The sequence below is a fragment of the Crocodylus siamensis genome, chromosome 2, assembly GCF_052110815.1.
Source record: "Crocodylus siamensis isolate JL-2025a chromosome 2, ASM5211081v1, whole genome shotgun sequence".
NCBI classification, from domain to species: domain Eukaryota; kingdom Metazoa; phylum Chordata; order Crocodylia; family Crocodylidae; genus Crocodylus; species Crocodylus siamensis.
In genome coordinates this window covers 202,119,977-202,264,155 of record NC_143396.1, presented here as the reverse complement: position 1 = coordinate 202,264,155, position 144,179 = coordinate 202,119,977, and the positions used below count along the sequence as shown (strand labels likewise).

General features: G+C 43.3%; 2 protein-coding genes across 4 annotated transcripts; both read left to right on the top strand.

Annotated features, from left to right (window-relative positions):
- Window positions 1-29,277: 29,277 nt before the first annotated feature.
- On the top strand, window positions 29,278-32,789 carry FIBIN (fin bud initiation factor homolog). Its single transcript, XM_090032829.1, has one exon. The coding sequence runs from the start codon at window positions 29,414-29,416 to the stop codon at window positions 30,029-30,031; it is 618 nt and encodes a 205-aa protein (XP_089888955.1). The 5' UTR covers window positions 29,278-29,413; the 3' UTR covers window positions 30,032-32,789.
- A 10,888-nt stretch (window positions 32,790-43,677) lies between these two features.
- BBOX1 (gamma-butyrobetaine hydroxylase 1) lies at window positions 43,678-129,498 on the top strand. 3 transcript variants are annotated; one of them, XM_090032828.1, is made up of 9 exons: window positions 43,678-44,245; window positions 54,997-55,105; window positions 56,433-56,693; window positions 58,828-58,942; window positions 101,380-101,578; window positions 115,302-115,407; window positions 121,396-121,592; window positions 122,443-122,609; window positions 123,078-124,369. In XM_090032828.1, the coding sequence occupies exons 3-9, from the start codon at window positions 56,472-56,474 to the stop codon at window positions 123,242-123,244; spliced, it is 1,173 nt and encodes a 390-aa protein (XP_089888954.1). In that variant the 5' UTR covers window positions 43,678-44,245; window positions 54,997-55,105; window positions 56,433-56,471; the 3' UTR covers window positions 123,245-124,369. The 3 variants fall into 3 exon arrangements, with proteins under 3 accessions (XP_089888954.1, XP_089888951.1, XP_089888952.1); XM_090032825.1 differs by having other exon boundaries at window positions 56,263-56,693; window positions 123,078-124,368; XM_090032826.1 differs by lacking the exon at window positions 123,078-124,369 and adding an exon at window positions 128,620-129,498 and having other exon boundaries at window positions 43,683-44,245; window positions 56,263-56,693.
- The last annotated feature ends 14,681 nt before the right edge of the window (window positions 129,499-144,179 follow it).

The window sequence follows — 144,179 nt, the reverse complement described above, 5'->3', positions numbered from 1 at the left end:
ACTTTTATTTTTTAAAAAAAACCCTAAAAATTCAACCCAGTATACCATTAGCATCCTTGGAAACAAAAACATACTGATGGCTTATACTCAGCTTATTTCCCGCTCTAACCCCCAGATCCTTTTCCGCAGAGCTAGCTGCTGCTTAAACAGTCCCCAGCCTGTACCAGTGTGTGGCAGGAAAGACTTACCTCAGCTAGACGAGGAGCAGAGCTAGTGGGACGCCACGCTAGAACAGAAGTGCAGTGAAAGTGAAACCATGGCAAGCGAAGGCGCTGTGGTAAAAGAAAAAAGGGAAAAAGAACAATGAAGTTGGGAGGAGCTGGGACCAGTTCCTGCATCGGCATGGGCACACTTTATGGCAGTGTGCTGGGGCTGATTTGCTGGCCAGCCCCTTAAGACCAGGATAAAAACCCCAGTGGAAGAACAGCTGGGAGGACCAGAAGTGAGGTTCCCGAGGGGCCCAGAGTGGTCAGGAACAGAAAAGAGTCCCACTGCAGGGATGTGGTGGCTGCCGTAGGAAGGGGCTTTCCAAGATAGAGCCAGACAAGGCTCAGTGACTTACCCAAAGAAGCATTGTGGATGTCAGACATCTCTAACTCAGACTGGATCAAGCTGGGACCTGAAGAGACAAGAAGAGACAGATGTCTGAGCTGCAGCAAGTATAGAGCCAAGACAAAGAGAGACACCAGGGAGCAAGGTAACCCAGGGTCTGGAAGATGCTTAGGCAGGACAAAGTGCGGTCAGAAAAAACTCAGGCAAGATAACATCCCGATCTGACCATCATAAATTCAGAGGGCTGAAACACTAGGGTTCATACTATACCAACTCTAGTAATATGGAGATTACATTTTTGGCTGGTGTTAAGTGGGGTATAGAAGATTTAAGGAAGGTACCAGGAAAGGCAGGACAAACCACCTTCCTCCCAGTCTGAATAACTTATTCCAGCAAAACGGGGCAGGCGAGACCCCCTGGGGGACTTTCCAAGATTTAGCCCAGTAACAAGCCTGTCTCTTCCTTAAGCAATGGCAAAACCAGAAAAGGCCCTACAGACATGACACACAGGTGAACGGCACAGGAAACTACACAGTGTGTAGGATTATTCTAAGTGCAAGACTTTGCACCTGTCCTTATTGAACCTCATTTGTTTTGATCCAATCGTCCAATTTGCCAAGGTCTCTCTGAATCCTAGCCCTACACTCCAACAAATCTACTTTCCCTCCAAGTTGGTCTGTAGTTCCCTGGATCCTCCTTCATCCTTTTCTTAAAGGTAGGCACTATATTGCCCTTTTTCCAACCATCTGGGATGCCTCCTGATCACCAAGAGTTTTTCCAAAGATAATGGCCAGTGGGTCTGCAATCACATTAGCCAACTCCCTCAACACCTTTGGGTGCATTGTGTCCAGCCCCATGGACTTGTACACATATACCTTTTCTCAGAAGTCCCTAACCTATTTTTTGTCCATCAGCTTGTCACCTTCTCTCCAAACTGCTGCCAGGTACAGTAGTCTGGGAATTGACCTTTTCTGTGAAGGCTGAGGTGAAAAAGGCACTGAGATTGTCAGTCTTCTCCACATCATGTCACTAAGTCACCTCCCCCATTCAGTAAGGGACCCTCACTTTCCCTGTTCTTGTTGCTGACATACTTGTAGAAACCCTTCTTGTTACCCTTCGCATCTCTTGATAGCTGAAATTGCAACTGCACTTTGGCCTCCCTGATTCCATAGCTGCATGCCCGAGCAATACTCTTATACTCCTCCCTAGTCATTTATCCAAGTGTCCATGTCTTGTAAGCTTCCTTTTTGTATTTTAGTTCAGTGGAGAGTTCCCTGCTAAGCAAGCTGGTCTTCAAACATACGTGCTAGTCTTCCTGCTCATCAGGATGGTTTGTTCCTGCACCCTCAGTAAGTTTTCTTTAAAAGACGAACAGCTCCCCTAGACTTCTTTCCCCCTCAGACTGGCCTCCCAATCTAGTCTATGAATTCCCTGAGTGAGTCAAAGTCTGTTTTTCTGAAGTCCAGGGTCATTACTCTGCTGCTCTCCTTCCTTCCTTCCATCAGGATCCTGAACACAGCCATCTCATGGTCACTGCTGCCCAAGTTGCCATCCACTACTACATTCCCCACCAATGTTTATGGGTTAGCTACCTCAGCTAATGAGTAACAATGTGTTAGTGGCAGACTAAAATGCAGTGAGGGCTGCACAACCTGCCCAAGAAGCCAGGTAGTTAGTTTCCCCACACTGAACTCCATCCTATTCTAGTTAAACTCCTAATGGTATGCAAAGTAACTTTAGTATGTATATGAGCTGTAGTCACAGCAAAAGCTATTGTGTAGATAAGCCCAGTGATAGATAAAAGCATGTCTTTGTCTCTATTACTGTTGGTTAGGGCATGCAATCTAGTGTTCATGAAAGCTAGGGAAAGGTTAAAGGCCACCTTCCATGAAGAGATTCATTTTCCATTGTGATTTTCTGTTGACTCTGCCAGCCCAGATGCCATTTATGATGTGGTTTCTTATTCACTAGGAAATGAACTGAATTTTGCAAACAAAGTAACACTGCAAATTGTGTTTTTTTAAAGAATGGGAAGGAAAGTTAAACGAGGAGGTCTCAGGCCAGTTTACTCCTTCCCATAGAAAAATCACACTGCATAAAGGTAGCAAGAGGAAGGAGTCCTCTGTGGAATTCCCAGCAAGCTTTTCAGCTGGGGTTGCCCTCTACATAAATGAACAAAGCTGAAATCCCAAGATCCCCTAGATTTCAGGATCATCTACATAGAAGACCTGCACCTCCTCTGTGCCTTGGGCTCTCCTGCATTGCCAAAGCTTCCAACAGAGAATGCTTTCCTCAGAGCTATTCTGAATTTCAGAAAGAGTACAAATTGTAGCTATTTCCGAGCCAGTACAGAACATAAAATCTTGGTTATTATGATAAATGTTCCTATAAAAACAAAATAAATACAGCCTTATCAAAATCCCCACATATACCACTGCTGCATAAATAAAAGCAGCTGTGTATTAAAAGAGGGCACCCTTTCCCCCTTTTTCGTTTACAGGTACATTAGCTACCCACAAAGTGGAAGGAAATGTACTGTGGTTCATTAACATTTCACTCTTTAATTACACTCACCACTAAGAAAACCTTCATTATTATTCAATATTTGGAGACTGTAAGTGCTATGTTCACCAGCTGGTGCCAGTCACACTACTGGAAGCTGCAAAAATAAGAAAGAGGTTCTGCCTTAAAATTATAAGGACAAAGCACCATTTAGCTTGGAATAGCCACACTGTCTTCTTCTGCCTTCTGTTCTTATTGGATGGTTCTCTCTTTCACATACTCTAAAGACTTCTTCTATTGTCAGAGGAGGGTTGCAACTTAACATACGTAAATGCCAAAAACAGTTTTGGTGGGAATGTTTATTTATTTAAGTCAGTCTCTCTCTTACCTCTCAGGATCCATGCACTCTGTCCTACATATATGAAAAAATAATGTTTAACAGTGTTGAGGTGATGCAGTGGCTATAGTGGTCCAGGAAACATGTAAGAGGCAAGAATCCTTGTGGGTGAGATCTTTTATTGGACCAACTGCATGGTTGTGAGAAACATAGGCAAGCTTTCTGGTATCACAGTACCCCTTTCCTGGGAGAAAAGCAGGCGCCAGTTTCCATTATCAGGTTTGCATTACATCTCTCCTCTCTGTTGGCTACCTGATGATTTCTTTTATATCCTGTTTTTATTGACACACAGAGTTTTACACAAGTTTTTATTCCATCTTCTACTTATCTCTGCTGTGTCCACTTCTCTCCCAGAGACCTGAGCAAGGGTACTGTGATACCCCAGAGCTTATCCACATGAGTCCCGGCCATGCAGTTGCAGATACCACAAGAATTCTTGTCTTTCACGTGTTTAACAATATATTTCATTTCAGGCAAATACAGAGCAATTTGAGATGTGTTTCTCCATTTGGCCACAGGATATTATTTGGTCCATGCAGCATTTAGGCAATCTCAGTATCTAAAAACAATGGTACTGCAGGAGTAACCTTGATTCTTTTTTGTCAGATAATATCCTACAGTAATCATAGGGATGACACGCAATATGCAATTGTGCTATAAATAATGCTGAAATCCATTTAAAAAAAAAGGCTCCTTCACTACCACTTGTGACATACATTAGATTGACCTGCTGCAGATATTGTTATTTGTGAGATTTATAAAATAAGCAGTAGAGGGTAAGCAGGTGGATTCCCACTCTATAGTGACATCTGTGCACCAGATGCTCACTTTTGTGGAAAAGACTACAGCAGTGTTCATGTTCAGAAGAGAAAATGTTAAGATGAAATGTTCTTCCACTTGGAAAATATTGCATCATTAAAATGGCAAATTCACCATATTGCCAATAAGACTACTTAAGTAAATCAGATCCCACTAGTTTCTTATCTTGGCTAAATTAAATGAAGGGGGCGGGGGCAGTAGGGGGAATTTATGCAGATTGTTTGTCATGCAGGCTATGCTTTAATGACCTTAGCCTGAAAGCATGTGAATAGTCCCATAGGATTCATGTGAATACAGGTTTCAGCACAGGGCCCCCAAAGCCATGAAGCATTTATGAAAGCATGCATTCCAGAACTGTGTTCTGATTTCTGAAACACCTAATTTTCCATATTCCTCTATTCTGCCTTTCCCACACATAGTGCTGCTATGTTTGCACTTTGGCTGAGAGGCATCTTTGTTCATACCTCTTCTAAATTTTTCAAAACGCTTCTATTTTAACTGACTTACACAGGCTGCTTGTGAAGAGCTGATCCTACTAGCACCTCAGTCAACTGAAGCATTGCCATTGACACCAGTGGATATAAAATTGTGCCCATGTGGGTACTCCTGATCTATGGTGGCTTACATTTTTACCAAACTACAGGAAGCAGCTCTCCAAGGTAACACAAGTGCATTGATGTACTGTGTAAAGATAGGCAGACTCAGGAGGTGAATGGTATGGTTGAAGGTCAGTTGTCCAGCCTGTGCATTGAAGGCCTTGCCTGTACTCACTTCACTCTGCCAGGTACAAACATTACACTTTTACAGAAAGTAAAAACTTTTTTTTCAGAAACCAATCTATACCCATAACAGAACAGAAGTTCAGCACACAAAGACTGGTTTAAAAATGACAGAACCCAGTCTAAGATTTGTCTCCCCACCAACTACCACCAATTGGTAGTTCTGATGGCTACCAATCTAAACTATACCTCTTGCAGAAAACCACATGATTTAGATTGATTCCACATTTGGCTTTTTGAATGTCTGTACCTAGGCTCTGGTACAGTAAGAAAGCAGCCATTACTGCCAGAGCATGTGCGCCACCATGAGTTTCTGGCAGTTCTGCCTAGCTTCATTCAGCAGGTGTGTTGCCAGGGTATGAAGTGTACCTTTGGAAGGCAGCAGCTGTTGGATGACACCAGAAGCTTTACTCTGCTTGACAAAGGTGGTTTAACTTCTGCTGATAGAAGAAAGGGGAGGTTTAAGTGTGAACTTTGTAGCATAGTTTAGGCCTAAGTGCTGTCATTTATCCTGTGTCACTCTAGGAGGGTAATAGTGGCAGAGTTGGCTGTTCCTAGGGCCAGGAGAGGGGATCAAGCTTAACCTAAACACTATTGGGCTGTATACAAAGACTCTACATCTAGACCTACTTGTGATGGAAAATGTGGGAAAGCCACCTGCACAGCGGAGGACAGGCTCTAGCATAAGGTGCTACTTCTAAAGTCCATTTTTCCAGGTAAAAACCTGAAGTAGCTTTATATACATGGAGGCTCCACTTAACAAAGCACCCTGCATAGAAAGTATAGTATGGTGCCTGTTGTTTAGACACAACTGCAGACCACCCAAGAATAATCTTTTTTTGTTTTTGTGGAGTGTGTAGCCAGGAGAACTTCCTTTGTTGCAGCTTTGACAGAGCTGGCTCTGTTCTAAATGGCAAATGCAAGGCTAAGGTTATGAACCGCCTTCCATAAAGGGTACCTGGTTAGGGCTTCCATTAGTGCGATCTCAGAAGATAAAACCACTTTTTCCATCAAGTTTTTTTGCTGCGCTGCGGCCAATTCATTATTTCTTTCCATAGCAGAACAGATTCTGTTGTGGAATATTCCATGATGTGCATTTGTCTAAGAATTAGTGGAATGAAAGGATTAGTATCAAGTGCTGTCTGAACATTTGCTTAACCTCAGATGTTTTAGCAAGATAAAAAGATTGAGTTCAAACACAAGCAGAAAGCTCTGTTTAAAATGAAGGAAATACGAGCGGTTTGCTTATTTGATGATGATGTCACTGCAGACTCTCTTTAATACTCAACAAAGAAAAGGAAATGTCTACAGTTACAGTTACAGTCATGCCTCTGAATCATATACACATCACATGTGGCATCAACATCCACATCATAATGTATAGTATTTATGGGGCCTGGCAAGAGTCATAGTTCCCAGTAAACTCAGTGGCAACTGTTCCCTTTTTCACCATGGCCACATTTGGCCCACTAAATTCAAAGAACTTTTAAAAACCATTCTGACTTGTTCTTACAACATGCAGTAGGATAAGCACATACAATTGTATATACAATGGAAATGGAGGAAAGGAAAGTAGGTGTTTTAGTCAGAAGTCATACTAAACCCTGGTAAATTATTATTAGAGTTCAACAATTTATGACATGCTTCCAGTACTGATCTTAGACCAGCCAGTCTCCTGGTTAGCATTATGGTTTTGACAGGGGCTTCTTCCACTTCACATAAATTAGGAGCAAGTAGAATTTGAGCGATTAGGCTAGGGACAGACATTACACATAAACCGATTTAAGTGATCAAAAACTGTTTTAAACCTGTAACAGAACAGAAGTTCAGTGTACGTAAACCAGTTTCAACATGGCTCAAACTGGTTTAAGGTAAACCTGATTTAATGTAGTATCAGACTTAATTGATTTGGATTAAACAGGTTTATATCCCAAACCTTCCTGGTTCAAGTTAAATCACAGTACCACAGCATCCTGGCATGCTTTGCAGCCCTGGGCTGGGCTGGGCTGTCTGTTTCAGGAGAGAAGAGTTGTTCCAGCAGCAGCGGGAGTGAGGGTGGGGTGGGGAGACAACTTCCCTTCCCTTCCCCTGAGTGCAGAGATGCCCTGCTCTGACAAAAAACTTACTGCTTGGTGCAGCTGTGGACTACAAATCCCAGAGACACCTGGAAGCAGGAAGAGAGAGTGATGAGCAATGCTGCAGAGTTCTGCTCCTATGAGTTTGGACTGCAAATCTCAGAGACCTTGGAGGCAGCAGGAAGAGGAAGTGAACACACAGCCTATGATGGCTACATGCCAGGGACCCATACTCTAGTGCCCCCCAGCTTCTGGCCTGAGCCACTACAGGTATGTGACTGCAATTTCTGAATCAAAAGTGAATGTCTGGCCAGTTGTTTCTCAGTTTAATCTCTGCAGTTTAAACTAACCTGCAAAGACTGAACAAGTTTAGCCTCAGGCTTTTTGACTGTCTGTACTTAGCCTAAATGTCCTGGTCATGCAACTCATAATTGGGTTAAGTATTGGTGATAACATGAACAACAGTATAAATGAATTAATGAAAGAATGAATAGGTCTGTTGTATAAAATAGCCATCGTTGCATTCATACTGATCAAATAAGCTGTTTTAGAAACAAGATTAAAAAAAATCCCCAACCTGGAAGGGTCAAATATATTTAGTTCCTACAATGTCTGAGTAGCTTGCCAAAACTCTTTCTTTCTCTTTCTCTTACATGTGTTGAATGGAGACTATTTCTTACTAAGTAGATGCTATTAGCTGAGTGAGTATACTAGCCTGGACCTGAAACAGTAGCAATCAAAAGGAGAAGTCTTATTATTATTACTATTTCAAATATCATATTTTTGACACTTCACATCTGTATGGACCTTCAAGCATTTTATTGCCGACCTAAATACAACACAAGGCATCAACTCAGTGTTTATATAAGGCCCTAGTATTTCAGAAGTGTCCCAATGCTGAAGCATCTAGACTTGCACCCAGATGTGCCTTGGGATCCAATAAAGCTTTCAAGATGAGGTGGGAATAGATTCTCTCTCTCTTCCTCTCTAGGGAAAGTGTAAGTCACAGCAATCTAGGATATGCATTTCTTAGCAGAAAATAGATTTACAGATTGGTAATTTCTAAAGGAAAATATTTAATAAGTCTTTGCCAGAGAACTAATAAAAGTTATGCTTCCCCAACAAATATATTGCACCTGATCTTTACTACTTCTGTAGGTTCTTTTGTCCACACTTGTCTCCTTTGTTTCAGCCTCATTATATACTTTTCTCAACTGATCCTTTTTTGTATAAGTAGATGCTACTGCCCTGTTTTATACCTAAGATTATATTTAGCCTTGGGATTCTACCAGTCTTGAACCTCTGCTCTGGGAAGGGACCGCATAGTAGCATCACAGGTTTCCCAGCAGTCAGTTCCCTTTGTGTTGATAGTTTAGGGATGAATCATTACTTCCCTAGAAGTATGTATAGCTAGCTATGGTGTGGGCAAGACTAAAATGACTGTTTCAGCACATTCTTCTAGGTGTTTCTGATGCTGGGAAAGAGTTGGGACCCCTAAGGGTCTATGGTTTTTGCTTTCCATACATGTTTGTTGGCTCAGAGGTTTAGTTTTATTTTCAGAATGTGTTTGGCAGTACCCAATCTTGGTTTCATTTTCATGCCCACTCTATTCTCCACTGGCTACTTCACCTGGTTGATTTACTAGTGAAAATACCTCACTAGTAAGCAATACTTGTTCTCCCAAAACTCGTCTTCTGAAAAGACTTAATTTATATTTTCTGAAAAGAAGTATATTTCCCTCTACTTACGTGAGCTGCCTCAATGAGTACAGCCATAAATGTCAGAGAAATAGGGCCTTCATTCCTATAGGAGTGAGTAGGAAATAGGAAAAGGAATGAGTTGCTCCCTGTGCTGTCAAACCATGCAGTCTATTGCAATGTGCATATGCATCATCTGAAAATAACTTGGGGAATATCAGCACCTAAAATTGATAATGAAGAATAAATAAATAGAAGGTGAGAATAATATTAGAGAAGGAGAGCTTTGGGTCCTGCTTATGTTTATGTAAAGTGTTGGATTATTTAAACGTAACAGAAATTGGGGCCAGAATTTCATCATAAATGTCTCTAGCATTGCCCTTGGTAAGTAGGCACTACATATTATGCAACAAAAGGTAATTCCCTTGGATTTGCAATTTTTTCCTACCCTCCCAACCAAGGGAAATTACTGTTGTGCAGCTTCTGACACTGACAACTCTTCGTTTTAACAGTTAAAATAGTACCTTTAGTAGCATATAGTTTTAAGCACTCTCTTATCCAACCACTATGGATTAGCCTGGGATTATTAGTTTCATTTTACTCCTGAAGTAACTGGTTTGAATTCTGATTCCAGTGTTGATAGGTTTGGCACAAACACCTTATATTCCTCCCCCTTCCCCCCTCCACACTCCCGCCATTCCCTTTCAACGAAGGGTCTACAGTTTTTGCTTTCCGTAAATGTTTGTTGGCTTAAATGTTTGTTGGTTTAGCTTCATTTTTAGAACACGTCTGGTGATATCCATTCCCGGTTTCTCTTTCAAGCCCATTCTCTTTATTCACTGTCATGTCAGACTTTTGTGTCCTGACATAAAATAAAACCATTCCTTTTATACAAGTATATAAAATGAAGATGCTTTGCTGAGATGTTGGTATATTTCCAGATGAGAAAGTAAATCTTTGTATCTAGATTTCTAAAGCATTCTTGGAAAAGCAAGGTGATAATCAGCTGGAAAAATACTGTACAGACAGACTATATGCTGTATCTAGCACTGGAAATTCCAAAACATGTTGTCTTTGGAAAGCCAAGGTGGCTTTGAAATAACTGTATTTTTTTCTATTTCATGGAATAGAGTGTTTTCACTTTAAAAATTTACTTGAAAGCAAAGCTTGAACACCATGAAAAGGCCTCTCAGACAGAAATCCACCCTCAACACCTGGAACATTTTTTTTTATAATTAAAAGAGGAAACACAACATGCTCTTGAATGCAAACAAAAATGTGTTAAATAGAGCTATTGAGTACATATGGGGGAGAGGAGAATGTAGACAATATATCTACTGGTTAATCTGAGTGAATATTTTACAGTGGTTTGCAAAAGTAAAAATTAAGAGAAGGCATAAAAGCGAACTACATCCTGACTCTGCCAAAAGTCATGATTGAAATCTAGATCTTACTGTAGCTGATGTGGGCTTGCTGCAGCTGATATGCATAGGTACGTGTCAGGATTACTTTACTTCTTTCCAAGCCTTGATACAGATTGGTTGTGTGGTCCTAGGCAAATTACTATCGTTCTCGGCATCTCCGGTTACGCTCTGTATAACAGTTTCACATCTCAGCCTCTTTCCACCTCCCTAACAACTATAAAGAAAACCATAAGATTTCCCCCAGTCTCATAAAGATTTTCCAACTATGAAGGGAGGGAAAGTAGTACACCTGGCCTACTTTTGAATATCTTACTCCAATTTCACTTATTTCTGACAAACACTTCAAAGAGATAAATATTTCATGCAATATGAAATAGACTTCCAATTTGCAGAAAGAGATGGCTGGGCATGTTTTTATTTGCTAAGGCATCATTTTCAACTTATGTATTGCTGCCACAGCTGGCCAGAAATAAGGTAATAGGCAAGGATTTTTATGAGTGATTTCTTTTATTGGACCACCTGTATAGTTAGGAGGAATATAGATGAGCTTTTCTCAGGGTACAGTACTCCAAAGCCTGTCTGTATCTCCCAACTACACCGTTGGTCCAATAGAAGATATCACTCAAAAAATCCTTGCCTATTGCATTTTTCCTACACAACCACAACTACAACATCACTCCAACATTGCCACAAATAAGATGTTATTTGATAATTAATTAAACAAATTAATAAAACTCTGCTTCCCTAAATGGAATTGACCCTTGTAGCAGTTCATGCTAGCCATCTGTGGGTTTTTACCAGCAACTAGTTATAGTTGCACATGTTTTATATTTGAAAAAAGGATAAAGATTAAATTTTGACCCCCAAGCATAAAAGATGGTTTTTATCAAGTTGTTTAGCCCCAACATTTAATTAAATTTAATATAGTTACTATTAGGCTTAGTCAAATAACACAAAAAGTATTTCATGTATACTACCCAAGTAAACGTGTCAAATTCCCTCAAGTGTTTTTAATGGGATCCTGTTACTGATTCTAGACAAGTGTTTCAATAACTCAACATGTTTGTGAATTTCAAGATTTTCACACTTTTCAGCAAAAAATGTTATTCATTAAAAAGAATTGTAGCGGAAGTATAGTATACAACACAGTGGCATAACCCATCAAATCAATCATATGTCACTAATGATACATGATGAATAGCAAATTGTCAAAGACTTTATGAGTTTGGTCTATACCCATAACATAACAGAAGTTTGGCACACAAAACTAGTCTATATTCATAACAGAACAAAAGTTCAGCACACTTACACTGGTTTAAAAATGGTAGAACCCAGTCTAAGATTTGCCCCCACCACCAAAGGGCAAATGGTATGCTGGTAACTACAGATCTAAACTTAGCTGTTTACAGAAAACTGAGTAATTTAGATTGATTCCACCTCAGTCTTTTTTAATGTCATACCTAGCCTAAGTATAAGGCCTGCACCTAGCAACCTAAGTTAAATTGAGTGGGATCATTTTATACACAATATAACCATCCTCTAACCTCCCAACCATCTGTACCTAACCCTGGAAAAAGTCAATTAGCTGTGTTAGTATGAACAAAGGGTTAGTATGAGTAGAATTAGAGCAGCATTTAATGCTTTGCAAAATGTAACCCCTCATGTCTATTTCTTTTGATCCATTATTTTATCACTTAAGTTATTTTTCTCTTTCTCTCCCTCTTTATTTTTTGGACAACCTTTACGAAAGTTCTGTTTTGAGTCCCTGACCTTTCCAGCACTGAAGCAGCAGTACCAAATGCTGTTCCCAAACATGTGACTGCTTTCTTTCTAGTTCAAAAATAAGGCTACATAGATATTTTTTTAATAAAGAGGGGAATAATAGCATTTGCTAAATGAAATAAGGAAAAATGGGAAGAGTTTCAAAGAAACAAATAATCCCAAAGCGAAAAAATCCAATTGAATCAATGAGAGTTAGGCTCCTTGAGCCTTTGAAAATCTCCTCCAAAGGCAGCAGGGAAAGTAAATGGTGTTTGTGTGCCAAAGCCACTTAGGTGGAGGTTTTTTAAACAACCCTCATATATTTTCTGTGAATTGAGAATGTAAAGACGGTTTCACATAGGGGAAAAAAATTAAAAACCAGTTAAAATATATTTTGGAGTTATATATTCCAGAAAATTGGGTAAACTTTGTTTTTGTTATTCAGTTCCTTGTTAACCACAGTAGATTAAATGTTCTGCTTTCTCATGTAAATAACAGGATCCAGACTACCTTGCATTTTCAGAGTATTTGAGCCAATTTTCCATACAGTTTTCCGTTCAAATGATCACTTTAAAAAAAATTAAAAGGAAAAAGCTGCAAAGTCTCGCCTTGTCAGTAAACCTATTTCATGACCTTTTGTATTTGCGTAAGTAAATGACAAATCCTAGAATTCCTCTCTATGGCTAGGTACAGACATTCAAAAAGCCTGAGGCTGATTCGATCTAACTTATGTGGTTTTCTGTAAGCAGCATAGTTTAGGTAGGTATTCTGCACCCTTTTTATACCAGCTTATCACAGAAAGATGACTTATCCAATTTAAGGAATTTCAGTCACGCATGAGGATCCCTGTGGTAAATTTCATAACGGTTCTGTAATTTTTATATAATTGAAAACTTCTTTCAGTGTCCAGGGACAATTGTTCTCTCTGTGTGGTGTCTGCAGAGGTTTGTTGAAAAAATATGGGAGGCTGGATGGTTTCTATAGCTTTGCCTCTATTTTGGGCTTCTTGTGGTAAAATAATTAAAGGGGAGGAAGATAAAGTAGTATAGCCCAACTACTACTATCATTCCTCATACAGAATCAGGAACTGTTTCATATGCAGATTGATGGCATGATGGGAACTCAAAACTGAAAATTACTGATTCGGCAGTTTTTAAACTAAAACTGAATTCCCTTCCTCCTTGAAGTTCACTGTACAACTTCCAGGGACCAGGATTTCACCCCAAAGCTGTTGTAAGTGTATGTACCACAAACAACTATGTACCACATATGTGTATATGTGGGAGAAAACCTGAAACTTCAGTTTTACAGGAAAATGTTTTACAGAATATGTTTGCTTAAAGCTAATTAGACAATGTGGCCACAGAAGCTAAATTTGTCTGCTATCCCTCTTGGTTTAGCCATTGCGGTGCCACCTGCAGATTTAATGCTGCAAACTAGACACACTGGTGTTTCTTCTAGTGGGTGGATGATATTCCCAGTAGGGGTGTGCGAAGCGGGCCCTATTAGATTCAGATTCAGATTTGGCCCGAATCAGGGACAGTGATTCAAGTCGTTGATTCAGATCACTGTCCCTGATTTGATTCAGCCAAATCCGAATCTGGAGATCCGATGCTGATTCAGAGAATCAGCAATTCGGGCATAGATACAGCTTTAAAAGTTTTTTGTACGTACCTTGAGGTGGCAGGCACAGCTTGTGAATGCTGCGATGCTGGGGTGGATAGAGCGCCCCACAGGAGTGCAGAGGGCCCTCCACATGCTTGGCAGTGAATCTGGAAGTGGACCAGAAGTACTTCCAGTCCATTCCCGGTCTGCCAGGGAGTGTGCTTCCCCCCGCCATATCTCCCCAGCTCAGTGATCGGCCACAGGGGGATCCCCCTCTGACCCAGGAGACACCAGTCACTGAGTCAGGTGGGTGTGATGAGGCCCCCCCAGTGTAATCCCCAGCAGACTTGGAAATGGACCGTAAGTGCTTCTGGTCCACTTCCGGGTCTGCTGCCCAGCGTATGGGAGCCCCCCATGCTTCTGTGGGACACTTCATGCACCCCAGCATCCAGCACTCATGAGCCCCTGCTACCTAGAGGTATGTAGAAAAAACATTTAAAGCTGTGTCTATGTCTGAATCTCCAAATCTTTCCAAATCTTTCCAACTGATTCAGAGAGTTCCAATTCAATTTGGAGAGATTAAAGGGGCCTCTGATTTGATTTGGATTTGGAGATTCGGCCACCAAATAGGGCCAAATCGCCACCGAATCAAATCAGGGACCAAAGTTTCACACAGCCCTAATTCCCAGGTATACTCAGAAGGCTGCTGAGACTGCATTAGCAAGACTCATTGCACTCACTTAAAACAGAAGGTCATTCTTGTGTGTTAAGTTCATGCTGAATATCAGTTTCTCTCCTGCCTCTCTCCACCATTCCAGCCAAGTCTGTTTCTGGAATGTACTCTCTGAATTTCCATTTCTCATTGTTATCATTACATAGTTTGTGTTTTGTTTCAACTTCCCAAAACAACAAATAGCCAAACATTTTAAACCCCCTACAAAGTTGCCCACTGTGAAACAAAGGCATGTTTGTTATACCAGGCCTCTTCCGTTCCACTAGTGTTTTTGAGCATCAGGATCCTTCAACAAGATCTCATTCAAAAGTCACCTGCTTATCCCCTAGAGAAATCCCTCCAACACATTATAAAGTCTATTGAGGCACTTAACGGAGCTCCAAAGCTCTGCTATCTCACTCTAACTGCCTCATTGAAAAAGCTCCCAGAGAGAAGCATGTTTATTTGTTGGCAGGAGTTCTCAGAATACAAACCAAAGTTTCAGCCAAGGCTCCTAAAAGCAGAGCTGTGTTAGAGCCTGGGAGGAAGTTTTGCATCAGAGCTCCAGGGCTGGAGGCCCAGGGCAGGAACAGACATAGCACTCTAGAGAGCATTCTGCCACAATGCTATTCTTGAGGAATTATTTGGATTATGAATCTTTTAGCACTGGTCTGTTGGAGGTGTACATGGCTACATTCCAGTTCATCCAAGCTGCTCAGAACAGTGGTGCCCATCCATAAGTGTGCTTGAAGGTCTCCATTCAGAAAGCACAGAATTATGTGCATAACTGTAGGCTCTTGCTTATTTCCTGCTGATTTCAACTAGACTGAAACATGCGATCGAATACTTTTCTTAGGCTAGGGACAGAGAATGCGAATAGTAGCAACATGGCTTTCTCTTCTACACCAACCAGGATAGAGCAGCCATAAGGTGATCTTACATTCTCCCATAAACCTTGAACATTTTAACCTATTTTCATTACATCCAATTACCTATCTTTCCTTTATATGCTGCCTATATAGATTAGAAACTTTACATTCATCAGAACCTTTATAGCAATTAGTACACTCCCAGAGCTATACAAATAACTGTGGGCTTACCCTTCCAGCTGTATGTGTAAATGTCAGTTCTACTAGTAGGCAGATTGCACACTGTTTCAAAAGGTCCACAAAGACTTATGCGAGGAATGTTAAATGCCACTTAAGCTGTTACAGGTTAGAAGCAGTAAATTGTACTTTGAGGCATAAGTTCCCAGTCAATGTTCTACACAAATTTCAGGCATGGCAGAATCTCACAGTGTTAGGACTGCTGAATGAAAGTACTGTATACGCAGTCATTTAAAAATCTGTGGAACAGTCATCCATGGGTGTAGAAAAATAAATATAACACTGACTGTAAATACTATTCCTTCACCTGCTTCTATAGCACACACCATGTAGCGTTTTATTAGAATGTTTATAAAAGTGTAAGATTATTTTAGAAGGACATGTTGGTATATTTCAATTTAAACCATATGTTTGGGTTTTATATTATTCAAGTACAAACCATCTACTTTAATTTTTAATACACTACAAAAATACATAAAAATAAAATTACAGAGTGAATGTATTCATATAGGAAGATGGAGCTAGGAGCTTACATAGATTTTGCTATGGAAGTTTTTTGGCATGGGTGTGTTTTCTTCTTTTTTTGATGCACTGAGGGAAGATATAGGAGACAGGGGATTAACCTGGAAAAAGCAGAAAGAGCCTGAAATTTTTTTGTCACTTTGTATCTCATCTCAGCTTTATAATGCAACTCACTTCATTCTACGCTGTATTCTGGCATGATGAAAGTTGGAGAACTAAGGGCATATATGTAATTTCTCCTGAGTGAACTACATACCAAAAGAAAAATACAGTGGAGACGGTCAAGTTGAAGCAAACGTGGCTAGAAAATTTGCATCTGGGTTGAACCCTTTCTTATGTTCATTTTCATTCATTTCAGTGCAGAACCAGGGTCATGAGTAGTTAGTGAAAATATGTAAGATGACAGGCTAATCAAAGGAAATTTCTCAGTAACCTATTATTTTTCCTGTTATTTTCACTTCAGGATCTCTTTCTCCTACCTAGAGTACAGAGGGCACATGTACATGTGCAATTAATAATCCTGAATTTTCTGATTATCAAAGCACTGTGCCAGCACATGGAGGCTCTGTTGCCAGAGTCTGTACCTACCACACCATGGCTGTGCAGGTAGTGCCCCTGATGCCCACCAACCCTCAAGAGCAGTGGGCTGCCAGGCCTCCAGCTGGGTGCAGTGGCAGTCCTGCCCCTAGTCATCGGTAACCCCATTTAGCCGCTGCTCCCCTGCCTTGTGCAGATTCCCGCCAGGCACACTTCAGCCAGTGCCTGGCCCTGACCTGCATGTCGGTTGAGTGTGCCTTCAACTGACCGAAGGGATGTGGGTACACCCTCACTGCCCACCTTGAGGTCATGGAAGCTAACATCCCCCAGGTTATCATAATGCATATCATATATGCAGCCTGTGTGCTGCATAACATCTTCAAGGCCTGGAGGAGCTGTTTTGCAAGGCCTGAGCAGAGGAGGCACAACAGGTGGAGGTTGCCTGGCATTGGAGGTGCCAACTGCGGGGCAGCAACAGCAGCAAGCACCCCAGCAAGGCCCTGGGCAAGTCACTCACCCACTAGTGGGGCTCAGGGTACTGCCTCCTCCTGCACTGCCCACTGTAGCCCACCTGGACAGCTGCCCATAGACCCCCAGCCACACTGCCCACCCCCCCAACACCATGCTCACCGTGGACAGTTTTCAGAAAAGCACTTTATTTCCCTTCACAAACACAGACCCTCCTTCCTCCTCCCTCCCCAGCACAACACCCTGTGCCCCCTTCCTCATTCCTACAAAGCCCCTCTACCACCCACCTCAGCCAACACCAATAAAGCACACTTTTCCTCATGCAGACCCTTTGCAGTGCTATGTGTGCCCTCCTGGGATCGGGGGCAGTGAGTTGGGAGCATCTAGGGGATGGAACCCAGGACTGGCTACACCTCTGCAGGTGTGCATGCTGCAGCAAGGCCAGCAGGCAAGGGGCTCACTCAGGGGTAACAGTGAGTACTGCCCTGGGGTCCAGGCCAGCAGGCCCCATGTGCAGTGCTGGCCTCACTGTAGGCAGGTCCTGAACTGAGGCTGGATGGAGCCAGGTTGACTATCAGGGCTGAGCTCAGGCAGGGAGACTGGCTGGTGGGGGCAAGAGCTCGGGCAGGGCCATCTGGCCAATGAAGGTGCTGTAGCACCTCAGCCCAGGGCCACTGTAGGGCCTGCTGCTGGGTCAGGGTCAGATGCCAGGGGGCATGTGGGGCTAGAGCCAGGGGCAGGGCAGTGGGCAGCATGAAGGTGATCACCGGGGCCAGGATAGTGTCCAGCACTGGCAGTCCTCTTTGGCCTTCACTACCCTGGCCACCAAGGTAACCTGCCACTCCTGGACCTCCAGGTGCATCTTCTTGAGGGCCAGGAGCCTGTCCCTATAGTCCTGGTCCATCCAGCCCTTTTCCCACTTATGGGCGATGTCCTCTCCACGCCAGGCCCACAAGTCTGCCAACCGCTCCTCAGGCACCATGACCAGCTGGTCCAGCAACCGGGTCCAGTCCTGGGTCCTGCATTGTCAGAGACAGTGCATACACAGGGCCCCAGTGGCACATCTCAGGGGCCAACTGGTGCCTCTCCCCTGGAAGAAGAAGGTTGTTTGTGAGAATGCAACTTTTCTGAGATAAGCTACTCAATACCAGTTTGTGTGCTGGCCAGCCTCAGATCGGGGGTCATGCATGCACAGGTGCCCAGGGACCATGGTAAATCAGCCAGGCAGGCCCTGGCACAGGCAGCTGCTGGATGAGCCCCACTGCTGGCCACAGGCAGCTTGCCTTCCCTGCCCTCTTCCCAGGCTGTGACAGGCCTGGCTCCTGGCAGCACTTGTTGTATGTTGGCTCCACAGTCACTCCTCTTTTCTCCTCCTACAGGCCAGCCTGTCTCCTGGGCTGCCACCAAGCCAAAAGCACCCAGTTTTGTAGGGCAAGAGGTTCCCGGCTGACTGGGAAGCAGAGATGGTGGTGCCCCCACTCTTGCCCCGGGAGGCCTCTCTGGAGAAGTGCCCCAGGGCCAGCCCTGCCCTGCGCCAGCTCTATGCCCTAAGCATGGCCCTGCTGATAGTGTCCCAGGCATGCCATGAGGAGCTGTTTGCATAGACTGAGGGATGCCCAACTCACTATGTCCTGCTGCTTCTGATCGCCGTTGTGCCCTAGCCATTGTGCATCAGCAAACCTGGCACAGGACACTGAGCTTCAATGGTGCAGATGGCAAGCCCGCACTGCTCCACAACCTCTGCTGCTGCTTGGAGTGCTGCCTGTGGCTGCGCTACATGTCCCTGCCTCCCACAGCTAAGAATGACATTGCCACTTGCATTGATGCGTTCCCCCACGTATGAGAGGCCCATGCCCACTTAGCTGAGGGGTCATAGACTGCTCAATAAAGTTTTGCACTATCTCCCACTTCCCTGTTGGGGAAACCCGGGGCCAAGGAAATGCAACTGGGCCAGGCAAAGAGGAGGGGCAGGGGCATGGAGGGCCCTGCTTTTAGTGTGGTGCTTACCATGTTAGAAATGGAGTATTGTTATAATATTGTTAGAGATGGAGTGTTGTTAGAAATGCACAGTTTGCATCTCGTACCTGATAAGAAAAAAATACTGCCAAGGACTTTTTTTCCTTGGCCAGCCTTGCTACAGTTTTTCTTAAATCACTCTCTCCCCCACACTCCCCCTGGTTTTCTCATGCAGATTACAGAAGCTGGAATTCAACTGACTGTGTCCTTGAAAGGGGGGGGATTTAAACTCTTGGTGACCTAAAAAACTTTCTGAGCATGCGCAATTAGCTGATGCATATTTACTTATCCGCCCTGCATACTTAAGTAGTTAATTATAATATACATGCAATGGATGAAGTAACGTAGCCACATACATGTTTGTATGAAATGGAAATGAGCTGTAAGAGTTCCTGTTTCTGCACACGTGCCCAGGAGGGGAAGGATAAAAACCAGCTGAAAAAGTTCCTCAGGGGTTCGGAGTAATCTGAGTCTTTTTGGCTCTGCTCTGACCCTATTTGCAAATACACCTTTTGTGCTGCTAATTAGTGTGTCTGAGATTTCTTTGCGTGCCTCCAGAGAAACGAACTGCTTTTTGCATCAACCACATGGGTGTGGCAGGCATGCCTGGCAGCCCAAGTCAGTCCTGACTGGCAGCAAGTATGTGTGGCTCCCAGCAGTGTCCTGGGGTACGAGGCATAGCACCTGGTTGTCCAGGCAGAGGCCCCCTCTGGGGAGGAACTGGAGCCGTTAAGGGCTGGCAGTGCCATGGCCGGCCTCACCTCCTGGGTGGGCACTAACCCAGCCTCCCATAGCTGCTGGATGAGGACAAGGTCAGGGAGTATGATGGGAAGTTCTCCTGGTTACCTGAGGGGCATTACCCTGGTGATGCTTTACTGCAGGTGCTAGGCTGCAGCGCAGACTCAGGCAGGCCACCTATGCTTGAGTATACGGCACAGCTCTGGTCAGGGTCCCGGGGTGCGAAGATGTCATCCAGCTGCCACATAAAGGGCATGAACTTGTGGGCAGCCCCTGACTGGTAGTTGTGCTCACTGACAGTGAGCCACTGTGCCTGCAAGGCCTTGATCTTCATGCAGCACTAGCAAACCAATCACTCATGCTCATGCTCCTGCTTGTGGCCTGACAGGCCCTCATAGATGTGTATGTTGGAACACCCACTCTGTGCAAACTGACTGAGGACCTCAGTCTCCCCCATGGTGCCGTGAGGTCTGCAGTCTCCTATTGGGACCAGTTGCAGCCTCAGGAGGTAGCGTGTGGTGTTGGGGAGGATGGCAGCATGGCTCCCTCCATGGCCTCCACATGGCAGTCCCAGTGCTGATGGGCCCAGGCAGGTAAATGTAGCACCCAGCACAGAGGCACAGTGTGGGATGGCAGGCATGTGGCAATGGTGTGTTACACACCAGCAGCAATGTACAGGTGGGCTGCTGTGGCTGGTCTGGGTCCATCTGGAGTGGGACCCAGTGACCAGAGGATGACTACAGGTGGCCCAGGCCACTGCCAGGATGGCAGGTGCCAGCAGTATCCAGCACAGCACAACAGCATGGGCCTGGCAGCCGCACAGTGACACAGTGCCATGGAGCACTGCCAGGGTGTGGGCGGGCTGCTACACTGGCCTGGGGCCTCTTCTGGGAGATGCAGAGGCCAGAGGCTGGTTACAGGTACAGGGCTCTGGCATCCCCACAGGCATTTAAGGGCCAGAGGCTGGGGCAGGCAAAGAGCTGCCTTAGCCCTAGGACTGGAGAACTGGGCTGCAGGTCTCCCCCTGGTGGTGGGGCTGGCTGGGAGCAAATTTGCTCCCAGTCAGCATCTACATTTGTGTTACTGCACAGTAACTACGTGGGAGTTAATTTGCTACTTTACTAATTTGCTAACAAATTAACTCCCAAGTAGAGCAATTTACTGTGCAGTAAGTGCCTGCATGTGTAGACAGTGATGCTTACTGTACAGTAATCTGCAGAAAAGCATCGCATGTAAACATACCCAGACAATAGAAAACAACTACCTTCACAAGAGACCAAGACTAGGAACTGTATTGAATAAAACTTGTTGAGGCTTCAAGGAAACAGAGAGACTTCAAAAAAGAATGAATGTCGTAAGCTACAGGCTTCAGAGAGGCAAAATTTATGTGGTGCTTTTGAGCCACTTCGCTTACTTCCAATCAAGACATTTAGCAGCTCATTACAATTTAAAATGTTGCATTTGTTTGCTTTAGTTGTATAATGGAATTTATTCTTTAGTGCCTATTTTATGAAATGGAGCAGGGCAAAGATGGCAAATGTGCTTATAAAAATTACACTTTTCTTTTCCATTATACTGCCATCTATCTGAGACTGTACTCTTAAATATTCTGGGACAAACTTAGCTGTTGCTTATATCTGTGTGACTCCAGTCACCCCACTGGTATCAGTGGAGATTTTTCTTAGTTCAAATGAGAGGACTCTTTTTGGTCCTTCTTCGGTCATGTTCAAAATCCTTTTCAAAGAACAAGTGAAATTTTAAAGCTTATGTGTTTTTTTCTCCCTCTTTTGCTTCTAACGCTTTCCAGATGAGGAGATAATGATATTACAAAAAAAGTCAGTGAAACATATGTTTCAGCAAGACTTACAAACTTGGTATGTAATTTTAATTACTCTTTCATAAGCATCTGTAGTTAGTTCATGAAAAAGCTTCTTGCCTGAGTGCTTGTCAGTGATAATAGCTTTTTAAAGCTTTATTTTTGCATTCATGTTTTATATTCATCAAGCTTTGCAATGGCAATAAAGAAAAGCCCAGATTTCCCTTATCTACACATAAACCCAGGAGGTTCATTTTTGTCAATGGTGCATAAAGCTGTATTAGTTGCCCACTACTGAATTGTTAATCACTGAAGGGGTATTTTCCCTGACTTAAGTGTCAGAATGCAGCCTATTATTTATCCCATTAATTCCTGATGAAACATCATAGTTTAATTTTGCAAATTGCCCCTATTTATTGTCCTACTTATTTGATATATTCAGAATACAATACCAAATCTATAACTTTTAAAAAAATCAAACTGATCCAGACCTATGTGCATGAAAGCCAAGAAGGGGTCTAGATCAGAAAGGAAGCAAGTTCCACCCTTGCCCTTGCCCCAGTTCTGCTTCCCACCCACACACTACTCCTGCTCTAAAGTCTTTCCAGCAAACATTCATATGTATAATTACTTTATTTTCAAAAGTGACTTGAGCACCTTCTAAATTTTCTGCTTATCTGAGGCTAGTGTCCCTAAATTAGTGTCCCTAAAATAATAACAGCAGCATTATGAACAAGGTAGTTTCCAGGAAGGTGCCTTTGTATTCCTTTTTTAGAGTTGGCCAAGGGTTAGATGCATGCATAGTTCTTATTCAATTACTATGTTATTTCCCATTGTGTTACCTTGCTCATGTAGAAGCTGGCAGACTGAGAGCTGTTGTATCTACACAGAGCATGTATGGACTGAATTATCCATTTGCCTAGTGTGCCTTAGTCTGCCACCTCTTTTGAAAGGGTCAATGCTGAACATTTCATTTTGGGCATGAGCCAAAGTTTGATCTTCAGATGTATTTTAAAAATGCTGGAAAAATTGGACAACTTTTTTTTAAAAAGCTCTTGGAAGTCCTGCATTTCAAGAACCACTTGCTTACTTGTCCCCAAATTCAGAACACTAACTCTACCTTGTGTCACCATGAGGCACACCAATTTTTAGGGAAATCTAAGTAAGCCTGTCAATATTGGACAACATAGAAAAGTCAAACTTTAAACAGAAAGGGGTTCTTATCTGGTAGCTGATTTAGTTTTCCACTATGTATAATACACTTAAAGAGGAAGAGCGGGATTTAAAAAAAATGTTTAAATGGGGTATGGAATTAAATTCCACTGAAAATCAGCAAATGTTAAATGCCTAATTCAGCTAAGTATATTAGAAAATCTTCTGTAAATTTTGTGCAAAACTGTGAATGCTGTGTCATCATTGGTCATGCCTCTGAATGCTAGTGTTTTTAAATTGTTCTCATCAACTGACAAATAATTCTAAAGTTTGGAAAGAAAGGGTAGTTCTAGTAATTGACTAGTAAATTGCAGTCTATATTAATAATTACTGTGGCTATTACTTTAGCAAGTAATAGATGCTGGTACATAGAAGGAGAGTCTCTGCCTCAAAGAATTTGCAACCTAAAACTAAAAAGCACATATAAATGGATCAGAGTTCACTAGATCTGGCACTACTTTCTAAATCCTTTTTTTTTTTGTAAGCTTGTTAAATACCTCTGTAGCCATTTGAGAGGCACCAAGCAGTCATTTATAACTAACAGAAACAAGATTTTTTCATTCTGATTTGCTCCAAACACATCTTCATGTTGAAAGCAGTTCTAAGTATATGCCCAGTAGAAATATAGCTATGGTCTCATTAGAAAAGAAACATTATCATATTGTTGTGTAACAGTTTGGAGTCTGGCAGACTGCTGGGAATAGTTATAAAGAGCTTGTCAAAATAATGTTGGTCCTGCACTTTTAACAGGATGATAAAAAAATTAAGTATGAGACTTCAGGATGATTTAGATTTAGCTTGTGAATTCTTTTCACCAGTCTTCATTTTGACAGAGTAGTCTGCTTGTATAAAACCATCCCTTTTATATAATTTTCCCCTTACTCATCACACCTTTTTAAGACATCATCCAGGTACTGTACAACTAGTGGCTTTTAAAATTGATTTCATCCAGTGTTCTTTGTGGCAGATAATAACTTTAATTAAATGGAAAGGAAGGTAAAATAGCATCCCTTTCTTTCAGGTTTCTTGAAATTAGCAACAAACGGTCTTGTTACTAAGGAGTAGGAGTCATAAATGTTGGAGCCCAGCAAGTAACTTACGGATGCCAAGACTGGTGGGGGAGTAAAATGTACTGTTGTTACTGCCCTTCTGTCTCGTTGCTACGTGGGGCATTCAGCATAGAACCCTACAATTAGAAAATATACACCCATGCTCCCTGATCACCTTTAAACAAGGTGTCTTTATACAGCATGTTCTATTAGCAGCAGAATGGAAACTGGTAGGCAGAAAACATATTTGAAGTTTTCCCCTTGTCGTCTTTAAAATTCCTGAGTTCACTAAAGGATTTAGGTCCTGAATGCCTTAGGGGCCTTTAGGACCCTTATAGCATGCATCTGTTCTGAAAACACTGACTGTTCACATCCAAGACCATCTGATGCTGCAAGGAATCCCTGTCATGTATACCATGACCCAGGAGGAACCCAGACATTGCAAAGAGCTATATTCATTTTCTCCATTCTTTTTCTGAAGATAAAACTCTGCTTTCAATAAAAAGCAATTAGAGCCCAGTCCTGCCCTTGAATGCACTTGTATAAATCCCAGGGCTCCTCTGGCATCTGACTCACTGTCTTAGGGCAAAATTAGGTTTTGATTTCAATGATGTTGCACATGGAGTCAGTCAAGACAACGTTTCCCAAGTAGGACAGATTCTTCTCTCTTTTACACTGTTGTAAAACCAGAACTAATAATGGAGTTGTTATTCATTTATAACAGCAAAATTTATCTTGCCAGGAGCATATAAATGGAAACTATAAGTGTATTTGTTTTTACTTGCTTGCAATTATTTTATACAGAAGGAACTTAAAGCAATTGCAGGGGGATGAAAATATGGCCTGAGTGAAGTCAGTGGGAGTTTTGCCATTGACTTCGGTATAGCCAGGATGTCACCCTGGGTTTTCATGAGACTGTGCTACAGAGAACAGCTGTATCTTGGATGTGCCCCAAAAATGTCTTGGAGCCCTGATCTCACTTAGAGTGACTCTTGTGTGGTTCCTGGAGGGAAAGAGACATGCAGCAGAGACCCTGTCCTCCCCTTTTGCTATTTGTAAGCAGTTTCCACCCTTATTAATCTGCTTTGCTGCCCCCTTTGCCTTCTAGGCAAAAACTGCATCTGGGTCCTTCTAGGCAAAAACTGCATCTGGGTGCTTGGCTTATGTTCCCTATTTGTGTTAAGAGGATTTCTTGTCAATGTTCTATCTACTGCTTTGACATGGCTGTCACCATGGATTGTGACAGTAAAACACTGAATTCCATTCATATAAAAAATGGTGGTATTGTCAAATACATCATTTAAAATCCAATTTTATCATCTTTTAAGTGTAAATATGTATAGTCCCATAGTTTTATATTTCATGAAGTTTTTTATTATTTACTTAGAAAAGCTCTTCCGATCATACTTAAGACAGCAGAAAGCTGGAAAAGCCATGGCCATCCATACAAAATAGTAGTTTTCCTAATGACAAAATAGATTTTTTTTTTCATTTGTGTAAATATAACTTTAATTACATTCTCAGGAAAAAAGAGGATTCTGTTGTGTCCCAGTTCAGAAACATCTAGGTGTTGGCCCTAGTCAAATTAATGCATGTCTCATTGCAGCAAGCTTCAGATTTTATTCAAGCTTCAACTATTGAATCACCACAGTTATAGAGCCTCTAATATCATCTTCCTACATGAGCCGGCATTCCGAAAGTATGCTTTAGGGAGGAGAGTTGTATTTTGATTCCAAATGTTATTAAGAACTTGGACACTACATGTCAGATTGAGAACAACTAAGGACAGAAAAAATAGCAACTGAAATAGTGGAAACATCATGAAAAAAGTGCTTAATCTTCTAAAAACAAAGAAGGGGCAACTGCTACTAACATTCTGGGACATGTTCAGTCTCCTAGCCTGGAATGGTGAGTCTTCTACCTCATCCTCTAACATTAAAAGCATATCCATGCCAACAAAGCTCTAAGTGACTTATAGTGCTATATTTCCACGAGATGGCTTAGAAAGGAGAGCTCACCACAACCCAGTTATCAGCCAACCCTAGAAACTGGCAATAACGCAAGCCTGGGAGAAAATATAGGCAGATAAAGCAGTGTGGCTGGCAGACAGAATTGGGAACCACAGAGAATTTGAGAGGAAACAAGAGCATCCTGGGAATGAGTCTGCTTGAGAGAGCTCCTGCCAGCAAACTCAGACCAAAGAATGATGGCCAAGCAAGCTAAAATGAATAAGCTTGAAAATTTTTACAGAAACCAAATGAATAAAAGCTTAAACCAATGTTATATGTCAGTTTTCTGAACTTAATTACAAATTTAAACATGAAAATGTTTCCAAGTGTGTTGGTTTTTTGTTGGGTTGGCTGTGTTTTGCATATGGCTTTTAGCATTTAGCATTGCAAAATAAATAGATTAAAATTAAGAGCCTGATTCTTCAGCCATTACTTACCTTGAAGGGCATATGCAAGTTGGCCAAAATGAGGTCAATTAGACACTTGCTGTAAGCAATGCAATACTAAAAGCAGAAATCACAGATTTATGCCCTCAATGAATACTCCAAATAGTATCCTTGTTCTTGCTATGTTATGTTTATTGCCTTGTGTCCTGCTCAGCCAAGCACTTAGGCATCAAAACTCCTGAAGTCAATGCAAGTTAAGAACTAAAGGCTATATCCACAATGGGGATTCAAGCTCAGCGTCACTGTGTTTTGTTTGTAGGCATTTAGCTTCCCAGTGGAATGCACAGCACTGAATTGCACATCTGGGCACCATCAATAAGCACGGGGAGAACTAGCACCTAGAGTGGGATCCACAAATGTCATCAAGAAGAGTAAGGAGCTGCCAAAGTTAGGCAATGTGAAATGCTGAGGAGCTGGATGAACTTTGCTCATCCTTGGGACCAAAATCCCTTAGTTAATAACCTCCTCCTAGAGTAAGGCATTGGCAGGTCCTCCAGCTCTTTTTTCACAAGGTGCAGTCAGAAAAAGAGGATGGAAAGCTGGTACAGCCCCGTACCCCATTAGCTCACTCAGAACCAAAGATCCAGCACCAGGCCTGTTTTATGTAGGACCTGACCCAACAGATTTTCACCTAAAACACTTACTGGGTCAGGCCTTACAGACAAAACAGACAAAGAAATAACTAGTTTGTAGTTCTCAAGGAGACTTAAGCATATGCTAGGTCCCTAGCTTTGTGTCCAACACTCTCAAGACTTAGGCATGGCTGGGTATACCAGAAGTAGACCTATAGGTAACTTAAGACTTTAGATGCTTCTGTGTTAGGGTAAGTGAGGGTTTGGGATTGTGGACTTGTTCCATTTAAGTCCTTTTGTGACTCAAGGCTTCAACAGCCAAAGTAGTTATGCAAAGCCTAATTTATCATTAAAATCAAGGGGTCACCTACTTCCTGCAGCATACAAAAAGCTTCAACCCTAATCTAAAAGCTGAAATATTTGTGTTCAAGTGACAACACAAATATTTCTACATGCAAAAAACTCTCATGCGTTCCAACAAAGTCATGTGGTATTGCCTATGGAGGACTGTAGGATTTGGGGCAATTTATTCAGAAGAGTTTCCACAGGGTTTTAAAAAATAGGTTAAAAGTGAGTTGGTGAATTTTCAGAGCCTGTATGTCTTGAAATTCTTCTCTTATTCTTACCCTCTGATTTCCACAGAAATCGTAAGGAACCATGGCACCATAGAGCAAGAAGAAGAGCAAGGTACTCCCAAGAAGAGGAAGAGTAGTTCTGCCTGAGGTTCCAGGTGAGTGAATCCAGTCAGCTTGATAAAAAAGTGCATTTTTAATCTTAAAGCAAGAGAGATTTTAATGTTTCACAACTGCACCCAACATTTCTTTTAGAGCTGAGATTATGTCATAACAGATTGCATTACTTCATGGAGAACTGTCTTTTAGTTATTTATTGTCCCAGGTTTAATCTAACTGGGTTTACAGTACTAAAGCCTCTTTCTATAACCTGCATTTTTACTTATGTTGTTATCAGTAACAAGCCATGTGGCCCATAAGAACAGATATGTTCCTTACATCGTGGCAGGCCAAACCTCCTATATTTATTTCCACCCCCATCTCCGGCAGAATGTAGGGAAGTATTGTGAAACCACTTTAAAAATTGAGCAATTGTGAATAACACCTGCCTTCTCCCTGCTCAGCTTCTCAGCTTCTAACTTCTTCTCAAGTCTCTGCACCACATTTGTCCATTTTGTTCCATGTGCTTGTGCTAATTTATTGTACTTTGCGAGATCTTGCATTGTACATGTGCCTTCAAGCAGCGGGCTTCTGACTGAGACGGCAGCCTGTGAAATGCAAACTACCTTGGGGAAAAAAAAAAGTGTTTGCAAAAGAAAAGACCTTAGTGAAGGAAGACATCAAACTTCAAGGGAAGTTGAGGTTAGATAGGAGGAAAAACTTTCTCACTGGGAGGGTAGGAAAGCACTAGGACAAGACTACCCAAAGAGGTTGTGGAGTCTCCACCCCGGGAGGTTTTCAAGACCCAGGTAGACAAAGCCTTGGCTGGGATAATATACTAAGGGTTGGTCCTGCTTTGAGCAGGGATTGGACTAGATGCTCTCCTGAGGTCCTTTCCAACCCTCATTTCCTATGATCTGAAGACTGGGGCTGCTGTTTCTTCCTTTGTCTACACCTGCGTTATAGTGCATTAAGTTTAGTACCGGTATTAGTGTGCCATAATCTGTTCCCTTCTTTCAAGCCACATTCATGCATGTGTTATAGCACATTAAGTTTAGTACTAAATGTGCCATAATCAGCTGTGGTGGCACAAGTCTTTTTCCTTGGAGTCTCAAACCAGCAGAGACTCCCCACGCCTGATGAAGGGCAATGGCGCCCAAAGACTTGCTAAGAACATTTCCCCAACTACTCAGTTGGTATAATAAAAAAATACCACATCAACTCAAAGAGCCTTGCCTGCGTGTCTTTTAAATGACACTAATGTGCAGTAGCATGAAACACTGTGCGCCCCCAAGCCCCGGAGGTGGTGGTGGTGCTAGCGCGGTGGTTGCATCAGCGGCCCGGGGGGGGATGGCAAGTGGCGATCACCCACAGGCACCGCCGGCAGTGTCTGCAGAGCCTTTTCGCAGGGGTGCACCATCACACTCTGGGGTGTGCACGTACACCCATGTGCACCCGCTACATGTCGCCAGTGCGCAGTAGACTCATTCTGCCCAGCGCTGGCGCACTCCAGAAGCAATCTACTGCGCCTCTGACGTTTGGTGTGGAGCAGATGGGGGGGAAGCCAGCTTTAATAAGCCTGTCCAGCCGGAGGGGTGGCTGCGGACCAGCAGCGTTTCTTGGGGACGATGCCTCCGGAGAAGCTGGCTGGAGCCCCGCTGTAACCCGAGAGGCGGCCGGCGGAGGTGGAGCGGGGCCGGAGGGCGGGAGCACGAGGCGCCGTCGCGGTCCCCCGCAGCAGCCGGGGGCGGGGGGGATCCCCGGCGGGAGGCGGCCCCCGTCCAGCCAGGCGCGCGGCGGGACGGAGCCGGCGCCAGCTCCCGCTCCCGCTCCCGCTCCCGCGCCGCCCCGCTGCAGCCCGGCGCGGCCAGGGGCGCTGGAGGCGGCGGGCCGGGCGCGCGGAAGCGGGGCAAGCTCCTCTCAGTAACATGCTGGGGCTGTGGCTGGCGCTGGGGCTGAGCCTGGGCGGCTGCTTCGACGGGCCCCTGTACCCGGAGATGTCCAACGGGACCCTGCACCACTACTTCGTGCCGGACGGCGACTACGAGGAGAACGACGACCCCGAGCGCTGCCAGCTGCTCTTCCGCCTGAGCGAGGCGCGGCGCTGCCCGGGCGCGGGGCCGGGGCCGGGGCCGGCGGCGCTGACCCTGCGGCAGGAGCTGACGCTGCTGGGCCGGCAGGTGGAGGACGCGGCGCGGGTGCTGGACGGCCTGGGCAAGAGCATCTCGTACGACCTGGACGGCGCCGAGAGCTACGGCGCGTACCTGCGGCGCGAGGCGGGCCAGATCGGCGACGCCTACGCCAGCTCCGACAAGTCCCTGGCCGAGCTGGAGAGCAAGTTCCGCCAGGGCCGCGAGCACGAGGGCAAGGAGGAGAGCCGGCTCGGCCGCGACTTCCTGGCCATGCTGCTGCACGCGCGCGGGCTGCTGCAGGACACCCTGGCCGTGTCGGCGGGGCTGCGGGACAAGTACGACCTGCTGGCGCTCACCGTGCGCAGCCACGGCACCCGGCTCGGCCGCCTCAAGACCGACTACCTCAAAGTCTGACGGGCCGCCGGACCCTGCCCCGCGGCGCGCCCCGGCGCCCCCGGGCTTTGCCGGCCGCCACGCGCCGGGCCCGCGGCTTCCTCCGCTGCCCCCCACCGTTCCCGTCAGGTCCCCTCAAACCCCCCATCCACCCCTTCAGGTGCCCCCATCACCTCCCTCAGCTCCCCCCATCGCCCCCCATCACTCCCCTCAAATCCCCCACCCACCCCCAGCGACCCTTCATGTCTCCCATGGCTCCCCTCAAATCCCCCATTGATCCCCACTGCCCCCCACCATTCCCCCCATGCCCCCCATTACTCCCCTCAAATTCCACATCCACCCCCAGTGACCCCTTCAGGTCCCCCATTAACCCCCACTGCCCCTCTCAGGACCCCCATGGCTCCCCTCAAATCCCCCATTGAGCCACACTGCCCCCCACCACTCCTCTCAGGTTCCCCCATTACCTCCCACTGCTCCCCTCAGGTCCCCCCATGCCCCTACTGCTCCCATCAGGCCCCCCATCGCTCCTCTCAAATCTCCCAGTGACCCCCACCAACCCCTTCAGGTCCCTCATTGACCCCCACTGCCCTCCACCGCTCCTTTCAGGTTCCCCTTCACCCACCACCAACCACCTCAGGTTCCCCATTGCCCCCCACTGCTACCCTCAGGCCTCCCCCCTGCTCTTGTCCTCCTTTGCCCTGCTCTTGCCCCTGATACAGCACAAGGCATGACACATCCCCCCCTTCTCTTGTCCCCTGCTGCCCAGTGCTTGCCCCTGATAGAACAAGATGTGGGAGATACCCCACCCCAACTGTTGCCCCTGATAGAGCACAAAACATGAGATCCCCCGCCCCATTCTTGCCCCTGATACATCAGATGGCATAGAAGAACCCTCCCTGTTCTTGTCCCAATGCAACGTGAGGTGCGAGGGAAGTAGGTCCCATGGAGAGAAGGTCCTGAGGGCCCTGCTGGTGCCTGCTGCAGCAGATGGTGGCAATCTGCCCCTTCACAGCATCCCATGAGGTGAGCTTCAAGCTGCCAGTGCTTGCACTCTCTCTAGACATCTACTTTGGTTAGCCAGTGTGGTGTATAGCTTTGTTCAAAATTCACTAGTTGGTTTAGATTTTTTCCCTTAACCCCCTTCCCCCTGCCACTACCACCCCCTGTTTTTTTTTTCCTTGCATAAAGTATTTTTAATTCACAGTGTAGGGGGCACACAAATCCAGACCAGCTCAGCCCATGGGGAAGCCTGATTCTGGCTGTGGAATTATGCTCAAGGGGTAAAATGTTGTGGGCCTGCTGCCGTGCCACCTAGCAGTTCAGCACTGTAAGGATAAAAAGCTGCCTGAGGGCTGGATTTGCTCTACCTTCATTCACACAGAGTAACCTGTCCTTCCTCAAGGATACCCACTGAGTTCAGAACCCCAAGGGTCCTAAGGCGCTGCTCGGTATGCATGCAGATGCTCCAAGCTGGCCCTTTGGCAGTGTGTTATTTGCACAGCTACAGGTGATCAGAGGTACCCAGCTACAAGTGATCAGACCCTGTTTTTTTCACAGTGAGTCTGAACTGCTGTCACAGTAGGTCTGAATTCCAGTTCACTCACGGACATGTTCTGCAGCTCTGCTTATGGTACTATGTGCCTTCCTCTGACACACACAACCACCCCCACCACCCACTCCCCACTCTTTCTAGGACTGTATTTATTCTGTTCAATTTCTGGTGGTTTTAAGCTATACATTGTGAAGTGTGAGCACACTAACATGTATATGAAGCTCAAGTTTAGAGGTTACGTTTAAATTAAGTATCTTTGTCTTTTTTAAAGAAAAATACGCTGTATTACATTGTGCATCCTTGAGTACAAATGAGGGAAAGTTATCATCTTGGATTTTCTACTGTTTGTTAATGTATCATGCTTCCTAAACTAGCTTCTCATTTCAGCTACCTTAAACATGGACAAAACAATGTAGTTTGGATTCAAGTTCAGTTATATACATGTATTGGACTCTTCAATTGCTTCTGTTTTGTTCTCACTCCTTCAAATGTAGATCCTGTGACCTTCTGAGCAACGCTTAAGATTTTGTTGTTGTTGTTGTTAAAACACATATTCTGCTTATGTGAAGATATTGCTCTACTATCTAATTTAAAGCTCTGGTTTTCATTTGTGTTTTAAGAGGAGGAAACTGTTCTGGCAGACTGTACTTATTCAGGCTTGCTTATCTGAAAGGCTAAGCTATCAGAACCCCTAAAGCCAGCCGAAAAGACATCTAAGAAGAGTCACATCCTGCAAACATTTATGCTTGTGAGTAATTTTACAGTAAACACAAATGTCAGTAGTTTTTATAGTAACAGGCCCTAAAGTTTTACTATATTATTTCTAAGCACAGTAAAAAGCTTTATCTGTTCCAAAACAGTGATGTTTGTTTGGTGTTGCCTCTGTACTTTTGCAAGCTAATCTGTTATTAATTTGTGTCATTATTTGTGTTCCTAGACAACGGCAAAAGTGCAGGGCAGGTTTTTGTGTTTGTTTTATTTGGATTTTTTTTTTAAATCTGTATAACCATTGCTATTTAATCGTCAACTGGGGGGAATATTAATTACTACATTACAGTTACTGCAGGCAGGATCACTGTTTGGCTGAAAAGAATGAATGTTCATATGTTTTAATAAATTTTAGACACACTTGAAGTATATTTTTTCTTTTATATTTCTGCTTGTGTCATAATTTAAATCATGACATTGTAAAACTTATCTTTTTAGTAAAATTATGGAAATATGAGATACCTGCCAAGTGAGAAATTGCTTTTTTCCTGAAAAAATATAAAATTATCAAGGGTCACAAATACAGGCAATTCTATCTCAAATTACTGCAACAGAAAGTGCTTGTCATTGTTTCTTGGGGAAGGGGAGGGCAGAATTGACACGAAACTTGCTGCTTTACAGAGTTGTAGAGGAAGTAGGTTTGTGAATATTTAGTGTTCGATTTTGCTAAACACACATTTAAAAACACTTCACAGATAATTCATTGGGTAAATGTTTCAAAAGTGTATGAGTAATTGAAGATGCCTATGGCCAGCATTTTGTACGTATGTATGAGTCCAAAGATGCAGAGCAGCAGTTACACAATGTTAATGAGTCCTCTCTCTCAAGCATCCTCATAACACAGTGCCAAGAAAGCAACTGTTTGCAGACTGGCTACTTCCAAAGTGAGTTTGGCAGAATTGCACATTAAAATGAATGCACCTGTGCGTGTATATAGTCATCAACTCTCCTTCTCTGCATTTACATGAAATTCATATTAGTGTGTCAGGTTACCTACAATAAATTTCTCCACTGGTTATTCACATTTCACAAAATACTGGAAATTGCTCCAGACTGAACAAGGTAAATTAGTCCTCAGCTCTGTAACACAAGGTTATGTATAAAAGTTTGCAACATTTCCACTTCACCAAACAAGTAGCGAATAAAATTATGACCTGGCCTAGGCATGAGTTAATGTCTTTAATGAAATAAATGGTTTTATATTGATTAGTTAAAACTTATTTACTTCCACAATTGTTAAGGCACCTTTAACAAAGTCATCCTCATCATTTTACAAGGGCTGCTCAAAGATGCTAGAGATGAGAATTTTTTCTTCAGGTACCTTACATCTGAAGCCAGTTTTCTGCCCAAAACATTCCAGTATCTCAGTAATTTCTTTCTCAGAAATGCATCAACATTCAGAGGGGAGGATTTTAAAGACATGAGGAGACTTTAAAACACATAAACACACCAAGCTTGATATTTGCTTCACAAATTTGATTCATACTTGCATGCACAGTAATGCACAATGGTTCATCATGGTTTCCATCTGAAAAGCTAGAAATATACTCTCTTCAGACCATTATGCAGTGAACATAATAAGGAGAGCTGAAGACACAGCATCAGCTTTGATTTTGGCATCATCACAGATATTTCCTTTCCTTTCCTTTTGTGGGTTTCTTAGAAACCCTCAGGATACTATAATATCCTTCTACTGTTACTGTTTTTTTCTCTCATATATTATTCCTGTTTTATTTTTAAAATAATAGAATAAAATATTGCTAAGTTAAAGAAATTGACAACTGATTAATGAAGCAAGTTTTTATGCTTAAAATTTGGCAGTAATGCCTGTCATATGTTTAACTGTAAAAATGTAGTTTTGCTTCCAAACTGTTAGAGAAATTTGTTTCCTGAACCTCTTTCATTACTTTGATCCTTGCTCAATTTTTGGCTAATATTTAGGCAATGTATGGGTCTATAATTGGTTCTTGAAATGTATGTCTCACTGGAAAAAATAATGAATCAAGCACACACATTTTTCAGATTCAATTAGTATAATTAAAAAATAACACTGATTTTTTTTTCAAGGTTTCTTTTTAGAGTTGTCACCTTGGGCATAACATCGGTTAATAATTCAAATCTTAAGTTTAAGGTATAGTGCCATAAAAAAGAAAACATCTGCCCTTCATCATTGTGGTTCCTAGCAAGGTGGCATGGAAGTTCTTGTTGATTCCAGTTGTCCTTGAGTATTGCCGATCTTGACAAGGTACCTGTCTCCAATATGTCATTAGCATTAGAAAAGACAATGCCAAGTATATTAGGTTTTTTTCCCCTTAAAAGGCAACATTGTTCAGTATATACCTACCTTTTAATTACTTATAAACACATCCTGAACTAATTTTCCATGTGACAGCAGCTGGTCATGTCTGAACTTATTTTGGTGAGAAAATAGTCCTCAGGGAAAGTTGGCTTAGGCAAAGAAAGAGACTCATTATTCAGAGCTAGAGATTGGCATGTGGGATGACAGAAAACGCCCCAACCTTAAACCATATTTTCCGTATACTATCCATATTGCAAAACATTTTGCTGCAGTAGGAATTACAATAATAAATTAGGTTGTGGGTACTAATATTTTATGATAAAGGGACCATCAAAGTTTCACAAGGCTTTTCTGTGTCTATAATAGATCAAAACTTCCTAAAAATGTGTAATCGCCACACTTCATATAACCTAGGAGTTAATCTAGGAGTTGATACAAGGCCTACTGAGGTCAGGAGAAAGACTTTAGGGGGCTCTAGAGCATGTCAAGTTCTTTTATTCATTATTTGCTTTACAATTCTTGTTTAAGAACATACTATGTATTGGCCAAGGTAACAGTATAGGAATTGTGTTGTTGTTACTGAGTAATTCTTGTTATAATGGAGTTTTGCAAGTATTAGTTATAGAACCAATGTTGCTTAATATTTTCGTTAATAATGCCTTTGGCACAAAAGTAGGATTGTGCAAATAAAATTTGCTGATGACACAAAGTTGGGAGGCATTTCAATGAAAATAATTTGGATGTAATACACGGAAAGAACTGGATGCCCTTGAGGTCTGGAGTAACAGAAATGGGATGAAAAATAAACAGTGACTCTTAAGTGTAAAATGAATACATGGTCCAAGGAGCAGGGATTCCCCTCTCCCAGAAAAGTGACCTCATCAGAGGGCATTCTCCCTCTAATACTTATTTTCTCTCTAACCCTATGAATTTTGCATTTCTTTACACAATGGCACAGTTTCAATGGGAGTGGTAGGCAGTGTTCCTAGATCAGGTCTGCCAAGTTAGGGAGCTGTTCAGTGCCGATGTTTGTTTGAACCACTTAGGATGAAGAGAGCATTAACTCAAGTCTCCCACTTCCTGGGTGAGTGCCTTAACAATTGGCCTACTACTATATTGTATGAGTACCATCTCAACCACTTCTTGTGACTCTTTAAAAAAACGAAAGATTGAGTCAGTCCAGGGATTTGAGGCTTTTAATTTCAGTCTCACATAGGGCCCCTTTACACATTGCAGGAATTTCACAATTAACTGGTTAATTGCACAGTTACTTTAAGACCAGCTACATGTGTAAAGTAGCTATCATGATAAAAAGCTCCAACCAGCTATAAAGTCAAACCTCAAAAATGTGTACCAACTTATAGCTGCTTGCTATCAAGCTTTAATTTGCATGTGTAGTGGGGTCTCCCCTGTGGTTAGGAACCCTGTCAGCTAACAGGGCTCCCAGCTCCCAGGGTGCACTGTGCCCAGTGTGAAACCTCCAAGCCCTGGGGATCATGAAGCTGGAACCAAGAGCCCTGTCAGGTGTGGGACTCTTGATCCTGGCTGCTTGTGGCCCTTGCAGCTGGGAGCCCCCTCATCAAAGTGGGCTCTCAGTTGTGGGAGCCTGCTTCTTGTTGATGCAGGGGTAGCCCAGGATCAGGCTCCCCCTACACTGGCAATAAAGTATGATTGGATCAAATGCGCAATCCCATAATTGTGCCTCCTGCCACGTGTGTGGCATGGCAGGAGACACGATTGTGTGGATCACACATTAGACCCCATTGCACCTTTACCTGCATGTAGAGGGAGCCTCAGGCATCTAACAGGACTCAAGATGGGTGCTAACGTCTGGAAAAGAGGGGGACTTCAGATGTATCTTTCTCTTTGGCATTTCCTTATTCCCATCTTCTTCCCAGTTGGCTGTTGTAACTATTGCACATAGATGCCTCATTCTTCCCATTTGCTATAAATGGAACTGAGACACTGAACTCAGGTATGTGAATTCCCCTCCTGGAGCCAGGCACCTGAACAGAGGTGTCGGGTCCATTTGTAAGTTCTGGGGCTTGGAAACTGAGGCTCAATTTTCTGCTGTCATCAAGCTCTGCTTGGAGAAAGAGGGCCACCTAAAGCCCTCAAGGCTACTATGACTTTTGCTGTATGCATGTGGCCCCCAGAAGCCAAACAGCAACCAGGAATAACTGCAGTGCAACCACATTGTGGCCACACTTTTATGTCTCCAAGCCCAACCACCAGTCATACAAACTAAGACTGTAGTTCTGGTGTTTTAGGATCATTTACACATGGCAGTAGACAGACAGGTATACCAGGTTTACTAATACTGCTGCTCTGTTCTTTTGTCTCACAATCAGGTCCATTGTTGCTTTTAACACTACTACCCAATCCATAATAGCAAATGTAATACCTACATTTAACAAGGGTGGGAGGGAAGTGATCCATCCAGCTACACGCCCGAGAGCATCAGAGTCTTCAGCCTGGTTAGCAACCCCTCATCCTTGGCACTGTACATACATTTCTAGTTAAATGACAGCATCTATTCCAAGCAGCAATACACTGGGTCTTTTCTGCAACCCTTACACATGCTGAGTATCATTTCCTTGCTTTACTATTCACATAGACAGCAGTGCAGCGAAACATATCTGATAAGCAGAGTAAATTAGCCTGCATGAAGATCTTTGCTGCCAGAGTTAGACAGCTTCTGCAACATTATTTAGCTCATATTAATGTAAGTTACACTACATTCTTATAGGAACATCCTACCAGCTCCCACTTGCACCTGCCAAACCTGGAAATTAAGTGCTGGAACCATTCAAGAGTCATTCCCAGTAGCTCTTCTCATGCATGTCACAGACTAAGGTTTTGAGAACAGCTACAAAGAGACACACAAGTGATACCCCTTTTCAATTCATGCAAATGGGAGTGGATGTATAGGGTGCACTTGCAGATGTACTTGCCCTAGCCTTCAAATACCTGAAGGGTGGTTTCAAAGAGGATGGAGCTAGACTATCCTTAGTGGTGGCAGATAACAGAACAAGGAGCAATGATCTCAAGTTGCAGCCAGTTTAGGTTAGATGATAAGAAAAAAAATTCTCACTAGGAAGGTAGTAAAACACTGGAACAGGTTACCCAGAGAGGTTGTGGAAACCTTGGAAGTTTTTAAGACCTGGTTTTTAAGACCTTGGCTGAAACGATATAGTTGGGTCTGGTCCTGCTCTGAGCAGGGCATTGGCCTACATCAGATGCTTACAGGGTCTGCTTGGGGCTGAGAGGAGCAGGAGGAGGAGGATCTGTCAGGGGCACCAGGTGCATGTGCACACATGCATGTAGCAGCCAGGCAGTGTGGCAAACAGCTCCCTGCAGGTAAGTCTATGGGGTGGGGAGGGGGGGGCATAGACAATATGTTGTGGGGGGGAGGCAAGAGGGGCACAGGTGACACTACTACCACCCTACCTCCTCTCCAGGATAGAACCATGGCCTGAGGGGCAAGGTGGCAGCAGCTGGGCCATGGCAGTGGGATAGAGCCGTGACCCACCGCACGAGTGGCTGGAGGAGGGGGAATGTGAGAGCAGTGCAGCCTGCCCCATCCATTACTCCTCATGCTGCTGGAGGCGTGGCTCACGCAGGGGTTCCAGCAGCAGTGGCAGCAATGAGTCTCACTGCCATTTTTCCTTCCTGCATTGAGTCCTGCCTGCTGGGCCACAGAGATGGCTCCTGCCCATACAGGTCCAGCCAGGCTGCAGCTCGATGCCCCATACCTGCCCCCTCCACCCCACACACCCACCTACTGCCCCACACACTGGTGTGCTGGGGCCTTTGGGCAGGGGGCAGTGGGTCAGGAGTGAGGGGCACCAGCAGGGCTGGGGGGCTGGAGGGCTATGAATTGGAAATGAGGGGCGCTAGCAGGGCCAGGGGGCTGTTTTCTACTTAAACTATTTACTGAGTTGGGACTGGCCATCAGTGCTTTCAAATCGGTCCTGAAACAAAAAAGGTTGAGAAACACTGGACTAGATGACCTCCTGAGGTCCCTTCCAACCCTAATTTTCTATGATTCTATGTTCCTCCCAGGACATTCTAGGGATGTGTTTTGTAGACATACACTTAAAGGTATCTCATGTGTCTATAAATCTATACTGAGGCCCATGACAGAAGTTCATTTAATGGCACAATGTGACCTGATCCCACACGTGCATGGCAAGATACACAATTTTGGGATCAGAGGTCAGACCTCACTTATGTCCTCTCTAATTGCCAGCACAGGCAGATCCTGGCATCCTGATCCTGAGCTCCACTTGCACTAATATGTTCAAACACATAGGTACAGGCATGTGGCTCTGTGAGTGTTGTGTGTAGAGAGCTGATGGGATTCCCTCTGTAGTCATCTCAAAGCCAAGAGCCAGCAGCCCTGTGTGGGGCCCTGGGTTTGACCCTGCTACACACAGGGGAGTCAGGCATTCCCCCTCCTCCAGTAATTGCAAATCCCTGGACAGCCCTGCTTGGAGACCTGGGGCTGCCCACTTCTAGTGCTATCAGCTGATTGTTGGCATGGGGAGAGTCAGGATGGAGTGGCATGCTGCATGTTCAAATTAAGGCACAATGTAAGTCAGCCGCAAAGACGATCTACATTAGATGTGAAGTATCTTTGTGGCTGGTTTCTCATTCTAATGTGCCACTTGAACAGGTGGCAGGCTTGCTATTTATGGCACAATTCACACATTAATCACATCATAAATGTAACATCTGCCAGGGCCCTGAGGACTAGCCTAAATATATGAGGTGCAAAATTAAGCTCAAAGCAAGGGCTCTACATATTGCTTGGATCTTATATGTGTATATATGTGTATATAGTGAGAGGGGAGAATATAATGACCCTTGCTGCACTTGTGTGATGTCTGGCAAAGCAAGGTAGAACTGTAGTCCTTGAATCCTGGGGAGCATTGGGAGGAATTCTGCTGAGTTACAGGCTGTCTAAAGAGCATTTGTTTACCCATCAATCTTTTTCTGTTGTCTCTAGAGATAGCAAGTTAACTAGAAAAAATTAATGTTTGCCTCATTTTGGATGCTGTCTGCTGACTTAATATTTTCCGATACATTTTGTCTATTAAGCAGAGAGGGCCTAATTATTCTACTCTTCGTTTTGTTGAGGAGTAACTTACTCTGCAAGCAGTCAAACTGAATCAATAGACTACCTGTACAGCTTGGTACTTCTTTGCATAAACAAGCATGGCAGCATCAGGTACAGAGGGAATAAGCAAACTAATCTTACAGGATTCCATAAAATGACCCTGTAAAAGTAACAGACATGTTAATGTACTGTAAAATAAATGAGTTCCAGATTTTCATTATATGGTATTTCTGACATTACTATTTTAAAATTCCTCCTTTTATAGACATTCAAAGGGTAACACTAATGAGTCAAATTTTGTGAGTTATTATGTAGTCTTGAATGGAGTATGCTTTTATTTCTATTTGGATAGGATACTTTTCCAGTTGGCTATTATGTGACACCCACTATAAATTTAAAGGCCCAATCCTGCAAATACTTCTGCTACTGCAATTCATTGAGGAATTGGACCTACAACTGCTAAATCATTTCAGTTATAATGCTTTGCTTACCATGCTCATAACTTTCTAAAATACTCATTTTTCAGGTTCAAAATTGTCCATGCATGACCTGCATATAAATATACCATTTTTTTTTAATGTCCAAGCAAGAGCTCTTCAGCTGTGTTTGAGGTTGGTGAGGCTGTATGTATATATGTTTAGGTATATCACTTTTCCTATTTAAAATTTCTCAAAATGCTGCTTTAGTATGTTAACTTGGTTTACTTTACGCTTGGTCTGAAATCCCTTTCTAATGGTAATCAAAATATGAACTCTTTAAAACTTCATACTGAGCATGTAGAATTGAAAAGGTTTTGAAATTAACAAATTAGCATTACACACCAAAAAAAACAATACAACTCGAACCCTACTGTTAATTTAACATTTAAGCTATAAAGCCGAGAGGCAAAAGTAAAACTATTAAAAATTACAGACTTGCCATAATATCAGCCATCCTACACATAAATAGGATGTTCATAACACCTTTTCCTTTTATAAATGTAAACGTATATATGGAATATATTGGTTATAATGGGTACAATAATGTACAAAATATTCACATTTGTGAATAGCTGCTTTCTTTATGGTTTTAGATTTTTCTGTAATTAAGCTACTTCAGCTTTCTGGAATAAATTATCTGATCATTTCATCCAAATAAGGCAATATTTGTCATTTGTGTATATGGTGAATATATATAAACAATTTTCAAATTGTGACTGTATCTTGGGAGGTTGGAAGGTTATTAGATAATAAACTTCCAACCTACCAAAATACAGTCATACTTTTGAAAACTATTTATAATTTGCAAACTCCTGTCTGAAGGAATATTATTTTAATAGGAGCAAAGGACAAGCTGAAAAGCTAGAACAAAACTAGAAATGTAAGACAGCTGAGTATGTCTAGACCTTAAAGAAACTGGGAAAAAAGCAGGGAAAGAATGTGAGAACTAAGATGGAAAATAGAATTGGGACATAATTTGAAAGCAATTAAGTCTTGCTATTCTTGCCTTACGAAGTAAATTAGGCATATGCTTGTCTGCATTATAACAGGTTTTGGCTCAGAGGTTACTATTTAATAATACTACCAACAAAAATATTTAATTTCCCATATGACACAAAAGTCGGTCTAAGGCGATTGTAACTGCCAAAACACTAAGAATGCTTTTTCTAAGGAGTACGTAACTCTTTTGCTGCTTCTGCTTACATGTATTTCCAGCAAGCTAGTCAATGTGTTTAATCTTTGTGAATGTAGTAGTATTTGCAAAAGGTTTTAGCTTGACAGCATTTAAGATATATATTCTTTTTTTACTTTTTATGCAAAAGCACCACTGGTTTCCTATGTACTTTAAAAACAAAAGCGAGGATATTTTTTAACCAATGGACCAAGTATATCTTATGCAGCTGGCAGAGAGGTTCAAAAGAAACACTTCTAGGTCTGACAAGGTTTCCCTACCTATTCTGTATTTGGTTTCTCTCAGGGAATGTCAATTAATGCATATCACTGTGTTTTATTTGGATGCCCGACCAAGGGTAACTGAAGTGAGATTACCAAATACATTGCACATGGACCAGTGAACAAGCAAAACATAGTAACAGCTGTTCAAAATTATAGCTCAGGTAGATTTGAGCCAGCGACTTGTGTCACTCTCCTGGTCTCATTAGAAATGCCCTCAACCAGAAGCATACCGTTGAACTGAACAACACATTAAAAGATTTGTTGGCTCAAGCGGTACTTACCAGCAGCAGATTAGGGAAATTTTATTTTACTGATATTTTTAGATTTATTTTTAAGAAGCTAACCTTTTTTTTGGCTTGTTGCACCCAGCACAGTGGTTTGATGATACTACCATCTGTAACACTAACTCCTTGTTAGCACTGAACTGGCATAGAGATTCCTACACAATCCTTCACTTCACATGCTGTTCAAGGACATGTGGCTGAAAGAAATGATGTGCCTGAAATGTAACCGTTAGGGTCCCTAAACTGTGTCAATCTGTATTTGCAGTTTTGATCTCTAGTACACAGTAGCTCTCAACAGAATGGCTTTAAAAAATCACCTATGCTCCATATCACCTCAGCTTGTTAATCAGCATAGGTGCTCTTGAAACAGTAGAGACCTAACTGATAAAAAGGGCTTCAATAAGGAAAGTACAATTCTCCATCTCTCTGTGTCTTCATTCAAAATGGCATGCCTTTCTGGAAGATGTATTTTAGTCAGACACAAGCTATTGAAACCAATGCAAAAGTAACTGCATGAATTTCTCTTTTACATCTTATACAGGAGGTCAGCCTACTTAATGGACCCTTCTGCCCTTAAAATCTATGAACCTATGACTGACCTTATGATATAGTGCATTTAGCGGCCCACAGGGTATTCATTTGCTGCCCCAGGCTCCCACCTAGATGCTGCTCTCCCTATCACTCTGGCTGAAGCAGCAGCCAGGATCCCCAGGCTCCCCTCTTTCCTTCAGCTACCACTTATTGCCTCTACCCCAAGGGGTAACATGGGGCAAGACGAGGCAGCTTGCATGCTGCTGCAGACTTGAGAGCAGTCCAGGCACCTGCATGTGCAATGCAGCGGGGTAGGGGACCACGTATGCAGAGTAACTTACGCGCCATGCATTCCCTGCATAAACCACTACTGAATTATTATGATGATGTGGTTATTTTATCATATAGACAAACACTGTTAACTGCTCTGTTAATATAACTCCATTGCAGGCAGCGAAGTGACAGCACCCAAGAATGGCAAAATTAAAATTTGGTTTCGTTAGGGCCAGGATTTCACCCAGGCATTACAATACATGGTTTTTCACAAAAGTGTTGAGATGACGTGTCAGAAGTAAAAAGAAAAGTGAAACATCTGTCTGACTGACATAACTCTACAGTAGAACTATAGGAGACTAACAAGGAACAAAACTCTGCACATATTCATAAAAAACTACGCCCACCCTTACTCCATGGAGAAATTACCAGCTATGAATATCAAGCAACTGAAAGACATTAAGCAGGCAATACAAAAAAAATATTTTCATGAAGGTGGTTTTCTGCCTTTAGTATTAAGCCATGCTTTAAGGCATGCTTTTATGCTTCTTGTATTACTTTGAGACCAAGCAAAATGACAAGCTATCAGCACTAGTAAATGACCTAATTAAAGTGGTCTCATTCTTTTATTACTCCTTTAAAAAAGGGGTTTTGTTGCAGCCCTGTTGGTCTAAGGACATAGGCAGGCAGTTCCTTGCGTAAATGTGATCTTTTATTAGATCAACTGAGTAGCGATTTTGCAAGCTTTCGGGCAAGCACCTGTATTAAAAGCCATCTTATTAAAAGCACATTTTATTTTGTTTTATTTTAACCAGGCAGCTTCATCTCTGCTGAGCTCTCAGGTTTGGGCCCAACATTTCTGAACGTGCAGATGACATGGCCAGCCTGCTGCATGTAACCACATCTACTTTCTGTTCAGCTACAGCAACCGCACAGTGGGGCAGCCCGGGGAGCCAAAGGACCAGATGCAATGAATGAAGATGCTCCCTTCCCAAGTGTGGGCATTGAGTCTGAGGCGGGGGGTGGGGACCAGCCGCCTTGCGTGTGGCGGTGTAGGACAGCTGGCTTCAAGTATCTAAAACCCAACCAGGAGCCTGGTAGCACATGGGTCCAGCCGGTCTTAGGGAACTGCTGATTCAGTAAAAGCAGGACTCAAGTCAGGATCTGGCAGTGCTGCCAGCAGAGATGATGATCCCTCTTGCTGATGCTGTGGCAGTGCAAAAAGACCCGACCCACACCCACAGCTTTTGGTGGAAAGCGCTCAGTTCAAGCCTCGCTCGGCAGCGCTGCCCGCGGCCCCGTGGGCAATGCAAACGGCATCGGTTAGCTCAGCCCGGCGAGGCCCGACTGCCCTTTACCCTACTTGGCAGGCGTCTCGTCCCCGGCCGCACCGCACCCGCCGCCCGCTCGCAAGCCCCAGCGGCGGCAGACGCGGGGCCCGGCGCGAGCGCGGGGGGAAGCCAGGCCGGCAGGTGAGCGAGGGCCCCACGGGGAGCCTTTGGGGTTGCCGGCCCCCTGCGCGAAGGGGCCGCAGGCAGGCGGGCGGGACGGAAGCGACTGTGGGCCGAGGGGGGCAGGGTCTCCCTCCCGGCTACCAGGCCCCGCGCAGGGAGGATTGAGCCCGGGTGCTGGAGGGGGGCGCCTTCCTCCCCCGAGGCTCCTTGTCTGTGGCCCCCTAAAAGCAAGTCAGAGCCATATTCAGTGGAGTCCCAAATGCAGCCACTTGCGGGGGGGGGGCAGGGAGAGGCGGTCACCCCAATACCCAGGGCATGCATGCCCAGCCAGGATTGCCAGCTCCATTTGAATCTATTCCGGGCGGTTTCAGCACATGCCATAATGACAAGAATGACTGCACTGAGCAGACTTTAGGTCAGGAAGGCAAATGCACATTACTGCTACCTTTTAAAAAATCCACTGGACTACTGTATACATTGGATTTACCATTTAATATTTATTTTCATGAATGTCCCGTCATTGATCTCCCTGGTGACTCTCAGCAGCCTTCTGGAGATTTATATCTAACTCCTGGAGACTCCAGGGCAGTCCTGGAGGGTTGGCAATCCTATGCCCAGCCATATTCAGCGCAGCCCCAAATGCAGCCGGGGGCAGAGGGCGGGGGGTTGCCAAGGGGCACAAGGGCCCCTGCTAGCCCTGTGCCAAGGCTGTAATCTCCAGTGAGATTCTTGTGCAAACATCTCCCTCTTGCAACATCAGAGCGTTAAATCCCAAGCAAGCTCCAAATATCTGCACTCTGGTGAGCCTGAAACAGGGCTCCTCTGCTCTTCCATCTGAAAATACTACCATAAGCTTTCCTTTGGTTTTTGACTATGCCAAAATAGAGCAATTCCTCTTCTGCAGTGAACTCAGAAAAACTTCAGCTGGCCAGTGGCTCAGACACTATGGATTCCAATTTGAAATGTCAGGGTTTGAATCAGGTGTTGGTATTTGCACCCCTAACAGTGCTCATATTCTGCAGCACCCTGAAAAGGATCTCATGGCACTCTAGCGGAGCACCGTGCTCTGGCTGAGAATCATTGGCCTAGATCAGCCCCTCTGCAAAGAAGTAAGCACTGTGATATATAAATTAGATTTTGAAACTGGGTACCACTCAGTTCACATAAATCATAGACAGGTACCTTGAATCCACTAAAAGGTTCCTGGAGTCCAAAAGGTTGAGAACCACTGGCCTAGATGTTCCAGTCTTTCACCTTTACACCATCCTTCCAGACTGGTACCTTGTTAAAGAAGGGTCAACATTACATAAGAATTTTAGAGATCAATTTTTGTGAGTGGGACTTCTTTCATTCAAAAGAAGTTGCTTAAGCTCAAACTTTCCAGACTGACCCTGGGGAAAAGTACAGTTTTCACATTCTTAGGAACAGAGACTTTTCTGTACTACATCAAATTAGCATCTTATTTAATCTGATAGCTTGTCTGACAGTGACAAATGTCTGATGCTTCAAAGATGGAGAGAAGAATACACAATGCATCTGGGCTATTGTACGCTGCTGTATGCAGGGGAAACTTTTCCTTCCTGCTCTCAGCAGCAATCATTTTAGGCTGTGAAGCATGAAATTCAATTAACCTATTTTAATATGTGTTACTAAAGAATATTATTAGTCATAAATCAAAACCAGCCAGCTCTTTAAAAAAAATAAAAAGAAGAAGTTCAAACACTTTCAGTAATTCAGTCCCTGACCTTTTGTGGTAGGGATTTCCATAATAAATAAGCAAAGTTTTCTTGAGCTGATGTTTGTGCTTTTTCTACATATACCAATCATAAGTTGGCTGTTGGTCCCTTTGGTCCCAAAATAATTTTATGGAGCGGTGCAGTATGAAATACTGTAACTGTATTATCTTGCCAAGTATCGCTTTGTGAAGCTGGTGTCCTGACACAATTTGTTAGTAATACAAAAGAAGCATTCACAGCATGTTTCTATATCATTTCGTATTTTTTAAACACTCCCATCCTAAAATGGCATCCTAATAATGGATATGAGGGTATGGACACAGGAGCCCTTTCAAAAGGGGATCATTTCAGAAGGGCAACAGCTTGTACATCATAATTGTTATGTATCAGTAAGCTGAGAACAATTCGAATGTAACTCCAACTTTAACCCTGCATGAAAGAGCATTAAAGTTGGAGTGGGTTCACTGTGTTTGAATTATTGTTAGCTCGTTCACACATAACAAGTGGAGCATACCCGCTGCTGCTCTTCTGAAGCTCTTCTAAAAAGGCTCCAAGCCCTCCTGGGTCCTCTCACCTTCAGAAAGGTCTTTGCCAGTGATGGCTAACCTTTTTAGGCAGGCATACAAGTTAAACCCCACTCCACCACCTTCCCAAGTGCCATTTCACAGAGGTGTGCTAGCCAGGTTAATTTTTCCCAGCCATGCAACCCAGCAAGGATCCAAAGTCCTGAATTCAGCAGTGGCTACAGCATCACGGAAGGATTCACCTGCATCAGTGACACCTGACATTTCACCTCAGCAGCATCCTGCCTCTGTTCCCCTCCACATAGCTAAAGGTTTGAGCCCCCCTTCCTCCATTCCAGCACCACTTCTTGCTGAGGCTGTTTATAGACATGACATTTTTCTAGGTTTAATCTGGAGTACAGCCATCACTGTATATCTGTGGACTTCTGTAGTCTGAATTAAAATTGGCTCTGGTCCGAATTAACTAATCTGTATTGAATGAGGATTAAAATTATTTCATACTAGGGCAGTCTGAATTAGGCCATTTAAACTGTATTAATTATCATGTATGGCTTTTAGGAAAAACATTCCTTAGGAACTCAGATAAGCATTTTTTAGGAATGCAGGTGAGTATTGCAAATATCAGTCCCCTCCAAGGACACTCATTTGGGTTTTTGCAACAGGTAAGAGGCTATCAGGCACATAGTAACACCTTTACAATGACAAATGTGCCAACACTTCATAGTGACTAAGTATCAGCATCCTGACTAAGCTGCCAGCCCTGGATAAGCACACTACTGGCCTGTGAAGAAAGGGGCAAACCCCTTTGATCATCTATTAACCCTTAATTTCAATTGAAATTTGATTCAAACTGTGTGATGTGAATCTGTTTAAAAAACAGTGAGCACAAGTGCCTGGGGCTCTCATGCCACTCACAGCACTACTTGTGGCATACATACCACAACTTGGCCATCCCTGGTCTGTGTACTTAGGAGGCCTCCATTTCCTCAGTTAATGGTGTATTTTTAATTCTAGAGATTTTTCATTCTTATATAAGTTTTCAGAGACGTGTAAATTGTCCAGCATGAAGTTTTACTTCCAAGTTTAAAATTAAATATATAAATCAACAAAGGTAACTGCTCCCATCTTGTTTACTGTGTTAATAATATTGATTTAAAATGATCTATCGAGTTAGATTATGACAAAATCCAAATACTTAAATGACATTTGATCTTTTAGAGAGCACTTCGCCCAATAGTCTTGCCTGTGTATATGCAGAAACAAAATAATAAACATTACTGATGTTAACCAAGTGAAAAATGGTCAACAGCAGAGATAATTTCCATGTTTTAACTGTATGTAACTTGCCTCTGCATTTCATTATAAGTTCATTTCTCTGAATGGATTACCAGGCTCAGTGTGTTTAACATGATTGCCACATACTGGGTGTATGTACATGAACCGTTGTACTGCGCATTAAACTAATCTAATCTAATGCTTTAGTGTGCATTAGACTAAAGTCATCATCTACATGTGTCCAGCAATTACTGCACAGTAGATATGTAGGTATATACAGGTACTAGAAATTGGTGCATTAAACGAATGCACCAAAGACCACATGTAAATGGTGACCAGATAGCCTAGGCAGCAGGGGGCCACACGGGGTGGGGAGAGTTGTCTTGGCTTGGTGGGCTGTTACTTGCCAGCCCCGTGGAGACCCCTCCCAATCTGCGCAGGATGGGGATATCTGTCCTGGCTCCTGGAAGCTCCTCATAGCTGCTGCAGGGACGCAGAGTAGGGCAAGAGCAGCTCTGAACTGAACTGCTCCCATCTAAAGCAAATTTACTCCTGATGAGCACACATCTAGATGTGTGCAGGGGGCACAATTTAATGTGCCTGAATTTTTTGTGCAGAAAATATAGATGCATTAATTGCACATGTAGATGTGCCCACTGTGTTTTCCTATAAAGCATACATGGTTTGTGTATAGTCCATGCAGGTTTTCTTCTATCCCAGATCCCAGTTGCCAATACAATCCAAAAGTGGCAACAGGTTCTTTTGTATTTGACTTGGTTCTAGTTGAATTGACCAACTAATATGACTCAGATTTCATTGCACTCCAGGCATGGCTGAATCTTTATATAAGAGCCATCACTCAAGAATGGAGTTCTGCATCTTCCTATAGGGTCCTGAACCATTTTTAATATAGTTCATAGCATCAGTAGAGAATTCACATTATCTTAGCTATACTATTTTAAAATATTTATGCTGACTGTTCTTACACCTAATTTACTTTTTGCCTTACTGTTTGTTTACATAAAACTCACAATAACAAATATTGTTAACAGCTACTGATAACAGCAGATAAGAGCCACACAAATGCCAGGCAACAATTATATGAACTTATGATATCCACTGATGTTGTTGGGGCTGAATGAAAGATGAAAGCCAGGGAGGGTAAAAATGTTGTCTTCCCTCTAAAGAGAACATTTAAAAAAAGGTTAAGGATATAAATCTGAGAAATAGATCTCATCAGATATTACCTACAATCATAATTCTGTGCCCATGACCACATTCCCGTGGCGGCTGCTTTCATCTCATATAGAATTAGGTCTTTGAGAAAGGAATGCACAACAGGAGCATGCAGATGCTTAAGAAACAAATATCCTGATCTTGATTCTCCTTTCATTCTGCAAATAGCTTTGATTGTAAAAATATGGAGAAAGAAATGCAGAAAATCTGAGATACTGATAAAGTATTTTGAATCTTTCCTGCATTATCAGATACTTTTGGAATTAATCACAATTATTATTGTCTGCTCATGGCAAATAATTTTTATAGTAAATTACAGGACAAGTTTTCAGTTGTAAAATAACATTATATGGATGCTTATTTCCTGTTTTTAAGCTTTGGGAGGAGACTGAAGACTGAGGGGATGGGGGAGGGAGCATTGGGTGGCATGGAAACTCCTGAAATATCAATGCTTTTAACTCAGCTTGCAGTAATAGTTACTTCTAGACTAAGTACAGCAGTCAAAAAGCCCGAGGCTGAATTGATTCAGTCTTTGCAGGTTAGTCTAAATTGCATAGCTTGAAACAATAAGTAAGTGAACAGGCTTTTGTTTTTGATTCCAGAAATGCAGCCACATGCCTGCAGTGGCCCAGGCCAGAAGCCAGGGGTGCCAGAGCATGCCTCCCTGCTCAGCTGGAGCAGACAGCTCTGGCCATGGCTAATCCATCCACCCTGTGAGGCAGGGGTTGTGAGGGAGGTGCAAAGCATCCTGTGATACTGGGGGGCTGTAAGTTATCTTGAATGTGGAGGGGATCTGGGACAGTTCAATAAACTGATTTAACCTAAATCAGTTCATCCTGATACTACATTCATCCAGGTTTATCGTAAACTGGTTCTGGCCATTTTGAAAGCAGTTTGTATGCACATAACTTCTGTTATGTTACAGATTTGAACCAGTTTCTGATCACTGATTCCGGTTTATGTGTAATTTCTGTCCCTAGCCCTAGAAGAGAAATGCTGTCGACATACTGTAAAATTGAGAAGAAAAAGTTGGAATCCAAAACTGAATTACATATGTAATGCTCCCTACCACACACACACTGGGTATATGTATACTGTGTTTTTTTGTGTGTAGTCTTTTTTCATGTGGGCAGGTGGCCCCTGTTGTTCTGGCCATGTGCTCAACAAATGGCAAGCTGGGGTTTGTAGCTGGGGAAAATATGTAAAACCCTCTGGCCTCATTGGCCAGGGGAATCAGAGGATTCCTCAGACCAGTTGGTTGGGAGAAGAACTGGCATGTGGTGCTCCCTGACCGGACACGGCCGGGTGATGTCATGCAAAGAGATATAAGGGGAGCTAGACTGGCTGGAGAAGGAGAAGCTGCTAGCTGCTGCTGAAGAGTGAAGTCTCCTCCAAGAGAGAAGCAGTGCAGATAGCAAAAAGGGAAGCTCAGGTAGTGGGGAGAGAGAGGGAGAACTGCCCCAGTGTCTGGGAACTCCTCTCTCTCCTCCTTTTCTCCCCCCCCCCTTTTTTTTCTTTTTTTTAAGGTTTTAAGGGATTAATACTGTGGGAAAGAGTATTGATTCCTTGGGTTTGCTGGCCAGGATTTAGTCCTGGCAGCTTAAACAGGGTTGGAACCTGGGTGTTTCTAATCCTACCAGTTTTGGGGGAATCAGCCCCTGGTTCCTTTGGAGTTTTCCTGCAGTTTTCATTTCATCAGGCCATATAATTGAGCCCAGAAGTGCAGGGTGCATTAAACGGAAGACATCCATTTAATTGGACCGAAGAAATGCAGGCACATGCTGGCAGTGGCTCAGGCATTAGCTACGATACCATATGCTGGCTACAGTCCGTGCTGTCCCTGTCTGGAGCTGCAGTTGCCCCCTATGCACAACCTCTCCGTGGGAGCAAAAATTGCCATGCCACTATCCCTCCAACAGCACCAAGGGGCCGCTTGCTCCAAGGAAGGACCCAGCTTCCCCTGGCACAAAACAACCTTTAGACAATGTTGTATAGTTAGTAGTGTTTCACATTTTGTGTTTTCTTTTGTTTTCTGTATTAAATGTTTTCTGGTTACACTGTTTGCAAGGGGGGAGGGGTTGTTTATGCAGGACACCCTAGTCATTAATTCAGTGTTCCCAAAATTTCTGGGTGGGGGCTCAAGCCACAGGTATAATTTGTGAGGTACCCCAAAAACATGAACCTGGTCCTTGTGCTGGCAACTGGTACCCAGTAGAAGGGTTACACATATAAAATAATGCAATTGACAAGATATTTTGAAATTATTACTACCTTGAATAATGTACTAGAAGTATTCTTATGGCAATAAGTAATAGGTTCCAAGCAATAGCTTCAGTGATCTTTTAAAATAAACTTGGCCATAGCCTAGCAGTCTGAGCATAAGATTCAGAACTGGAAGCTCCTGAGGGCCAGTTCTTGGTCCTATTGCCAACTTTCTGTATGTCTTAGTTTTCTCTTTCTGTCCTGTTTTAGGTTATGATCTCTTCAGGGCATAAGTTTCTCTGCAAGTAGTTACACAACATCTAGTTGCATTCGGCCCTGATCATAATAGGAGGCTTTTGGTAATACAATGAACATAATAAAAATGTTCATAATAAGTAGTCCAGTAATAATGATTACTTCCTGCAATTTGCTGCCCAAATTCTGTTTTCACTCATGCTGGTGGAAATACAGAGAGTCTAGATCCTCACTGGTATAACTGAGTAAAATATGACCTTAAATTTGCCATGTACAAAATCAGAGTAGTACTTACTTGACTTGTTCATGCTGATGCCAGTTAATTTCTGTTTAGTACCTCAGTGTTAAGACTTGTTAAATGTTATGTCATGGCAGCCATATTTTCAACAGAATTATCTGTTGGCTTCAGTTGGCTTTTGTTTTTTAAAGAAGACACCACCCTATCATTCAAGGGAAACCATAAATAGTCCATTCATTGCACCATTGCCTTCCATAGATGGTTAATGTAGGCTACTACTTCAAGTTGAAACAATAAGCAGGGTGATTTGATGATCACAAATTGGGAATTTAGAAAATACATGAGTAACTTCACAAAGGAAATATTTTTGCCATTTTCAGCTATTCCAGAGATCCTTTCCAAATAGTTGACACACTGAATCATAGTAGAAGTAGGGCCTGAGTCAGAAGTCATTAGGGCTAAGGACAGACATTACACATAAACTGGTTTAAGTGATCAGAAACTGGTTTAAACCTGTAACAAAACAGAAGTTCAGTGCACATAAACTAGTTTGAAAATGGGTGAAACCAGTTTGAGATAAACCTGGTTGAATGTAGTATCAGACTTAACTGATTTGGGTCAAACTGGTTTATGCAATGTCAGTCCCAGACCCCTTCCTGGTTTAACTTAAACCAGAATCCCCAGCATCGCAGATACTTTGCAACCCTGGCTGTGTCTCTCTGCTCTCTGTTTCCTGGCTGGAGCTCTGGAAGAGACAGCAGGAACAGCAGCATCTGCCTGGCTTCTCCCTGCTCCCTTCCCTGCACCACTCCCTGCTCAAGTAGGGATTTCCCCCTTCTTACACAGACACTTCTCCGCATTAGCTACCATACCATATGCTGGCTACAGTCTGTGCTGTGCCAGACAGGACAAAGACAGACAGGACTGTGTCCACTTATGGCTTCCTGGAGCTAATCAGCAGTAACATCCCTCTGTTCCTTCCATGGGAAAAGTTGTTTAAGAAAAGCTTGAACTAATGAGAGAAGCTTTGTTTTGTTTGACAGGCTGATAAATGCTAATAAATCCCTGTGTAACTCTGTGCTGTGTAACTAAATGCTCTGTTATCAATGGCGAGGGGGGAACCCCTTCCTAGTCCGAGCATCCTGCCAGGGCCTGGCCACACCGCCCCCAGCTCAGCACTGTGCAAGGGAAGGGAAGGCTGCTCTAGCATCCCCCAGCTTCTGGCCTGAGCCACTGCCAGCATGTGCCTGCATTTCTTCGGTCCAGGTCTTCCGTTTAATAACCAGTTCAGCCTAGCTAGGTTAGATTAACCTGCAAAGATTGAATCAATTCAGGCTCAAGCTTTTTGAATGTCTGTCCCTAGCTTAGCAGTGTAATTCCATTGACTTCAGTAGACATTCCAGATTTACACAAGCAAATGGGGGCCAAAGTATTGGAAGAGTTTACAGTAGGCCCACAAAGTAGATCGCTGCATTTCAAAAGCAGTGTGTGATATATTTATTTATCTTTGAAAAAGATTACATTAGTTGAAACAGAATTGTTTTTCATGCCAAACATGCTATAGTCAATGCAACACATTGATGTTTGGCAGAAGGCAGGGTAGAGATATACCTTACAGACCAACTGAATGTTTGGTTTAACTGCAGGCTGTGAAACAGACATTCCTCCCTTTTGACAGGGAACTGAGACAGTCATGTAACAATGTGGGGGACAGGGAAAATATAGGTCGCTGGCACTGCATAAGTGTGTGTGTAGGGCAGAACTGAAGCAAGAAAGATTCATCACCTTCCATGCCACCCTCCCCACCATTGCCACTTTCCTTGCAATGGCTCTGACTTAGTCAGTAGGGAGTGAGAGTTATGATGGTGATGTACCTTGCAGGAACTGTAGCGGGATGTACCAAGGAAGAAGTCACCTCCTTTTTTGGTGCTGAAAGCCAGTGTTTTCTTGGCTGCTCAATACGCATGTTGGCAGCAAAAAAAGATGACATCTCCCACAGTGCAGAGAACCACTGTCTACCCACTTCTACTGCTTCTCTACTGTCCTTGCTATTGGAGCTGGGGCCAGGGCCATTGCAGGGAAGATGCAGGGTACAGTGGGTTTAGTAGTGCCCAAGACTCAGTACTGCCCAGTTATGCTTCTGCTCAAAGGCTATATCAGTTGCACGCACAGTACTGAAAATAAAGTAAATATAGAGGTCTGAGTGTGCATACATTTCAGAACTGTGTAGGCTATTTCTGACTCCCTGAGAAGACGGGACTGTGCTCTAACTTCCTGGTTGGGATAGACACACATAAAGAGATAGATCTTGCATCATTTTGTAAAAGTAATTGTGGTCCAAATGTGAAGTTTAAAAGAATTTTGTGTTTGCGTGTAAGTCAGAATGTTGATACTAGAAACAAAAGTCTTCTGCACACTGAAGAAATGCAGCACATCCTTGAAGAGTACAAGCTTTCCTTTTCTGGGTATGGTGCAACTCAGTTAATACATGCTCAGCCCAGCAAGAGGTTGTATAGAGAATAGTGAAAGCATATGCATCTGATAAAACAATAGTGTTTTGTGAATAGTAATATCAGTTATAAAAAAACCATGAAAATAAAAACAGGCATCTGTATGTCTGCTGTCACACACAGAGGAGATATATCGGGTGCCTCTCAAATCCAGTCTTTTTAAAATTATTATAGATGTCCTCTCTTCAACAAAATATACCTATCTGGAGATTTTACAGAAGAATTAGTACCTCTTTTAGACAATTATGTATGACATGATCAGTTACCTCTTTTATTTTGTGTGTTAGAGGTCCATTCTATATCACTGGAGAGACTTACTGCCATATATTTCAGAATAGATTCTGCTTGGCATGCATTTTAGGGACTGAGTTATTTATCAGTGGGTAAACAGGCCTCAGTGAAGCAACACACATCACAGGAAAACAACAAGCTCTTGCTGGTCAAATTCCTCTTGTATTTTTCTCTGTATTCCATCAGTCAACAACACTGCTCTAAATATTTGTTGTGAAATACACACCTTTCTATATACATCCTTGTGTTCCCAAACAGCAAACCATAAATCTAGCTGAAACCAGAAGCTTGGGCTTTTAAGGCTGCTAAGGCTCAAATAAACACTTGAAATATAATTATAAGCATTTTTAAAAGACCAAATAGAGGATAGTTGCTTTTTTATTAATACATCCTATCATTAGTCATTTTCTTCTTAAAAGGGATAATTATAACCTGTACACAGCTTGCTTCATTAGGCCAAAAGCTTTTGAAGGTTAAATTTTGAGCTTGCTTTTCTTTGAAGGACCAGTATGGAGCTGTATTGCCTAAAGTGAGGGATTCAGTCTACCTACAGCTATAGGAAGAATCGGTTGTAGAAGACAGGAGCACAAGCTGCTGGCTGACGGTAAAAGGTACGTAGGTTGATTGCTGTGGAGAAAGTTAGGGTGGAAACAAACATCATCTTTGTGTCGCCGTAAACATTTTTATGGTGGCACAAAGCAAAAGCATATAGACGTCCATACTCTTTGCCATGACACAGTGTGATCATAATAATTATTTAATAGTAATAATTATTTATGCCACTTTATTGCAGGGGTTGTCTATTTGTTTTGTGTTGGGAAAATATAGGCAAGTGAGCTGGCCACACTCTCCAACTGCACCAGGCAGGTGCTCTTGGGGCTTGGTTCTGCATGTCCTGGGAATTCCCATGCAGGATCAGGCCCCTCAGGCCTCAGGACTGCCTGCTCAAGTTTCCTTGTGTCCAGAGACACACGCTTAGGATCGCCAAGGCATGGCTCTGGAAGCAGGAAATGTCAGGATTCCCTGCTTCCAGGGATGCATCATGGAGAGATTGCTCAGGAAGGGGAGAGCATGCCACCCATTGTCCCATAAGATCAATGGGTGGGATAACAGACAATGTTTTTCTTCACCCAGAGAAACGAATCAGCACAACTGTTCCCCTGTATTTGGTGATATCTATTTGGTGATGCCTTAGAGATAAATCCTTTTTAAGCTGTCAGAACAGAGAAGCAACCAATCCCTTATCCATGTTTGTACCCACGTTACAGTTCTGTTTAGAGGAAGTAGAGCTTTCAGCCAGCAAACAAGTCCCACTCATTCATCAAAATACTTAAAACACTGGTGATGAGAATGATTTGCTGGGTGGGAAGTTTGAAAGTTACGTATGTGGGTGATGACAAAATGTGATTGGATTGACAGGGGTTGCACACTACATGGTGGGACAGGCTCATGAGGGTTTCACCGACTAGCAGGTGAAAATGTGCTGGGGAAGGAGGACCAATAACAGCAACTTTTAAAGGAATCTGCAGTGTCAGACCCAAAGTTTCTGAGTCACTTTAAAAAAAATGTGGGCCTAAATATATTTTTCTCCTTGGGTCAAAACGTACAAATGGTGGAAGATATGTATTCCTAAGAGTTCAGGGAAGAGAGAGGGAAAGAGAAAAGAGGGCATGGCAGAAACAGGGTGCTCTTTTTTTTCTTTTCTTTTTTTATTGTCTTTATCATTATTCTTTCAATAATTTATTGTGTTCTTACTTATTGCATGTAGTGAAAATCCTACAAAGGCATTCAACCTTTGAAGATTGCATAAGGCTAATCAAAATGTGGACTGCTGTGGGTAACTACCTATTAAGGTCCAAAGTCTATCAAGACTGTTCATGTGTTTCGCTGCTAATACAAAAGGGCAGGAGTATTATAACAAGATCCATACCCTTGCAGCGTTCAGCTGGACTAGTTCAAGCAGCTCAGCCTTTCAACATGAATGCAAGAATTCAGAAAGTGGAAGCTCTTGATGCCAATCATTTTGTTTGTATCCACTGGGAAGATGGGGGCAAGAGCCTGTACCCTTCTGTGTGGCTAAGAGACAACTGCCAGTGTCCTGACTGCTTCTTGCACTCTGCTAAAGCCCGCAAACTGCCTTTTGAAGACCTAGATGTTGACATTGGGGTGAAGGACATCACTTTGACAGATAGAAAAAAGGTATTTTTTTAAAATATATTTTACTCTTAAATGGTTTGTATATAATAATACAGTGCTTGCTAATTTTTAATTAGCAATAGACAGTAAAACTGCAACATGAATGTCAGGATATGCCCCACTCATGCTATCCACAGATCTCAGTGCTATACTGCATTTCTGCGGCATGTTTAGGAACTATTGTCATTTGAGCAATCCAAATACAAGATCTTAATCATTCTTACTCTAGTAAGTTTTAACCATGGAAAACAGACAACCAGAAGATTTTTAATTTTAGGTAGTATAAAATGATTTTCCTCCTACTTGTACTCCTTTGCCATCAGAAGTTGGTGGGCTGATAGAACTGAAGACTCATTCTCCTAGTTTCTCATTTCCCTAAGCCCACCCTCCCTCTGTGTTTTTGTCTCCTGAACTTATAACCTCCCCCCACCAACCTTTGCTCCTTTATGGAATCACAGAGAAAAAACAGTCTAGTAGCCTATATACTGACTTTCTGATCAGTTTATGGTGTTAACTATTTAACCAAGGAGTTAATGGCACGTTCATACCCCACCCCCACCTTACCGGCCACCACAATCAGGTTTTTAGTGTAAGACTGACAACAGGGGGAAAAGGAAGAGGTAAGCAGAAGAAGCATTAACTCCCTGAGTTCTGGAGCCACTCTGAAATGACAGGATTAATACCAAGGTTTGAGGGTCATGCAGCCTGTGAGAAGCACCATGGTCCAGATCCAGCCCATTAGGCCCAACAAGTTTGATACCCCTGGTTTATATGGTTTGCCAAAGGTAACAGAAAAAAATCCATGAAAGCACTAGGGTCAATGCTGAGGAATTCCTGGTTCCACACTCTAAATTTTAGTGTGTGTTGTCTTTCTGAATTGTATTAAGTAAATTCCTATTTTAGCAGAAAAAAATGAGGTGCTATGAGATGCTAAGTGTATCAAGACCAGGGATTATATCTTTCTCTGTGTAGTGCATGGCACAATGGGATGCCAATCCTAATTGAAGCTACTGAGTGCTACCAAAATACAAATTCATAATGGAGGTCAGTCACTGGCAGAGTCTGTGAACACCATTAGCTGCAACCAGGGGCACCAAAACAAAAAAGGCATATAAACACTAGGGACAGAAATTAAATATAAACCAGTATAAGTGATCGGAAACTGGTTCATATCATTAACATGACAGAAGTTCAGTGCTTGTAAACCACTTTCAAAATGGCTGAAACTGGTTTAAGAGAAACCTGGATGGATATAGTATCATACTTAACTGATTTAAGTTAAATCTATTTATTGAACTTCTGTCCCAGATCCCCTCCACATTCAAGTTAACTCACAGTCCTCCAGCATCCCAGGAGGCTTTGTACCTCCCCACAAACCCCCCACTCACAGGGCAAGTGGGCTAGCCTTGGCCCAAGCTGCCTGTTCCAGCTGAGCAGGGGGCATGCTGTAGCATGTTTCTGGCCTGGGCCACTGCAGGCATGTGGCTGTATTTCCAGAATCAAAAGTGAATGTCTGTTCACTTGCTTATTGGTTCAATCTATGCAGCTTAGACTAACCTTCAAAGATTGAATTGATTCAGCCTCTGGCTTTTTGACTGTCTGTACTTAGCCTTTTAGAGAACTTGACACTTAAAAATGAATAGTGTATATTTTAATTTTTCTTCCATCCAGTCATCTTTTTCTCATCTTTCTCCTTCACTTCCTTAAAGTTGTCCCCATACTTCCCAAGTTGTTATCATTCTCTTCCAACCTTTTCCTCATTGTCACACCTCATTAAAGCTTCTTCCCATTCACAGCATGTTTGTTAAGCAGGGCATCCAGAATGAAGGCATCTAGCACAAGTCAGTGAATTCTATCACTTTTCCACTCTGCTGCCTTAAAAACTGATTTTTTTTAAAAAGAGGGTTGGGGGGGGGAACTCAATTGGGGGCTGGTGCTCAATTGAGTTTTTGAAAGTTTTTGTAGTTGTTAAGTCAGCAGAGGTTGCCAGGAAGAGGCAAATAATTCCAATATATCCGATGACACATTTAATTCCTATTTCTAGGAGTCTGACTACATTTATATATTTTTGGGATTGTTTCAGGTAGATCTTATTGATGATCTTATTCTTAATGCACTGTTTATTTTATTGTATAAGGTGTATATTATATGGCCAAATGAACACACCAGTGAATTTGAGGCTGAATGGTTGAAGAAAAGGTGCTTTTCTGAACAAGCCAGAGCAAAAATGCGGGAAGAATTATTTTTGCCAGGTAGGAATCAAAACCAAATATATTATGCATTTCTCAGAATGATATAGGCTATTACGTATCTGAAGGACAGTGAATATATATGCTGCCCTTGTCTTATTTTTATGGAAAATTGAAATCCTAAAGGAATTCTAGTTGCAATGAAAAGGGTCATTTTATGCATTTATTTCTTTTTGTTTATTAATTAGTAACTGGCTCACCCACCAAAGATCCTATGCTAATGTTCAGGTCAAGTTCTCTTTATGTTGTGATGTCCAGCATTTGAATGTCACTCTTTAGTGATGTGGTTATTATTCTCTCGAGAAAATAACTTCTGTGTCATGCTATAAAACATCATTCACATTTCTGTTGACATAATTGATGAAACTGATGCCCTTGTATCTTGAGAATAAAACATTATTCATACTTCTGTTGACATACTTGATGAAACTGTGATGCCCTGAGAGGCACCTATCCACGTGGTTCAACACGTTCTGATTATTCAAGTCTGCTGGAGCCTTCTAATCAGAACATGCAGTGTGCTGCAGTGTCTCGTGTGTTCAGCATTCCTGTGCTTCATAATGGCAGCAGAGGTGCTTTAACTGATGCTCGTTGAATAAACTTTAGTTAAAGCACTCTTGCCACCATTTTGAAATACAGGACATTGAATCCATGAAATGCTGTGGGTGTTTTCATTAGAGCAGCTCCCGAGAGGCACTCTAATTAAAAGGCATTCCCCCTAGCCCAGAGCATATATAAAAGTGCCCTCAGTGCCCACCGTTCCCTCTAAGCTACACAGTGTGCATGGCCACACAGGCACGCTCATGCCATGCTGCCAGGCACCTGCGCGGCCATGCTCACCATGCAGCTTAGTGGGAACACTGTCAGGGACCACCCACAATAACTTTAGAGCACTGGGTTTGTCACAGTGCATGAATGCACCCATGAACGCCACGTGCCCCTGGAAGCTGGGGGGGGGCACAGTGAGCACCTGCAGATGGCAGCAGTACTGGCAGAGGCACGAGTGTGGCAGCAGTAAGTGAAGAGCTGCCACCTGCAGCTGCAGTGCTGTCGGGAGTGGGGGGATGGCGAGTGCCGACCGGCAACCTGCGACCACCCACAGATGCTGCTGGCGGTGTTGGCAGCAGGGGTGGGGAGGTGAGCGTTGACTGCCCACCAGCGCTGCCAGCAGTGTCGGTGGCGCCTTTTCATAGGGGGTGCATGCTCAGGGGGTGCATGTGCATCTGTGTGCACTCACTATGCACCTTAACATCACTTCTTTCCTTGCCTGTTCTGTGTCTTTTAGTATAGAAAGTATTGAAGCTGACAAGAATTTTACTGTCACCTCTGATGATATCTCTTTGCAATAGTTCTGATCAATGGGAAAACAGACTGGAATTGCATTAAGCATTAAGATGCATCAGTTACAAGGGGATTTTGCTGTATAAGAAAAGCAAACAGGATAGACCCGAGCTGAGAAATTCATCTCCAGATATGAATTGTCTCAAAATTTAGCAGCTCAAAGGGTCAGTTGAGACATCTTTCTAAAACCAACTTAAGTAAAACTTTTGGGAGTTTTTAAACAATCATAGTAAGAAGGAAGGTGGTTTTGTTTAGTTTTATTTTAGACAACTAGGGAAAAAAGAAAACAGCAAAGTATATGGGGCTTTAAGATCTTCTGAATCAGACCTCTGTTCATCACAGAAGAGTGAGAATCAGGGAAACAGTCAAAACTGGTTCTGTACGGTGGGTACACAAGAGTACTCTAATAGAGATCCTTTCCTTTCCATTAAGTATCCCCTATATTGGAGTGGGGTGGAACAGCAGACACAGGGTCCCTCTCTATCAGCTGTCTCTATAATCGGAGAGCCCCTCCAATCCCCCACCAGCGATAGAGTTCTCAGAAAGCTGTATATGGCAAAAATCCAGGTCATGGGGTCAATTGAATGACATAATGTGTCTGGCTCAAAATTGAGATCCTGGCCTATGTTGCAAAAGTATACCAAAACAACCAATGAATGCAGACACATTCTTGTTTGCGATTAGTTAGCAATAACAATTGCTGCAGGCAGATGGTCTAGTCAGGAAAACAAAACAAACTTCATTTTCTCATAATAGGTCCAATTTTTGTTTTCTGATGGGACATTTTCTCCTTGTCCTTTTGTCTGTACAGGATAATAGGTTTTAGATAGAACAAAGCAAACATTTTGAATATATTCATCCCCCATAGATTAGGAAAATGTTATTTGCACTTTCTTTATAAGACAGTTTCAAGCATATACTAGCCCCTGGCAGCTGCAGATTGGGCAGCAGGTAACTGGGTCCTGGACTCAGAGGCTGCCCCTAACTCATACCCAACAAATGCCTAGCTCCAGAATTGGGACTGTCCAGGGCCAATGCCAGCAATCAGCAATTTTTTGGCATTGGCCTCAGGCAGCCCTGGGTCCATTTTGAGATGTGGGGCTGCCTGATGCTGATGCCAACAATCAGCTAATTGTCAGCATTGGCTGGGCGGTCCTGGGTCTGGGACATATGCCTCGCATTCAATTTGAAGTGCCATACAAACTAGCCATAAGCTGTTCTCCATTATATATGGAACACTTTGGGGTCTTATTTGCTATTTTATGGTGCCATAATTTGGTTGATATCTGACTTGGTGCAATTTACAGCACAATTAACATGTTCAACACACTATAAATGCAATATTTGCCAGGGCCTTATGATACTGCGTCTTGGTGAGGTCTATGATTTTGCTTGCTTAGTTTTCAATCACCTGATCAAAGACAAACACTGTGGACCTCTGGACATTTTGTTATATTTGCACCTGAGATCAACCCAACCCAATCAAAACTTTCACAGCCTGATTTTCAAATCAACCAATACACTCAACAATGTCATACATTATCTTCTTTCACAAGAGAGTGCATATAAATTTCATTCATTCTTGCTCCTTCCCTGTGACTTTCTCAAACTTTTTGTTCTTTTTTACAGTATTTTACTCAAATACAGTAAAATAGCCTAAAAAAATATTTTATCTTAAGAAACGAACATCTCCTTGTATACACATAATAACCTGTTTGCTTCAAAAGCTGTGGTGCAAAATCTGCCCATAAAGATATTTTCGTTCACTTCAGTAGACTCTTGGTCAAGTCATTACAAATTTTCAGAACGGGAAGACCATCTGCTAGAAGTTAACCTCTTGTTTTGCCATAGAAAATAAGTCTAGTTTCTCTTCTGTTTTCAGGAACTATTGCATCTTCCCAAGACCCACAGGCACAGGTAACCTAAGTCTGTGAAGAAATGGCAGCCATTTATGCAGCACTGGTCCTCCTAAAGAGGTTGAATGCTTGAGCTGGGCAGGTTCTCAACAGTGACTGGATAGTCAGACATTAACAACTGATCCTTTTTCCCAATTTTATGCATGGGCAAACATGCCTTGTACATTCATCTCACACTGAAGCCCGAACCAGTCTCTGATTAACCTCCCAATATTCTACCCCAAACTCATTTTCAACTTAAAGAAAGTACCTAAAATCCATACCTTAGGTGTCATGAGACATTTATGAAAATTATTTGCAAAGGAAGTCATTTATCTGAATAGGAAGTTTCCAAGCTATTTTTGTAGACTTTGGCCACTGTGTATAAAGTAAATACCATTTTATTCAATGTCAAAGAGAATTAATAAAGGTCTCTGCAGCAGAGGATTTTAGATCTCATTGTACCAAGCCAAAGGTAGAATTGATACCTGGCCTATGATTTTCCCAGTACAGAAGTCTGTTTTCAGTTACGTGAGATATACTGTAGCTGCTGTGTGCTGTTATGTACACACATTTACATTGCACAACACATGGAATTTGGTATCGAAATATAATGCTTTCTGTGGAAGACCAGTTCTGCAGTCCTTTTTTTGATCAGGCCCTACCCCAAATAAATCTAAAATTGTTTATAAAGGTTTCTAAATAAAGTTGTATAAATAACTAAATAATTCATAGTTTCATAGTTTCTAGGGTCGGAAGGGACCTGAGCAGATCATCTAGTCCGACCCTCTGCCATGGCAGGAAAGAGTACTGGGGTCAAATGACCCCAGCAAGATGTACATCTAACCTCCTCTTAAACACCCCCAGGGTAGGAGCCTGCACCACTTCTCTTGGAAGCTGATTCCAGACCCTAGCCGCCCTGACTCTGAAGTAGCGCCTCCTGATATCTAACCTAAACCTACCCTCTGCCAGCCTGTGACCGTTATTTCTAGTCACTCCTGGCGGTGCTCGGGGGAACAGTGACTCCCCCAATGCCTGCTGATCCCCCCTGACTAGTTTATAACAGGCTACAAGATCCCCCCTCAGCCTTCTCTTTTGGAGACTGAACAGGTTCAGGTCCCGTAGCCTCTCCTCATAGGGCCTGCCCTGCTGTCCCCTGATCATAGGAGTGGCCCTCCTCTGGACCCTCTCCATGCTGTCGACATCCCTCTTGAAGTGTGGCGCCCAGAACTGGACGCAATACTCCAGCTGTGGCCTGACCAGTGTCGCATATAGGGGGAGGATCACCTCCTTGGACCTGCTCGAGATGCATCTGTGGATACATGACAAGGTGCGGTTGGCCTTCCTAACTGCCCCGCCACACTGCCAGCCCATGTTCATCTTGAATTCAATTATGACACCAAGATCCTTTTCCGCCTCCGTGCTGACAAGAGGGGAGTTCCCCAACCTGTATGGTGCCAGTTGTGCTGCCCCAGGTGCATCACCTTGCACTTGTCTGTGTTGAAACCCATCCTATTCTCATCCGCCCACCCTTGTAACCTGTCTAGGTCTGATTGTAGCTTGATGCTTGCTTCTAGTGTGCCCACATCCCCCCACATCTTAGTGTCATCAGCAAATTTGAACAGGGTGCTTTTTACCCCCTCGTCCAAATCACTGATGAAGACGTTGAACAGTGCGGGCCCGAGGACCGAGCCCTGTGGAATCCCACTGCCCATGTCCTTCCAGGTTGAGAAGGACCCATCCACTACCACCCTCTGGGTGTGGCCCACCAGCCAGTTGGTGACCCATTTGACTGTGTGGGTGTCTACACCACAGCCCCCCAGTTTCTTAATGAGAACGGGGTGAGAGACAGTGTCAAAAGCCTTCCGGAAGTCCAGGAAGACTATATCCACTGCTACCCCTGCATCTAATGATCTGGTGATCGGATCGTAAAAAGCCACCAGGTTGGTCTGACATGACCTGCCACTGATGAACCCGTGTTGGTTGCCCCTAAGCATGCAGTCCCCTGCTGGCCCCTCCTGGATGTGTGCCAGCATAATTGTCTCAAACAGCTTGCCTAGGATCGAGGTAAGACAAACCGGCCTATAGTTTCCTGGGTCCTCCTTCCTGCCTTTTTTGAAGATGGGAACCACGTTGGCCCTCTTCCAGTCCTCCAGTACCTCACCAGAGCACCACGAGTGCTCATAAAGCCGTGCCAGGGGACTTGCAATGACCTCGGCCAGTTCCTTTAGAACCCTAGGGTGGAGATCATCCGGGCTGGCTGACTTGAACACATCCAACCCCTCCAGAAGCTCTCTAACTAGATCCTCGCTAACGCGTGGCCCAGGTGTGCCTCCCCTTGGGCCCAAGGGGGGCCCAGCAGGAAGGTGGCTGTTCTGGTCCCTACTTAGGAAGACAGAGGCAAAGAAATCGTTAAACATGTTAGCTTTGCTGTCCGGTGTGACGACCAAATTTCCCAACACGTCCTGCAAGGGCCCCACATTACCCGGGACCTTCTTTTTACCCCCTGTGTATTTAAAAAAGGACTTCTTATTGTCCTTAATCTGGGAAGCTAGCCCCAGTTCCATCTCTGCCTTGGCCTTCCTAACTACCCCCCTACATCCCCGAGCAACTACAGAATAGTCCTCCCTGGTGATGACCCCTTCTTTCCATTGGGTGTAAGCCTCCTTTTTAGCAAGGAGACATTCCTGGATGCTTTTGGTGAGCCATGGAGGCTTGTGTGCTCTCCTGCTCCCTTTGATCCTCGTTGGGATTACCTTCCTTTGGGCTTGGAGGATCGTCTCCTTAAGGAGCGACCACTCTCCTTGGATACCTGGCTCCCCTCCCCTCCGCGACCTCAGCGCTTCTCCAACTATCCTCCTTAGCTCGTTGAAGTTTGCCCTCCTAAAATCTAGGGCCGCTGCCTTACTGCATGCCTTTGCCACCTTGCGCTGGACGGTGAATTCCAGCAGGCAATGATTGCTGTCGCCCAGGTGGTCGAGCACCCGCAGCCCCCTCACCAGGTCATCACCCCTGGCCAGCACTAGGTCCAACAAGGCATCTCCCCTGGTTGGGCTGTGCACCTCCTGGGTTAGATGGAGGTCCTGCACTCTGGCCAAGAACCTACGTGAGCGTTCAGACCTGGCTGACTGTTCTTCCCAGCAGATGTCCGGGAAGTTCAGGTCCCCCATGACTACCACATCCTTAGCCTTCACTACCTCTGTGAGCTGACCCAAGAATTCCTGGTCAAGCTCTTCCCCCTGGTTGGGAGGTCTGTAGTAGACTCCCACCATTAAGCCTCTTTCTCCTCGACTGCCTTGTACTCTAACCCAAAGCACTTCAGAGTGCCCCTCCCCTGACTCCTTGCTAATTGACAAGGATGTGTATTCCTCCCACCTCTCTTTCCTATCCTGTCCCTCCTGTACAGCCTATAGCCCTTGACATTCACCGCCCAATCATGCGTTGCATCCCACCACGTTTCCGTAATCCCTACTATGTCCGGGCTGGTGTCAGCCAGCAGGAGGGTGAGTTCCTCCTGCTTGTTACCCATACTACGAGCATTTGTGTAGAGGCATTTGAGGCCTCCTGTGGATGTGCACTGACCCCCTAGTCCCAGCATTACCCTGGCCCCTATCTCTTACCTGTTTATTCACTTCACTCGTTGGTCTGGGCTGGGCTGTAGTTGTGGGTGCTGTTTGGTTTGGCACCCTGATGTTTCCTCCGCCCTCATCTTCCCCTTCCCCCGACAAGCCTAGTTTAAAACCTGCCGGAGGAGGTCCACCAACCTAGAAGAGAACACATGCTTACCTTTAGGGGAAAGGTGGAGCCCGTCCCACCCCAGCATGTCTCTCGTCGTGATGTGCCGGTTGCGGCTGAGGAAGCCAAAGCTCTCCTCGAAGCACCATTCCTGCAGCCGCCAGTTGGTCTCCGCGATGCACGTCTCATGCCGTCTGCCTCATCTACTCACTGTTAGGATAGAAGAGAAAACCACCTGTGCACCCATCTCCTTCAGCACGCACCCCAGAGCATGGTAGTCCTCCATCAGGCGATCAGGGCTCCTCCTGGCCGCATTGTTAGTGCCCACATGGACTAGGACCATGGGGTAATAATCGGTGGGCTGGATTACAGTTTGGAGCATCCCTTTCATGTCCTGAATCCTCGCTCCAGGTAGGCAGTATACCTCGCATGCCAAGGGGTCCAGGCAACAGATGGGGCCCTCCGTACCTCTCAGGATGGAGTCACCAATGACGATCACACGACACTTCTTCCTTCTGGCCTTCTTGCCTCCTTCAGCTTGCACGGGACGCGGTGAGCATGGAGTTGCCTCCTCCCCGGTTTCGTCCTCCCCTTCCTCCTCCTGGGCTGCGAGGGCTTCGTACCTGTTCTCCAGCCGGACTGAAGGAACTGGTGCTGCCATGTTTCGAGCAGCCCTGGCACGGGAGATGACCGTCTGCCATTTAGCAGTGGAGGGCTCATCTTGAGGTGCATCCTCCTTGGTCATACAACTCTGCAGGGAAAGAAAATACCTGTCAATTTCCTCCTCTGCCTCCCTGATTCCCCTCAGCCTGCTAACCTCCTCCTGGAACTCCCTCACCTGCACCTCCAGGGCCCTAAGGTGGGCGCCTGCAGGACAGGTGTGGGGGTCCCCAGTCCCTGCCCCCCCAGGTCTTGCTGGGCAGCTACTGCAGGCCAGGGGGTTGGGGGACGCCAGCCCCACCATGGGCTCCGTCTGAGTGAAGGCCTCAGACAAGCCCCGGGAAGGCTGTGCCACCTGGGCAGGGGCCCTGGCAGCACTCCGTGTCGACACCATCGTAGGAGTCGCTGAGTTTCTAGCTGAGTTCAGGTCCTCTGCCCCGCGCTAACACGAGTCAGCCTTTGGGCCCCTCCTGCTCCTCCTCTGGCGCGAACTCTGGCACAAACGCCGGTGCACTCTTACAGACCGCGCCTGTTTGCGTGCTGTGTTCGCGCAGCTCCCTACCAGCTCAGCTAAGAGGGATCCAGGGGGCTTCCCCTCCGGATCCGGCTCAGCTGCATCGGTCCCTCTGCCCCACTTACCTTAGGGGGATCACCTGCTGCTGCCCCCGCTACTGCTCCGTTCGCTTCTGCTGCTCTCGCCTCCGCTCCGGGTCAGGTAAGGGGGCACACGTGTGTAACCTGTGTCCTTCCTCTCCCCGCTGCTCCTAGCTCCCGAGTGCCGGAGTGCCAGCACAGCCGGAGGTGAGCGGGCTCGTGGTGGGAAGGAGTTAACTCCTCGCTTGCTGGGAGGAGGCCGCTGCCTGGTGCCAGGCCGGGTCAAGCCCCCACCCAGGACCCTACTTGGCCCAGCCCCCCAGGGAGCCCCGCGACCGGAGCCGCGCGAACAGGCTGCGTAAACAGGCGCTCGAGTTAGCGCAGAGGAGGGCGTGGGAGGGCACAAGACCCTGCCTGCGACCCCCCCCAGCCATAGCCAGCCCTAGCCATAGCCAGCCTACCAGAGGCATGACACGGATGGGCACACGCCGCACCCCTCGGGTCCCCTCGGGCTCTACGGCCCCTCCACTGGGCACCTCAGAGACGGCCACCCAGACGGAGCCCCTGGCTCTTGGCTGTGGGGGCTGCCTGTCCCTTTTTCAGGCTCTGGGGCCCGGGAGCATGGCCACCTCCCCTTGAGGGGTCTGCTCCCTACTGGGGTCTCTGGCGTGCCAGCTGGAGGAGCTCCAGGCCACAGTCCAGAGACTGCATGCCATCAGGGACTGCGAGCAGGAGATAGACTCCTACTGCCAGGCCCTTCTCCCCCGGGAGCCACAGGGGAGAGCTCCGTCTCCCTCCGTGACTAAGGAGGACTCTGGGACCTCCCGCTCTGCCCAGTCAGGGGCATGGACCAAGGTGGTCAAGGGCCTCAAGGCCCGCCGCACCAAGGCCGCTGCCCCGCCGCAGCTTAGCAACAGGTTCACACCTCTTGCAGCCCCAGCAGAGCCCACGCAGTTGCCAGCTCCTGCAGGCAACCCAGGCTCGACCGCAGCTACTGACCCCGCTCTCCCCAAGACAAAGCGTAAGGTGTTTGTTGTGGGAGACTCCATCCTGCGGGGCACTGAGGGGGCAATCTGCCGCCCCGACCCCTTAGCCCGGGAAGTCTGCTGCTTCCCGGGGACCCGCATCCGAGACATTGCAGAGAGGATCCCACAGCTCCTCCAGCCCACAGACCACTACCCCATGCTCCTTATTCATGTGGGCACCAATGACACGGCTCGGAGCACCCCCAGCCAGGTCATGAGGCGCTACAGGGAGTTGGGAGTGGGGCTTAGGGGTCTGGGAGCTCAGGTGGTGTTTTCGTCGATCCTCCCAGTCTCGGGCTATGGGCTGAGGAGGGAGAGGAGGATCCACGCGTGAACATGCAGCGCTGGTGTTATTGGGAAGGCTTTGGCTTCCATGACCACAGCCCGCTCTTTGGAGAGAGAGGCAGCAAGCTGCTGGGAAGAGATGGCCTCCACCTCTCTCCCCTGGGGAGAAGGCTCTTCTCAGCCAGGCTGGCTGACCTGCTCCACCGGGCTTTAAACTAAGCCCACTGGCGGATGGGGGGACTACTGCCCCTGCTGGCCCGCTGAACGGCCCTTGCAAAGCCAGCGGACCAAGACACTTAAGGGGGCACTTAAGGGAGCCCACCCCTGCCCCAGCCCTGGCACAATCTGTGGGCAAGGCAAGAGCCCCCAAGGGCACACTTGCCTGCCTGTACACTAATGCCAGGAGCCTGGGCAACAAGCAGGACGAGCTCGTCCTCCTGCTCAGTGCAAAGAAATATGATGTCATTGGGATAACGGAGACCTTGTGGGACTCCACCCATGACTGGACCACAGGTATAGAGGGCTATACCCTATACAGGAGGGATCATGTTGACAAAAAGGGGTGGGGGTGTAGCTCTCTATGTGAAGGAAAGCTACATGTCCCGACAAGCTGATGTTGGCGACCGGCATGGACAGCTAGAGACCCTCTGGGTAAAAATTCGTGGGGAATACGGCACAGGGGACACAACAGTGGGAGTCTACTACAGACCTCCCACTCAAAGTCCCGAGCTTGACCAGGAGTTCGCCCGGGAACTGACTGAGGCCGCTTGCTCCAGGACCTTGGTTGTCATGGGTGACTTCAATTACCCAGACATCTTGTGGGAAGATCACTCAGCTAAATCTGAGTGGGCACAAAGCTCTCTCTCGTGCGTGGATGACCTCTACCTGACTCAAGAAGTCTATGGGCCAACGAGAGGCAAAGTGCTGCTTGACCTGGTACTGGCTACGGGGGACGACCTAATCGGCGACCTAGTGATTGATGGGAAGTTGGGTGACAGCGACCACAAGCTGATCACCTTCACCATCCGCCGTAAAGCTGGCAAGTCAGTCAGCAACACAGAAGTCCTTGACTTCAGAAAAGCTGACTTTGATAAGCTCAAGAGGCTAGTTGGTCAGGTCCTCAGAGACCATGACCCCAGGGAGATGGGAGTTCAAGAAGAGTGGTTGCTTCTCAAGGAAGCGATCCTCAATGCACAAGCTAAATCTATTCCAAAGCGGAGGAAAGGCAACAAGAAGGCACAGCAGCCCCCCTGGCTCTCCAGAGACCTAGCGGACCTACTGTGGCTAAAAAGGAAAGCCTACAAAGGATGGAGGATGGGATTCACCTCCAAAGAGGATTACTCCGCGCTGGTCCGGTCCTGCAGGGAGCAAACCAGGAAGGCCAAGGCTGCAACTGAACTCCAACTAGCTTCAGGCATCAAGGACAACAAAAAGTCCTTTTTCAGATATGTGGGGAGCTGGAGGAAAAGCAAGGGCAATGTTGGACCCCTGCTAAACCAGATGGGGCAACTGACGCCCAGGAAAAAGCCAACCTATTAAACAGGTACTTTGCGTCAGTCTTTCATCAGTCCCATGGGATTCCCATGCCTGCTATGGGACAGGGAAATCTGGGTGAGGGGGATCCCCTACCCTCCATCAATGCTGACCTCGTGAAGGAACACCTTGAGAAGCTGGATACCTTCAAGTCAGCCGGCCCTGACAATCTGCACCCCAGGGTACTCAAGGAGCTGGCGAGCGTCATAGCCCAGTCCCTGGCGCGGATCTTTGAAAACTCCTGGCGCTCTGGTGTAGTGCCCAAAGACTGGAAGAAGGCCAATGTGGTGCCGATCTTCAAGAAAGGGAGGAGAGTGGATCCGGCTAACTACAGGCCCATTAGCCTGACTTCTATCCTGGGGAAGATCTTAGAAAAGTTTATTAAGGAGGCCATCCTTGATGGACTGGCCCAGGCTAACATTCTAAGGGACAGCCAGCATGGGTTTGTTGCGGGTAGGTCTTGTTTGACCAATCTCATTTCCTTCTATGACCAGGTGACCTATCACCTGGACAAGGGAGAAGAGATTGATGTCATATATCTTGACATCAAAAAAGCTTTTGATCTGGTATCCCATGATCACCTCTTGGCCAAACTGCCCAGTTGTGGCCTTGGCTCCATCACGATCCGCTGGCTGGGAAATTGGCTTTGTGGTCGGACCCAGAGGGTTGTGATTGATGGCAGTCACTCATCGTGGTGCCCTGTGACCAGTGGGGTCCCTCAAGGCTGTGTCCTGGGACCCATACTGTTCAACATCTTCATTAACGATGTGGACATTGGAGTCAGGAGTGGACTGGCCAAGTTCGCTGATGACACCAAACTTTGGGGCAAAGCATCCACGCCAGAAGATAGGCGGGTGATCCAGGCTGACCTGGACAAGCTCAGCAAATGGGCAGACAAGAACCTCATGGTGTTTAACACCGATAAATGCAAGGTTCTCCACCTTGGGAGGAAAAACCTGCAGCACCCTTATAGGCTCGGCAGTGCTACGTTGGATAGCACTACAGAAGAAAGAGACTTGGGGGTCATCATTGACCACAAGATGAACATGAGCCTGCAATGCGATGCTGCGGCTAGTAAAGCGACCAAAACGCTGGCGTGCATCCATAGATGCTTCTCGAGCAAATCCCAGGACGTCATTCTCCCCTTGTACTCGGCCTTAGTGAGGCCGCAGCTGGAGTACTGCGTCCAGTTTTGGGCTCCACAATTCAAAAAGGATGTGGAGAAGCTTGAGAGAGTCCAGAGGAGAGCCACGCGCATGATCAGAGGTCAGGAAAACAGATCTTACGATGACAGGCTGAGAGCCATGGGACCCTTTAGCCTGGAAAAGCGCAGGCTCAGGGGTGATCTGATGGCCACCTATAAGTTTATCAGGGGTGACCACCAGGATCTGGGGGAACGTTTGTTCACCAGAGCGCCCCAAGGGATGACGAGGTCGAATGGTAACAAACTCCTGCAAGACCGTTTCAGGCTGGACATAAGGAAGAATTTCTTTACTGCCCGAGCCCCCAAGGTCTGGAACAGTCTGCCATCGGAGGTGGTTCAAGCACCTACATTGAACACCTTCAAGAGTAAATTGGATGCTTATCTTGCTGGGATCCTATGACCCCAGCTGACTTCCTGCCCTTTGGGCAGGGGGCTGGACTCGATGATCTCCCGAGGTCCCTTCCAGCCCTAATGTCTATGAAATCTATGAAATCTATGAAGCTACGTCAATTGTATTGATAGAGACAATGACACTGACCAATGAGCTGACTTTATGTTGCTTTGTGGAATAGAAGAATGCAGGGTGGATTTGCACCTTTCAGAGCCCCTCTACAGATTCAGGTAAAGCATGGTAGGATCTAATGCATGATCCACACAGTCGCACCTCCTGCTATGAGGTGTGATTGTGAGGTCACGCATTAGATTCCATTGTGCCTTCCAGTTCAGGGGAAGCCTAATCCTGGGCTCACCCTATACCAGCCAGAAGCAGCCTGCTGTGGCTGGGAGCCCCCATGCACCCCCATGACTGGGAGATCACAGCTACTGTGATCTCCCAGCCATGTGGCACTCCACACACCCCCCTGACTGGGAGGTCATAGCAGCTGTGGTCTCCCAGCCATGGGGTGTCACCCAGGGCTGAGAGATTACAACAGCTGTGATCTTCCAGCCATGGAGGGCACTCCACACACCCCTATGGCTGGGGTATGCAGCTACTACAGTGTGGCACCCAACACACCCCTGAGATTGGGAGATCACAGCAACACCCTGCTGCTGGGATTCAGAGTCTGCAGCTGCCAGGTGTTGCTGGGGCTGAGAGTCCCCTCTGCTGTGGGACCCTAAGCCTCTGTTGGACATAGTGCACCCCTGTGGCTGGGAGCCTGGTCAGTTGACAGGGCAGCCAGCTCCAGAAGTAGACCCTGTTAGATGTCTGAATTAAAGCCGGATAGTTATTACACAGTTTCCAGCAATAACTTTATAACTGGTTGGAATTTTTTTATGGCATGATAGTTAATTTGTATATGTCTAAATTAATTGTGCAGTTAACCTGGTAATTAAATTAATTTTGCAATTAACCTGGTAATTGTGTGATACAGGTAATGTGTAGAAAGAGCCATTAGCTCACTCAATGAGATGTATATGCTTTCGTAAGCAGCAGCTTGCTTCATCAGACTGTGAAGGCATGTTTTCGTAATGTCGTTCTGCACTTCAGGCTGTTCTAGGATAGGAGACAGTGAGTTACAACTACTAGCTTATTTTCATGTTTCTCACATTCGCAAATTGAGGCTTTCCTTATGAAATAATGAGATTCTGCTTTCAAAACATTCTCTTTGTGTATCATCATAAATCCCAAATAACTCTTTTGAAGCTATTGGAGACACTGCAGAATATGTTCTTAAGATTAGAATTAGGGCCCACTGATATAATATTACATGTAGCTGTCTCTCCTACCAATTCTATATAGTTAGTCTAATCCCTAACCAGCCAGGCTTAGTTAGTGGTTAACCTCTTCTGCTGACATTATCACAACTGTGGCATTTCTTTGATAAGTGGTTATTTCGTTTTGGTGTTAGGCAAATGGGTTGTCTTTTTGATAAATAATTATTGGTCAGGAATATTTCTTATTCCAAAAACTAGATATCAAAAACATTTCATGTAATAGACGGGAACACATCAGATTAATTTAATGTTATAGATTTACTGAAGTAAATTGAGTATGATAAAACTGTATTGGGTTAAATTCCACCTTAATGATGTATGGATTTTGTCTCATTTATATATAATAGACTCTTTACTGGCTAACTGATCCTGAATTAGCATTCAAACAGAAAGACAGTAAAGAAATTATCTGTCTATGCTGTGCTTTAGGGCGTAAACAGAAGTGACAATTTTTGTCTGATTTGGCCCCAAAAAGCAGTCTACACTCGTGACCAAACAGAAGTGCACAGCTGCAGACTGCTTTAAAAGGGCCCAATCCCACAAAAATCTGAACCCTCATTGCATGAGGGTTCAGATGAACACACTCCTAAAACCAAGTGCATTCTGTAACTTGTGTCCACGGAGATCCCAGCCTGTGACTGTTTTCAGAAGGGGAGGAGAGAAAGAGAGCAAAGGGAGTTTCGTCTGGGGTTTTCTTAGCTAAAAATGGAGGGTGACACCAACTGGGGAACCTCAACAATAAGCTCCCTCTGTCCCTTTTCCCTCCTCCCATTCTAAAAACAGCCTCTAGCCTGGGAGTGGGGAGTGCCATTGCTATGGGTTGCAGGCTCCTGGTAAGCAGCTGGAATCCCCAACTCCCAGATCCAGCAGCAAATGTCTGTTGGGCCCAGGGAATTGTTGCAGTTCATAGCGCTTCCTGCAAAGCGCTATAAGTTGCAATGGGAAGCTGCTGTTCTGTCTGTGCTCTTAGAAGTCTGGCAGTACTTGAAAGGGTAGAGAGTTCATCCAGTATCCCATGAGGCCTCAACATATGTGCTGTTCACATGCAACAGCTAACCTATTCTATCCCACTCCTAGTGCATTCCTACAACAGGTCTGTGGGAGGATGCCTGTAAAATCCCTCATCCCTTTTGTAGCCTACTTTGGGAAGAAAAACATGCAATAACAAAAACAACAGTGTTGATATGGAGGGGTTTTGGCTTGGGTTGGTTTCTGATGGCTGTATTCTCCCTCTAATCCTGGTTTGTATGGTTCTTTGCCCTATTAATCTATCTTCTTAATCTATCTTCTTAATCTATCTTCTCCCTCATTAAATCCCCACTTCGCATACATACATACTTTGTGACATTATATTCACTACTACCTTTTTCTGTCTCCCAAATCTCAGATGCAGTAGTTGAAGGACACTCAGTATTCCATGGAAACTATATGGATAGGGAGTTTTGTTTTCTGTTATTTAGTTTAGCCTGCATCTACTTCTTTTTCAGAGACCTAAAGAAGGGCACTTCATGGTCAAAAGCTTATCCAACATCTCTCCCTAAAAAAAGATATCATAAAAAAGCCATTCCCTCTTATACATTTCCAGGACCATCATGGCAACAATACTTCAACCCTAGTGTGTAAATTTAGGGGTCCCCCCCATGTTACATTTATCATATTTAATGCATTAATATCATGACAAAGTGTAAACATGAACACGTTAAACAATTTATTATGTAATAAAAATGGTGAACTAGCCACAAATATGTTAATTATTAATTGTGGATTATCTGTATGACTGGTTTGTATGGTAATTTAATTTGAATATGTGACACATCAGTTAAAATGACACACCAGGAGCCTGAATATCACTGGCAGCATTTACCTCTACCATTTGACCATGACAGAAGCAAAGCTCCTGCCATGGCATGAGTGAAGCCTGCCATGAAACACTGCCAAGGCCCTCCACCACCAAGGCACCACCACTGCTGGGGGACATTGATAGTGCTCTTGTCCCCCTGCAGGCCATAAGTTGCCAGCCCCTGCCCTCACTTGCCACATGTAAAGCAGGGGAACCAAGGGCAAGGTAAATCAGGGAGACAAGGGCACTATCAATGACCTGCCACTGTTTATTCTATTACAAGCTTCTAATTTTGGCAAATGTATCTCTGAATTGCAGAGATACCAGGACCCAGATTTTGAAATATCAAAATACAAAAATTTGCAAACAAATATGTGCCCTAAACACATGCAACACTTTTGAATCATATTTTCAAGTCAAGAGATCATGCACACAGAAGGATATATTGCATCTGATTTGTAAGCATGTTCATCAGGGTGTCATGTATACTCAAATCAGACATGCAGAAACTATGTTTGCATCAGGAACTTTGTGCCTTTCCAACATATTTGAGATAAGTATCTACAGATTATGGCAATCCTTCCAATCCATCTAGCACCAGTGGGCACCTAGACACATGTCCAATGACTGCTCCGATGTATGCTAATTAGCCGTTAATAGCAGTTAATCAAGTCTACGGGACCATGCTAATTAGCACGCTCTATCAGCCTCAGCACCTCATGTATTCAGCATCCCCATGTTTCCAAATGGCAGAGGGGCACTTTAACTAAAGCTTGTTTGATGAGCTATAGTTAAAGCGTCCCCACCGCCACTTAAAAAAAACTATTAGGAAAAAAAACACCACTATTAGGAAAAAACATAATGTTTCAGACTTTTCTGTCTTTACTTGGATTTTACAAGGATTTATTCCCTTGAACTGATGATGAACTCATCAGATTGACTACCCATTTTTAATTTAGAAACAATTACTTTACATGACTAAAACAGAAGGAGAAACCTGACTGAATGCCAACCACTCATTCAGATGTAAAAGTTCTCAAATTTTATCATCAGGAATTTGAGGGGAAGGGGGGAAGGGGGAGGGGGGACAGTGCCTTTTTTTTTTTTTTTTTGTTCTCCCAGCAAAATTAAAGTACTCTTTATTCAGAATACAAGCAACATGAAGAGATGGAATTACAGTTTCCCTGACCTTGCTTGTTCCAGGGGAATCTCTGTTATGCCTGCTAATTAGTGCTATGTACATACTTGCTGCCAGAGTATACATCATTGTAGAATAACAAAAAGTAGGACCACTTGGTCATTTCATAGAAACCACCACTCAGCTATTAAAAAGTAATTTTCCATTATCTCTTACCTGAGATGTAGTGGGGTTTCTTCCTCTGGTTGCTGAGAGACATTATCTTGAACTATGGACCAGTGGTCATATCCATCATGGCAATTCCTATGCTCTGTGAACTGATAAAGTACAAGTGAAAGGCTCTGTAGCTCTTTAAAAAAAACCTCATGTCTGTTTTTTATTAGTCATAACATAATTGGGTTTGTAAGTCATGAATGAGCGCTGTTGGACTGTATTTTAGTTCCTTATGAAAGACTCAGCTATTCATTTTTCCTGTAAATGGTCTGAAAAACACAGTTTTTTAATACAGTAATTTCAGCTCTGCCATGAAAGAAGTGAAAATCAAGACTGTCAAAGAATTAACGGTTCTTCTTTAACGTTTCCTCACTGTGCAGCTGTTATAATTTGTATCCTTCAATACTACCTTACAGTAGCAAAATGGAAACTATATTGACTGTGGTTCAGGAGTGGAAAAATGTGCTATGCTGACATGATAGAATAATGAATATTGTGAACAGGATTGCTTACCACCAGGAAATATTGGCAAAGAACAGGATCCCTGTTTAATCGATTCTTGAGCTTTAGATTTTTTTTTTAATAAAGCAGAATAATGTCCCTGGGTTCAATATGTGGGAGTGTATCTTGTGCAATCTACAATTGTACGACACATTTTATTATGTAATATTTTAATTATATATTTTGATGAAGTGCTTAAGTCTTTTAACCTCACAGCATTTCTTTAATTTCATAGTATAAAAATACTGAACTCTATATACAGATCTCTCCCTTTCCAGACTGCTAAGAGTTGAAGAGCAGATATTTTAGCTAAACGTAAGGTAGGGGTCTTTTCCTATGGAAGGGGAGGTAAAGAGGAAAACATGCCTGCACAGATACCTGTTTAGTTCTTCCTTTGTCATTTATCTTTCTCTTGTCCCATTTTGGAACAACCCAATTTGCAAGTGTCCTGAAGATGCTGGTGTCTTGGACTTAAGAAATAACTACAGTGAGTGGGAAAAGGTAGTAACAGCCCAGAGCTGTATTAACTTTCAACCCACACCTCCATGGGACAAAAGGGAGAGATAATGAGCATCCATCCTACTACCTCCAGTTCACCTAGTACTTCCTTTAACCATGCCTATTTTCTGTCCTCTTCTCCATGTAACATTTTCTGTAGAGATAAAAGTTTATTCCAAATGAGTTAGGGAAAGCCACCTTTTCTTCTGTTCAGGTACTATATATCCCATGGTGGTACCGCGATAGAGTAGCTTTTCTGTTATATATTCTGTATTAGGAATGCTCAGCCCCCAGCCCACCGGTCAGATGCAGCCTGTGTGATCTGTCTCCCCACGGGTTCAGAAATTTGGTCAGGATGGAGCAGTGACAATTAACGTTGCCATCACACTGCCAGTGCCAAATTATCAAGCCCCTCAGGCCAGGTGGCATAGGCCTGTGCACAAGATCCCATTGGCACAATGAGAGCTGGCAATAGGAATTAAGGCTGGGGTAGCAGGCTTTATTTAGCATGTGCGGGGTTAGGGCTGGAACCAGGGTGGCAGGTAGTGTCAGGGGTGTTCTCCTAATAGCAGACACAGTGGTTTTTGAGAATCTGGCTACAGAATACAGCATTTTTGGTGGGTTTGGGATGATTAGTAGTTTTATGGAGGTAAGTATATGGGTTTTCTATATGCAGTTGTTTAGGGTGCCATTTGGGATGTTGACTGTGGTATTCAGAAAGTTGACATCACTGTAAGTGTATTCTAGAGGGAATTGTAGTTCTGGACTTTGTGTTATTAAATCCAGATTCATGTGTTTCTGTTCAGTCCAGAGGCTGAAAGCATCATCTGTGTATCGTTGGTTTAAAGCAGGTTCAGTGGTACACTTTTCTAAAAAAATCTTTTTCAAGGTAGTTCATAAAGAGGTTGGCCTTTTAGGCACAGGTTCTATGAGAGGGAGGAAACGTAGGTACAGTTGTGCTGGGCTCCTAAGCTCAGTGATCCCCCCCAAATTATGAGAATTGCAAATAACGTATATGTAAATATAGTAGAAGTATGATCTCTAGAAATGTATTTAAAAACTTGGGAATTCAGCTGAGAATTCAAATAAAATTCTTTCATTTCTTGCTTTCAAAATTGATCCCCTCCCTCCTATTCCTCAAATTTACCAGGCCCCTCTCACAAACCCTGTTGAGGACGTTTTAAATATAGATAAGCGCATTCCATAGGTAAGGACACAGCCTTTGTTTAGGCTGACACACTTTAACAGAATACAATGAATTTGTGAAGTGCATCTGTTCTAAATAATAGTCCAGCAGTTCAACTATAAAACGTAGCATGATTGTTAGCCAGTTTCTTCTTTGTTAATGATAAAAACATTTATTAAACATGCAGCCTTTAGCTGGTATTTAAATACTCTGGGTTACTCCCAATTTTGGGTAACTTTTTACTGCAAGTGAATCATTTTCTGTTAGCTGTAGCTTTAAAGAACTTTTTTTCCCCTCTCTTTCTCTCCTTAGATAAAGTGCCTGCTGGGTATTCAGAAAGTCTAGAAAAGCTTATGAAAACAGCTGAATGTAACACAATTAATGTAACAAATTTAGGGCCTAAGCTCTCAAACTTCTCAAGTCTTTAGAAGATCTGGCTTCTAAATATGAAGGCCCTGATCCAGCAGCATGTCATAAAGCCTTTGAACATAGACAAAGCAGAGAACATTTAAATTTGAAAGGAAAAACATTTGAAAGACTACTAAACAAAGTGTGACAGTTTTATAACAGATGTGAGTTTTCAATCTGTACTAGATTTTCATCATCTAAATGTCTGCCATTGTTGCTAACCATTCAGCTCCACCACTATTGGTAACAGCGGAGATTTACTGTAGACAAAGTGCTCTCAGCCACTAACAATGGAGCCATTGGTATAGTATGGCACTTTTACACATGCTCCAGGGGTGGGAGAAGCAGGGCCAGTTTAATTATAGTACCACAGTGTCTTATGTATCAGCATCCCCATGCTCCAAAATGGCAGCAGGATGCTGCTGGACCACAGTAATTGCCAGGCTTCAGCAGACTTGATTAATCAAACTTTCTTCAATTTCTTTTTATGATCAGGTCACAAAGTCCCTAGACAAGGGTGTTGGGGTGGATGTCGTCTTCCTGGACTTTAAGAAGGCGTTTGACATGGTTTCCCACCACATTCTCTTAAAAAAACTAGGTGACTGTGGCATTGATGCCTACACAGTCAAGTGGGTGGCAAAGTGGTTAGATGGTTGCATCCACAGAGTGGTGGTGGATGGGTCATTTTTGACCTGGAGGGATGCAGGCAGTAGAGTCCCCCCAGGACTCAGTCCTGGGGCCTGTATTGTTCCACATCTTTATCAGCGGTCTGGGTGTGGGTGTAGAATGCACGTTGTCCAAATCCACTGATGACACCAGCTTGTGGGGTGAGGTGGGCACACTGAAGGGGAGGGACAGAATCCAGCTAGATCTAGACAAATTACAGAGGTGGGCGGATGAGAATAGGATGGAATTTAATGTGGACAAGTGCAAGGTGCCGCATCTAGGGAGAAGGAATCAGCAACATACCTATAGGCTGGGGAACACCCTTCTTGTCAACACAGTGGCAGAAAGGGATCTTGGCGTCGTTGACTCCAGGATGAACATGAGCCGCCAATGCAAGTAAAGCTAATCGCACCTTGTCGTGCATCTACAGATGCATCACAAGCAGGTTCAGGGAGGTGATCCTTCCCCTCTATGCAACATTGGTCAAGCCACAGTTGGAGTACTGCATCCAGTTCTGGAGGAATGTGGCTAGCATTGAGAAGGTCCAGAGGAGGGCCACTCACACGATCAAGGGGCAGCGGGGCAGGCCCTACGAAGAGAGGCTAAAGGGCCTGAACCTATTCAGCCTCCACAAGAGAAGGCTGAAAGGGGATCTGGTGGCCATTTACAAACTCACCAGGGGGAACCAGTGGGAATTGGGGGTGGCTCTATTCCCCCCCAGGCACCACCTAAGTTACTAAAATGGTTAGAGAAAAGGTTCAGGAGACATTACTTTACAGTTAGGGCTGCCAGGCTCTGGAATGGGCTCCCAAGTGAGGTGGTGCTCTCTCCTACCTTGGGGGACTTCAAGAGGAGGCTGGACAGATATTTGGCTGGGGTGATATGACCCCAGCGCTTGTTTTTGCCCGGGGCAGGGGTCAGAACTGATGATCTAAGCACTATGATACTATGATACTAACCTCTCCTGAAAAAGGGGCTTTCACACCTTGCAGGAGATTGCTCATGGAGATATAACAAAAACCTCATGCTGCTGGAAGGGAAAGGAGAGCCAGGACAAACTTCTCAACTTGGAGCTACAGTTAAAATCCAGACACATTTTCCACCACTGGAAAGACCTGTTAACCTAACAAATACATGAATACATGTATACATGAAATACATGAATATGTGCATGCTTAATTTTGATTAACATAGGTAATGGAAGTATTTATTAGAAAGATTGTTAGAAAGATTAGAAAGGAAAACATGTCTAACTTAAATATCCCATCAACTTTCATATGATGTACCTGCACCAACACAACAAAATCTATAGGTATAAAAGGAACTGGGATGTTTTACAGGATGTTCTTGGCAGGTCATTCAGTACAGTCAAGGATATTTTAGTTTTGAGGCTAAGGTAAATTTTTATAGAGGGAAAAATAGAAAGCATTCATGGGTGGGTGGGTGTGCATATATTTGTATGCGTCTATAAAAAATTTTTTTTTTTTAACTTGTGAAGGGATATATGGTGATTTAAAAACACTAGAGTAGTTAGAAAAGGCATTGGAATGATTTCACTAAGGAATTTAATGAGGTGAGATTATATTTCTCCTCAAGGATTATACTGTTTTTCATTTCGTGAAATAATTTTGAGAAAGTCAGCTACTTGTCAGTCATGTCACAGTTTCTTTGAAACACAGGGTCGAATATAAAAGATGGTCTGTATGGACAGCTTGTATTAGGATGTGTGTTGTATATCTTGGACTGTCTTTCTGATGTAGCTTAAGACAGGAATAAGAAATGCTAGTTGTGGTTGGAAATTTGCAAACCTTGCAAATGTTGAAAATTGTTGTAACTACATTCTGTAGTCTCTTTGCTCTGTGAAGCTAATGACCACTCTGTATTCTGTACCAGCCACTAGGCCTATGCGAAACAGCTAGTATTCGCTTTGGATTCAGATTCAGATTCGGGGGGCAGTGATTTGATTCAGTGATTTAAATGACAGCCCCTAATCGATTGGGCCTAATCTGATTCCGAGATTCAGCTGCTGCTGAATCAGCCAAATCTCTGACTCACACAGGCCCCATCCCCCGCCCACTCTCCCAGCCCCATATGGCCCCAGCTCCCAGCTCTTTGAAAAAAAGCAGCCCCACTCACTGACTCCTGTCCTGTCCTTTTGCTGCCCCATGCCACATGGGGGGCTGTGCTACAAGCCCCCGACCCCTGCCACTCTCCCAGCCCCCACCCCATAGCTGCCCCACCTGCCCCAGCTCCTGGCCCTTTAGAAAAAAAAAAAACCCTGACTCACTAGCTGCTGCCTGCTGGGAGGCAATCCCTGCTGCCCCCCCACTGCCCCATGCTGCATGGGGGGCTCTTCCATGAGCCCCCCAAAGCCCCAAGGCCAATGCAGCAGCCAGTAAGTCTGGGCTTTTTTGGGTTTTTTTTTAATGGGCCGGGAGCTGGGGCAAGGACAGCCATGGGGGGGGAGTTAGGACAGTGGGTGGAGGGCATTCAGAGGGGCTGGGGGAGCAGATAAGGGATGGGGCCTGGCAGGGGTCCCCCCATGGTCCCCTCCCCCAGCTCCCTTTCCCCCACCCCCTACTTACCAGCATGGAGTCCAGGTCCAGCTCCCTACTGCAGCCAGCAGGGGCTACCTGAATCACCAAAGCTCTCCAAATATTTTCTGAGTCAATTCAGAAAGCTTTGAATCAATTTGGACCTTTTCATTGGTCCCGATTCAGTTTTGGATTTGGAGATTCAGCCACCGAATCAGGCTGAATCTCCTCCAAATTGAATCAGAACCCGAAGCTTCACACAGCCCTACCTGCCGCCAGTATACATAATTAGACTAAGATTTTCAAATATGGGTGCCAGAGTTAGGCAATTAAGAATATTTAGGAATACTGTTTTTCTTTGCCAGAATTCTTTAGAGCACTACAGGGGAAACTAGCCTCTTTTGAGTCCTCTTCTATTGTAGTACAGGATAGGATTTTATCCATAGCCGCTGTATCTGCAAGTTGTCCTGGGCAAATACAGAAGTCTGCCCATACAGAATTAATTGGGAGCTTAGGGCTAAAGTCATTATAGTTGTTATTTAAAGGAAATATAGAACCAAAAAATGTGTATGTGATGCAACCACATTTTCAAAACAATGTGAGGTCTAATCGTTATACTTTATTTCTAATCTCTCAACTCAGAAAGTCTGGAACAAGTTAGCTAAAATACCAACAAATAATAAGCATGATTTAAAGAGAACTGTTATCCTGTGAATCATTTTGTATTTTAGAAATGTAATATGTTATTGTATATTCTTTGATAAATAGTCAGGCTCTGTTCTAAATACATAAAAAAAGAAAGCAATTATGGGTAGAAAGTCATACTTGTAGGTATGTGGGCTCTGATTCAGCAAAGCACTTAAGAACATGCGTAACTATAAAACTGTCTAATTTCTATGGATGTTCAGATGTTGTAACACAAAGTTAGTAGTAGAATTAAAAATTCAACATGCAGCATGCCAAGTTCCTGAAGTAACCATTTGTCAGGAAAAAAAAAGAAATCACTGTGTTAATCAATGAATAATGACAAATGTTTTATCAGTATCCATGTTAATTTTTAACTTGGTATGAGAACATATATTAACGACAGAGCCTACGTAGGGCATGGGATACATCTTTGTTTGTTTTATAATACTATATTTCATTTCAAGAAGTAGACTGTGCAGTAATAAGTTCTTTTTTATAATGTTCACAATTAAAATGTATACTAATATTGAAGTCTTCTGCAATACTAAGTACAGCCAAATGAGTTATGTATTTATTTCCTTGTTTTTTTCTGTTTCTCAGATGACCTTTACTCTGGGAACAGCAGGTTTTCCAAGGTAAAACATCAGAGAAAGGGTTTTTTTAAAATTTTTATTTGCTTCTTTGGGAGAACCAAGGATGGGATTCTCACTGTTAAGTGTTAAGATGAAACATTTCTTCATTGCTTTCTCATTTAAAATTAATTTTTTATAGTGTGGAAACAGATTAGTGAAAAAGACCAGTGGCAAAATGCTGATGATCAAAGGTGTCTCAGTCATCATCTTTGATTTGAGCACGTATGTATAAATTATTAGTCTAAGACCAAGCTGATGGCCAAGTAAAACTGATATTAAAGGAACAAGAAGACATATTGTCTTATGTTCAAGGAGTAATCCTTAAAATTGAAGAACATGATTTTTGTTCAAGTGAGAAAGAAGATGCTCATCAAGTCCATTTATGCATAGTAGAGTTTTCGGCAGTTGCCACCTAAAATGGAATACATATGGTCAGTATTAGGCCTCTGGCACATGTTCATTTAATGATGCTGTGGGATCTGATCCTCAGTCCTAACCATGGTGCCTCCTTACCATGCTGCATGTGCATGGCAGGGTGCATGATTTTGGGATCAGGTATCAGATCCTAGGCATGCCCTTCTACCTGTCAATGTAGGAGGAATCCAGGATCGTGAAAACCAGGTCTGCAGCTCCATGAGAACTGGGACAAGCCGATTGCTGGCCCCAGCCCTGGTTCAGCTTGAGGGCTTGCCTCCTTCAGCTCCCCAGGCTGGGAGTCTGATTCTCTGCACCTGACAGCCCCAGCAGGACTGCCTGGCACAGAGGAATTCTGTGGCACAGGGTTTGAAATTTCTCAGTTGGGAAGCCCCTCACCTCCCCCTGCTGGGATCCTGCAAGGCTGCCTTAGACCCAGTTGGAGAACTGGAGCTGCCCTGGGTCCTGGTGGTAGCAATCACCTGATTGTTGGGACCAGCCCTTGGGCAGCCTCGAGCCAAGTGGAAGCTCGGAGCTGCCCCAGCCCAGTACCAGCAAGATTGTCAGCACTGCCTGTTGGAGATCTGGGGCTGTCCAGGGTTGTTTCTGACAATCTTGCCAAGCAACTGCACCTCACAGCCACATTTTTATGTTGAATATTTTTATGGCTACTTTGCTATTTGATGGCACCCTTTGTAGCATCCTTGCCATTTATGGCGTAATTAACACATTAATCATGGCATAAACGTAACATCTCAAAAGGCCACATTGTAACAGATATCCCCATTATTAGGAAAATTAATATGTAAAATATTTAGTACTAAAGAACCATTACTGGACCTTCTAACAAACTGGGAGCAGATCTTCAGCTCATGTAAGTTGTCATAACTCTATTGCCTTGGAAATTTTTTAAACTATGACAGTTTACGCCACTAGATTCAGTGATCCCACACTGAAATACACCTGGGAAGGGAGTGCAAACTCATTCTCCTGAAAATACTCCTGTTGACTTAAGTGGGATCACATGTGAGTGAAGCGAACATAATGTTGCTGTGGAGAATTTAAGTGTCTGGGTGATGCTCATTAGCTTTGTATTGATGTAGTTAATGACATTTTGCTACTGCTCCATAGAAAGAAACTAATGATTGTTTATAGTACATTCCTCTAATCACTTCGAGTAATAAAAAAATCAGTTACATTATTAAATAAATATCAACATAAGAAGTGTCCTGCTCAGTCAGAGCAGTGGTCCATCTAGTGGCCAATAACAGATAAATCAAGAAAAGGTGCAAGGAAACCCCATATTTGATAATTATCTGAGACTAGGTATTTAATAAGCTTTTCCTTTGACATTTGAAAGTTAAATAACTCATTAAACTGCACTTCTAGGTTTACAGTTTATAGAAAGTTCCCAATTTTTACTTGGCATATGTACTGTTTGGGTTACCAAATACACAATCAGACTTGCACATAAGGGTGCTGGATGACATAAGGTGAACTCCAGCAGCAAAAGAATTTGATAGCCACATCGACATCTCAGATGGGCTCAACAGACATCCATTAATAGACAACATCAGAGTGCCTTGGAGGCATCAAGAAAAAGGAGGGAGATTACTATAAGAGAGTAGATGGAGCAGCATGAGAAGGACGCAGTAAATCTAATGGGCAGAGAGGGAACAGTTGTTCCAACTCTGGAGTGCTCAGGTCTGTGTAGACTGAATTGGGGTGCACTTCTTTTTTCTTTAGAGTAGTTAGGTCCTTCTCTTAATAGCTGAACTGGAAGGTAGTTTCCAAAGGGAGGCCATGGGTAACCAGGGAGAGGCAGAGATTAGGATCATGATCTCAGAGTGGAAACAAGCCAGGGCTCCTTCCACTCCAGAAGGAACACCTAGGCGGGCTTCAGGGGTTTTTCAGAAACACCAAACTAGGAAGGGGCCCCAAGCAAGCACTCCACTGGGGGAATCCATGACACCCCCCAGTTCTCACCTCCAGTTTCCCTCAACTGTCCCCCAGTTAGCCCCTGACTCTGCGGCTCCCGATCACCCTTCATGGAGATCCCGGGAGTGCAGGGGGATGACAGCGTGGGGCCACAAAACCAGGGCTCTGCCCTGGCCTGGCCCAGCCCCTCACTGTCATGCCCCATGCTCCTGGAGTGTCCATGGAGACTGGCCAGGAGCCACACAGGCAGGGCATGCAGCCGGGTGGGGAGGTGCTCCGGGGCCAGGATCTTGCAGGAGTGACAGCATGGGGTGGAGCCAGAGAAGAACCACAATCCACCCCCTGCACACCGAACCCACAGTTGTCAGAGGGGCATATGGGAAGCAGATCGTGGCTCTCCCTAGCTCCTCCCCATACTGCCATCACCACAAGATCCTGGCCCCAGCCCTGGCCCTGGAGAAGCAATCTATGCTGCTCCTGGCCAGTCTCCATGGAGACCGTGGGGGGCGTGACAGCACGGGGGCATTACGGAGCTGGGCCGGGCTGGAGCAGAGCCCCGGTTCTATGCCCCCACATGGTCATACAGTCTTGGAATCATAGTGCTGAATAAAGGGGATTAATCACTTCCCTTGAGCTGCTAGCAACACTCGTGCTGATGCAGCCCAGTATCCCATTACCTTTCCTTGCACGTGGTTGACTCATATTCAGCTGATTGTCCACTGTAACCTGCAGGTCCTTTTCTGCAGAGTTGCTGCCCAGCCAGTCAGCCCCTGGCTAGTATGGGACGGGATTGTTCTGTCCTAAGTGCAGAACTTTGCACTTGTCCCAGCTACATTCCTCCCTAGTTGCTTGTCCAAGTTTCTACTTCTTGTAAGCTTCCTTCTTGTCTTTTTAGCTTACTGAAGACTTCCCTATTAAGCCAAGCTGGTCTTCTGCCATACTTGCTAGTCTTCCTGCACATCAGGATGGTTCGTTCCTGCAGTCTCAGTAAGGTTTCTTTAAAGTACAGCCAGCAATCCTGGACTGGCCTCCCAAGGGATTCTTCCCATCAGTTCTCTGAGCAAGTCAAAGTCTGCTTTTCTGAAGTCCAGCATCCTTACTCTGCTGCTCTCCTTCCTTCCTTTCCTCAGGATCCCAAACTCAATCTTCTCATGGTCACTGCTGTCCAAGTTCCCATTCACACACTATACATACTACATTCCCCACCAATTCTTCCCTGTTTGTGAGCAGCAGGCCAAAAAGAGCATTGCCCCTAGTTGGCCACTCCAGCATTTGCACCAGGAAGTTGTCTCCAATGCTCTCCAAAAACTTCTTGGATTGTCTGTACACTCCGGTATTGTCCTCCCAGGAGATGTCAGGGTGATTGACGTCCCCCATGAGAACCAGGCTCTGTGATCAGCAAACTTCTGCTGGCTGTTGGAAGGCAGCCTCATCCACCACTTCCTCCTGGGCTGGTGGTCTCTAGCAGACCCCCACCATGACATCATCCTGGTTGCTCTCCTCTCTGCCTTTAACTCAACAGACCTATCTCCAGTTTCATACTGGAACTTTGAGCAATCATAAGGCTCTTTTACATAAAGCACAACTCTTTCTTTTCTCCCCTGCCTGTCCTTCCTGAATAGTTTGTATCCATCCATGACAGTGCTCCAGTCATGCAAGCTTTCCCACCGAGTCTCTGTTATTCCAATCATATCATAGTTCTGTGACTGTGAAAGGACTTTCAATTCTTCCTGCTTGTTTCCTAGGCTCTGCATTCATGGACAGTCCCTGAGGTAACTATGTGATTGCCCTGATTTTTCAGGAAGAATGAGAATGTCTCTGCCCTGTTGCCCACTCCTGCTTCTGTTTCTTCTAGGTCACCTCTTCCCCACTTACCTCAGGGCTTTGGTCTCCATCCTCTGGTGAACCTAGTTTAAAGCCCTCCTCACTAGGTTAGTGATCCTGTCTGTAAAGGTGGTCTTCTCTCTCTTCGTCAGGTGGATCCCATCTCTTCCTAGCAATCCTTCTTGGAACATCATCCTATGGTCAAGGAAGCCAAAGCCCTGCTGGCAACACCACCTGGACAGCCATGAATTCATCTGTAGGATACACCCACTCTTTTCCAGGCCCTTTCTCTTGACTGGAAGGATCAATAAGAATACCACCTGAGTAAGTCTGAACTGTGGGCATATAACTTTGCAAGATTTCAGAAATTATCACAGGAACTTTTCTGACACAAAAGCTGCTTCTACCCCTGCCAAGTCCCTGTTCCAAAGCATAGACATTATATTCTGGGTTGTGCAGCCTTACATAGCTATGTTTGCAGAAATAGCTGAGTATTTCTGGTTAACTATTTTCCTAAAAAGTTTAACCTGAAGCAAACACTTGGCTTTAACATTTTCAGAAAAAATGGTTAAGATTTTGAAAAGTGACCAGTAATTGAAAACAGTCTTTTAGTCATAGGTATTGGGAGACCTAAATAATAAGTTGTACAACCAGTCTTACCTGTAGTATATATACAAAAATATGGTAGGACAAATCAAGACAGAAAACAACCCTATTTGTTGCTTGCTTGCTAAGCAATGCAAAGAAAGATAAATCTGATCTCAAGTTCTTTTACACTAGAACATTTGTTTTTATTTCAGAATTATATCTTCATATGGTGATAAAGTTACAAAAAATAATCTATTCCAGTAGTCATGCCATGTTATAAATAGCAGCACTCTTATCAGGAATACTGGCACCTGTATGAATCACCTTTATCTATATTTATATGTTAAACTTCAAATTTAAAAACAAGACCACAGTGGGTCCAGTGTCCTCAGCAAAGCACTCAATATTTTAAAATATTCTTTTCTCTAACTGCATCTACTTCAGAATCAGAGACGTAGTCACTGTATAGTGTTAAGTTTAACACATAATTGTAATTTTCAGCTTGCATTGTTTGATAGTATAGCATAGGTAGATTCCAAAAGTACCAGACTGCTACATAAGTAGTGTGCTGTTGTTAAGTTGTATTTTGGCTTCTGTGATTAATTTCCTGTCTTTCCACTTTCTTTTTGTATTAGCCTCCCTGTCCGTTCAACTGGCTGAATGTACTGTAGCCCTCTAGTCATTAAAATTTAGGTGATAGCTGTTTCAGTTTTGTCTAGTACAGGGGTTGTCAACCAGGGGGTACTTAGACAGGTCATAGGGGGTACACGCAGCTGGGCAGGCAGGTGGGGAAGGAGAGTGCCCCAGGGCATAGCAGCGGTGTCTCCCTTGGTGCCTTCCCATACTTTGCTTCTTACCCAGGGGACAGGAAGGGGAGGGGTGCGCCAGGCACCACCGTCCCCACACAACACACTGCAGCACTTCCCCACCCCCCACAAGGCCCATCAGTAGCCTGTGGAGCCACACATGCAATGGGCTGTAGGAAAGCGGTGTGGGCATGGCAGCGGCGGTGGTGCAGGGTGGTGGTGATGGTGGCGGCCTCCGCATGCAAGCCACCCCCCTGCCCTGTCCAGCCAGCACGTGTGTGGCCTGCACAGGGGCGCCACTGCCCTTGTCCTCCCTCACCCCTGGGAGTGGGCACAGAGACAGACTCCCCACCCCCCTGCCATTCCAAATCTAGCCCCCCCAACACCCTCCCTCTCCCCCACCCTGTGTCTTCCCCCCACACACATTTACCTGCTTGGGGGGGTGTCTGTGTGTGTGAGTCTGTGTCTGCCTTCATGTGTGTCTGTCCCATGCCCGCCTGGTGGCAACACACATGGCATCGCACAGCTCGGGGCAGTGGCAACAGGGTACGGAGTCCGGACTGCAGCTGGCTCAACCCCACACGCATCTGGGAGGCATGTGCCCCCAGACCTCTGTCAGGGTGCACACAGTGACAGGAGCTGCCCGCCCTACCCATGCCCCCCAGATGAACAGATTTCATGGCTCCATCCTGCACTCCCTTCTGGCTTTGCAGCACCTGCCCCTTCCCCAGCCCCACTCCCTCCCTCACCATGGGGGGCTTGATCTGCCCCGTGCCTCCCCCTCCCCCCCACTTAAAAACAAGGAAAAATATAGAGAGGTACATGAGCTGAAACTCTGAGGCAGAAGGGGCACACTTGTTTTAAAAAGCTGAAAACCCCTGGTCTAGTAAGATTGGTTCTCATGAGATAAGCTTGAAACACATTCTTGATTATTTTAATAAAGCAATCTTGGCCAAGGGATGATGATGTTAAAATGCTGACAAACTCCCAATATTTACTGTTTAACAAGTGTCTGTGCGTGCAACAGTGAACAACTATTATACTTTTTTTAATGATAGAAAATTAATTTGAGGATGAAAATGGCTCCACAAATTTTTAAATGTGGGAGATTGGCTATAAAGAGCTTGTTCCCAAATGGTTTCTTCCTGTAACTGTGCCATATGGCAAAGCCCATTAACTATGTAGCATTTAAATAGCTTTTATAAAAAAAAATTTAATGTGCTACTGGCATGAATTGCAGTTCCATTTGTTTCAGAATCAAACAGGAGCCAACAAGGAGTATAAAGATTGAGCATATCCTCAGCTGTTGTGAATTAATACAGTTCCACTGGAGCTAAACAGAGTTATGCCAGCTGAAGATTAGCCCCAATTGCTATTTTATTTTCTTATTTACCAACTGGTCCATTTAACACAGGGGTGGCCAAACTGCAGCATAAGTGCTAGAGGCAGCCTCTGTGTGTAGCATGTAACAGATCTGGGAGGAGAAGGGCAGCACAGTAACAGATAAAGCAGGAAGCAGAGGGCAGAACAGGACATCAGGCAGGTAGCACCAAGTAAGAAACAGCACAACAGGCAAAGGAAGAAGACTGGAGTGGGACATCATGAAGGAAGGACTAATATGTGACACAGCTGCCTAAAAGGTTGGCCCTCATTGAGTTCACTTAGAATTTCCATATATTCAATATACTTAAATCAAGTTCTTTGACCTCCCTGGTTTTACAGCACTGTAACTCCAGTGACTTCCGTGCAATGTCTTGTGACTTGCATTAGTGCAAGCAAGGGAGAAGAAAAGTCCAGCAGCATCCTGGTTCAGCATAGATACAATCTGTGGTGATTTTAGCTGCCAAAATCTTATCAATCTCTATTGAGCATGTGCACACTGAGACTTTTCAGTGGCCAAAATCTATAGCTTGGCCAAATTTGGGCAGTTTCAGAAGAACAGTAAAAGTGAATCCTCTGACAAATTTAATGCCCTAGCTGCAAAGAGAGGAATTAAACTTCTCAGTAGCTACCATATGTCATATAGGAAATTTAACACAGCAAAATTACATACTTTTCAACAGATCCCATTTTCAAAAATATCTAAACCCTTTTTTGCCGACGCCTTCACACAAAAAATTAGCTTCCGACAAATATCACCATTTTTCCACACAATTGGCTAAAATTTCGACACAAATGGCTAAAATTTGGCAAGTTACAAATAAATGAAAACAGATTCTTATAATGGGAACTGGTGGGAAACCTTAACTCTAAACATAGCTACCTGCTCTCACTGTAATGAAAAAATGTTAATGTTTTTGGACAGGAGAAAGCAACAGTACTGGCCAAAGGATATGGAAGTATTGTGAACACTTCCTCAGAGCTCTGCCAGAAGTTTTAAATGAAACACAAGTTAATGTAACATCTTCCATATGCCTGAAGTACATTTTTAGTGCCATATGTAATCTGATTATGGAAAGATAAAGGGGGTGTTTTTAAGGGCTGCCTTAATAACTATCTCCATTGCAATGTTAAAGATAGCTGCTCAGATTACATCCTTTTCCTGACACACAATTCTTGCAAGTTATTTTAAACATAGCTGTATTTCTCTCCCCATTCCATGAACTGGATTTTCAGAAGTGCTTAGCACTGGCCTTTTTCCTGTCAAAAAGGGAGTTTTACCAATAAGAGCACATTTAAGTCAACACTGAGCATGTTTTGAAAATCCCAGTATATATATTGTGGATTGATTTCCAACTGTAAACCAAATAAAGTGTTCTGTTTCTGTGTGAGACTGACATTAAATAACCATGGAGCAATTTCCCAATGAAAAAGTCACAAATAATAGAGTCCTTCAACAGTATGTTAAAATAAACTTATTGCCAGCAGGCATGAGTCTCTTGTATAACGTAACGTTTGCTGCTTCTAAAATGGTAAGAAAAGAGGCAGAGCTCACCTCTACTTTCTCCACCTGCCCACAGAGTGAACTATTTATAATGTAGGACATATACTGCATCCTCTGTAAATGGTGCAGAATTCACAGTGTGCAAGCTGGGTATGCAAATGTGCCACTTTAGGGGACTACCCTTTATTGTAGTACGAAGCCAAACAGTACAAACCATAAAATCCTTGCAGAAAGGTCTCCATTTATGGTTGAACTAAAAAATAGTTCAGGTAATTTCTGAAACGTATTTTAAATTGCCTAGATTTCCAGTTGGCTTTAAATCCTGTCAAACTAGAAGAGCTACTCCTTACTTAAAATTAAAGAGAGTTCAAAAATATATACATATCACTAGCTGTTATAAACAACAAATGCCACATCTTACTTTAGGCTTGGAAATCTTGAAACCATTAGTAGTACTCATCTGCATTTAAAAATATATTCCACTGATTGTAACTGTTGAAACAAGTAATTGGTTATTTGTTATGTTAACAGTTGTATTGAAGCTTTGCCCAGAGTATTTTCTTTTTTCCTCAAACAGCTCAACTGGCTATTCTGCATTGCATAATCTAATTTGATTGGTATCAGACATAACTGTGCAGACATTAAAATGTAATTCACTTTTTAAAGACAGATCTGAAACGAAATGCAAATTATTAATACAGATTAATAATTAGATGAATAATTAAGATTAATACAGATTAGCGTTGAGACACAGCTCCAATAATTACCATTACACATCCCAGTTAAATTTGTGTCTTTTTTGAGAGTGCTGGAAGGGGGCTCAGGAAAGGAACATATTGGCAAGATTCGTGGAATATATAGATGTATACAATAATGTATTGCTTTATAAGTACATTGCCAGTAAGTCTATTGCCAGTGTTGGCTAATTTGTACTGCTGATGTTGCATATGAACTTGTAAACTATTGTTGGGTAATTGTTATATTAAACCAAAAACTGTTTTCCAGATAACAGAAAAACCATGTAAGGCTCAAGCCTAAAGTAATTTTTTCTCCCAGATTTTCTTTTGATGAAGTTTGATGCTACTATCTCGGTCCTTCATCCACTTTCACAGGGCCTGTTAGCAGACTATGGTTTCCCTTATTGTGACTATTTAGGACAAAGTTGGCATGTACTGATCTATGACTTATAGTTTAGTAAAGCCATAGTCAGCTTCTACTATCAACTTTCCCATCATCTTTCCTTCCTATTAATAGACTCATACGTCCTTAGTCAGAAACGGTCTCTGTCTTGGGAGTTTCCTGCTGAGACATGCTGCAAAGCTGCTTCTAGTTATTTCCTCTGAAGAGCTGTTTATTTGTGGTGCACCACATGAATTCTACAGGAGAATTTGTGAAGTAGCATCACAGAAGCAGTGTCCCTCTTGTTCAGATGTCAGTTAGATGCTTTATGTATCCTTCCAACTCATGAACCAGAATCTTCTAGTGACAAATGTTCAGCCAACCAAAACATTGTTCCTACTTCTGCAAGTAACCCCCAGTGAAATTTTTTTATGTCAGCTGACAGTTCTGATAACTCTGAAACAAGAGAAAAAGAAGAAAATAGTGTCACCCATGAGGCAGCTCCATCTGTGAATGTGGCTATGTGTTTGAATACTAAGAATTTGATGCACTTATTCCCAGGATACAGAGGAATGAGGTTTTTAATGATTCAGTCAGTCAATGACAGTGTTCATCTTTTGCTTGTGAATGCTTGGCCAGTACCAAAAAAAAGTCATAAAGAGTTTTCTTTAGATAATCATAAAATAATATTTTCAACTTTCAATTTTCATCCAATTCCAGATGCAGTTCTGGGTACCCAACAAGTGATATTTCCAAGCTTTTTTCCACATTCAGAAGAACAAAATCTTCCTTTGTTTATCAAGGAAAACAAATTTCTCATATGTATTTGTCTCCAGGAGCTGGGACTTACAGTAGAACATCATATGTTGCAGAAGTCACAATAAGTATCACGAGAATCAGCAACACTATAAGCTAGCCAGAAGACAGTTGTCAAACAGCATGTCAGTACCCTGTCTTCAAGTAGATGGAGGGAAGCTTTCAGATGGAGACTTCAACTGATTCAGCTTCTTGCTTTGAGTTGTTTCAATCCAGATAGCTTGATTTAACTAGGAATGGTGTGAAACTGTCACATCATGTGAAAATTTACCAAATGAGGACAGCCTTTAAATTTAGACTAAAGTAAGATCAAAAGATTGATAAAGAAATTTAGTGTCAAATTATTAAAATACTGGCAAGTTGTTTTGGGAAAGTGTTTGGATCTGATCAGTCTACACAGAATAGAAACCATTTCCACACAAGTTTAAATGGACAGGCTCTATTCATCCCATAACAGGAAAGGGGTTTTTGTTGTTTGGTTGGGTTTTTTATTTGCAGAGTTTCTTCAGAAAAAGGGCTCTGTGATGAAAAAACAACTCCAACAAAATATGTGGAAGGAACTCTGTGCTTATTACCTGGGCAAAAAGACTTCCAACAAATTTGAGGAATGTGATTAAAACAGAAATGATTCTCTCTTGAAAGCGTCCTATTATTATTCTGTTATACTTTATTGAACCCAAGGTGGCAAAAAAGAGCAGATGATAACAATTGTTAAGATTTGTTTCTTCAGAAGAAACAGATGAGGCACAAGGAGGTTGTTTTACGTTCAAAGAACATTCCAATGGATTTTTGAAGATGGCAGATGTTATGGGGGCTGGAACGACAAAAGCTCTCCTTGAGCACTTGAAAAATGGGAGACTCTGATCTGAAAAGTCAAGATTACAACAATGCAGCAGATACGAAAGGCAAACCCAACCAAATTTAAGGACAATATTTGAGATCTAAACTAGAGAGTGTGTTGGGTTTTTTTTCTATGTGATGTACACCTTTTGATGCTGGAAATTGTTGTACTGGATTTATGGTATTTTTCATAAAGTTCAAAGGGTTTATACTCTCTTGCAGCCCATGATATAATGTACAAACACATGGCCAATCTATTTCTGAAAACCTTACATGAAACAAAATGAGAAAACTGAAGCGATGCACTCCACAAATTGCAGTGCAACATTTCAGAAGTCGGCTGTGATTTAGTTTCATTTCCCAGAGATTCAAACCTATAGAGCTCTACAAATATAAAACTTGAAGTGAAGTTGAAGTGCTGGCTTTCAAAATCTGCAGTTACTACACATTCCTGCCCAGTGTGATACTTCGGCATGATATGCTTTATGAAGTCAACCACACAAACAAAGTGCTTCAAGAAGGTTGAATGAAAATTGAGCAATCTGTGCATCGGCTACATGCCTGAAAGGATTTTACTGTAAAATACTGTTCTGATAAGGGATTTCCAAGCATCTCATTCATGTTAAGTAACTAATTAGTAAGCTGGAAATCACAAGAAAATCACAGTCAGCTGACTCCCACAAGAAAAACAACTGAAAGTAGGAACTAAAAAGATAATGCTTGATTATGAGGCAAGAGATGAACCATTACCCAATTCAAAAAAGAACAATAAAGTAATGGGGGATGGATTTCTTTATGTTTCTCACACTGTCATACAATGACTGAAAGAACAATTTTCACATTCTGAGGAGCATCATAAGCAGTTTGACTTTTTGCATGTCCCTGAAATATCAAAGAATTACAGAGCAATGCCATAATTTAAGCAGAGCCGCAGAAGATGATGAAAAGAGATCTTTTGACATAAATACCTTAGATCTATGCAGTAAAGATCAATTCACACTGAAGTGTCTGTACAAAATTAAGCTTTTGTTCTTTTTTTTTCTATATATGTCTATCACTTCTAGGATTCCATTAATCTTTATAATATCTATCACAAAAGGAAAACAGTTTTTCAAAGTATAATCGTATATTGCATTCTATGATGACTCGGTCTCACTTTTTAATTTTTTTAAATTTTATTTAAAAGCCAAATTGTGGAAATCATTAATCTGAAAGGTACCATCCACACTTTCAAGTATATTAAAACTTGACGCATGGAATCTAGTAAAGATGCTAGTCATGAAGCTTTGTGTAACAAAAAAGGCTTTAAAGGATTGGTTGTTACATGTTTTGATTTTCAATTTCTTCACCTTTACCTGCATTATGATCAATAAAATGGGAGTGATTAATCTAATTTTCATAATATTTTACTGAGGATTTTGGAATTTACTAAAGAAAGATGGCACAAAGTACTCCCAACTGCCCTCAACAGTAGGCTAAAGCCAGCACAAATTGTCTACACTAGAAAAGGTCCATTTTTTAAAATACAAATTCAGCCAAGCACTCCTGGTAGAAGCATGCAAGCAACAATCTGGACAAAGCAAATAGTTGCTATAATGGACAGACACACAAAGCCAAAAACTGACATGCTTACTATTGCACAGAAATGTTTCTCTTTTCTTTGTTACCTTTTATTAGCCAGAAGTTAGTAAGTTGTCTATAATGGACACTGACAGAAAACAGTGGGAACTTACTAATAATTATATACCCCATAGCTTTTCTTGCCAATAAGGAAGATACTGTGTGCTGATAGCACCTACACTAGAAGTCCAGGAGGGGAAAACGACATTACTTCCAGTCACAGATACCTAAAAAATGATGAGTCAGTCCCTCCAAAACCATGTGGATTTTAAATAATTAATGTTGGATTCTTTTTTTTTTTTTTTTTTTTTAATTCTGGGTACCCACAAGTGATATTTTCAAGCTTATCTCCATATCTAGGAAAACCAAAACTTCCTTTATCAAGGAAAACTGAAATTTCTCATAAGCATTTGTCTTCAGGAGCTAGGACTTACTGTAGAGTATCAATTGTTGCAAAAGTCACAATAAGAATCATGAGAATCAGCAACACTATAAACTAGACAGAAGACAGTTGTCAAACAGTATGTCAGTACCATCTTCAAACAGATGAATGGATAGATTGAAACTGAGCTCTGTACAAAGCTCATAACTTCTCGGTCCTTGGAAGGAGCTCTGATCTTGAGACTCAATTTCTCACACTTCTCTTACGCCTTTATGCAGTAGTGAGTAGAGGGAAATGAACCAGAGCATCTTTCCCAGCAGACCTGTTTCTTATAAGAAGTTGTTTCCAAAGAGCATAACCCAACCCATGATTCAAATATGCTAAGAGGGTAAGGAAGGGAGTCTTAACTCCTCACTGGGCATGTCTACATGAGAGGCTTTACTGCACAGCAAACTAATTTGCTACACAATAAAGTGTCATTGTCTACATGTGCACACCAATTAGGGTGCAGTAGACTAATTTACTGCACTGCCAGCTAGTTGTATCACATACAAGTGGTATCCAGCAGTGCAGTAAATTATTGCATTTAAACACACATGTAGATGGTAATTGAGCCGGAATATAGTCAATCACATTAATTTCAGGTGTAATGATTGATTAGGACCCATTTCTACAGTGATTAAAGCAAGTGATTGACTAGCTAGTCATCCTTCAATAAAAGAGAGCTATGTATAATACATTCATAAAAAGTGTCTATATTCTGAATTTGACCTTCTTCCTTCACTCTGCCTGTTGCTAGTCATATAAGATCACTCACTTTTGAAATGGTCTGCATTTTCTTGTAGGCACAGGCAGCATGCAGAACATGCTACAGGAATTTAAACAATAAGTAATGCCATTATAACAGATTCAGATAGAAAAATATGCATCTTTCCTTCTTTGCTTTGTGGTAGAGGGTTATGTGATTAAGGATGTTGACGCTTATTTTAGAATCAGTTTAAGGCCTGGGCAACTGATGCCACCTTAGTCTGGGTGGGGGGGGCATGTGCCACTCCAGTGACCAGTAAGCAACTGGGCGGGGGGTCCAATCTCGCTGACAGAGGGGGCTCCTAGAAGTGGCTGCAGCACTACATCCAGTGCTCCCACTCCCTGGCTGGTGCTCACCCGCCCTCTCTTCCCCCCCCTCCCATCGCCTAAGCAGGAAATGCAGCCTGTCAGGGGGTGCACCAGCACTCTCAGGGGGTGCACATACACCCCCATGCAGCCCCTATGTGTTGCCACTGGTTTAAGGAATCATCTGTTTCCAGAAAACTCTGAGTTATACATTCATACTTACAAAACAAAATTCTTGAGAATGTTTTGAGAATTACTTTTGAATTTTACTTCTTAACACATAAATAATTTGTAGTTTTCCCCCAGCAGATGCAGTAGTCTCCTTTCATGGATATCAAAGAATCAGTTGGCTGCATTCCTTTCCTGAACACTCTCTGAAAGGGAATGCTTCTTCAGCTATACAAGTCAAATGTCTGTTCTAACTCAGCCACTGTGCTTTACATATCTTATTTGGAGTAGGATGTGAGGAAGAGTGCAATAAGTCTGATTCATTGCATGATGCCCTGTGCAAAGGCCTATAATAGGGGTTGTCAACTGGGGGTACACATACCCCTGGGAGTATACTTGGACCAGTCCTAGGGGGTACACATGTGTGGATGGAGATGGAGTGCCTCCACTTCCCAGGAGCATGGCTGGGGCAGGGCGAGGGTAATGGCGCCCCTCTGCAGGGTGAGGAAGCTTGCATGTGGCAGTGGCCACCACCACACAGCAGCCTGCTGAGCTTTTCTGCCCCACAGAGGGGTGCTGCTGCCCTCACCGCAGCCCACTGAGCTTCCCTTCCCTACCCCGGCCCTGCTCCTGGGAGGCAGCGGTGCTTCGTCCCTGCCCACCTGTGCCTGTCCAGCTGCGTGCCACTCCCCTCCCTTCCCACTCAGCATCCGGGCACCACAGATACTTAGACTAAAAAAGGTTGAAACCCTGGCCTATAATATTTGCAATTCTTCACATAGGAAGTGTTCTTTTGGAAAGATGTAGAAATTAGTTACAAAAGGCGTTGGTACAACGTATGACTGCGGTATATTCCCTACCATACACAAGTTCACAAATTAAGTTGCCTACAGGATGCGAAGAACAGAGTAAAGTAGTGAGGCCATGGCCTATTCCTTACCATGCACCAGTTCATAAATTGAGCTGGCTACAGTGCGGGAGGAGCAGGGTAAAAAAAATAGTGCAGCTTGGACCATTCTTTCCATGCTGGGCTTCCACAAGGCACAATCTCTCCAGGAGTTTCCCTACTACTGTGCAATGGCATGCTGTCCTTTGCTCAAGTTGGCAATGAAATGGTACAATTTGCCTTTAAAAGGAAGCGTTTTTACAGTACTCATCAGGGGATCTGCACTGTTAAGAGAAACAGAATTTTGTTCCACATCTGGTCCTTGACTCATATATATATTTTATAATACATCAGAACTGCTAAAAAAAACTCCAAAGTGAAAGAAGCACTGTATTTTTTAAATCACTGTGCTCACATGTTCTAGGAAGAGGGATGGGAGGGTTGTCTGTAATAAAAAAAAAAAAAACTGGACTTCATGGTGTTGGAATGCCAGGAATTGAGTTGGGAAAAGACTAAATGAAATCAAGAAGGGGAAGAAGATGAGAGGTCAGTTATAGGCATGTGTGAAGCATGGCTCTGCAAATCTGAGGGAAGTCCATCAGCTTTTTCACATGTCTGGTGTGTATCATTCCTATTTGCTCTTATTGCTGGAAAACCATGAAATGGCAAATTAGAACAAAAATGTTTTTCTAGATGAAAATTAAGTATTGGAAACACAGGTACTGTAAAAAGCCCCGTGTTCAAAATTCTGGGAGGAGAAAAAATCTCTCATTCAGGTTCCTATCTCAGACATAGTTCCTCGTGCCCATAGGGATCAAGGCGAAGAAGACAGTGAGGTAGAAAAAAGGAAATAAAAGAAAAGAGAATTAAAGGGATACCTGCCATGTTTACATATTTTTTCCTAAATAATGGTCAGATTCTAGCTGCTCTTGCACATGGGCACATGAAGGGATGAAGGGAGTCTTTCTACCCACAACTGCACTGAAGCTGCCAGCTTCAATTCTGAAGCTGCCAGAATCTAGTTTTTCATTCTTGCCAAGTTCAGGGCACGGGGGAATCATAGCAGTACCAATGAGGCAAAACACCCTGGAACTGGTATAAAGTCTTGTTCATGTCTCGGGATCTGGACTGGCCAGTTGTCCAAGATTGGTGCTATAGAATTTCCAAGTTGCATTCCTTTTTGTGCTTGTTCCTGGACCCGTTAAAATCAATAATAAAATTTGTATTGATTTCAGCAGTATGAGAAATGCTTCAAGTACTATGGTAATCACTACTTCAATATGTCCTCCCTGTGCCTCCCTGGAGATGCAGCTTGTGCCTTTGTCCCCTGCAGACAAGAAATGCTATACAGGCAGTGCATCTCTGTATCTAACCCTATTTTCTCAGTTGTGGTTTCAAACACCACAATCCAGACCAACATTTGATATTCTCTCATTTTCTTAAATTTAAAACAATTTTTTAAAGTTTCCCATGATGTAAAGATGACCTAGATATTTTATATTATGCAGGGCCTTGGCTCCCATGAATTACATACTCCCTTCAATATTTGTGGAAAATCTGCCCAAGTACAATAATAATAATTCTTACTTTCTTTTCCCACTATAAGTTTACATCTGGTTTTTTTCTAACTCTACGAACTAGCTTAAGAACATGTTGTCTGACAGCAGAACACATTCTTCCTTGGAGAAGTCCAAAGAAAAGAAAGAACAAAGGAAAATAGAGAGAAAAAGTGTGTTTCTTTCTAGTCACAGTCCATGAAGTTACTTTAATTCATCTTCAATGCAAATCTCCCATGGGACCAATATCCCTCTCTGTATTTGAAGACTTATCTGTTCCTGAACTCTCCAATTCAAACAAAATGTGGTTACTCTAAGCCTCATTATGAGATAAAGGAAGCAATATTGTTAAAACTAAAATCAACAACCATTACTAAGCTGTTGGACTAGAATATAAGTTTAAGGATCTGGCATCTGTAGAAAGTCATTGCTCCACTGTTGTGCCCACACTGGACAGACTGTGTCCATTCTCAGTGGACTGCCTGAAACTTTCCACACAGGAAAAAAGAAGTAGAAGCAAGGTGGTGTTTGTTCAAAGGTTGCATGTGGTATAGCACTCTATTCTGTAGCTGGATACTGTACCTGTTATATGTTAACCATGAGATTTCTTTGTTTTGTAGATTTTTTTTCCCAAATTTAATTAAATTATTCTGTTTATAACACAATACATTAAACCATTTCTTTTTCCTGCATTCCTTATTTAAGCTGTGAGCTTTTCACAGAAAGGATTCTCTTTTAGTCTGGATCCACAGCGTAGTTAGAGCAGTGGGGTAGCAATCCTGACAGGGATCTCTAGACCCTACTTTAATAAAAATAAGAAATAGAAGTTTTAGCATAGCACGAAAGAAACAAAAAGTAAAGTAAATCTGAGTTTTCATTTCTTTAGTCTACATGTGGAGAGACAGACATACACATTTCTGATTTATGTTTTGCAGTGCAGTATCCACTTCAAGTTATATCATTTCAAATGTCATTTGCTATTCAGTCATGTGTTGTATTTCACTACTACAGGACACTTTTTTGTGCCTTCTAGGTATCAAAGGCTCAGCTATCTAGCCATACAGATCTGTTTGTAGCCTCAGGGCCATATTCAGAAACAGACAAACATACAAGAAGTTTTAATACTGTAAAGACGCCCTGAGCTTTAACACAGAAGTAGCTAAATGCTTATTTCAATATTTCTTTTGTCTTTCAGAACATGAATATTGGGGCTCAGATCTGCAATTCCCAGAGATGTCTTTTGAAGATGTTTTAAGCAGTGATGAAAGTGCCTACACATGGCTGTCAACCCTTAAGAAAGTTGGAATTGTAATGTTAACCGGAGCTGCCACTAGACCGGGAGAGTTAGTTAAACTTGGCAAAAGGATTGGTTTCCTGCGGCTCACATTTTATGGGTGAGTTCATTTTTCAAGTGTCCCAGCTTTGGGCATTTAGAAACATACCTTTTAGTTTTCGGACGTGCCAGAGACCCACCCCTTCGGAGCAGACTAGATTAATTGGAGCTGATGCGCACCACGCTGAGCCGCTTGCAGTTGTATAAGCAGCGAAATGCATGTCAGAATGGAGAAAATGGCAGTGGGGCACTTTTGAACTAAAGCACCTCTGAAGTGTCGTAGTTCAAAAGCACACTGCCACCATTTTCTTTGTGCTGACTGGCATTTTGCCACTTATACAACTGCAAGTGCCGGGTGCTGTTCAAAGCACCTGGTGCTGTGGTGCTTGCCCATGTAAAAATGCACTTTGTTGGCTACACCTTCGGAGTGTAGGACCTCTTCAGTTTTAATTTTTTTCTTGGCTTCACACTAGAAAAATGTGGTGTCACATAAGACCATATATGTGGATTGCTTTGCTGTGAGAGACAAATATATATGACAAATAGCAGAATACCTCAGAGCAAACGACTAATAGCAAAATACCTCAGAGTAAACAATAATGGTAACAGTTATGTAATAAAAAAAATATAACAGAAATTAAAACAAATATAAACTGATATACAGATTTACAATAGCAAGCAAAACATTTATCTATACCACAGACTATACGCTTGATCAGAAACCTGATGCAAACACTTTTAAAGTGCCTGCATCTGCATCCAAACTTTGGTTATGTCCATACCATGTCCACGGTAATGCTGAGACTGATCAGCTTTCACTGAGGTGATTTTCTTTCATATCAATAGAGAGATGTAATAAGTACAAATTTCACTGCCATTAAATGAGAGTCTACTGTAAAGTTTCACAGCCATGCCAAATCTGCAAAAAATATGGATTCCAATGTGAATATATAAAAGGCATTTTCCAAGCTGACTAGATTACTTAGTTGTAAACCTCTTTCATAAGTGGCCCACAATAAGACTCTCTTCCTATTTAAACACAGCCACCTCTCATTTAGTTAAATGGAAAGAGTAGAGCAATATATGTTTGCAACCCCTGCATTAAGAACTCCTGAAGTAGTGAAAGTTCATGTGAGTGCACACTCAATGGTTACAGCCTTGATTGGGTACAGTCTATTTCTATCACACATATAAGGTAAATGTTTTACTGTACACCCATTCTCCAACAACTCTTTGGCAACAAAAAACAACTGCTTTGAAAGCTTTCTATAAACCCCCAAATCCAGGGTAAATTTCACCCTGCTAAGACAAACAAAAATACTGGTCGCATCTACATGTGTAATTAATGTGACTAAATAAACTCTGGCACAATTTGAACCTGAGTAAACTAATCCAGACATTACTGTCTACACATGAATTTAAAAACAGTAATTTACTGTGCCATTTGGATAGTACTTGTGTCTGATGGGACTGTCTGACAGCTCAGTCAATTAGTCTATACACATGGAAATGGGGACGCTTTACTATGATGCAGATTAGTCTACTGGGCAGTAAAATACACATGTAGACACGCCCACTGTGTTTCTTTTGCAGATTTGTTCTTCCAAATTACAGTCAGCCCAAAGGGCCCGATTCACTAAGAAGCAAAAGTATGTGCCTAATTTGAAACATGCAAGTTCTTCCTTGAGCTTCAAAAACTGGGAACCTAAATTTCTTTCTTCCTTATCATGTGGTAGAAAAATTAATAAAGTAAAAGTTATTAACAGATGTCTTCCTATACATCATGCACACACACACACATCCTGGAAATAACTTTTATAATATACATCAGAAGTCCTCTTTCCTCATTTAAATGCTACCATCTGTATTTCTGCTAATTTTTTTTGCCTTTTATATAGCATACAATGATGACTGCTTAGCCACTGAAACCATGATATCCAGGGACTCCCAGCAAAAGAAATCTTTAGTTTTTTATTCCTTGGTTCCAATAATAAAAAATGATAGCTAAACATCCCTTCTTTATTTCAAACACCACTGTTCTTAAGTTACAGTGTGGGCAACAACAAATTTCTCCTCCTCTGAAAAAGAATTAAATAAACAGAAGAAAAAAAGAATTCAAACCTTGGCTGGAAAGACCACATTCCTTCCAGATTAGAACACACAGTGAAACTTGACTTCCTTTTAATAACGTTTATGTATGAGGCCACATATAAGTCATGCTGGCATACGCAGTGCTGGTGAGATTGATAAGCACAATATGTATGGGTGATAATAGGGAAAATATATTTATCCACAATGTTAGCATATGACATGAGAAGGGAGAAGGTGCAGAAAGGATCTTTTCTTCTCATTTCTGGCTTCTTCTTAATGAAGGGTAAAATCCTGGGCTAAGTAAATAAATACCTAAGTAAAATTAAGTCTTTATTTACCAAACTAAAATAGCTCAGCCATGGGCTGTAGTGGAAAAATAAATAATCTGAAATGTTACCATCTTTCAAGTTTATTGAAAAAGTTCTGAAAGGCAGAAAATTAGCCCTCGTGATCCAGTAGCTGATTTCTGGCACTGCACAAGTTCCTTTGGATTTAATTTCCATTCTGTCAATGCTGCTTCATGCCCACCCAGGTACTGGGCTCTAGTCCCCAAGCTAAACTTGGCTCTCAGTCTTACTGATGCATTAACATTGAAATCAGCAGGGTTGCATAAATGCAGCTGGGAAAATTGGACCCCAACATAAAGCAGCAGTGCCAGTAACTGGGGAAAGCATTAGTGGAGTTCTATTGGCCCATTAAAACAAATTCAATCTTTATGCAACAGGAACTAGATTAAAAATCTGTGGCACATACAGAATTCAATATTTTTCAAAAAAGTCAGTGCAAGTATCTTTGTGTTATTGGTTCAATATAAGAATGTATGTGATAACACTTTCTGATTATGTGATCTTTGATAAAGCACACATATTACTCCAATCATCAGCACTACCTGCTGGTCCAGAAGAAGAGTTGCTGCTGTTGTGAATCAGCTATTGGCATGCTCTTGCTAAACCTGCTCTAGGAAAATTTACTGGTTAACAGGAGGCCTAAAATGGAAACTAAATAACCAGGCCAACATTCACCTAAATATTTTTCTATTATGTTTGTCTCCATTAAAAGTCTGTCAATTTCCTTAAATAACACAATAATGTGAACACAATAGGCAACTGCTTTAAACATGTAAAAAGATCCTGTCTCCCTGGTCAAATAAAATCACCAGTGATCAAACTTAAAAAGCATCTTTCATTTTAGAAGATTCTAGTGTTATAAGAGAGAAGTGTTGGTTCTTTGTATTTAAAATGGGGGAGATTGCCAGAAAAAGAAATCCCTCCAAAACCTGCAGGAACTTCTTGGACACATCATCCAGAGGCATGCATTTCCAGGGGCACAAAAACCAGTGGCACTCATTTGTGGCACTGCTTTGGGTCCCCAGACGCACCCCTGCACGTGCACTCTGGCATGTGCCAAATTGTCCTGGGTGGGGTAGGGGAGGCTGGGGTCAGCACCTGTGCTAGCCCCAGCAGCATTACCTGAGGGCCTGGGTGCCTTCTGAGGCAGTAACACTGCCAGTTTGGCTACACAGAGTCTAGCCAGCAGCCAGAGTGTGGCTCTGGAGGGCCAGGCTCCATTTCTGGCAGCATAAGCTACTGCTATGTGAACCGCACCATTTTTTGTGGCTTTTTTTTTTTAATATCGGACATCCTGGTATCAAATTGTGACACTGCACTGCACACAATTGCATGCTCACTGCATGTGATTTGCAGCTCCTCAGACAGGTTTGAGCACACGTGCAGTTTGCAGCACCTCATCTAGACATGCCCCTAAGCGCATCCTCTGTACATAAGATGCTGACTATCAGTCTTTCTGAAAGTCAAAACAGTGTCCAACTAAAATGTAAGAGATTAGTACAAATTGCAATTCATTAATTGTAACATGTGCCAGGGGCCTTAGTCCCACCCACTCATACCTGCTTCCTGTATATTTGGATCTGCATATTGGTAGAGTATACTGCATTCAGGGCCTTTCAAGTTGCATACTCTGCAGATCTGTGATCCTGGAAACATGCAGAGTGGGTGAAATGGGCAGAGAAGCAATATATACAAATCCTTAGCAATGAATAGAGTAAATTGTGTCTATTAGATCAGTGTAATTTTCAATTCCTTCTTTAAGCACACTTATGATAAACACATAAGGAAAAAATATCTAGAAAAGTTTATTAAGTTTATGAAGGTAAAGTTACAGTGTAGTCAAGTTACCTTTCACCTTTCTTTATTTAAAAACAAGTTGAGCTTTTGAAGTTTTTCCCTGTTGTATATTTTGGGTGCAGACAGAAGTAACAATTTTCACCCAATTTGGCCTCTGAAAGTACTCTACAGCTATGACTTAACATAAGTGCACGGCTGCAGAAGACTTCAAAGGGGCCCAGTCCCATGACAATCTGAGCCCCCATTACATGAGTGTTCAAATGAAGGCATTCCAAAGCAGAGCACTTTCATTAACTTGTGTCTGCATGTGCTGGGAGCAAGGTTAGTCTGATGTAGCCCCGACCTGCACCCAACACTGTTTTGAGAATGAGAAGGGGGCAAAAGACCTTGTTCTGGGGTTTGCCTAGCTGGTGCTTGAGCATTTGGTGGGTGGATTGGAATACCTCCCTGAGGTTGTGGGGCTTCAAACTGCCCACCCCCGACTCCAGCGCAGGCTGGGAAAACCCCATAATGGACGTCCCTCCCCTGCCTTTTCCCCCTCCCATCCTGAGATAGCACCAGGGACCAAGGGGATGGGAAAGAGGGTCTGGGTTAGAATCATAGGATTGTAGAACTGGAAGGGACCTGTAAGATTATCAAGTCCAATCGCCTGCTGTGGGCAGGGAGTTATTGGACTTAGACAAGTTCAGCAAGGTGTCTGTCCAGCCTCTTCTTGAACACCTCCCATGATGGTGACTGCGCCACCTATGGTGGGAGTGTGTTCCAGATTCTAGTGACCCTTGTTACTTAAATTGTCAGTTGCTTAAATTACGAGCAAGACTTTATAAAGGGGGATAAGGCAAGGTGCCGTGTTTATTGATTACATGAGTTAGACATTGAGGTTTGGACACACCATTCATACAAACACACACAAATCATAAACATCATTGCACATAGGCAGACACAAACACAAAACAAGCATTCCATCCGCACATACACCAGATATAGTTACCAGCAATAGTTGCTCAATATTAGTCCAGGGTGGCCAACCCGGGCTTATTGAGTAGATCAGTGGTCTCCAAACTTTTTTGATCCCACACCCCTCTCTATATAAATAGAAGTTCTAATATTTTCTCCCCGCACCCCAATGGATCATCTTGCGCACCCCCTGGGGTGCGTGCACCCCACTTTGGAGACCACTGGAGTAGATGATAATGATTTGAAGATAGCAGATTTGAAGATAACAGCTGGAGCAGGGTAAACATGCATCTGTGCTCCAATGAAACAGCAGTAGAGAAAGAGACTCACCCAACTTGGCATTTTCAAAGTGTCCTTTTATAGGGATTGGCATCCTTTCTTTCAGTTCTTTGGGGTTTTTCCATACCCAGCTTCTGTTTTTGTGGTTGTTCTTTTGTCTTCAGCTTATCTCAGTTTTGGAGTGTTTTTGCTGCCTATCTAGCAGGATGGGTGCATTCCTTCTCCCTGTTATATTCTTTGTGTCCTAGGCCAAAAAGGGATTCTTCAGCCATTCTTTAATTAGGTTACTGACTGGTAGCTTATATTGGGTGCCTTGTCGCTTACACAGACAGTTGCATCTTCTTCTCCCATATCTATGCCATTCTCTCACCATTCACCATTTAACACACACTCATACATAAAAGCTATGCAGAGTTTATTCACTGTGAAGCAGAAGGATACAAAATGGAGTTTTCAGGTTGCTTACAGGACAGGACTAACATGGTTATATTTCACTATTATTACACTCTATGTTAACATCAGCTACATTAGTTCAGTTCATGCTACACCCTTACGGAGAAAAAGTTCTTCCTTATGTCTAGCCTGAATTTGCCCTCTGTCAGCTTATGTCCATTTGTCCTTGTTGTCCCTTGAGGTGCCCTCCTGAAGAGTTGCTCCCCCAGATCTTTGTGTTCTCCCTTGATGTACTTGTAGGCGGCCATCAGGTCACCTCTCAACCTCCTCTTACTTAGGCTGAACAGGTCCAGTTCTCTGAGTCTCTTCTCATATGGCTTATCTTCCATGCCTTTGACCATGCAGATGGCCCTTCTAGAGGACGAGGCTGCAGAGACACAGCCTCTCTCCCTACATCAGCTCCAAATTGAAGCTCAATCCCTGACCCTTCTGACCCAACAGCTAACATCTGTTGAGTTGGGAGGATTGGTCTAACTCATGGCACTTTCTGTAAAGAACCACGAGTTAGACAGAGGAGCTGCACTTCTGCCTGCAATCTGTGTTTAGTCCTCAAATCATTTCTCTGCACCATCTCCAATTTTTAACATCCTTTTTAAATGCAGCCTGCAGATCTATATGCCTCAAAGGGCGCGTCCACACATGCAAGCATATGCGCTTGCAGCAGCTCAAATAGAAGTGGTGCAAATTTGAGCCGGGCCTTTTTGCCTTAGCACATGTGCTCTGACATGCACTTTGTTGTGGACCAAATTGTGCCACTTGGGGCAAAATAACCCTGCCTGGCGCCCCCCGGATCTGCAGCCAGGGGGAGCCAGAGCCCAGGGCTAGCACCTGTGCTGTCCCCAGCAGTATAAAAAGCTGCCCTGGCAAGTAGCTCAGGGCTACTCGCTCTCAAGAGCTTGCGGGGCCCAGCCAATTGGTACCTGTGGACACTACCCCTTGTGCCAGCTGGACTGCTGAAGCAGCCCTGAGAGTTCCCTGCACCCTCTACCCACTGCAGCAGTCTGGCAGTGGGGGCTGCTGCCTGGATGTGACCTGTGCACCAGCACAGCCAGTAGAGGCATCTGCCCCTCTGGGCCAGCAGCCAGTGGGCTGTGGCTGCAGGGTTGGCCTCTGTACAGCACTACTACCATGTGTACCCCTGCCCAACCATCTGGGCAGCTATCACCTGGAAGATGTTCTTGGTGTGGTGGCCTGCTTTTAACTGTTAAAACATGTCCTTCTGGCCCCATTTGGCCTGGAGGTCAACCACATCCATCTGGGTCCAAGGTGCCACCTCTGAGCAGGCAGAGGACTGCCACTGGCCTCCCTAGCAGGAATTTCAGTGTTCCCTATTGGAAAACTGAAAAATCCCTGATTCAAAAAAATCCAAAAGTCACTCTGTAAAATACCCCCAAATCCATGTTCCTCCACAAGCAAAACGAAAGACCACTACAAACAGAGAGAGAGAGAGAAAGCGATAAGTTGGTCAATGTTTTATTGATATATCTACAGTGTTAAAGCCATGGCTGTTGGAGGGCTATGACCCCCAAACAGGGGCTACAGCCCCTCAACAAGAGCCAAATGGCCCCTGCAGGGGCTACAGCACCCCAACAGGAGCCAAATGGCCCCTGCAGGGGCTACCACCCCCCTGCAAGGCCCACATGCCACACCCCAACCCCCTATTTATGCCCCACCTGGCCCCATCTCCCACCAGCTGCTGCAGCCCCCACAATGGCTGCCCCACCCAGCCCTACCCCCCACTCCCCAGCCCCCCAATGGCTGCCCTGCCTGCCTCCACCCCCCACTTGCACCCCCAGGCCCCTATGGCTACCCCCCAACTCGAGGCACCGTCACTTTAAAAAGCAAACAAAACAAAACAAAAAACGGAAAAGAGGTTTGAGACAGGGCAAGAGATACGTGCATGCTCATCTGGACACACCCAGATTGTTCAAGTCACCTTTCAAGTTCCTTCCTTTTACATACAAGTATCACATGGCCCTTCCTACCACAGCCTCGCAGTGGAAGTTCACATTGAGTTACTTGTCCATTATGATTCCTAAATCCTTTTCAAAATCAGTACTTTTCCCCATTTCATATATCTGGTCCATAATTTAGTTCCTGGGTGTATAGCTTCAATTTAGCTGTATTAAATGCATTTTGCTTGTGAAGATCAAGTTTACTAAGAAATCCAGATTACTCAACTGCTGTCCTCATCATTTCTCACTCTACCAGGTTTTGTCACATCCACAATTTTTGCAGCAGCGGCCTTATGCTTTCTGCAAAATCATTGATGTAAATGTTGAATCATATTTGGTCTACTACCCCACCATACATAACACCACTAAAATACTGATTATGATTCCCCTTAGTTTACTTTCATGGATACTTTTACAGCATTTAAACCTGGTTCCAATCAAACCAATTTGTCTAGATAGGCTACAACATACTTTTAACACAAGTCTTGCTTCTGTAATTGGTCTTTGCCCATTTAGATCCCCTTACAGAATTGCACTGCCCCATCCTCCCCTTGGACCCTGTGAGCCCCCTTGATCCCACCAAACCCTCCTGGATCCCACCAACCCCCCTGCGGATGCTGCCTGCCCCCCGATCCCTCCCGCAGAGTCCACTTATCCCCCTGAACCCTTCCACAAATTCCACCTGCTCCCTAACCACCCCAATCCCCTTTATAAAGTCTGTCTGCCCCCTCAAAATTCCTTGATCCCGCCTTTGGATGCTGCCTGCCTCCTGATCCCCCCACCCCTTGCAGACCGCCACCTGTCCCCCAATCCTCCCCACGAACCTTGCCTCTCCCCCCAACTTCTTGATACCTTCTGCAGATGCAGCCTGGCCCCTGATCTCCCCACAGACCTCATCTGACCCCCCCCCAAAACCCCTGAACCCCCCATAGACTCCCTGATCCTGCTTGTCCCCACAATTACCCCAACCCCACTCCTAGCCCCTTGCATCCTGATTTACCATAGATTGGGTGTCCATTTTAAACTCTGTCTGTCCTCCCATAACCTCCCTGAATGTCTGTACCCAGCCTATGGGACAATATAGAACTTGCCATATTAGAGTGAAATCTTAAAAAGGTTTTAGATTGATGAGAATATTTTTGTAGATTATTGGATGTTTACAGAGCCAACCATTGTTCTGTACCCTGACTGTTGATTTTACTGCTTTTAATTCCACTTGAAGGTCAATAATCCACAATAATCTCCATAAATAGTCTGCAAAAATGCAGATGCACCTGATGAAGTAGCACGTGCATCCCGGATTCAGTTAGCTTATAAAGGTGCAGATGGTACTTTTTACTTTAATGTTGTGTTTTCCCTTGCCATCCTATTTGGATTTTCATGTGTGAGTACTTCAGTAGTAATTCTTGAGGTTTAACTTTTAGAATGGAGATTTAGAACAAAGATTGTGCTTAGTAACTGTGTTATAAAAATCATGAATGAAATCAACCCCCAAGTAGAGGGCCCCACATAAAGCTTATGCAAGATTTAAGCCACCAACAGAATGGTTAAGTGGGGTGTATAAGATGGACAAGCTCCTGATCAGGAAAGTATCCTATGTTACTTTCTTGTTTTAATAAATTATCAAAAATCATTTTTAGAATCTGGAAAATAGCTATGCATGTTTAATGTGATTTGTTGGAAGTATTTCAGGAAACAGCAGCATAATTGTATTACTATAATTTAACTACCTATTGTCTGTATTAGGCAATATAGTTTATCACATATTAAAGATTTTTTCAAGATTTATATACTGATTTGGGTCTGTTTCCCCATATTTATATACACGTGCTGAAAGAATCCAGTAATATTTTTACAAAAGTTTATAAAGGGGGAACGTTCCATGGTTTGACTGTCATTTGTAGTGGGAACTTGATTAAGAAATCACAGTCCAAAGGGAATTTAAGCTATAACTATTCATTTCTATTCCTTGAGGATTTCTTGGGTTACATTTGCATGTCCCCCACCACACCCATAAGTTACAGCTTCAGACATGAACTATTATTAGGCTATTTTTAACATCTCATGTTGGCATTTGTGTATCTAGCTCAGTTGTACGTTTTCTAATAAGGCCCTAAGATTGTGCTGTTTCGTAACAGACTGCACCATCTCTTTATGATATTTTTTGTCCCCTAACAAATAAGTTTCTTACTGTTTATGTACATTTTTACAACTAAAATAAAATAATCTAATAATTCCTTGTTGTCTTCCTAGCACTCAAGTCCACAGCCAAACAAACACCATAAATAAAGGCATACATTTCAAATTGGTAACCTTGCCAAAGAAAACAAATATCTCAGCCTGTTTACAGATTCTCTCACAAATGACAAAAGAATCACTAGTCTTTATAAATCCATATATCCATTTGATACATATAAACTTCTAAATAAACTACTGTCGTTTTTATTACACATGTAGAAAAATGCCATTACCAGGCTGTCTGGGAGCACAGTGTACGATGTGCTGGATAATAACCTAAGAGGACTTCCTATTTCTAAACTAAACTGGCTCTGTTTTAGAAGAATGACATAGCAAAATGCTACAAAGTGTATTTCCCAGATGCTACAGATTGTTGCAATAGGAAAAGACAGCGTTTTCTAGATAAGCATTTGGGCTTAGGTCCATGAATAATAGTATAAATACTGAAGATGGAGTTTGTAAGAACATTTTTCAGAGAAGATTTCAACACTATTCATATTCAGGAGACTCCGTCTGTGGTCCATCTGACCTCTGCTCATGAAGTTTGTCTTCTTTATACCTTCTTGTGCTTTAGGACAGCCAGTGCTCTACACAGATTTGAACATAAATGACTACAACCCCCAAGAGTCCTTCCTGAATTCAGGGTGAATAGATGATCTAGCCAGACCCCTGCATCAGGGAAAGGGTGACCTGAGAGACATCTCTGCTCAGCATAAGATAAAATCCAGCAGTAATGGCAGCTGAGCTTGCATCTATCTATCATCTAGCTAGCTAGCATCTATTTATCTACCTATCATCAGTAGGCCAGCTCAGATAGATAGACAGATAGATAGATGAAGACTTGTGCCACTTTGACAGCACAAAGCAGCCATCACAGGGCCAAGGATTCAGGCTTTTAACTAAAGCTATGACAGACAGGCAGATTGGTGTGGTTTAGAATCATTAATTTGAGCAGGGAGGATAAAATGTGAAGATTATTGCACATTGGCAAGAAACAAAGAGAGTCCTTTAATTGGAAGTGCAAGAGACCGCCTGCAATACTAATGAATGGAATTCTTTCTTTCTTGGGTACCTCTTATAAAATCAGAAATTCAATATGCTACTTTCCTATGAGTCAAACACTTCAACATTTTTATTATGCTTTCCTACTGCCTCATGCTGTTTTGCCTATTTCTGATATGAAAACTTGCTACTGTTGCTCTGGTCTTGGCCTGGATTCCAAGACTGGTCAGTGAATGGGGCTTGAATTTCAAACTGGTCATAAAGCACAAAACCAGGTGACTTCAGTGTGGTTTCAAATTTCAATGCAAATGGTTCCCAAAACTCACATCATAGCTGCCAGACTGGATTCTCTTCTCAGGTAGGCTACACACACATTGCCACGTAACAGAAAACTGCTGTACCTGTGCAGTGCCAGATTTCCTGCTGTGCAGGCCATGCAACTCAATCTGACCTTTACTCTTGATCCATAGACTATTCCTGGGTAGTCTGCTCTGTGTTGAAGGATGGAAGTCCTCTGGGATTATCCACATTTTCTTCCTTTATTATTTACACACAAGTTGTGGCAGCTCTCTGTAGCTCAACTCCTTCTTAGCTTAAGGTTTGGTTTTCCTAACTTCCATGCTTTATATTTTCAAGCTGAACATTTCATTAATGTAGCTTTGTGAATTTAATCAAGGTTGACTATAAGTGAGTAACTTGATCTTTGATACAATCTCCTTGCATGGAAGGAATGTTCCAGCAGATTAATTCCCATGGCACAATCTTGTGTATAACAGGATGAAAAGGCTTACTGTTTTTTGTAAAATGTCACAATAATTCTGAAAAGTATTTTTATTTTATCAGTTGTATCTAGAGTCTCAGAAGCAAAACAGTTGCAATGCATTAAAGCTGTATTGTAATCTTTAAATTTCTTTGGAGCCTGTTTAATTAAAGAGATACCAAACAAAGCTCCTATTAACAATAATGATGAGCATGAGAACACATTAAAATTAGAAACTGGAAATGTGGTTGAGGCTAGCATATTTAAGAACTGAAGTCACATGCTGATGAATACATACTGTACCACATAATCAAATGAATTTCCTGCAGATAATTAAACCCATTTGTCAATATTTAGATATTTCCCCCCCAGTAATTTTCTCAGTCTATTTTTAGGATTTTTTATCATTCACATTCTTTAAAAACCTTAGCCCCACATCAAAAGTTTGTGTATACTGTGTATATATAAATCATTTTGAGCTATGATTTCAAATTTAACTTGGACTTTTTATGAAAGGCGCATTATTCCATGTTTCACATAGTTTCTCTCTTGTAAATTGATCTCTACTAATTCACAAGGGAAAATGTTTTCATATTTTTCTTTATAAATCATTTCTTCTTCAGTGATTACATGGATTGCATATGTTGACTTACACTTCCCAGACAAATGTCTGGATCTATGTTATGCATTTGGAGGGGACTGTAATTAGTTGTATGAACTCTCTGCAAACTAGAACATGTGGTTTTTGGCCTTAGACTCTGCATGGAATGTCACTTGAAACATATTTTGACTGCACTGCAATGTGATGTCTGCATGTCCTTGTACTCAGCTACCTTACCACTTACAATTTGTTGCTGCTGTCAGAAAGACTTTCTTGTTGATATTAGTTCATCCTGCTTGAAATGTAGTGAGAAATAGAGAACAAAAATAATGGAACTTGTTTTCAGACAGTGAAAAGGGAAAATATATAGCTCTAGATGTCTTCCATCAAGATCTTTTTCTTTTAAAGGGAATATCTACAAATAGTAAGAAAAACTTATAAAGAACACTCTGTTATTCCTCCTATAATTTAAAATATTAACATTTGTTGAGAAAGGAAGGTAATTTGTGATGAGTCCACATTTTGTGGGTAGTACAGATCAGCCTAGGGAACAAAATTGCGACATTAAAAAAATGTAAAAAATTCTGCCTTCCCTGAAACTTGTGTAACCCTGGTGGTACTCTACTGGTTCACAACAGCAGTGGATCTGTCCCATTCTCCTGTTGAATGCTGGCCCAGCAAAGCCCTCTAGAACAGCAGTTCTTCAACTTTTCTAGATTCAGGGCACCTCTTATTAGGATCAAGGCACCCCTTAAAAAATGCTAGCTCTTAGTTTTCGCTCATTTTTTGACTATGGAAAAATAATACAGCATTTTTTTGTTGCAAAGAACTCAGAAAGACTGCAACAGGCCAGACTTTTTTTTAACACTGGATTCTCATTTGAAATTACTGATTTTATTTTGTGCATCATGTTTGCACACCTAACAGTGCTAACACTGCATGGCAGTCTGCAATACCCATGAAAGGATCTCAAGACACCCTGACAGAGTCACTGCTCTAGAACTTTTTACTAGAAAAGGACAGGTAGTAAGTTCAGCAGTAGACCACAACAGCTGACTTATCCAATTCACTCCTCCCCCTCCCACATTTGAGCATGTACGTCTAAACGCATTTAGAAAAGAATCACTTCTGTTGCACTGTTTCTGAAATAGCCAGTTTATCACTGGAGCCTCATTATTCCTTTAACATTATAATAACATTATATCCAGCAGATTTTGAGTAGTTTTTATATCAAGATTCCACTGCCTGGTTAAGTGTCAAACTGTTTTAATGTATGCTGCTTCTCTTTTTCTTTCACTGTAAAGACCTACTTGGCAAGTGCAAGACAAAATGGATGCCAACAATGTGGCTTACACAACTGGGAAGCTAAATTTTCACACCGATTATCCTGTTCTGCAACATCCACCTGGGGTAAGGAGAACCCACCGACTTTTCTACAGAGCAAGGGCAACATGGGCAACACAAGTAATCCTACAGTTTGAAAAAGGAACAGGGGGAAATATGTGTGATGCATAAAAAATTGGATGAATATGAAATTGATTTTTTAACTTTATAAATTCATAGATTAATTCCTACAATAGTAAAAATTACTGATTTTCTAATAAATAAGCGAACGCATTAAAATACAACAACTTGTGCCTGAAATCAAGAATCTCTTTTAGAATGGCTTGTGCCTTTTTACAGACTCCAAATGATTATTGAATTAAAATCGTGGTTCGTTTCTCGGGAGGCGGAAAAAAATCTTCAGCTACAGACACACTTTATTAGCAACACAAAAGGTATATATTTGCAAATAGGGTCAGAGAGAGAGACAAAAGATCAATCACTCTGCCCCCGGGCACAATCATTAGCAGGCTTTTATCCCCTCTCTCCTGACCACGTGTGCAGAAGGAGGAATTTTTACAACTCATTTCCGGTTCATACAAACATATATGTAAACATGTCGCTTCATACGTCCCATGTGCATTATAATTAACTACTTAAGTATGCGGGGCGGGTAGGCTTAATATGCATTAGGTTATCACGCGTGCGTAGATGGGACCCAAGGTTACTCAAGGTTCAACCTGAAGGCAAAAATGGCATTTGCTCTTATCTTAGCCTAAGAATGTGGGGGTCATGAAAGAAAGTGTGATTTAGTGTAACAAAGAGATAGTAAATTTGCAGAACAGAGAGGGAGTGATACCTTAGTACAAAGGGCCTTTGGTGGTTTTTCCCTTCAATTTCCAACCCCCCCCTTCCCTCTCCCATTAAGGAGACAAGGAGGGGTAGCAGCTGTGTTTTTTTTTCTAAATCTGCTATTGATAATGCATTTTTAATAATATTTCTAACATGATAGTAAAATTCATCCCTTCCTTTAGGAAGCTGTTTTGATGGCAAATCAGTCGTGAATCACTTGTGGGGGGAACTACATCTTGTATCCAAAGTGAATTTCTTTCACTTCAGCTTCCATCCATTACATCTTCTGTGGTTAAAAAAGCGTTCTCTAATATCCTTTTTTTTTCAGTAGTACTTAAAAGCTAGTCAAGTTATATCTTCACTGTCTTTAAAAAGTTGAAAGTAATTTACTGAATATACCACATTTAAGATAATATTTTTTAAAATCTATTTCTTAAATCAGACTAAATGAAAGCATACGAGAAGGTTCAAACAGAGTACATATCAGTGATACTTATTTTCATGTGTTATAGGTTATTGATTTTTTTTTAAACAGCAAATGTTCATTATGGGGTAAAGTGGTCCTTCAATCTTCTAGATTGCTTCAAGTGAATCAACAAGAGTCAACAAACTGTGAAACAGAAGATCTGATTTTTTTGGACTTTCAAAAAGCTTTGTCAAAAGTCCTTCACAATTAACTATTAAAAAGACTACCTAATTAATGAATAAAATGTCAAGTTCTCTCATACATTAAAAGTTGAATAGAAAAAAAAATAAAGAAGAGAAATCGCTCATTTTTAGTGGAAAAAAAGATCATTAATAGTGCTGGTATTGTGTGGAATATGCATTATTTAAAAAGAAAAAAGATGGCTATATGATGACACAACATTACTTAAGCAAATCAGAACTAAAGAGGACTGCAAAGAACTCCAGAGAAAACAATACCAGCCAAATGAATAGTTATTAACAAATGGACATAAATTTTTACAAATATGTGGCTAAGAACTAGATTAACTGTAATAACTCAGTAAAATTATAGCTGAATATGAGTGCATCTACATGTGTCGCTATGACAAGGTTGTTACTGCCATTTGGAAGTACTAAATCACAGCGCAGTAACAACCCATACTGTGCCGTACGCACGGCACGTGTTATTTTTAGCAGCTACTTCACCAGAGTGGCACACTATACTGGGGGAGCGTGTTGTTATGGTGAAGTAGCTGCTGGTCACATGTACACCCAACAGATGCTAACATCACCATAGTGCCTTGCTACAGCGATGTAGTGTCACATGTAGACATGCCCAATGTCTATTAAATATGCAGCCCAAAAATAAAACATTATCTATAGATATCTACATCTACACACACACACAATTATATAGAGAGAGATACAGAGATATAGATATAAAGTATAACATGGAATGCATTACAATGCTGTTATTTAGTTTAATAGGGAATTTCACTTGCATTCTCTCCAATTATGGTCACTTTATTTAAAGAATGAGACAGCAGCAATAGATAAAGTATAGACATGGGCATAGAAAAAAAATAGAGCCCTAGTTTTGCTTTTGTATGTGGGTATATTGGAAATTTAGGGCAGGGATTTTTTTTTCTCAAACCACCTAGATAATATGGCCAGCCCTCTTCCATTAAACCAGTAGAATTTAAGGATCTAAGTAATTTATACAGCTTTGATAATTCAGTGTAAATGAGTTTCATTCAGAGAGAAATCAAATAAAAGGAAATATGCATGAGATGCAAAATTGATTAATAGGTGGATAAGGCAAATAAGGTACTTCTGCTTATTTTTCCCCTCACAATAGAAAACAATGACCCATCCTATGAAACCAGAATGCAACAACTTTAATCTGAAAATAGGAAATATGTTTTACCTAATCACAGTCATATTTACCATGATTTCTTAATACCGTCTATATAGTTCACTACAGAACTAAAAGGCATACATGCAAAAAAGAAAAACCAACCAAGATATTACAGCAAATATTTGTACTTTTATATTTCATACTTGGAATCCCCTTCCCCTCCTTCATCTTCACCAAGACTTGAAGCAATTGTTTTCTTAATGAAATGAACAGATGAACATGATCTTTTCCTGAATAAGAGCCAAATATTTCATATTAATGTGTCACCTGTTGAAAACTCATTTAGATGCTGTTGGTTAATGTAGAATAAGAGTAGAGTGGTACTTCAGTAATAGGAAACAGATGTGACTTAGCTCACTATCTTATCTGTGCCAAAAATCACACGCAACCATAAAAACATTAAAAACAGCAGTCTTTTCAATTAAAAGAAAGAATACCTGTACAAAACAAAATAGTTTTAAGCATGTTGAAACATTTTTACTATATAGATCCACAATGAATGATCACTTTAATTTACTATCTATTATAATAGTATTTGACTACTTTAGAAAGACATTTAATAAAGAGTAACAGAAAATATGTCCATAAATGGACCATGATCAATTTTAGAAATCTCATGTAAAAATATCCCTAGGTTTCCCAAGTTTTGATCTCACATATTCAATTTTCTATTCAAGATCCTGAAAAAAAATTACTCTTAGTTCTAGAAAAATTATACTTTACTTTGAAACATAAAGCTATATTCTCATTTTGCATCCCTTGGAATTTGTAATGGGATCAGTACTATAGGCTTACTCAGGATCACAAAGTCCTACACAAATTAGAAGCCTAGTCATATTGGTTAGACAAGAAGTCTACCTGATGGAAGCATAAGGACACCAATATGACTATAAAAGGAACTTCTCAGATGCCTCAAAAATCAAGAGGTAAATCTATAGACAGAGGAAGGATTGGGAGCTGCTAAGGAAACAAGGAAAAAATTGCAAGAATTACAGTGACAAAATTAGAAAGCAAAGGTAAAAAGTGAGTTACACTGATGAAGTAAATTAAAACCAACAAGAAGTTTTTAAACATTTTAAATATGTTGTCCAGAAAAGAAAAACCAAGGAAGCTATGGGTCCACTACTATGTAGCCAACTATTGATAACTAAAGGGAGAGCGGAGCTGCTCAATGGTTGTTTTGCCTTGGTCTTTAGAAAACATGCAACCAGACAGCTAAGAAAAAGAATGTGGACAAAGAACAAGAAAGGCAGAAGGTCACATGAACTAAAGAGCACATTAGTGAGCTTTTCATTAATTTAAATGAATTTAATTTGGTAGGGCCTGAGGAAATTCATCCCAGAATACTAAAAGAACAGGCAAAAGAGATCTCAGAGCCACTGGCAATAATATTTACAAAGTAGTGGGAGATAGGTGACATTCCAGAGAACTAAAAAAGTACTAACATAGTTCTCATCTTTAAAAAAGGGAAAGAAGAGGACCCAAGGAATGAGAGCCTGACTTCAATGCCCGGGAAGTTAAAGGAACAAATTATAAAGTTAATTTGTAAACATCTAGAAAAGGAAAGAAAAATTGATCATTAAAAGCAAACAGAGTTGTTAAAAACAAATCATGCCAAATCAAATTGATATCCTTTAACAAAATAACTAGCTGCGTGGACCAAGGGAATGCAGTAGACATAGTATATCTGAACTTTAGAAAGGCTTGTGATAAAGCCCCATGTAATATTCCCACAAGAGTTAGATAAAATTACTAAGGTGGATATACAGTTGGCTCAGTAACCGCACGCAAAGGATGTCAGCCTTATAGATGCATTATAGATAGATGACTGTCAGAATGGCAAGAGGCTTTAAGTGGGGTTCCGCAGGGCTGCATTCGGATAGTATGCTGCAAGAGAGCTTCTTGATCAAGTTTGCAGATGATATGAAGCAGAAGGATTGCAAACACTTTGAAGGATAAGACAATAATTCAAAGGAGTCTTGATATATTGGAGAGCTGGACTAGAGACAACAGAATGAAGTTCAAAGCTGACATGCACCATGCTACACATAGGAAAAAATACACAAATATAGAATGGAAGGATGCATCTACACATGTCGTTAATGTGCAGCAAACTGCAGACCTTATTGCTCTGCAGTTTATTGTTCCTGGGAAGCTCCCAACTACATGGTTTACACATGTGCCTGAACTGTAGCACATTGGACAGGGTACTAAAGTCCTGGATGGCAGAGGGCCCAGAGGGCTTGCCCTGCCAGGCTCAGTGTGCTGAGGAGGGGCTGGCTGAAGTATGAGGGTACTTCAGTGTGGGGCTAGCTAGCAGGCAGCACTGGCACTGAAGCACCCTTGTGTCCCAGCCAGCATCAATACATGCACTGCTGAGCATGAAAAAAACTCTGCAACAGGATAGTACTTGTAAATGAAAGTACTACCCTGCTGTAGAGTACATTAGTTTTGTACACCCTAATAGGGATGCATGTGTAGATGCTGAGATGTTTACTGCACAGTTAATTAGTCAACTGCACAGTAAATATCTCCTGTAGGTGGGCCCAAAGATAACCAGCTGGGTAGTAGTAGTATTTAGAAAAATCCTGGGGGTTGGTGTGGGGTTGATAAATCGCAGATTCAAGCTGAGTCTGACATTTTGTGACACAGTTGGAAGACAATGACTGTAACTTTATCCTGAATTAACCACAGTATTATGTATAAAATACAGGAGGTGAGAGTACCTCTGGCCCTGGTTAGACTTCATCAAGAGTACTAAGTGCAGTTCTGGGTTCCATATTTTAAGAAAGATATGGAGAAGTTGGAGGGGGAGAAATGTGATTCTCTGGAAAAAAAAATCATCTTTGGTCTGTTCCTACATATGGTAAATGAAAGATTTTCACAGGTGTTTTGCCTAAGAACTACCTTAGGTCTAGCCTACACTTGATCTTACAGAATACTGTTCTGACAGTTAATCATCCTTGAGTCACTATCAGAATAACTGTACGTAGGGTGGACTAAGTCGTATTGTTACTCAGCAGTGCCTATCTGAAGTGCCAGACAGAAATAGCTATGGAAGTATAGCACACTTGAGACCACCACCACTGAGTCCACTATGTTTACTGTACAGATATGGCCTCTGCGTGCTTGTGTGAAAACAACAAATGCTTTAAGCCAAATTAGCGAAGTTGTTAATCTCTTTTTATCCATAGTAATAATCATGTTGTATTTGTGTGAAACTGCAGTAATACATTGAGGAAATGGTTCTTAGTTTTTTTAGGATCATTTTAAATTGCAGGGCAAATGAGTTAACCAGTAATATTGATTATTAAATATTTGTGTGGTTCTTCTTGCAATCAGGTCTTAATTTATTACAGGTTCAGTTTCTTCACTGTATAAAACAAACCACTACTGGAGGTGAAAGTGAAGTGGTAGATGGATTTCATGTTTCCAGGAAGCTAAAGCAGCAAAACCCTCAAGCCTTTCAGATCCTCTCCTCTACTCTGGTAGACTTCACAGATGTTGGGGTTGATTATTGTGATTTTTCTATGCAGTCCAAACAGAAGATAATACAGTGAGTAATATTCAAACAATTCTTTCTAAAACCATACTGAATTCCAAAACCATACTGCTGGTAACTTGTAGTCAGACACCAAGAATTGCAGGATTACACATCAAGAGTTTGGTTGTACTAAAAAGTTGAGTTTGCTTTTCTCAGTTTGTTTCTCTTGCATAAAGCCATATTAGAAGGTCTGGGACTGCCACCTTGTGGTAACATAGCATTTCAACATGGTCCTTAGTTATTGTTTCATTAATTGTTTTATGTTGAACTTCACGTGCCAAGTAGTATTTATTTTATTATATTAAATTTGTGTTATGCCCCAACTTTCCTTCCTTTCTTCCTACACTCCTTTGCTTCCCCAAGAAATGAAGGCAACCAGAATAACCTCTTGATATCAGTCACAGATCCAAACAGAAGTTAGGGGCTATAAAGGAGCTGAATGTGCCTAGGTGCATAGAGCTGAGGAGGCACCATGTTTTGAAGTACCTGGATGGAAAACCTTTAAGTCACATAAGGTGATGTTGTTAGGGGGTTAGGTTTTGGTAATAATGAAACCTTCCAACTGTAAAATCTATGAATCACAACATTTGAAATATATAGAGACTGAATACAGGTGAAACTTTCAAAAGGACATGAGAATACAGGTGCTTCAGATTTATCTCTTTTCCAGATTAGCATTAATTATTACACCCCATAATGTGTTTATTATCTGTGGTAATAAATAATACTTTGTCCTAGCACTGCATTTCATTAAAAAAATTTCAATTTTCAGTCAGCAGTTTCAAGGGGAAAAGAAATCTGTTATTACCAAAACAAAAGCAAGGTGTAAAAAGTTCTGTGTCTCTCTCTCTGTCTCACACAGAATAAATGACAGAGGTGAAATGGATCGTATCAATTATAATAATGCAACACGAGACACTGTGTTTGACATATCTGCTGAAAAGGTGCAGCCATTTTATGCAGCTCTGAAGGAGTTTGTTAATCTACTAAACAGCGCAGAATATAAAGTAACCTATAAGATGAAACCAGGTCAGTGAACAAATTACTTGTACTTAAAGTAAGCAAAGATGTATCTCATGCCTTAGCCTAAAGACAAAATATTTTAATATGCTGCTACCAAAAATGAATCTCAGTACTCCCTTGAATCACTGTTTCTTTTCTCTGCTGTATTCTGATCATCATTTACTATAACTCAATTTCTTTTTCAGATGTCCATCTACCAGAAAATAAACTAATCAAACTTATATTTGTATTACATCCAAAATATTAAATTAAAAGATATGTGGACTATGTACAGACAGCCTGAGGCTGAACCGATTCAGTCTTTGCAGATTAGTCTAAACTACACAGATTAAATTGAAACAGAAGTGAACAGACATTTACCTTTGATTCAGGAAATGCAGCCACATGCTTTCAGTGGCTCAAGCTAGAAGCTGGGGGATGCTAGATCATGGCTCTCTGGCTATATGTTCACTTCCTCTTCCTGCTGTCCCCAAGGTCTCTGGAATTTGCAGTCCCAAATCAGAGCAGCTGGACTCTGCATTGTTGCTCATCACTTCCTCTTCCTGCTTCCAGGTGCCTCTGGGATTTGTAGTCCACAGTCCCAGCCAGAAGTAAGTTTGAGCAGGGGAAGGGGGAGTTCCACCCCTCCCCCTTGGCCCTAGACCCCATGTGGTTTGCCTGGAGGGGGCAGTTCCTCTTCCTCCCCCCAGCAGACTGGGCTACATACTCAGCCAGGTTTGCCTCTCCTCCACACCCCCTTATCAGCCAGCTTTCACTGCTCCAGCTCTCCAGCTAGGGAACAGAAGCCTCGGCAGGGCCAGCTCTGCTCTCTGGAGCAAACAGCCCAGCCCAGGGCTGCAAAATCCTGGGATGCTAGGGGACTGTAACTTAGCTTGAACTGGGAAGGGGTCTGGGGCAGACATTTCATAGAATCATAGAATCAATGAGTCAGAATGGACCTAGACAGATCAGCTAGTCCGACCTCCTGCCATGGCCAGGAAGGAGCACTGAGGGTGACAGGGGTCATAAGACCCCAGCCAGGTGCCTGTCCAGTCTCCTCTTGAAGATTTCCAGGGAAGGTGAGAGCACCTATTCCAGGCTCTGGCCACCCTTACAGTGAAGTAGTTCTTCCTAATATCTAACCTAAACCTATCCTCCCTCAGCTTGTGGCCATTGTTCCTGGTGACTCCAAGGGGGGCCTTGGTGAACAGACTTTCCCTGAGTCCCTGCTGGTGGCCCCTGATAAGGTTGTAGGCAGCCACAAGATCCCCCCTCACTCTCCTCTTGCGAAGACTGAAGAGATTCAGGCCCCTCAGCCTCTCCTCATAGGGCTGGCCATGGAGGCCCTCAACCATACGAGTGGCCCTCCTCTGGACCCTCTCCAGGTTCTCCATGTCCTTCTTGAAGTGTGGTGCCCAGAACTGGACACAGTACTCCAGCTGTGGCCTGACCAGCGCCACATAGAAGGGGAGCAAGACCTCTCTGGACCTGTTAGTGATGCCCCTGTTGATGTATGACAGGGTGCAGTTGGCTCTGCCTATTGCTTTGTCACACTGGTGACTCATATTCATCCTGGAGTCAATGCTGACTCCAGGATCCCTCTCTGCCTGTGTACTGGTGAGAGGGTCAGCCCCTAACCTATAACCATAATGCTGATTCCCTCTCCCCAGGTGCAGCACTCTGCACTTGTCCTTGTTGAACCGCATCCTGTTCAGATCCGCCCACTTCTCCAACATATCCAGGTCTGCCTGTATGCGGTCCCTGCCTGCCAGTGTATTCACTTTACCCCACAGCTTGGTGTCATCTGCGAACTTGAACGGGGTGCTCTCCACACCCTCGTCCAGGTTGCTAATGAAGATGTTGAACAGCACCGGCGCAAGGACGAAGCCCTGGGGGACTCCACTACCTACACCCTCCCAGGTCTACATTGACCCGTGCACCACCACCCTCTGAGTTCGCCCCTGGAGCCAGTTTGCCACTCACGTGACTGTGCATTCATCAATGCTGCAGTCCCTCAGCTTGCCCACCAGAATTGGATGGGACACTGTGTCGAAGGCCTTCTGGAAGTCCAAGAAGATGACATTGACTTCCTCCTTCCCATCTAAGCTCTTTGTTACCTGGTCATAGAAAGAGACCAGGTTAGGCAGGCAGGATCGGCCTTGCACGAACCCATGTTGGTTACCCCTCAATATCACTTCCCCTGCAGGGCTCTCACAAATGTGGCCCTTGATAATTTTTTCAAAGACCTTCCCCAGTATAGAAGTGAGGCTGACTGGCCTGTAGTTGCCAGGCCTTCCTTCCTCCCCTTCTTGAAAATAGGGACCACATTGGCCCTTTTCCAGTCCTCAGGGACTTGGCCCGAGCACCAGGAGTTCTCGAACAGCTGTGCCAATGGCTCCGCAATGACACCAGCCAATTCCCTCAGCACCTGCGGATGAAGGTCATCCGGGCCCGCTGACTTGGACACATCTAAGCCCTCCAGGTAGCCCTTAACTAGGTCCAAACTAACAGTCGGGGGACTCGCATCCTTCCCGGGCCTCTCTACGCTGTCATCCGAGAGCACCCCATTGTCAGCAGACAGGAACACGGAGGCAAAGAACTTGTTGAAGAGTTCTGCCTTCTCTCACGCATCTGTCACCAGCTGCCCTGCCCTGCCTCGTAGGGGTCCAATGTTACCCTGAGACTTCTTCTTGCTACCTATATACTTGAAGGACTTTTTGTTATCCTTAATCCCAGAAGGTAATCTAAGCTCCAGTGCTGCTTTAGCCTTCCTTATCAAATCCCTACAAGCTCGGGTCAGGGAGGTGTACTCCTCCTTTGTCTCTGCCCCCTGCTTCCACCACCAGTACGTTTTTTTCTTTGCCTTCAGCCCAGCCTGGATATCTGCACTCAGCCATGAAGGTTTCTTGGACCCTTTTCCTGCCTTCCTGTACAGAGGAATTGCATCCTGCTGCGCCCCAAGGATAGCCTCCTTGAGGAAGGACCACCTTTCCTGGACCCCCATACTAGCTACCCCCTGGGCTCCAAGTGCCTCCCTGACTACTGCCCTGAGCACATCAAAGTTGGCTTTCCTAAAGTCAGGCATTTGCGCTGTGCTAGTTACCCTCCCCACCTTTCTCTGAATAGCAAACTGGATCATTTCATGATCACTGTCCCCTAGCCTATCTTGTACTAGCACTTCCCCCACCAGGTTGTCCCCAGAGGCTAACACCAGATCCAGTATGGCATTTTCTCTAGTGAGGACAAGTACCTCCTGCACGAGGTGTAGGTCCTGTATACACGTCAGGAAACTTCATGAGTGGCTAGACCTGGTCAACTGCTCCTCCCAGCTGATGTCAGGGTAATTCGTATCCCCCATGACCACAACATCTTTTGCATGCACAGCCTCCCCCAGCTGCCTGGAGAATTCCAGATCCAGCTCTTCCTCCTGACGTGGTGGCCTGTAGTAAACCCCTACCACCAGATCCCTCTCCCCCCACCCTCCTTGAAGTTTGACCCACAGGGTCTCAGTTAAGCCTTCCTCTGGTCCCATTTGGAAAGCAGAACTGGTATACTGTTCCCTAACATAGAGCACAACCCCCCCACACACCTTTTTTCCCCTTCCTATCTCTTCTAAACAACTTATAGCCCTCTATGTCTACTGCCCAGTCAAAAGTTTCATCCCACCATTTCTCCACTAGGCCAACCGGTCGATTTTACTACTTGCAAGCAGGAGAGCAAACTCCTCCTGCTTGTTCCCCATGCTTCTTGCATTAATGAAGAGACATCTTAAACCATTTTGACACAAAACAGTTAAGTCTGATACATTCAACCAGGTTTATCTTAAACCAGTTTCATCCATTTTGAAACTGGTTTATGTACACTGAGCTTCGTTCTGCCACAGGTTTTAACCAGTTTCTGATCACCAGGGATCCTGGTTTTCTCTGGTAAAAAAAAATCCCCAATTTTCAGGTTAGAAAAGTAACCCAAACTCCACATTTTTCCATGATCAAAATAAAACACCACTTATATATATATATATATATATATATATATAATTATAAAATATGTATATATCTATGTGTATATATGTATGTATGTATTACTGGTGTTTCATTTTAATCACAGAAAAATATGGATTTTGGGTTACTTTTTTAACTCAAAAATTGACGGGGGCGGTTATCAGAGAAAACCAAAATCCCTGCTGATCACTTAAACTGGTTTATGTGTAACTTCTGTCCCTAGCTGTAAAGTTTCCAAGTGAATCACTCAAAAGTTGAGAAATGGCATACAACCGTATCTCTTTGAGTCATTCATTATGATGCAACATTTAATGTAAATGATTATATAAATATTTTCTTATAGATCTCCTGCTTCTTTCAGTGCACAAAGGGGAGTGTTCTCTGGGAATAAACCAAGGTTGCAAAAAGAAAGACTCTGCTGCCAGTTTAATTTGTTGTAGAAGCTGGAAGGTATATAGGAAATGAGGCAGGGGGTGGTAAGATTAGTAAAGAGGGAATTATGGTTGAGGAAGTTGAATGCTGTCTGAGAGAATCAGATTACCATCTCAGCATCTGCCACAGAGAAGTTGTATGGTGGCAGGCAAGTTGTGTAAATCCAAATGTCCATAATTAGGTACTAACTGGGCACATCTTCACATTCATTAATGTGAGGTAGTTACTGTGCATTCAATTTAGTACTTGCTTAATGAAGTACTAACTAAATGTGCAGTAACTAGAGTTACTGTGCAGTAGCACCAGCACACAGGTTTTTATTGATGCTTACTGCACAGTAGCCTAATTCTACTGGGCAGTAGCATATTAGCACAGTTTCTGCCTGCACACTACTGTGCAGTGTTATTAGGCTACCGTGCAATAAGAGTCTCATGTAGACGCACCCATTGAGTATTCCTCATATTCTGAGTGTCTGATGTGAAATATCTGGGGCCAGATTGCAGGACTGCCCAATTTTGTAACTAAACTGAATGAGAGCTGTGCTTTGAAGTTATAGTGTGCTCTGAAAAAAACTATCTATCCCTGAAAATCAAAGCATAAACTTTTATAGTTACATACCAAAAAATTGTCAGTATTCGTGACAATTTTAACCTTAATCTCTCTGTTCCTCTGTTTCTTAAATATAAAACATTATCCTTCCTCAACTCATAGGGGGTGTTATAAAGATAAAGTTATTAATTTATGTGAGTGCCTTGCGAAGTATGGCAAGAACATCACAGAAATGCTGATGAAGAAATGGTAATTCCATACTCAGGCAGGGTTGAACAGTATCTAGTAAATAATTCATGGAGCCACTCAAGTGATGAGACTAACAAATACTCAATAGCTGCTTAGCAAGTGATTATGCTCAATCCCATACATTGTCATCTGCCACTTATCCCTTGTTCTTTGTGGTGATAAAGAGGAGCTTTTTGACTATGAGGGTGGTCAAGCTTCAGAACAGGATACCTACAGAAGTTGTGGAATCTCCATCCCTTAAAATGCTCAAGAGCAGATTAGACAGACAATTAGCTGGGATGGTTTAGTCAGGGATGATGCTCCCTTCAGCAAGGGGCTGAGGTAGATGACCCTGTGAGGTCCCTTCCAACCTTACTTTCTTATGATTTTATTCAAGTGTAGCCTTTCCCTTAAGACTTTTGTAGGCTTGACTTATTGATAGGTTTCCATTATCTGGAAAGAGGAATACAGTCCCATTTTCTGTTAACATTACTTTTTCTTAAAACAGTTTCTAATTGTTTGACTAAGATTTCCCACTGGGTTCCTTTCTTACCAATCTGTGCAATCAGTTAAACTCTTATTCAACACCGGCAGCCATGAACTTTGATGGAGATGATATCTGCACATATTTGTACATTTAAGCACAGCTGAGTTAAAGTCCTTGTCTGGTTTCTTTTTCCCAGTAGAGTGCACCAGCACAGCCTAACCCTTTGTTCTCTGTAGAGTAATCCATATTATAATAAGCAACAAATTCAAGTATAAATTAATTGAATTCAATTACTTAATAAAATCATGTAATATATTGGGGGTTTCTAATTTTATCATAGGAGACATAGTAACATTTGACAACTGGCGTATACTTCATGGTCGTGGGAGCTACCAATCAGGGAAAGAAATAACCCGACATCTTGAAGGTGCTTATGCTGACTGGGATGTCATAATGTCAAGGCTACGCTGCCTAAGGAAGACTGTCTTGAACAAAAACTAATTTTTCTGCTTGTTTAAAAATTTGCTAAGCCAGCACAGGCTTAACTTTTTTTTTTTACTTTAAAAACAGCAATATATTTGATTTCCTTTGAGTAACATTTGAAATCCTTGCTAACATTATCTTTAACATTAAGTACAGACAGTCAAAAAGCCTGAGGCTGAATCAATTCAAACTTCACAAGTTAATCTAAGATGTGTGGATTAAACCAATAAACAAGTGAACAGACATTCACTTTTGATTCTGGAAATGCAGCCTCGTGCCTGCGGTGGCCCAGGCCAAAAGTTGAGGGGCACTAGAGCATGCCTCCCTGCTCGGCTGGAGCAAACAGCTTGAGCCAAGGCTAGCTTGCCCACCCTGAATGGGGGGAGGTTGTGGGGGAGGTGCAAAGCATCCTGGGATGCTGGGGGACTGCGAGTTAATTTGAATCTGGAGGGAATTCGGAACAGGAGTTCAATAAACTGATGTAACCTAAATCAAGTCTGATACTACATCCATCCAGATTTATCTTAAACTAGTTTCAGCCATTATGAAAGCAGCTTATGTGCACTGAACTTCTGTTATGTTACAGATTTAAATCCGTTTCCAATCACTTATACCAGTTTAAGTGTAACTCTGTCCCTAGCCTAAAAGATGATAGTGAGATTAAAATGTGCTTTCATTTTTGGCCTTTGGAAATGAAATATGTTATGCCTCACAACATTAAATTATTTTTATTCTACTTTCACTGTGAATAGAATTGCAACCTGCTGTAACAGGTTTTTTAGAGTAAGTACTAGTAGTTCTTGATTTACTCTCACTTACCTGCTCAGAAATCAAATCTCAGGGTGGTACATAAAGGAAAGGTTATAAAGTTCTAATGAGCAGCACTGGCTGACCCATTCAGCCGTCCTCAAACACATAACTGTTTTACATACAACCTTTCAATTTCTTTGCCAAAATGACAGCTTGAAACTTTAGAACCCAGAATATTAATTTGCAGTTCTACTGCAAAAAAGCAGCTATATGAAGGTGGCACCTTCTTGGTCAACAGATCAGCTCCTCTCAGGCTTTGGATCTGCCTCCAGACTTCACAGCTGTCTATAATGCACCAAAAGAAAGCCCTAGTACCAAAAGCTCAAAAAAGATTTGAATTTGGGCTGGGATGTTATTTGGGCTCATCTATCTCTACCGATCATTAAAGAATGAATGTTATTTTTCTCAACATTTAGCATTGCATTCTGAGGCAACACAATGTGATCTTCTGCAATATGTCACAAAACTGGCTTTGGAAGACTTTCTGATCCTGCAGTACCTCCTTTATTGCTTTCCTTCAAAAACTGAGGAAAGTCCATGGTGTTTTTATGTTGGTTGTCAAACAAAGCCTCCCACGACATTTGTTTTAACTGGGTGTTAGTTTTTATATAATATAATTTACCTTCAACTGCATTCTTATACAAATACTTAGACAACAAGAGACATCTCCTGCTTTAATACTGCATGTTTTTAGAAAGCCATTTTATACATGTGTTTATCAATTATTAAAGCTATATGGGAACTTATTTGCAAGTTGGATTGTTGCCAAAAGCCTCATAACACTTTTCTATGGTAGCAAATGCCTGACAGACATGCTCCAGTAAAGATAATGTTTGCTGAAGGAGTTTTCCCCAGTAGAGAAACTTATACAGATTGCCTGTGTTCTGTTCAGACAAAATCATCTTATATCTATATTTACCAAAAAAGGCTCAATTCTGAGGCAGCTAATTCTTTGAGAGGGTTGCATAGAGTAATGTGTCTTCTGCTCCTGGAGGCCTCCAACATAATGGAGGATTTAGTTAGGTTGATGTAGGTAATTAACATGTGCTTTAATGCAGCCTAAGAGACACTTTTATCTAACAAATATTGTTGACTGCACCCCACCTGCCTAGAAGACTGTGCCGTCTCATGTTTGAGAGGCAAGAACTAGAGTTAAACTCCTCTCTTACCATCCTAAACACAGAAATAGAAGATGATAGCTTCTTTGTGTGTAGAAATAAACTTCCCACACCCTCTTGCCTTGCTGTGTATGAACCTTGCAAGCAGAGCTGAGCCTATGGTGGTCCTCTCCTGTGTCTAAAGAAGTCAATGGCTTCTAATGGCACACAATCAGGAGCACAGACAGCCTGGGTCCCAAATCAAGGATCTGAAGTTAACTCAGCACTGGTTAAAAGGAAGAATAATTCACATAGGATGGAGTACATAATAATGATCCTAATCACAGAAAAGTAGGGCACATCCACACATGCAGGCACGTGCGCTTGCAGCAATTCAAATAGCAGCAGCACAAATTTGTGCCAGAGATTTGTGCCTCAGCACACGTGCCTGAACATGCACTTTGGTGTGAGGCAAATTGTGCCACTTGGGGCAAACTGACCCTGCCCACCTCCTCCTGTTTCTTCAGCCAGGGGGAGCTAGAGGCTGAGGCCAGCACCCGTGCTGCCCCAGCAGTATAAAAACCTGCCCTGGTGAGCAGCTCAGGGCTACTTGCCCTCAGGAACTTCTGAAGGCAAGCAGGTATCTTCAGTTGGTATCTGGGGACAAGTGACCCCTGCACCCTTCACACACTACAGCAGCCTGGCAGTGGGGGCTGCTGCCTAGCTGTGAACTGCTGCCACCTGTGACAGCATCTTCCCCCTTGGACTGACAGCCCCTTGGCTACACACCTGCCAGACCCAGACAGGGACTGCACATCCTCTTTGGCTGTGGTATGGGCATTGCAGCAGAGCCACCTACACCTCTGCACCAGCTGCCAGTAGGCTGTGGCTGTACAGTTGGCCTTCAAGTGGTACTGCTGTCATGTCTTCTGGTGTCCCCAATCTGCCATCTGGGCAGCTATTGCCCAGATGTGGTCCTTGAGGTGGCCTGCTTCGAACTGTTGAAGGGTGTCCTCCTGGCCCCAAATGGCCAGGAGTTCAGCCACCTCATTTGCCTTCCAGCTAGGTTCCCAGTTCTGGTCCTGGGCAGGGTCCTCTGCCCCGGTCCCACCACTTTCCTCACTAGCAGAGATCTTGGTTTTACCTGTTTAAAAATTGCTAATTCTCCGATAAAAGTCTCTTAATTAAAATAACCAAAATCCATGTTCTTCCTCAATTAAAATGAAATGCCACTATATAGAGAGATCAGATGGGCAATGTTTTATTGATATATTTACAATTTAAAGCAATTTGGAAGCCTACCAGTGCCTCTATCATCTTTATGAAATGAATTCTAATATTCACTTTGGTGTTTGCTTTTGGGGTTTTTTTTTATCACAGAGTGCTCCTGCCCCTTTGCTCACCAGGATGTGGGGTGCTGAACAGCACTGATATGCTAGTGCCCTGCCCCTGCCCTTGCCCCTCATTCCCAACTCATAGCCCCCCCAGTGCCCCTCACTCCTAACCCACAACCCCTGCCTGCCCCCACTAGCTCTCTCCCAGCAGCAGCTCCATCCTAGCACCAGGACATGAGTCCAGCTGCAACTGTCTCACAAGCTTTGTGGTCCTGAGCAGTGTCAGCCCTTGCTGTTCTGCTCCCTGCACCTGTTCCCAGGCCCCAGCGACCCTCACACCCTTCCTGGGAAGCCCTTGACTGGGGCTCAGAGACTGGACTGGGCAAACCCCTTCCCTTCTGGCTGGCCTCCCCCTGCACAGGCTACTCTAGGGGGACAAGGGGGCTCTAAGCCCAGCTCTAGTGGACTCTCCTACCCAAAGCTCTCCCCCATCCCTGACCCCATCTCTCTCACACACATGCCCCTGCTGCCACCCCCACCCCTCCCCCCAGCCCATCACACCCCCAAAGTTGTTCCTGGGACCAGGAGCTCCAAGGCTGGGGCTGCATGTCCCAGCACCAGTTTGAGCATGGAGCAGGGCTGCAGTGTGGCATTTGCCCCTGCAGGCTCAACTCACACCAACAGGTCCTGTCCCATCCCAGCTCACGGGGTGTGAGATTTGCATGGTGGGGGGGGGAGGTTGTGGGGGTTGGGGGTTTGTGGGTGGGAACAGGGGTGGATGTAGGGTTTGTGGGGATGGAACACACTAAGCACACCCCAGTTGGAATCCCCTGTCTTGGCTGCATGCAGCATCCAATGCTTCTGAGGAAGGTGGGGGGAAAAACCTGACACCTGTAATCAGTGGGGCCACAGTTTTTTAAAAAAGAGGTCAGAAATGTATACGGTTATTAGGAATATTCAAATAATAATGAATGACAAAAAAAATTGGTCCAATAAAAGATATTATGAAACAAATTTGGCTTCTCACATTTTCTGTGACTATCACAGCTACAACACCACCACAAACCTACAAAAAAGAATGTCTTCCAACTTCTTGCTTCATAGCTGAAACCATTCAGCTGTTAGAGCTGAGGATGAGACCTGGTATGCCTGATCAGGGAGGTGGAGATGCAATTATCCCACATCTGGCTATTACACCCCCCAGCTTCCACCTTGGGACCAGAAGTCCCATCCCCTAACCACAGACCTTTGTCACTGGCAGTCCCTCCCCTTGCCCTGGAAGTACTTGGGGTGGGGGAGGGTTGCAGTCTTCGAACCAGAAGTCCCGCCCTGTCACATGATCCATGACATAAGAAAGCCCACCCACCTGAAACCAAACCTTGCCACCTTTGTAAAGCAAGTTTGGAACTCAGAATGACTTTAGAAAAAGAAAAGGCCATACTGATTGCCAAAGTAAATGAATATCAGAAATGGAAAAGCCTGGTGGTATAGATCAATAAAAAAAAAAATCAAAATCCACTGCAAAGAAGTGAACAACAAATAATACCCTATTTGTGAAATAGTAGTTGTAATAACTTTTTTTAAAAGCTATTGCTTGTCTAATGTCAGTTGTATATTACATGAAACAAATCCATTATTTGTATGTAACTTATTAGAAGTCGATTTCTACAAAAATAAGGATATAGACTGTATGATGCTGAGTACACATATTGTAGCTAAACTAACAATAAATACAGAGTGATATGGTCTAATGCTGAGCACTATATACTAATTTAAGAAGTAATTAGCATACTAAGGAATGTCAAATGCTAAAACGAGGAGTTGATAAGAAACCTCTGTGTGCAGCATTAGGTCTGAAAAGCTTAAATTCTAGGAATTGCATTTGCAAGTATAATTTCTGAGGAAATCTCAGTAAGTGCCACAAGGTGGAAATGATACTGAGAAAGCAGGCACAGATAAGCATATGTAATTGTCACCAACTCAAATACTGTCTGCTTAAGAGGTGACTGGAGGAACTATATACCAGATCAGGGTTTTCCAAAGGAGGTGGGTGAATATCTAAACTTTGAGCAGAACCCTAGCCCTCATCTTTCTCCCTTTCCTGCAGCTACAGCATACACCCTTCTCTCTCTCCCCTCCCTGCCCAAACCAGCCCTACAGCTACAGCATACGTCAATCTGCAGCATCCCATCCCTACCCACAGCTTATACAAGCTGATGCACTAGAAGCAGTGCAGGGCAGGTGCCAGGCCCAGGATCAGCTGTGGGTGCTACTGGCAAGTTTCTGCTGCGTGTCGAGGTAACTCCACTGATGCAGCAGTGTCAGCTACAGACCCAGGAGAAACCCAGATCCCCACCTAGAAGCTGCCAGCCATGCCAGCCTTGCACTGCTTCCAGTGCATAGGGCAGGAGCTGGCATAAGCTGCAGATGTGGCTGGGATGCAAAACCCAACAGCCAGAACCAATGGTTTCTCATGAGTCGGATCCCAAGACCTGTGGCTGCCTGCTGGCAGGCTGGATACAATCACTTGGTGGGCTGGATGCGGCCCATGGGCTGTATTTTGCCCGCCGCAATCTAAGTTGAGGGGCCTTTTTTCCCCCATGTTGATTGGGGATAAAAGCCTCATCTTAGATTCGAGTAAATATGGTATCACCGAAATAGTGGTCATCAGGCAGGTTGTACTTCCAAAAGATAAATACATCAGATGTGTAAGTAGCATAACTTAATGACCCAACACTTGCCTATGGATTTCTCCTATTCTTATTTTTATAACAGCATGTCTACGCATGCACCCAACTGCCCAGTTGTAACTGTACAATCATTTAGTATTGCTTTAGCACAGCAGCTAAAGCAAGTACTAAATGACTGCGCAACAACACCGGTACTGTGCAGTCCCAGTGCTGCATAAGCCATTTCTGACCCTACTCCACAGTAGCAATGAGCTTGTTGCTACTGCTCAGTAGCAGCAGCATCATGGTTTGTGGCCACAGATGCTACATTGCCGTAGCAATGAGCTACATCACTGCAACTAGTTTCTATGGCAACATAGCATCTCATGTAGACACGCCCAGTGACTCAACCCAGGGTGCCACGGGGTACCACACATTAACACTGTTAGGTGCACAAACATGCTTCCCAAGATAAACCCAGAAATTTTCAAATAGGGATCCACAGCGTTAAAAATATTCTGACCAATTCTGGTTTTTCTGAGGTTTTTCATGACAAAAGATTTGCTCTATTATAGTTTTGTGATAATTAAAAAAACACTGAGTGCAAATTAAGAGTAGATATTTTCCAAGGGGTGCCTTGAGACTAAAACAGTTGAGAACCACTGTTCTAACAGGTGCATAATGTGCCTTAGTTCTAACTTCCAGCACCCTGGCTGTCTCAGTTTGTACCTGAAAGTGCCCGTTGTAATTAGCTGGAGTAGTTGTTTTGCAGTTTCAAAAATATGCACTAAGGATTAGATTGATTCAACCAAATTAATCTGACTAATAACCCGCTAAGTGGCTGCCTTTTTCGTAAATCTCACTGTACTGTGGGAAAGATAAATTGGCATATATTACGTGCCTTGGGGGATTACTCCTCTGAAAAATGTTCAGGCCTCAAATCAGGGTACATTTCAACAGCTATAACATAAACAGGTATGTAAACTCCTCTAGTCTGCATAAAGAATTGGAAACCTAAAGTAAGGACTGATCATCTTGCTCTTAGGTCTTGCACAAAAGGAAATCAAATTATTCTAGCAATTTAACACACTGGGTACATCTATACATGCTTTTGATCCAGGAGCAGTTTACACATGAGTAAACTACTCTACAATAAGTACCCCCAGGCATATATCTACATGTGCAAGTAAGCAGAAGCAAACTGCTCCCGCTTCCTGCAGCCCTGAAATGGCCTAGACTTTTATGCGGCACTGGCGCACCAACTGGGCATGCCCATGCTCCCGGGCCCTCGTAAAAATGCACATTAGAGTGCCCACCACGCACAAACTGCCTAAGCACCTCAGCCTCGCCCCACTGCTCCATGAGGTCCACGGTCTCAACTAGTTACCAGTAAGGACTTCGGAAGACAGCATGTGGCATTGGCAAGGACACCAGCATGGCTCCCATGATGGCTCTCTGGGCCTCTATGCAGATGTCCCAATGGCAGGCGTGTAGCAAATTTACTCATGAGTAGAGCCGTTTACTGCATGGCGTGTGCACATATAGATGCACATGCTTACTGTGTAGTAAACTGCTGTGTTGCGCAGTAAAGAGGCTCATGTAGATGCGCCCACTGATGAATGAGCAAATGAAGGGAAGACATTGTCTTCAGCAGGATTCATACATTTACTCATCCCCACTGGTGTATATGTAACCTTTGCCCTCCTCTTATGGATTCCAAGCCTGGTTCCAACATAGGGTATGGATCAATGTACTTTTGAAGCACTTCAAATCCTACCTTAATTTGGCAGCTAACACACCTCAGAATGCTGCCAGATTGCTCCACGTCTAGGGAGTTAACAGCCCCTGCGACCTTCCAGGGACAGCTAAATGTCAATGGCAGATCTTTATGGGTAGCTGACACCCAGCTTCTGCTTGATGCTTCTCGCTAGTGCAGGATGGACCAGTTTAACTTTAGGAAAGCTTATCGGTTTCAAGTAAATTGCCCTCCCAGAAGAAGCAAAGAATAGAGGCCTACCATCTGCTTGCCCTCCAGTCACTCACAAAGCAGGGCTGCAAGGTGCTGGATCTGCTCTGCTGCTCAGAGCAGGTGTGGTGGAAAGCCCCAATTTACCATTTCTTTATGGTGAAGTTGATTCCATGTGACAGAAGGGCTGAGGCTAAATCAGTTGTTTAATAATTGTTTTACAACCTGTAAGCATCAGTTGCAGTTTCCCATTAGTAGTGGCCAAAGTATTTTCCTTGATAAATTGTAGGTAAAGTCTGTTGTGGGTCACAACAGCATAAATTTGGAGTACCTCCATTGTGTTCAGAGTCTGGCTCTTTCTGTCCTGACTTTAGCATCCCATGCTACAGGAACACATTTCTGTTGTACTCTCTGGAAAGTAATCAGAGCGGTGTATATGTAGAACCAGAGCATGCTTCTGTTGCTTCACATTGAAAGTGATTTTATGCCTCACTGGAACTAATGCACTGAACCTAGAGTTTCAGCTACATAAATATATCAAATGAAGCCATGTGCAAATTACCAATAAACAAGCACAACACCGTCTTTTGGATATAAAGGGCAGAGGACTAGACGTGGGCTAAGAAGCTTCTGTCAGGGGTCAAGTTTTGCAAAGAAAACAGAGTTGGACATCACTAACCTCAGAGCAGCTGTTCTTAAATGACAAAACTTTAAAAACTGACTGAATATGGAATGACAGGACAAGAAATCATCCATGGACTGGACTGTGCTAACCATTGTTTTATCAGAGACTCTGGATTCTTATCCCATTTGCTTAGCTAGCTTTGATAAGCAGTTTTGATCTTTTCAACCCACCTTCACTTGTCCCAACAGTGCCCCCTCCCCCTTCTTTTCTTCCCCCTTTCCCTACCTTTTGTACTTAAATTGCTTTCATCCTTTCTTTTTAGTACCTCTGCTCCCCACAAATCTGTTCAAAGTATCTGACAAAGTAGGCTGTAGCACATGAAATTTCATGCCCCTCTGAATGAGTTATGGGTTACTAATGGACTATGGTGTTGGTGGGCATGGGTGATGGTGGACAGGGCCCACCACAGAATCCACAGCCCTGGAGCCCCAGTGGCAGGGCTTGAGCAAGAGCTGTACAACACAGCCCTTGTTCGCAACGGCTGCTGCCGCTGTAGTAACTGCCCTATGCCCCAAGCTGGATATGGTCTATGAGGAGCCCATATCTAGATCCAGCCTGGGACCCAAAGTGAGTTTGATACCTTTTGGTTAGAAGTGCCACCCTGCCCTGCCTACTGTTTAAATCAGAGCTAGGTATTAAGTTGTTCTGATGAGAATTTGACCAAAAATGGTGAGAAAGTGGTAAGACCAGCATTTTGTGGAATCTCCACTGAAAGCTACCACGATCATGAGATTTCAGTCTTACCTGAACCAGACCTAGACAATAAGCTTGGGTCAGCTTTTAGAGACAATCCAGAACCAATTCAGCAGAGCTGTGTTAGGATTGCATCACTGAAATTCAAGCCTCTAAATTATCAGAGGTCTGTATCCAGTGGTCCTGGATGAGCCTATCTGTAACTAAAAACACTTTCAGCAACAGACAAGACCAGCTGCTGCCATCTGTCTATTCATATTCACCATGGCATTGTACAAGATGAAATGTGCTCATCTAGAAAGCACGATAGTCAAAGGAAGGCCAAAAGAATTCCTAGCTAATTTCATCTGCATCAGATGTGTAAGGTGAACCATATGATATGAAAGACATACCAGATTCTTGCCAACAACCTCACCATGTCTGCTTTCAGATGCCATACCCCAAGCACAGCCACACTGAAGATCTGTTCAATATAAGCAATCATGTCATGCATTTCAGGGCCACGTCTGCTGGAAAGCTATTGTGGGAAAAATGATTTGTCTTATTACAGTACCAAGAAGCAGAAAAGCCTCCTGAAGCTTGTGTATTATTTTATACTACAGCTCTGAAGCTAGGATGATCGCCCTTGATGTCTTCTTGGGATGGTTACTGAATCAAGGGCTTTATTGTGGAATGGTCTATGCTTTTGTGGCCAGCTAGTATTAATATCTCAAAATGAACCATGGTCAGGAGCAGCTCTAGACAGAATTATATTTAAAAAAACTTAAAGCAAGCTGGCAAAGTTTCCCGTGTGTGTTTCCACAGCATTGTTGTGAAAGGGGTGATGCCTTCTGTTGTTCTCAATCTAATGAACTTACCCAGGCTGCAGTGTCCCTGTGCAGACCTGTTTCTCCTGTCACCATGAAGAAGCAGCAGTGGTAAATCAGTTGTTCAGTAAGCACAGCATTAAAGCACTGGTTGGTGTTGGCTTGGAAATGGCATTTAAAGGTCTGGGGGTTTTTGGGAATTGGCTTATAGGTATAGATATATGCATTATAAGGGTTCAAGATAGGAAGCAGGGGTTAATTAATTTCTAAGAGCTTGGGTCTGACACACACAGAGTTTCATACAGCCCTGAAACCAGACAGGCTGTCTAGTATGACAAGGCCAATGGATAGACACAGGCTGAGAACTGAGGGGGGCATGCCATAACATGAGATCACAGCCTTTGAGGCAGACAGGTTGTCTAACACAACAGGGACACACAGCCTGGGAACCAAGGAAGTATGTACCATACTGTCCCATAACATGAGTAAGTGACACCAGCTACAAGGCCCCAGAGCAGTACGGGGGCCTGACTCCTGGTTTTGGGGGAACAGACCAAATTAAGAGGAGGCCCAGAAGGTTACATGGGCATGTGAACACACAGGGGAACCAACCAGAGACAGCCATGAATGAAGAGTCAACAGGAGTCATCAAGAGGGAAGGAGAATACAAAAGCAGAGATTTGAGAGTAACAAAGGGTCCTCCACTTGGGTTCTTTCTCCTTCTCCTCCCCAAGAGGGACCCACATTCCCATCGCCTTCCCCCAGGAAGCGTCCCCGAGGCATACCAGCAGCCCATGTCAAGCACCCCACTGGAGGGGGGCTGTGGGCCTCAGCATCCCACCTCCAGACTGCTGACACCTAAGAAAAAGAGCATCAGAGTGGATCCTGACCAGATGTACTTTGAGTTTAAGGACAGCCCTAGGATTGGTAGATATAGAATTGCTTGATTGTTTGTATTGTTGCTTTTTTGTTATCACTCTGTATCAATAAATTTGCCTATTATTGAATGGAAAGGTCATGATCGGTCTGAGGGTTGTGCTTGCCTATAACAAAGGTATAGGAGCTGGGTCCAAATCCAGTGCCAACTGTTGGGACCTGCAAAGTTTTTCCCCTTTTTGTACATGAGCAACCTCATTTGCTTAAATTTTGCTCACCATCACCAGATGCAGCCTAAGAAAACAAAGCAATTCCAAAATACACCAAACATAAGGGAAGTCATGACTACTAAAACTTTCAAGCCAGTCACCAGAAGGAAAAGTTGGTTAGTTTAGAGCCTTACTCCTCATACTAAATGGAAGGCATGCAGAAGAGCTACAGTTTAATTGTAGTGCTTTGGTTTTTAAGCAAATTCTCATAGAAGCTAGGGACAGACATTACACATAAATTGGTTTAAGTGATCAGAAACTGGTTTAAACCTGTAACAGAACAGATGTCCAGTGTACATAAACCAGTTTGAAAATGGCAGAAACCAGTTGGAGATAAACCCGTTTGAAGGTACCATCAGACTTAACTGATTTGGGTCAAACTGGTTTATGCAATGTCTGTCCCAGACCCCTTACTGGTTCAAGTTAAATCAGACACCCCCAGTATCCTGGCATGCTCTCTGGGCTGGCAAGAGCTCTCTGCTCCACAGCAGGGCTGGCCCCTCCTCTCTGCTCCCTGGCTGGAGCTCTGGCAGAGACTGCAGGGTCCCCCTGCTTTCCAACCCCACCACCACTCCTTAAGCAGGGATTCTGCCATTCCCTCTGCCTTACACAGACACACAGCATTACCTAGCAGACCACATGCTGCTTATGGTCCATGCTGTGGCATACAGGACAAAGGCAGAATCAATAGGTAGCTGGTAATGTCCCTCTGTTGTTTTCTTAGTGGGGTGATAAACACTGAGTTAGGGATGATAAACACTGTATTATCAATTCCCTGCTGGGCCGGGCTCATCAGGAGGAGGCAGGGAACCCCACCCTTATCAGAGCATCCTGCTGGGGCCTGGCTATGCCCTGCTCAGCTGAGCACTTTGGAAAGGAAAGCAAGGCTGCTTTAGCGCTCCCCGGCTTCTAGCCTCAGCCAATACAGATATGAGCCTGCAATTTTTCAGTCCAGAGGAGATGTCTGAGCGGTTACAAACTGGGTTAGGCTAGCCAGGTAAGACTAACCTGCAAAGATTGAATCAGTTCAGGCTCAGGCTGTTTGAATGTCTGTCCCTAGCCAGAGGGTTCTTCATAGAACCATTTGACACAAATAATGCTAATGAAATGCTGGGAGGAGTGTCTTTTTTGGGCCTGGAACTATACAGAACCTAACATGGGAGAGCTCTAGTTCGAAGTAGCTTCTTTTGTCTCTATTATAAAAGAAATAGTAAATAAGAATAGCTCCCGAGGGGAAAAAAAAAAAGACACGGCTATTTAAAAACATGCCTGAAGCTTTCCAACTTCTCAGGGATGTTTTATCTTCTACAAAATACTGCCTTTAGCACAGAGGTGTTTGTGTCATCAATAATTTATGGATCTAAGGGGCCTCAGAGGTTTGAAAATTAGAAGACAAAGCAAAATCATTAGGGCTTAATCCACAATTTTTGGTGCCAGATGAAAACCTTTGATTGACAGCAGTGGGCCTTTTGATTAGGCAATTAATCCACGGTGAATGTTGTTTTACCCAGTAAAATAGATCTGGCTTGATTCTGCTTCCCTGTTATGAACGGCGATTAATGCCACAAGGTTTCCATCTAGTGGTTTATTGGAGGAATGTGCAGTCTACAGAGATGCTTGCTTTTCAGCCAAAGAGCTCCTTTGTGATAGAGTTTTGATAATAGTAAATCCTGATATTTTTGAGAGAGCTACAACACCAGCAGTCACTTAGAACATAAACTGCATAACAGCATGATAAAACATGTCTAATAAAAGTTTTTTCCACTGGAAAGCAAAGAAATACCTGGCAGACTGCTCATTCTGCTTTGATCATACCAGCTGTATTAGCAGCAAAGTCATCCATCTGAGTCTGGAAGTGATTTGGGGTCTACACTGAGTTTATGCTTAGAAAGTTCATGGGAGTGTTTTATTTAAGTGATGTTGGTAACTTCAGTTTCACTCGATTGCAATTGCTCCTACAGAAACCTGTATAGATAAAAGTCTTGGGAAGAACTTGGGGGATAGATAAGTTTATTTCTCAAGATAACTTTGAATGGTGTTTGAATAATGTTGTTGTTTGTATTTTTGTTACTATATACATAGTTATATAATTACAGCATTAGCTGCTTGTTTAAAAATAGGGTGAGGGCATATGGGATGTTCCTTTCCAGAGATTAATGAGCTGTTCTGAGAGACCTGCATGAATTTTTGGGAGCAGGAAAAATTCCATAGTCCAATCTATAGTGGCTGCAGGACTAGGATTAGAGTGGGAATGCCCTACCCTAGAACCCCTACTAACCCAAGTACTAACTATTATCCCAGGGCTGCTGTTGACCCTAGCCTGGGGTCCAGCCCTAATCCTGATCTCCCAACCCAAGCCTAAACCTGGCCTGCACTAAAGTAAGATTAACCAAGCAGGCCCTACACGCTTTTTCATCTTCAACCCTTGCCATAGCTCACCAGGACCAAATAGTCGCTGACTGTAATTGTAACCTGCTATGCTGTACCTCCCTGCCTGTACCTAAGCCCAGGATGCAGGTTCCTACTTCCAAGGACCCTAACCCTAATGTGCTAGGACCTATCCACAATAAACCTTACTCCAACCTACTGGGTCCTTATGTCCCAACTCCACCCCTAGCCCAGTGGGCCTAACCAGCCCCTACACTAAACTTGGCCTACCAGCAGCCTCTACCCTAGTATTACCCAAGAGGTCTTCACAGCCTACCCCTAGCCCTAGTGCACTGGGCTCTCCCAACTGCAACCCTTATTTTATACCTCTAGCCCATAAGGCTTTTCCAGTCCCAATTTTAACCTTAGCCCACCTGGTATTAATGACCCCAACCTTATCCTTGGCCCACAGGGTCATACTGACACCAATCCTAAGGTTAGTCTAGTGAGTCTACTGGCCCCATCCCTAGCTGGGTGCACATAGGTCCTCCTTGGTCCTAAAGGCCTCAAATTTGTAACTGGTCCACAGGTCCCAAGTGTCCCCATAGATAACACTAGCCCACTGTGCTCTAATAGCACAAGCCTAAACGTACTCCAGAAAGCTATACTTTTTTCAGTCATAACTCTAGGCTGTCTGGCCCTTCCTGCACAATGCCTAAATCTAATCCACCAGATTATAGAGGCCTCTACCCTAACCATAATAATGTTGGGCTCTACCACCCCAACATTAATAATAGTTTGGCAGGGTTGGCTGTTCCCAAACCTAACCATAGTTCTTCAAGACCTACTGGCCTCAAACAATACAAGTCTGGGGATCACCGGTGCTTCAATCCTAACCCTACCTGGAAGCCCCAATTTAACCAGGGATAGTGCTACCAGGGCCAAACCTAACCCTAGCTTGAGGTGCCTCACAAACCTCAATGCTAACCTTAGGCTGGGGGACCCTTGTGGCCCCAGCCCTAAATTTCACTTGGCACTCCCTATAATGCCCTCATTTTAGTCCAGCAGTCTCTAATGCCTCAAACCTGAATCTTATTCTGGGATCTCTTTTGACTCCACCCCTAACCCTACTGTGGGAGTACTGTAACCACTTGTAAAGTAGACAAAAGGGAGGTGGTATTAGCACCAGTATCTTCTCTTCTCCTTCTTTCAAAGGGAAGAGATTTGTTCTGTTAAAGAACTGCTGTGGGCACCTGCCCTCAGGATATGATCCCAGGCTGACTGGACAAAGAGATCCTGCTATAGATGGATCTTTACTTTCTTATCTCACCTTTTAATTCTGGCACAGACAGGTGGATAGGTCTGACATGGATTAACTGGCGTGATTACCAGCTCAGTTCTCCTTGATTGATGAAACAACACAAAAGATGAAGTTATCAAAACACTTTAGATATTTCTGCTGGTCTAAAGATACCATCTGAGCAACTTGTTACAAATCTAGGTTTTACCATTTGGGATCCCTAGATCTATAATACTTCAAAGCCTTCCTTTTTCTCACCAAGCATTTTATTTAGTCCATTATACTGCCTATAAGCCTGTACTGCCATCTGTATAGTCATCTCTTATGCAGTTGAAGAGCATTGTGTTATGGGTTGTTCAGCAGGAAATTTTGACACTGTTATTCACTATTGTTTAGGAAAGGGAAAAATTAAATGACTTCATATTTTCTGCCACCAGAAACAACCGTCCTTGTTCAGAAATACATTGGTCTCTGTTCCTCTTGGAGGAGCAGAGAAGTGTTGTTTCAAATATTATTGTTATACTGTACATAGAGGTAAGCATGAG

Excerpts from the sequence above, each read along its gene's own strand:
- FIBIN (XM_090032829.1), top strand. The coding sequence starts at position 29,414 with ATGCTGGGGCTGTGGCTGGCGCTGGGGCTGAGCCTGGGCGGCTGCTTC.
- BBOX1 (XM_090032825.1), top strand. The coding sequence starts at position 56,316 with ATGTGGACTGCTGTGGGTAACTACCTATTAAGGTCCAAAGTCTATCAA. Across the intron at positions 56,694-58,827 it reads CTTTGACAGATAGAAAAAAG|GTGTATATTATATGGCCAAA; the intron begins GTATTTTTTTAA and ends TTATTGTATAAG. Across the intron at positions 122,610-123,077 it reads AACCTATAAGATGAAACCAG|GTCTCTGGAATTTGCAGTCC; the intron begins GTCAGTGAACAA and ends GCTGTCCCCAAG.